Genomic DNA, 121,896 nt, shown 5'->3' with positions numbered 1-121,896 from the left:
TCAGGCTTGTGCCGCCATGCCCAGCTTTGATGTGCATGTGGAGATCCAAACTCGGGTCCTCATACTTCCATCTCCCTAGTCCCTTAAACCTATCTTTTTAAAAAGACCCTAACGGGGCTGGAGAGGTGGCTTAGAGGTTAAGGCACATGCCTGCAAAGCCTAAGAACCCAAGTTTGATTCTCCAAGTCCCACATAAGCCAGATGCACATGGTGGCGCATGCATCTAGAGTTCGTTTGCAGTGGCTAGAGGCCCTGGTGTGCCCATTCTCGCTCACTCTCTATCTCTCCCTCTCTCTGTCTCTAATAAATAAGTAAATAAATCTTTAAAAGAAAAACACTAACCATTTTGACTAGAGAAGAATTTAGACATAGCTTTCACAGAACTGCTGGAGACTAGACTGAAAAACAGGGCTGCAGGCTGGGCGTCTAGAGCACTGGGCCAGGTCAGGCCAGAGAAAATCACAGTGCATCCTCCTCCTCTGGCTGGAACTCAGAAAGGTTGCAGGCAGGAAGAACAGCTGCCAGATAGGAGGCCTTCGGGACCTCCTTTCCTGGAGACATGAAGAGGCTCCTGTTACCACTGCTCCCAAGGTATCTTCGGCGGCCATGGGAGAGCTGCCACACGCTCAGCTTCCCTGGGCTTCAGCTCCGTGCTTGCAAATGCATCTGATTGGTAGAGTCTAACTTGCACCCCCCAAAACAGGTACGTTATTGCTGAACTAGCTGACATGAATTGCTGGGGAGACGGCTCGGTCAGGAGAGTGCTTGTTTTGCAAGCATGAGCTCTGTGGTGATCCGGATGTAAAAAATATCCCCATGGTCTCACGTGTTTTAAATACTTGTTTCCCAGCTGGTGGTAATCTGGGAAAGCTGTAGAGCCTTTGGGAAGTGGGGCCTGGCTGGAGGAGGTGTGTCATTGGGAGGGGACCTGGAAGTGGATTAGTCCAGCCCACTGGGTGTTCAGAGCCAGCTCCCTCCAACGACTTCCCTCTCCTGCTGCTGGGACAGGATGTGATGTGCAGTCACCTGCTTTCCATGCGCTCTCCACCATGAAGAAACTTCCACTTTAGGACTCTAAGCCAGAAACGAGCTCTCTCCCTGCATAAGCTGCCTAAGTTGGGTGTTTTCTCAGCAATTAGAAGGTAACTGCCACAAGGTCTTGAATTTGATCCCCAGAACCCACAATTAAAAAAGAAAAAGAAAAGCCATGCCTATTGATGCAAGTAGTCCCAGCAATGGGCAGCAGAGCCAGGTGTATCTCGGAGGCTCACTGACCAGCCATGGCAGTCTACGTGACCAAGGAGAGACCTTGTCCCAAAAGAGGGGACAGTGTCCAAGGAACCACACCTGAACTTGTTCTCTGGCCTCCACACACTTGCCCTCATGTGCACACCCCCCACACACATCAACACTGCATATACATGAGCGTGCACACACACACGTGAAATAATTGAAACCGGAAGCATGATGTGTACATGTCGGGACCAGTGTGCTCATTCCATATGTACACACAGTAGAACATGACCAGCATAGTCAGCACCCCCTCTCTTTAAACATGTGTCACTTCTCTGCACTGGAACCTTTGAGTGTCTCCGCTTTGGTTTCTTCTAAAACATCACCGTCAACCATTAGCACCCGAATGAGCTAGCCAGAGCTCTTGGTTGTGAGAGTTTCACTCGTGAAAAGCTTGGGGAGTGGAGACGCTGACCACCTCTGTCAGTCGTGGTCCACCTTTGAGTGGCAGAAGTGGCAGCTGCTTTGATGGTACATGTGATTTGAATTTATTTACCATGCCAATTCAGCACCACTGGACAAGCTGGCATGAACCCACCACCCACCCAATGCTCTGTGTGCAATTTTCTTTGATTGCTATGACTTATGTTTTGGGGTCTGTTTATAGCTACTCATGTCTAACTGGGTCGTTAAGCAAATGAATGCTAAGCAAGAACTTTTGCTCATTCCCTTAAACTAATTATACAGGGACAAACCCTTCCCTTTTCATAAAATATTTACGTATAGCTTGATGTTAAATAGATGTTAAATAAACATCTGAGCCATGCAGCCATTCTCCTCAGTGATTTCTTTTCTCGCCATGAGAGGTTTTTTCCTTCCTTTTTTGAAAAAGAACATTTTTTTTCTCTCTCTTATGACTTCATAGACCATGACTTTTTGAGCAGGGATCAGTACTTGGCTCAGAAGTATTGAATCATGCCTTGGGCAGGCTCACCTCTAAGTCTCTCTGAAGAGGTGTGCTCCAGGGAAGAGCCTTTGACCTTTTCCATTTCCACATCCAGCGTCCTGCCTAGGACTTTCCATAGACCAAAGAGGCACATCCATGTGATATGCTTGATGAATGAGCCAGTTAAAGAAGTTTGTTTTTAGAGTTATACCCCCCAAATTTGAGTTTCCTTTTATAGATTACCTCTTGGCTACAATGTGTTACACTAGGAATCAAGGTAGTTATTGATGAGGTGGAACTGAAAAGTAGACAATCCAGTCAGGAAGTAACTCCCCCCCCCCCCATCTGCTCTCTCTCTTCTGGATCTCGCTAGAATTTTAGGAATGAACCATCACAATCATTCCTTCTCAACCACAGATCCTCACAACCACCCTGCCAGGCTGCTGGCGTCTGCCCACAGCCCATCTCCTTCCTTCTCACTCCTCTTTGGGGACAGTGGTCAGGTGTCTTCTAAGCCCCTCCTCTGTGGCTTAGGGCCCACCTACCGCGACCGCTGCCTGCTCCCTGTCCACTTCCTAGGAAAGTCAATGAAACACTGAACTTATGAGCTTAGGTAATGCCACTCAGAAACAAAAAAAAAAAAAAAGAAAAGTCCCCAAAGATCCCGACGTCGGCACTGGTTTGTGAGGCTCTGCATGACCCAAGCTGCAAACACTCTCACCTCAAATTCTCCACACAGCTGGCCCTTCGTCCTTGACTCCGGAGCCGTTGAGTGACCTGCTGAGGCTGCAGCAGACTGTACTCACTGCTCGTGAATTGGTTACAACTGCTCACCCACTTTAGATTGATCCCTCCCTGTTTCCCAGAGGGCCGACAGTCCACCTTATGGTTCGCTGTTTGAGTTGTACGACACACGCCTGCCCCTGGAGAGCCGCATCCCGTGATCCGCAGAGCCATCTTGTCTTACTCGGCTCTTGGCTACTGCTGACTTGTCTCCAGAGTGGCATCTTTGCCAGAGTGCCATATTTGGCATCGTACGATGAACAGCCTTTTCCAGACTGGCTTCTCTCACTGACTAATCTGCACCTCAGGTACCCCATGTCTCTCCACTGCTTGATCGCTCATTCCTATTTTCTTTTGGATATTCCATCGTTGGGATGCTTCCAAGTTCACCCCCTCGCCTTCTGACTCTTCCAAGTTGCGGTGTGGATAAGTACAGCTGCTGCAAACACCTGTGTACCTGTTTCCCTGTGGTTACATTTTCAAGCCTTTGGGTAAATTCCAAGGCACACCATTGTTCGAGCTTTTTCTATTCTCCATCTCACAGGGTTGTGTTTTCTTCAGATACCAGCTGGGAACTGGGATTAGGTCACTCACTCATGGTTCTTTCAGCAGCCCTGTCTTGAGTAGCTGCCCTGCGTAAGGCCCGGCGTCAATGCCTGAGGACACAGGGAGGAACAAAACGAGGGCTTCTCCTCCACGGAAGTCCCACGCAGAGGAGAAGGGGACAGGGAAGGGACACAACTGGCAGTTACTGCTGTGGCTCCGCCTCCTGGGTGACCCTCTGAGAGGAACAGAGCCCGAACAAGTACGTAGAGAAGCCACCGAGGCCAGGGAAGTAAGAGGGGCTGCAGGAAGAAAGGGGGTCAGGACCTCCAGAAAGAAGGGTGTCCGCTCGGGCTAGGAGGGTCAGGCGGGCCACCAGCAGGCTTCAAGGCTGGAGCTGCCTTTCTTGATCCATCGTGTCCGCAAACGCCCCTTGCTGGGTGTGTGGATCAGACACTGGACTCAAGACCGAGGGTGAGCCAGGTGTGGTGGCGCCCACCTCTTATCCCAGCACTTGGGAGGCAGAGGGAGGAGGATTGGCATGAGTTCGAGGCCACGTTGAGATGACATAGTGAGTTCCAGGTTAGCCTAGGCTAGAGTTAAAAAAAAAACAAAAGAACAGGTGTAACCAGTGTGGACACTGGCTGTGCTGAGAACTGGTCAGCGATGCGTGGGCTTTCACCTTGGCTGGCTGATTCCTGGACACGGGGTCCATGTGGAAGAGCAGAGTCCTGCGGGACGCCTTTGGCCTTTGGCCACAGCCAGTGGGAGAAGGTGCCGGAGCTGCGTGAGATGCGGGCGATCTTCTGTAGCCTGGCACACGTTAAGTCTGCAGCGGAGCCTCTTCTTCGTAGAGCAGGACAGGAGGCCCAGGAAAGCGCTCGGCTGTGCTCGAAGCCCGTGTGCAGGACGGAGCTCGGGAACGCATGAGGACCCGAGGGTGCAGAAAGTCCCACAAAGGAGGCTGAGATAGGTTGGCCAAGATGTGAGGAGCATACAAAGGGGCTCTGAAGGCCCAGAAACAACTCAGGAGAAGGGGCAGGAGGTCCCCGAGGCCACATGAGGTTCTGCGAGGACCTGCTGCTGCTTTGCAAGGCTTATTATCCCTTAGCTCACTATTTCCCCTTCTGACCACCGAGAAACCGAGGACAACATGATGCCAGACAGTACCTCAACCAGGGGCAGCTTTGTGTCACATCACTCTACAGGCCTGGGGACATCTGGCAAAGTGGAGGGGGTTAGTAACCCCCGTGGAAACTGACAGTGGGCCTGCGAGCTGGGTCGCCGTGAGCATTCCACTGTGCACAGCCCGTTTCTCCAGCTCAAAGAGTCACCCACCCAAGCAACAGTCATGACAGGGCTAGGAGACCTGGGTAGACAGCGAAAAATTGTAGCCTGACCCCTTGCTTCTCACAGACCCTCACTGGGAGAGTTTATCTCTTTCAAGTCCTTCCAACAGACTTCATGGGAAAGATTCAGAAGATCAGGTTCATAGAGGCAGGAAGATGTCTCCTTGGCCCAAAGACACCAAAGACTGTTTCACAACAAACCAAACAGAATTGGCCAGCCCTTGGTTTTAGCAACCATAGAATGTTGACAGTAAGGTCTAATTCATACCAAAGTAAGCTTAGAGATATCTTGACTAAGTCAGCAAAGATGTTCCCTTACACTATGATATTCAGAGAGCCAACACAGGGGCCCGTTCCTTGGAATCTTCCCAGAGGTAGCCTGCGGGCTCTCAAAACCACAGCCCTCTGTGGGAGGAGCGACACACGGCATGGCTTTGTCTTTAGGATCATGCGTGGCCTAGGCAAGCAGATGGGGAGGAGAGATGCCAGAGGGAGACAACGGTTTGGTAAAGGCAGGAAATCAATCAGTCAGTGACGCCCTTGTCCTGAACAGATGTGTGGGGCTTCTCACTACAGCGGGGAGGAAATGGACTTACGAGAAATGGGACCATCCTATCATGTTTGACATTGACAGAGAGCAGTCTGGAGGACTCTGGCCCAGCAGGTGATGGCACCATGCTGGGAGGTGCACTGGGAGAAAGAAAGAGAGAGAAAGAAAGGAAGGAAGGAGGGAGGGAGGGAGGGAGGGAGGGAGGGAGGGAGGAAGGGAAGGAAGGAAGGAAGGAAGGAAGGAAGGAAGGAAGGAAGGAAGGAAGGAAGGAAGGAAGGAAGGAAGAAGGAAAGAAAAAAAAATAAAGAGGCAGCCAGCCACTTCATAGGTGTGCTGTGTGTGCCGAGAACCACTCAGTCTCCGAGGTCCTGCCCATCGCTTGATGGCACGGACAGATTCTCAATACACTTTGAACAAACAGCCACTATTCCATCTTGCACCAGGTTTCACAAGTGGCACAATTGTTCTGATGCCGGAAGGCACTTGAGGTGGGGAGGCAAGCTTAGCAGTGAGACTCTGGTTGTCACAGGGCCTATGCAGGAGGAAGCAGAGGAGGTGGGACCCAGGAGCCATGGGCAGATAGTGGAAGAAGACACCCGTCCTCTGTCCTCCTTCCCCCTTGGGCTCCCATGTGCCCTCAACAGTGACGACACACAGTCCATATTCTAGGGAGGACAAGCAAAAAGAGGCGGTTTAACATGGCTCCTGGGCTCCGGAAGTATAGGTGCTCTGGGAGGCAAATCCTCTTAATGTACCATCACAGCATAACAGGCAGGTGCCCCAGACCCTGCTGGAAGCTCTGGGTCCCAGGGACATGTCAGGATAGGCAAGCGGTAATGGACAGGTTGGATCTGAAGGAGAGTCTGGGAGCCTTCAGAGAGGTGGTGACATCTTGTGCAAATGTGAAGAAGACAGGGTTCTCCAAGAAGATATGGCACAAGAGGAGGCCCGGGTGGAAAGAGTGAGAGATGTAAAACCCTGTGTGTACTCGAGACCGTGACATATAGCACATGTTAGTAAGGGACATCTTGTTCCATGTCATTAAATACATCTGCAAGCCTCCTGTGTATGGAGTGTGGTGTCTGGGAGAAGGCCAGAATCATAAAACAAGGCTTGACACAAGTTGGAACCTACCTGGCCCCAGGATTCCCGCTGAAGTCCTTGCCCTGCCACATCCTCTGTGACTCACAGGACCAGCGCCTTACTTCATCGGGCTGCCTGTGGTATTCCTTGTAAACTAACTTGATAGTGTTCTCAAGGAATCCAACCCCTTCCTTTACTCAACAGACGCTCACCAAGTGCAGTGTCTACAGGGCACCATGGGCTCCGGGCGGGGAAAACTCAGGACTGTTGTTCGCTGCTCACCAGCTCAACGGGACGAGGTCAGGCATGGTTCATGTGACACCACTTCGTATCCTTCACACTTACTTCACGCTGTATGACCCAGAGAGTATGGGAGAGATCTTTAGGGGTGCAGGCCCAGAGGGTCTGAGGGGGTGACATTTGTGCCAAGGATGGCCAGCCACAGATGTTGAGGCTGGGAGGGAATGGATGGCCCAAGTCTGGTGTGGACCGAGTCCAGTGGAAGGAAACGCGAGTTTTGTGCCCAGTGCAAGGGGAGACACTGCACTAGAATTTGGAGCCCGTCCACATGTCTGTCTGCATGCTCATGACAGGAAAGGGAAGGGAAGGGAAGGGAAGGGAAGGGAGGGAAGGGAAGGGAAGGGAAGGGAAGGGAAGGGAAGGGAAGGGAAGGGAAGGGAAGGGAAGGGAAGGGAAGGGAAGGGAAGGGAAGGGAAGGGAAGGGAAGGGAAGGGAAGGGAAGGGAAGGGAAGGGAAGGGAAGGGAAGGGAAGGGAAGGGAGGAAAGCCAGCAAGCGGGGAGCAAGCTGGGAGAGCACTGAGGGAGAGACCATTGCAGTGGGCCTGAGATGCAGGTGTGGAGGCGATGCTTGTGGCTGTGGAGGGAGTGAGAGAGATCAGACAAGGAAATGGGGATGAATGTAATCGAAGTATGTTATATCCACGTTTGAACATGTCACAGTGAAGCCCATCACTACGTGTAATTAACACAGGCTAGTGAAAGTCCTGCAAAGACCACAAACACAGGACACCGGCACAAGGTCACTTCCCAGAGGAAGTGGATGAGTGGACCTTAGGCACCTCTGAAAACAAACAGTACCACCTTGATGTCCCACCACTGCAGTCTTGGAGGCCCCTTTGAGAGGACACCTGAGAGGTGACCTGGGAAGGATGAAAGCTGGAGAGCTGGCCATGTGCTTGGTGTCCACTGAAAAGTGTGTCCTGAGGGTGTCGCATGAGGGTGGGGCTGGCAGTCACACATCCTGACCTAGGAAAGACCCCACTGAGAAGAAAATCCTTCCAGCCACTGCATCTATCCGTCGCTGTCGTCACCGCCGGTCTGCACCGAGCTTGGTCTCTGAACTCTGAGCTGCAAAATCGGCACGGCTCCCGGCCATTCTGCACCAAGTCACACCTGTGACAGGTGACAGCTGCTCCCCGCCTTGAAGCCTGCATCCGTCCTGTGCAGGGGCGCGCTGGGTGCAAGAGGGCAGGAAGGCAGTGGGGTCTAGAAGCTCCAGCTGGCTGTCACCCCTCCAGGGCTGGCCCGCAAGCTCAGGGCCCAAGGGGGAAAAGAGGCTCCTACCGTGCACTATGATGTAGATTTGTGAGCTGTCCCAACCTTAGCCCAAGTTCAGAAAATCCTTGGCAGGCCAACCTCCTCATGGAGCCCCCCCCCCTCAAAGTTCTCCCAAGGATGGGTTTTGCAACTCCACCACGGGGCTGACACAGCCTCTGACAGGAGCCCGGAAGCACCCCAGCTTTGAGAGGAAAGGCGGGGCAGAAATGTCAGGAGGGCTTGGGTGAAGGAGCTGTGATGTGCTGCTGCCACCGGGCTGAAAGGTGAGAAGGAAAGAGGAAGGAGTCAGCAATCTCGGCGGTGGGACGGAGGCGCCTCCCAGCAGGGGTCTCACATCTGAAAGGGGGCCTGGTGTGCTGGCGCTGGGGTCTCCCGGGGTGACAGGGTCCTGCGGTATTGGGAACTGGCCTTGCGTGACAGAAAGGTGGCACCAAGGAGCTGGCTGTGCAAGAGAAACGGCGGGAGGGACAAGGACGCTGCTGCTTGGAGGTGGAGGGGAAGGAAGAGGGCAGGGAGGTCACTGCCAGGGACCAGAAACCAACAGGCTGGAGCCAGAGTTGCCGGGCAGCTCACAGAGGACCCCACGGCCCCTGTGTCCCAACCCCACAAGGCAGATCGCAGAGGAGCAGTTGTAGGTGGCGGACATCCAGGGTCAAGGCAGGGTGAGAAGCCGGAAATAAAACTCTTTCTCTTCGCTGATCCGAGAACCACAGCGGGACGTCTTGACTTTCTGTTGCGTCCCCAATACACCTGAGGCCAACGATGCCAGCCACGTCACCAAACCCTGTTTCTATTTTCCTGGACATGCTGGCAGCTCCCACTCATTATGTCAGGAAACTCCTAGCCGAAGGGTCCTGGCCCATGGGTTCTCCTTTGTTCTCTTTCACTGGTTTCTCTGGAATAGAGATGAGCCCTGAGCCACAGATCCAGTTAGTCTTCCAAAATCCCCTTCCCTCAAACTCTTGGCCTCCCTCCCCCGTCCTCCCGTCCCCATCTTTCCTCCAACCTGTCCCTGTATTTTGATGTCTTTATTCTGTCATCTTGCATTTTGACTCCCTTTATCATCCATGGCAACATGTTAATGGATCCAGTGACAGCCACTGTAGGGTCACGAATGCATATGACGCATTTTAGACAGTAGGCAAATGTTAGTTCTAAAATACACGGTGAACGAGCGGCCCCTGGTGGCCTCATACATCACAGGGTTGGAAATTCGCTTACCGGGCGACTTCTCATGCACTGTAGAGGACAGTTAACAAGAGCCCCAAGTAGCTCCCTGATGCATGGCTGAGGCTTTCAAAAATAAGTAAGAATATAGGGATCATGTGTTGTGGATAAATACACCAAGTGAAAGGATGTCTCTTTTCAAAAAGCAAAGTAAAACGATCTCGAAGAGCAAGTATTTTTCCGTGTTGAGTTTTCCTCAGCTTGGGCACCAAGTCTACCAGGCACTTTAGCAGCAGCCGCAGCTTTCAGTGGAAGGAGACCACCAGTCATCTGTTACCTAGGCTGGCCTCAAGGTGCTGAAGGGGGGGGGGTCTGGGAGGACGGGCACAGGGGCTCCCCCAAGCAGAGCTGGGATGTGGGACTCCCTCTAGGCCTGGGGACACTTTGACATGAAAACACAGTTCTTCTTGGAAGGGTGACAGGAAATAGCCTTCTGAAAATACCCTTTCCCTCTTGTCAGTAGGCTAAGCTACGTCCTTATGCTAATGGCACAATGACCCAACTGGGCATAGTTTTCAAAACGGGGTTATGGGTCTGGAGGCCCACGGCCAGAGAGTCACCCGCAACTGTGATCTTCCTGACGTCAGAGCCTCAGTGTAGGGACCACAGGCAAGAGAGGGCAGCAGCGTGAGTACGTCCCCTCTGCTCTGTCTCTTTCCTCCAAAGCCACAAGGAGCTGTCATGAAGCTCTGCTCTGGTGAACTCTTCTAATCCTAACCAGGCTCTGAGGCTCCTAAACATCAACGCTGAGTTAAGTTTCCATCTCTTTCTTAGCTTTGCCCACCCACCCAGTCACGTCAGTCTCACATACTGTATGCAAACATCCCACCAAATGGTCCAAAAGTTTTAGTTTACTCCAGCATTAATTCAGACTTCAAAGTCTCATCTGAGACTCAAGATAAACTCTTCAAGATGTGGGATGCTATACAAAGAAAGCTACATAACTTTCAGGACACAGTGGCCATACAGGTATAAGAAAAAAGGTCTTATTCCACAAGGGAGAGACGGAAAAGTAGAAAGGAGCTATTAGGCCCCACCCTCCTAAAAAGGACCAAATCATGGTCAGGATGTTAACTTGTAGACCCCGTGCCTCACATCTGATGCACACCGCGTGGGCAGTGGACCTCTAAGGCCTCAATTAGCTTGTCTATACAGCTTTGCAGTTTGCAGAACATGATCTCACGACCTCCTTTTTACTTTCTTTCTTTCTTCTTCTTCTATTTTATTTTCTGGTTTGGTTTTTTCAGGGTAGAGTCTCACTCTAGCACAGGCTGACCTGGAATTCAATGTAGTCTCAGGGGTGGCCTGGAACACACAGTGATCCTCCTACTTCTGCCTCCCTAGCTCTGGGTTTGACCTCCTTTTTCTGCATGCTGCCTAAAGCTTTCATAATGACCTTTGCTGGACCCTCCTCCCTTCTGTTCTGTAGATCTCTGAAGCAAACATTTGTCAGGCCTCCAAGGCTGTCCTTTGAAGTCTTACATGGAGAACAAGCAAGGTCTGTCCTCTCTGTGAGCCTGAACTGTGGTTGCAGCTTCTGAGGATGCCTGTCATTTAATTAATGACATTTGTCATTTAATTAATTAAATTAATTAATCCTGAGGTGACCCTGAGCAGTGGCCCAAGAGGGCCTGGCTCAGCCTTTGGTAGTGTTCTGCCATAGCTGGAATACTTTGCTTTGAAATTCCCTCTAAATAGCAACATCCATCACTCCTCTGTGGATCATTCCAGAAGGTCTGAGACTCAAAGCACGGCTACAATGCACCCAAGTTATTTGCAAGTGTGACAAGGATGGCCTTTCCCTAATTGCATGGTGGTCTGAGTGTCATTTGTCTGGGATTAAGCCTCCTACTCAGTCCTCGGCTGGCATAACCTCACTGGAGGAGGTGTCACTGGTGGCCAGACTTCAGGGCTATAGACCAGCTCTCCTGGGTAATGTCAGACACCTCACTCTTGCTGCTTCCCCTCTGCTGCTGTGGCAAGATGTGCCCGTGCCATGCTTTCCCCACCATGATGAAACTTCCCCTTGGAACCACAGTGCAAAGTAAGCCCCTCCCTCCCCTAAGGTCAGCTGCTCTCAAGTGTCCTGGCTCAGCAGCGAGAAGGTGCCCGCGCCTCCTTCTGCCCATCGGGCTTGTTTCTAGGTCTCATCTTCCTCTGCCTCCCAGTCACCCTGGAGCAATGCTTAGAACGCTTGGGGTATCCTTGGCCTGCTCTGCCAAATTTCTCTCAACTTCTGCCCAGTGCCAGTTCCATATTTTCACAGTTCTTCCTCCATGCATAATGCTATAGACTATATACATATATATTTAATATTTATTTTTATTTGTTTGAGAGACAGAAGACAGGGTGAGAAAGAGAAAGAGAGGTGGGGGAGAGAGAATGGGTGCACCAAGGCCACCAGCCACTGCAAACGAACTCCAGATGCACGTGCCACCTTATGTATCTGGTTTACATGGGTCCTGGGGAATCAAACGGAGGTCCTTTGGCTTTACAGGCCAATGCCTTAACCACTAAGCCATCTCTCCAGCCCATAGGTATATTTTTTAAATTTTTATTTATTTGAGAGAAAGAGGTAGATAGAGAATGTATGCACCAGGACATCCAGCAACTACAAATGAACTCCAGATGCATGTGTCACCTTGTGCAATTGGCTTACGTGGGTACCAGTGTATTGAACCTGGGTCCTTAGTCTTCACAGGAAAGCACCTTACCTGCAAAGCCACCTCTCCAACCCAGACAAGGTGGGTTTTAAAGAAGTTAACTTGGGTTCATAGACATGAGGCCCAAGGCTTTGGAGAGCATTGGACAATGTCTTCTTTCTGGTAGAGCCTGGAACAGGCCATTACAAAGCCAGAAAAAGGGAGCACACGTGTGTCTATCCTGGTCTCTTTCTTCTTCTAAAGCTAATTTATTCATCCAATCAAGAAGGCAGATGTCCTTAATCCTGCTTATGTCCCCAAATCTCCACCCTACCTACAAACAAGCACTAGTAAAGGTGGGTAAGTTCCCAGTCTCTTAACAATAGAGATTAAACTGCAGAATGATTGGGAAGACACAAACCTTAGCAGGATTTTATCCATCTATTTTCTAAGATGGATAATGTCATCAGTAAATTGTTAATAACTACTTTCTGCGTGGGGAACCCTATGATATACAATCATCATCATTCAATCCACGATGTGGTGAAGGCAAAGAGGCAAAAGGGGAGGTGTGTGCCACTTAAGGTTGCAGAGATAAAACAGGGGACCTGAAAGGCAAGGCAGGATTTCCACACATGGAACGGTCAGGGAAAGCTGCCAGCAAAGGGAGAATGCTGGAATACACAGAGAAGGCAGAGGTGAGCATCCCGAGATCCTGGAACAGCAAGCACATTGTGTGTCAGAGTGAAAAAGAAAAAAGAAAACAGTTGGGAAACATGAGTAAAATGGCGCTGTCAGGAGAATCAACGTGTGTAGGATCTGAATCCAGAGCAGGAGAGCGGTCAGGCCCCTTTTCTGCCTTCCCTCTCAGGGGCCGTCTCTGAATCCGCTCACTTCTTCCTCCTGTGGACCCCACACCACGCATGTGAGGAGAGCCCGGTTTTGCACAACTGCGCTCTGCCCGCGATGTGAAGGGCCACAACAGACCTGGTTGCACGCCCTCCTGTGCAGCCCTCGCTTTTAGGAACACATGATGGAGGCCATGGCCCACACTGATCTTCCTGACAGGTGAGAAAGGAGGTGCAGGGACCAGTACCACGGGCCTCACTACAAAATGCCGGAGTCCCTGTTACCTAGGTAATGGAATGACCCCTCTGTGCAATGTACCACTTCTCTACTTGTAAATAACTTTGTGATCACATAACATAACATGTTTCTTGCCTCAGTTTCGCATAGGTGGCCTAAGTAGTGAGTACCTTGTGACTTTGTTTCCTTTTCTTTGTTTGTAACAATCCCCTTAACAGTAACTTTTTGTAACTTTGTGGTTTAACTCCCATCCTGTTTTCGCCATGACTATCTTGTGATTTTCTCCAATAAAAGCTGACTCCCCGAGCAGTTCGGGGCTGCATTCTGAGATCCCCACCTCTGAGGTGCCGTTCTGGTGCATCCGTTTCTTTCTTTCTTTTCTTTTTTTGGTTTTTGAGGTAGGGTGTCACTCTAGCTCGCTGACCTGGAATTCACCATGTAGTCTCAGGGTGGCCTCGAACTCTAGGCATCCTCCTACCTCTGCCTCCCAAGTGCTGGGATTTTTTTTAACCCAATAAAACTTGGCCTCATATTCCGTGAGTGGACACCGGACGCCATAACACAGTGGCACCACTCCAGGCCCGGCTTGCCCGGGTGTCAGCGACGTGACGTCTACCTGGCACGTCTGGTAGCCTAAGTGAGGGCAGGGCGCGCCACCGGGAGGGGGACGCCGGGGATCTAGGACAGCGGGACTTTGCAGCCCCGACGGGGCGCCGCGGGAGGCCTCGGAGCCCACCCAGAGGAGGGTGGACAAGATGCCACCGGGCTTGGCGCGGAACGTGCCCTCAACCGGGCGCTGGGCCTGCGAGCGGGAGACCCTCAAGTCATGCAAAGCGAAGCAGCGGGCCGCAGCCGGCCAACCCGGGCGGACAGGGCGCACACGCCGCGGCCACCCGGAGCTCGGCACCCGAGCCGAGCGCCGCAGGGCAGGGGCGGAGATGAAGGGGTGCGCGCCCGCCGCGAAGCACGCCGGGAAGTGTAGTCCGTCGTTCACGGCCGGGCAGGGCGGGTTCCGCGGACGGCGCGGCCCCTCCGCTTGTAAATCGCGCACTTTCTAGCACGGAGGCGGGTCCTCCCACTGTGGCGGGCGCCGCGGTGACGTCATGAGGGCCCACCCTCCGCGGCTGACGGCCTTAGGTATCTACGCCGAGCCTGTGTCAAAGCGAGCCGGCCGGACTTCCTGATACGAAGACCTCAGTCCTCGGTGCCCGCTCTCCCCTCGCAGGGGCTCTCTCCCCCCCGGGATTGCTGGGACAGGCTAGGTTCACCGCGCCACGCCGCGTGCTCGGGCTCTGTTTCGCGCAGGCGGCACTGTGGGCAGCCCTGCGGCGGGACGGTGGGCGGGGCCGGGCGGGGCTGGGTCCTGACGCGGCCGCGTCGCGCTCCGGGCCCGCGGCGCTGCGTTCCTCAGCGGTGCCAGAGCCCGCGGCGGCTTCCCGGGAGCGGCACGCACGGATGGCCCGGCCCGGAGCCGGCGGGGAGCGGCGCGGCAGGCGGGGGCGGCCCAGCGCCGAGGCGGCGGGTCCCTGAGGCGCGCGTCCTGCGGGCCGGCTCGTGGCACCATGATGCCCGGCGAGACGCAGCCGGCGGCGCCCGGCTCGGCGGCCGGCCTGGCGCGCTGTCAGGGCTGCGCGTCCCTGCAGCAGGTGCGCCCGGGCTGCGGGCGGGAGGGCGGACGACACCGGCGCGGCGGCCCGGAGAGCGCGTGCCTCGGGGCCCGTCCTCCCGCGGCGCGGCGCGCGGAGGCCGCGTCGAGAGCCAGGCCCGAGGACGGCCTGCCCCGGGTGTGCCGCTGGGCTGGGTCGTACGAGGCTGGTCGCGGTCGCTAGGCCTTAAGGTTTGGGCGAGCGCTTCACCCCTCCTTGATCCGCCGAGCGTGATGTTTAAGCTAAAACATGTCATTGATTTCTTCAACAAGTGTTCCACTTGCCCGATTAAAATATTCTTCCGCCAAGGGTCCTGGGGAAATGGCTCAGCGGTTAAAGTGTGTGCCTGGGAAGCCTAAAGACTGAGGTTCGATTCCCCAGCACCCACGTTAGCCAGCTGCACAAGGGGCGCACGCGTCTGGGGTTCGTTTGCAGTGGCTGGAGGCCCATTCTCTGTCTCTGTCTCTCTCTCTCTCTCTCTCCTCTGCCTCTTCCTCTCTCTCTCTCTCAAGTAAAGAAATAAAATGTTAAAAAATATTCCCCTAAGGAATATAAGATCCGGGATTTTTTTTTTTAAACAGTGGGCTGAACTATTCCCTGTACTTTACTTGGGTACAGTCTGGTTTCAGGCCTTGGGGAATAGCGGGAGTATTCGCAATGTCAACTTTTGGAGAACCTCTTGGCATTCTGATGGCATAGTCCCGTTTAACTTCTCTGAATTGGAACCCACCACTGCCCCAGTCCCCTTGTGCCCAACTGCCTTCTTTACTAACAGTGTGGATGGACACTGATGGCTGAGACCTCTCATGAGTAGGATGTATGTGTAAAACGACTTGTCTGGATTATAAGTGTTGTGAAAAGGATAGATAATAGGACGCTGGTCCTCTGGGCTTGAGGGCACAGCATTTAGAGACTTGGAGGACAGGAACCTTTTGGATAGCAGCATGAAGTGGGGAAAGGTCCCCTCGGTGAGCAGGAGCTGGGTGTGTTGACAAGTTGGATGCGTGCTTCGTTGTGGAGGCGAGAGTAGAAGGGATGTATAGCCACCCAGAGAAACTTGAGAGTTCCGCATCTGAACCTGATGGCCCACTCTTCAGTGGGTGGGTGTAGGAGATGCGGAGATATGCCACACCCACACTCTGAACAGAAAGAAAATCAAGGGCCAGATGTTTTCCTGTTTAAGTTGCATTGTTCTTACTCTATGCGCCCCACACACACACACCTAGGTCTCAGGAATGTGAGTGGAATTTACCAGCATCTTAGATAAATGGTATTTATTGTTTGAGACAGTTGGTTCAAAAAAGCATCTGTTGGGGGCATGGGAGATGGCTCGGCAGTTAAAGGGACTTGCTTGCAAAAAAAAAAAAAAAATCTGTTGAGCTCTTGTTTGTTTTTTAGGGGCTACTGTAGTGGAGGCGGGCGGGGTGATGAGAATAACTGAAAATAGGAGGAAGGAGTGGGCAGTGACCAGCCCAGAAGTTGCTTGGGTTTATAGGATCCTGAGGAAGTTGGATTTGAGCAAAGGGATGAAAATGAGGTCCACTGATTTCCTTGGGGAAGGACATCTTAGACACGATGTGGAGCCAGCGATTGATTGTGTGCTTGGGAAGATCAGTAGGGCGGGAGTGGACCTCAGGTTGAGTCGGGGCTTAGGACGAGGAGGCTGATAGCAGGCTGATAGGCTGTTGTAAGGCGCAGGCTTCTCTGCTTGAGCTGCTGAGCCCGGGGAAGTGTTGGCGCAGGAGAGCAGCTGGTGTGAGCTGCACTAAGCAGCCCTCCGGACCTTCCCTCACAGCCTAGCCCTGGCCTGTTGGAAAGGAACCGGGGTGTTCTTCGGGTCGCCCACTCCGGGGACTCGATGTCCTCCCGGCTGCCGGCTCCCCAGCAGCCTGCGTTCGCTCATTGTACCCACTGGTGATCTCGGTTCCAGCCTGCTGCTTCCCTGGCTGTGGGAACCAGGATAACCTGAGTCCTGTTGGGCCCGTGTCACGGCAGTGGGAGCCACGCGGGCCTTGTGACCTGAAGCATCTTGTGTCCGCCTCCCAGGTGCTCTCCCTCCTCCTCCCGGCCGTAGTTCCCGTGCTGCTCCTGGGACGTCCTCCCGTGATGGCTGGGCGCAAAGGGCCAGCCGTGGAGGCTTGTTCGCAGCTGTCATTTGCCACTGAGCTGTGGGAGCAGCCGGAGAGGGTGCATAAGATGACGAGGTGCTGTGTTCCCTAGAGACTGGACGGATGTGGAGGAACCTCAGCAGCATTTAAAAAGCCTTTTAGGAGCAAGGCTGGGTAGCTATGAGTGTTATCTCCAGAACATCTGCTGAAATTTGCAAAGTGAGGTTGGAAAAAATGGATTGTGGAGAAGGTTGAATGGTGACGTCTGTGAGGTTCTGTGCTTCGGTCAGTGTTGGGTGAGGTGGGGATTGTGGCCCAGTCACCACACCAGGCAGTGCATGTAGTGAACATTGTAGGTGGTGGCACAGGAGGGTCAGGTGAATTTTACTAGTGCAGGCTAGTGATGGGAGCGGCCGACGCAGTGAAGACGCGGGGGTAAGAAGTATGAGCAGCTGAATAGATGGTGGCTGTCTCAATTCAGGAGCGTGGAAGGTCCTGCGACTTGCCACTGACAACCGTGATGAAGGAGGAAGAAGCAGCCAATGGTCGGGTGTTGGAAACGGGCTGAAGTTTCATTATGGGGAGTTTTAGGCTGGGGAGGAAGGAGTTTAGCCATTTTCAGGTTTTTGTTTCTGGAATGTAGTGTTTCTAAGGAACCCTAATACACTTCCAAAGGGAAGCCAATGAAATGAACATTTATTTATTTGGGGGGGAGAGAGAGAGAATGAGCGTGCCAGGGCCTCCAGCCACTGCAAACTAACTCCAGATGCATGTGCCCCCTTGTGCATCTGGCTTATGTGGGTCCTGGAGAATCAAACTGGGATCCTTTGGCTTTGCAGACATATGCTTTAACAACTAAGCCATCTTTCCACCCCCCTTCTTTTTACTTTTTTTGAAGTGGAGCCTCACTCTCTAGCCCAGGCTGACCTGGAATTTACTCTGCAGTCTCAGGATGGCCTCAAACTCATGGCCATCCTCCTACCTCTGTCTCCTGAATGCTGGGATTAAAGGTGTCTGCCACCATGCCTGACAGAATTTTTTTTTTTTTTTTTTTTACTAGAGTCAGGGTCTATAGAGTTTCTGTTAGGTGGTTTGGGAGCATGGCAGCCCTTTAAGCTTTGTAAACCACTAGTCTGAGGAAAATGCAGCTGCTATGACTATCCTTGCATAAAGATGAACATGGAATGGTGAAAATGGAGAAAGATCTGGAGAGTTGAAACAGCAAGTGTCGGGCTGGGGTTGGGGAAGAAAGGATGAGAATTTGTAGCAGCATCGATAAGCTAACGGGGGAGTCACTGCCGGAGCCTCGCTGCACCACCGTGCCACCGCACAGGCGCCGTGCCGCAGGGACACTGCCGTCGCGCGCCGAGGCTTCTCGATCCCACAGGAGCTGCGTAAGAAGGCACCGAGACTTTCAGCCATAGGTGGCACACTCTTCGGTGGTTTCCTTCTGACATGGCACTTCAGGCTGGCAGGTCTGTGTCCTGAACTGAACGAACAATGATCAGCTTGTGAAACTCTGTTGGGTCTTTCTCCGCCCTTCTTCATTTCCTCCCGCTGCTGCAGGGTCCTGGCTGGATTTGGAAGCTGGTGGGTGTAGTCCGTCCCCATGCCTGGCTGCCCCCCACCTTCAGAGCTGTACAGAGCACCTCATCTGTCTTCTCAGCTGCCTCTCGTGCAGCGTCCATGTGTCCAGGATGTTTGCAGTCCCATAAGCCAGTGTGGGTTCTTTCTGTGAACTTGCGTGTGTTAAGTTGCTTGGTTTTAAGGTAAGCAGTTGTCTGTCAGAAGTCACTTTGTTTTAGTGGAGAGCCTCTTGGCCTTTTGCACTGCAGAGCAAGACAGCTGGGCTCTCCTGGGAATCCAGGTGCGTTTTGCAGTGGGTCAGCACATGGAATGAAATCCACTTGGTCAGGTTAGTGATCAGCTAGTCTAGGGACAGAATGGGGCTGTGTGTAGACCTGTGCTGGATTCACTGTGATCATTGGTAGGCATCTAACCTCACTGCAACCTCAAAAGTTTTCCCCAGATACTCTGTGGCAGGGCTACTCTCAGAATTGCAGTGCACTGTTTGCCATCATGGATATTTTATCACTAATGTGTCATGGATATTTTATCACTAATGTGTTTTGGAATACAGTCATGAGTGGAAGAGACACAAAACTCCTAGTTGAGGGAAAAAAAAAAACCTCCTTGTAAGTCCAGAGTTTGATTGGGGGCTGGCCAAGGCACTCTGGGAGCTTATAGGTGGGTCAGCATTGTGGCACACGTGGCATCTGTAGTGGCTCTGTAGAAGTGAGTGTAACAGAGGGTTTGTGGGGATGGTCAGGAGGTAGTGGAGAGAGTTTTGTAGCACTGGGAGACAGCTCAGCAGGTGCTTGGAGCCAGAAAAGTTTTCCATGGTGGGAGCACAGTTTAGATAGATCAGCCTGCAATCCACCACATGCTGATGGTCACTTCCATCAACAGTTCTGTCCAGTCTATAGGCCCGTTGGGATTTGATTTCAGGCCCAGGAATGTGCTTCCCCCCTTTTCTCTTTGAAGCTCTGTCAGGAATGTGTGACCCTCATGGTCCCAGGCACTCGGCCTCTTTCATCCAGTCTTGTCTCTTGTCTGTGAGTTCACACACATCGTCTCTTCTGAACTTTGGCAGGCCTGGCGACATTTTTGGTTGCACTGTGTTAGGTGCCCAATGGCACACCATTCCCTGAAAGCGTTCAGAGGGCACAGTGTGCATTTCCACACATGACTGCTTTAGTACAGGGAGAGGTGGGGGGACAGGGTGTGCTGGCTTGGGACAGTCACGGGAGCTGTTTCACGGAGAGGACGGGTAGAGAGCTGCTCACACAGGTGCTCTCTTGTCTCACACATGCCCAAATCCCACACTCGTGGAATGAGATGGTATGTCTAGAATAAAGGGCATTGCAGTTAACGAGTTTTATCCATTGGGGAATGGTGGCAAGAAAGCATCTAGAAATCCCGGCATCCGAGTGCCAGCCAGAGGCCTACAGAGTAAGCAGCCTGGAAATGATGTGTTTGAATGTGAAGCGCCCCCATAACCCAAGTGTTTGTGAAGAAGCCTCATCCCCAGTCCCCAGCCTTGCGGGAGGAGGTGTGTCACTGGTGGAGGATCTTGAGGAGTGTCAGCCCAGCTCTGCGGCCAGCTCCTAGACTACTTGCGTGTGGCAGCTTTTTGCTCGGGCCGTGCTTTTCCCATCATGATGAGACTTCCCTCAAGACTGCCTGGTATCAACCCTCTCTTCCCATCAGCTGTTTCTGGTCTGCCTTGTCCCAGCAATGAGAAGGGTAACCACAATACAAAATTGCTACCAGCCGGGCATGGTGGCACACATCTTTAATCCCAGCACTCAGGAGGCAGAGGTAGGAGGATCACCATGAGTTCGAGGCCACCCTGAGAATACAGCGTGAATTCCAGGTCAGCCTGGACTAGAGTGAGACCCTACCTCGGAAAAAAATTACTACCAAGGAGTGGGGCCATTGCTGTAAAGCCTATGTGGGTTTTTTGGTCTTTTGGAAACAGATTTGCAGTATTAATCTGCAAAGATTTGAAACTCTGGGCTAGAGAAGCCTTGCAGTGGTAGGCAGAGCTTCCTAGACCATTTTGGCAAATGCTTGAAAGACCAGGCACAGCAAGAACTGTGCCTGTGGAGCGCTGGCTTAGGAGCCTTCAGGCAGAAAGAAAGACTGGGCCTGGGTCAGGCAGTTTGTGTGATCTGGCCGTGTTGCCCCATGCGTTGAGAACTCGAGCCAAGCCTAAGTGGAAAGTCATAGACTGAGAAATGTGAACAGGCTCATTGGAGCTCAGGCTGCAGACTTCTGCATCATTGACTGAGCCCGCTGTTCTGCATTGGGCCAGTAGGGGGAGTGCTGTCCCTTGAAATGGGGTGACTGAAGGAGAAATGCTGACTGGACCCTCCCCCACACCCTCCCCTTACTAACATTTGCATCTGTGACAGATGCAGGAAGGAGCAGATGATTGGATTTGCAACCTTATGTTTCAGAGTTGCTCACTGGGTGATGTTGGAGGCCCTCTCTGGTGACCTTGTGAGGCCATGGCCTGGAGTTGTGGGTTGCAGTGGACACCCTGGGATTTCAGAGATGCCAGGACCCGGGGTGACACCCACCGAGGAAAGCTGCTTGCTGTGGCACAGGTGGATCTGCCAGACAGCCAGCAGCATGGAGACTGTCGTGGTTCAGGTAGAGCCGCAGGGCTTGGTGGTGTCCCTCTGGTGTCCAGTCTTTTCTGGCCACAGCGTCCTTTGGCAGTGGAAATGTTGATCTGCTGTGTGCGTTACGAGCAGGCACCTTGTGTTTTGGTTTTACAGGCTCCCAGCTGAAAGGGTGTCTTGAGTTTCAGATGAGACTCTTGATTTTGAACTTCTGAACACTATTGTGAGTGGCAAAGACTGTGGGGACTTCTAAAGTTGTACTGTGTGCATCTGTGTTATGACAAGAGTCGGGGCAGGGGGTGCGGCATGGGTAGAATGTGGTTTGAATGTGAAATGCCCCTCTCACCCCAGATTCATGTGTTTAAAGTTGTATGGTGTGCGTCTTGTGTCATGACATGAGTCTGGGGGCCATGGGGAGAATGTGGTTTGAATGTGAAATGCCCCTCTCACTCCAGATTTCATGTTTGTCATTAAGTCTCATCCTCAGTCCCCAGCCTTGCTGGAGGAGGTGTGTCACTGGGGGCGGGTCTTAAGGAGTGTCAGACCAGCTCCTAGACCCCTCCACCCAGGGATGTGAGCCTGCTTCCCGCCTGGACCAGGCTTTTCCCTGCTGTGATGAGACTTCCCCTTAAGACGGTTTGCCTGGAGTAAACCCCTTCCTCCCATCAGCCGCTCTGGTCAGGGGACTTCTCCCAGCAAGAAGACACTTAACTACAGTGTTGTAGTGTTGCTTGATGGTTTCCAGTTTTAGCCCTTTGGTCTAGGTCTCTGGTCTTGGAAGGCTAGGACAAATCACTGTTCCTGCCCCTTCCCGCTGTACCCATCACCCTCAGGGCGCAGGACTTCAGTTCCCTCTGCGCTTGGGTCTGGCATCGTGGCTAAATGTTAATCCAGAGCAGAGCTCTGCTGGGTTAGCTTGTATTCTCAGAATGGTTTAGTGTGGGATCTGATTGGTAATTTTAGTAGTTATTTTCTCGTCACTGTGACAAAAACATCTTTAGGGCTTATCTGGGCTCACGGCTTGAGAAGGTGCAGCATGTCCTGACGGGGCTGCAGGGAAGGCGTGGTGGGGGAAGCTGGAGGGAACTGGTCACGCAGGTGCCCGTCAGGAAAAAAAAGAGGGTGAATGCTGCTGTGTCTTAGCTGCATTCTTCCCTCCCTTTCGTTCACTCTGGGACCCCCCTAGATGGGTGTGTCCCTCTTTCCCTCTTAGTTAAATCTCTCTGGAAACAGACGTACCTGGAAATGTCTTCTGGTGAGTCCCAGTCCAGTCCCGTTAATTGTCAGTCATCACATCCTTAATTCAGCCCTGCCTGACAAGTCGCGCAAGTATTTAGTCTGTGAGAGAGATGAACTGGCTGAGGACCTGTCTGACTGCTTAACCTGAGCTGTAGTGTTTCCCTGAAAATGGTACCTAGTGCTGGTGTAGGAAGAGAGGGGCATAGGTGATGCCTGTGCGCATCAGAAAGGGGTCAGTGGAACTTGAACCTGGCTGGAGGTAGCCCTCGAGCTGGGAGTTCGTTTTTGTCTCTCAAGTACCTGATGATGCAGAGTAGCATCTGGAAACAAAGCCGCTTCTTCTGGTCTCTCTCCATGAACTCACCGCCGAGGCCCGGGTTGGGAAACCTGCATGAGATGGGCTGATGGGACTGGTATGCCGCCTGCACACTGAGTGTTCGGGGTCCTGCATGCGGGTGAAGCACCGTCTGCTCGCGGGAGAATGGCTGCCTCAGACGTCTTGCCTCCATTGTCCTTGGAGCACAGAGGACGGGCCCTGTGTCTGGGCTCCTAGGCAGGACAGCCAGGTGGTGAGTGTAAGCTCCACTCCACATGCCCAGGCTCCCTTGCTGTGCCTTGGTCAGAGCCCCTGTCCCAAGTGAGGTGATCCCGTCAGGTGCCTCCGTCAGGAGTACCTTTGCTCAGGCATGGTGGAGAACTGGGCACTGTGGTTCAAGGCTGGATGGGAAACCTGTTAGTTACGGGCACTGCTTCCGTTCCAGCCTCCTTCACGTGCTTTTGGAAGCCTGCATCCCCGACACCCAGGCTTGGAGACGTGGCTGTGCCATTGGGGCAGCTCCTCTTGGCTCCCTCCTGACTGTTGCTGACACCCAGTTCTGCCTCCCAGTTCCTGTTTGCAGCTTTGCATCAGCCTCATTGGTTTACCTTTTTCTTTTTCTTTTCTATTTTAAATTTATTTATTTACTTGAGAGAGAGGGACAGATACAGAGAACGGGCACGGCAGGGCCTCCAGGCACTGCAAACAAACTCCAGATGCATGTGCCACCTTGTGCATGTGGCTGGCTTACGTGGGTCCTTGGGAATTGAACCCAGAACCTTAGGCTTTGCAGACAAGCACCTTAACTGCTGAGCCATTGCTCCAGCTTGGTTTTACATTTTGAATGAAGTGACTTAATTCTTCCTCTGACTCTGGTTTTAGCCAGTTTCATCAAGGGAATAGTTATACACATAACTCTACTTTTCTGATCAGAAATCTGAATTCGAGCCCACTCTAATCTAAGAAACTTCATTTTAATTTGCTCACATTTATAAAGACCTTGTTTCCAAATTGTGTAATTCTGAGGCAGGTAGCTGGGAGGCGGGCTTAGGAGCGGGCCCTTCAGTATGTTCTGGGAATGGGCCCCTTCCTCCAGTACAGACGCAGCCCCGTACTTGTCCCCTACTCGCCATTCCCCCCGCCTCTGCTTTGCATGTAGGGAGAGCTGTCTAAGTTGAAGACTTGTGGGTGACATTGTTGGGAATAGCGATACGGTGCAGTAAAGGCGTAGGCACTCTGAGAACACAGAGCGAGAGCCGCTGAAGTGCGCCCGGGAGAAGTTAGATGGAGTTAACATGGCCTTGAGTGTTCTCATCCACTGATCCAAGGCTGCCTCTCCTTAGAAGAGGAATTGTTGAAATCTAGTGACTAATCAGTGAAAAGAGAAAACTATACTAAATTAATTTGGTCCAGGTTAATCCTTGGATATGATAGGATCTTCGCAAAGCTCAGACCGGAGCTTCAGAGCATGTTCGTGGGACTCCGACTTCATGATCTCGCATGCTCTTCACCGCTGCTCTGAGGCCTTCGTCAGCTCAGCCCGGCCGGGCAAGGTTGAAGCCTGGCCTGGTGACTCACACTGTGTCTGTGGATGTTACAAGCACTCACTCAGAATGGCTGTGGAAATGTGTAAATTGTAATTACTCCTGAATCTGTAGCCAAAAAGTTGCTGATCTTTAATTTACTTGGAAATATTTTATTTTGCCAACTTTCATATCCTTGTCAATGGCATGGGAAGATGAGCATAGTAATCTGTTTTAATTAAGACATGCAGTCACTCCTATGGCCATGTGCCTCGAATAGTTTTACAGAACGTCAGAAACAGTATGAAGATGGTGCTGTGGGGCTGGGGAGGGGCTCAGTGAGAAAAGCATTGGCCTCACAATCATGAGGACCTGAGCTTGATCCCCAACATCCATGTACAAGGCTGGGCACGGTGGCCTGTGCTGAGGAGGCAGGGACAGGGAGGCCCCTGGGGCTCACTGACCCCCAGCTATTCTACTTGGTGAGCTCTAGACCAGTAAGAGACCCTGTTGCAGGAGGTGGACGGTGCTCCAGAGGATGTCACCTGAGATTGTCCTCTGGCCTCCATGTGCAGATGCACATTAAAAGTACGGTGTGGGGCTAGGGGATGGCTCACCTGCAAAGCCTGTTTGATTCCCTAGGACCCATGTAAAGCCAGAAGCACGAAGTGGCTCATGCATCTGGAGTTCATTTGCAGTGGCAAGAGGCCCTGGTGTGCTCATTCTCCTTCACTCACTGTCTCCTCGCAAAGTTGTCTTTTCTGTTTTTAAAAAGCATAGCTTTTACGAACGGTAGTAGAAACGAGGTATTTAGAAGAACTCATAGGCAGGGATGCAGACAGCGTGCACGCATGCGGGGTGGGAGGGGCCAGCAGGCAGCATCGCTTTATGTACCCGATTTCGTTGATCGCTGCCAGGTGGTTTTCAGTTCCCGCCTGTGTCTGAGGTGTGTCCTTTCCCCTTCATAATACGTCTCACTTCTTAAAAGCTATTGTTTATTTGCTTATTTGAGAGGAGGTCAGAGGGAAGGTGTGAAGGAGAGAATTGGGTGCACCAGAGGCTCTAGCTGCTGCAAATGAACTCCAGACATATGCACCACTTTGTGTATCTGGCTTAAAATGTGTACTGAGGAATTGAACGTGGGTCCTTTGGCTTTACAGGCAAGTGGCCTTAACTGCTAAACCATCTCTCCAGCCCAGTACTTTCAAATTTATTTTATTTTGGATATTTCATACATGCTTATAATACTTCGACCATTTCTACCTGTGGTGTTTGATTCAGGTATCCCCCATAAACTCATGTGTTCTGGATGCTAGGTTCTCAGCTGGCAGCAGTTTGGGAATTGGAGACTCCTGGGGGAGTGTACTGTTGGGGGCAGGCTTATGGCAGTTACAACCACCTTCCTCTTGTCAGTGCTTGGCACATTCCTGCTGATGTGGGTCAGGAGGTGATGTCCGCTGCTCATGCCATCGTTTTCCCCCACCGCTATGGAGCTTCCCAAGTCTGTAAGCCAAAATAAAACACTTTTTTCCCACAGGCTGCTCTGGGTCCAGTATTTTCTGCCAGCAGTGTGAACCTGACTGCAACATGCTCCATCTTCATTCTCACCCTGCTCCCTCCCCTTACCAAGACCCCCGACTGTCCCCTTCCTGCTTCTGAAGCCGATCCCCAAGTGTGGGACACTTCGTGGCCTGCTCTGGCCTCTCATCACCCACAGGATCGTATCAAACTGAAGGACACTACAGTGTGCCCTTGTCAGCCCCAATATCCAAGCTCACTCACACACTGTCGGGACTTAAACTTGTTATCTTTGCCTCCTTCGGGCTGCCCTTCCCCGCCCCACCTCTTCTTCCTGCAATGCCCCCATCCTGCCCATCATCGAGTCTGCTGGAACCTGTCACCTAGTCCAAGACCTCCGCTTCATCAGTGCTGCTGTCTTGCGCACCCCGCAGTGCCTGATCCACACCTTCTCCCCACGTTCCTCCTCCGCCACTTCCTCCTCAGTGCTTGGCCTCACGGATGCGCTCCTCTCTGTGCCGTGGCAGTTCAGTCAGCTGCTTCCTCCGTACTAGTTGCTGTACTTGGGGCAGTCTCTGGTCTTCTCAGAATCAATGCAGTGTCTAGACTGATGACTGATGGTCAGTGACTTCAGAAAACAGCCCAAGCACATTCTTACAGCTAACTACTGTTGAAGGAACATGAGCTTCATAGAGGTCGAGGAGGATGTGAGGGCAGGTGTATTTTTCTACACAAAACAGAAGTTTATGTTTCTGTGTTTATGTAATACTTTAGTGGCTTGCGTTTTATAATATAAAGTGTCAGAACACAGTAACACAAGTCACGAAATGTGATAGAGACACTAATATTGACTGTAGGGTTTCTTTTCTTTCAGAACTTAAATGAGTACGTGGAAGCATTAATCACTCTGAAACAAAAAATCATTAACACTGAGTAAGTATGTTTGCATCTGTTTGGCAAAATTTTGTCAGCCTTCGGAACTGGCTGAAACAGGTGGTGGTTGAAGCCCTGGGGAGGGTACATCGGTGCCAGGTGAAACCGCGAGTCCTGTGGGCACCCGCACCGTCACAGAGCAGTCCACAGACTTTGACAGAGGAGGGCACACTGGTGCTGGCCGGGTGAAACCCGAGTCCTGTGGGCACCCGCACCGTCACAGAGCAGTCCACAGACTTTGACAGGGGAGGGCACACTGGTGCTGGCCGGGTGAAACCCGAGTCCTGTGGGCACCCGCACCGTCACAGAGCAGTCCACAGACTTTGACAGGGGGGAGGGCACACTGGTGCTGGCCGGGTGAAACCCGAGTCCTGTGGGCACCCGCACCGTCACAGAGCAGTCCACAGACTTTGACAGGGGAGGGCACACTGGTGCTGGCCGGGTGAAACCCGAGTCCTGTGGGCACCCGCACCGTCACAGAGCAGTCCACAGTCTTTGACAGGGGAGGGCACACTGGTGCTGGCCGGGTGAAACCCGAGTCCTGTGGGCACCCGCACCGTCACAGAGCAGTCCACAGACTTTGACAGGTAATTATACATTTGCTACCTGTAATTTTAAAAGCTGTTTTTAAAAATTTTTATTTGATTGCAAGCAGCGAGAGAATGAGAGAGAGGAAGGGCCGGCTGCTCTAGGGCTTGGTGTATGTGCCACCTTGGCGGCTGGCTCTACATTGGTGCTGGGGATTCGGGCCTGGGCTGTCGGGTTTTGCAAGCAAGCATCTTGCAACCACTGAGCCATCTCTCCAGCCCCAAAGCTGTTTTTTGTCTTTAAAATGTTAAATTCTTCATAGTATTTATAGCCTACTGTGATACTCTGTGGTAGTTTCATGATTAGGTCAAAATGGATCAAGGAGATGATTTTAATGACAACTCTTATATCGGAGTTGATGTGATGTATATCATGTATAACATGCATTTGTTTTGGGAAACTAAGCAGAGAGGCTTCCTCATGTGGTGTGAGTCTTGACTGTGCAGTAATTTTGCTGAATAAATGGGCTACTACTCCTCTCCTTTCTTGCAGCAACCTGTTAACAGAATATCAGAAGAAGTGTGATGATATCCTTTTCCTGGTTCTCCTTTTTGAATTCTGACATTTGCTTGTGAGTGACAGCTGGAAGGTGTGAGGATTATCTTTAGAAGGCAGTACTGCTGCTGAAGTAAGAGCCCATTGTGCATGTTCCACATGCAGCCAGTCCTTTAGTAGCAGTGAGGATTGGTGGCAAATCTACATTCAGGAGGCCCAGCAGTCCTGGTTAGTGATGAGCCAAAATGATAACTAGCCAGCAGTCACGGTTAGTGGTGAGTCTACACTCAGAAGGTCTATAGTTGCTTGTTGCCTCTGATTTTCTTTTGTGCTAGGAACTTTAATATTCAGATGTATGCTAGGTTCGGAACAGACTGTAACTGTTACGGTACTCGCTGAACGTTGTGACTATACAAAGTACACGAAGAGATCATTCAGAGGGTTAGGAACCCATCATTTCGTTTTAAGGTAGTTAATTATTAAAGGTAGCTATAATGTGAATATTTTTCTTCAGATAATAGTAGGTTCGTTTTCAGTTTTCCTTAACAAGTCTCACAGCTGCAGTTTGCAAGAAGGTGAGTCCCTTACACTCACAGCTGACATCACCACTTGTTTGAGGACTTAACCTGCGGCAGGCTCAGACCCTGACAGGATGCTCTTTGCATTATTGACTGATGCTCACGCTAGAGGCAGATTAGTGGGGTTTTTTTGTTTTTTTTTTGTCAAATCTTTAGTTGAATTTGGTGCTTTGGTGTCAAGTCATAGTGCTGGTTCACTTCCAGTGATGTTTAGGGCCTGGCTGTCCTTTATGTGAAACTCTGATCTCAGGTCCCTGTGGTCTGTATGACTTCCATGTGTTTATGTTGACAGCGTAGATCCACCTAAAGTCTACAGCATTTCAAGCTCTAACCACACTTCCCGCTTAGAAGAGGGTCCAAGGCTATAACCCAAATGGTGTGTCACATTATGGGACTTAGGAGAAGAAGCTGAGATCAGCAGGGCCTGGTGTTTGCAGACTGCCTGCAACATCTTTGCCAATGTCTTGAGAGTCCCTTGAGCTGGTTTCCCAAGTTGCACATTAATGCATTTTTATCAGAAAGCCTGCAAAATAAAAAAGAGCCTGAATATTATGGTAGAGTTCATAGAAGGAATGCGTTTAGAGAAAGAGAACTTTCAGCTCACATGAGGGGTCAGACATGAGAACTGCCCTCTGTCTATCCACCACACCTGAATATTATGTTAGGGTTCATAGAAGGAATGCATTTAGAGAGACGGGCCTTTCAGCTCACATGAGCGGTCAGACATGAGAACTACCCTCTGTCCACCACACCTGCATCTGCTGAGTGCTGTCTTTGGTTGTCTGTTTTCAGAGAGAACAGTACTCTGCATCATCAAGTGGAACAAATGCTCCAAAAAATCTCTCCTCTGCAGAAATGCCAGGAAGAATTGGGATCCTTAAAGGCAGAGCTGGAAGAGAAAAAGGTACCTGAATCACTTTCCTCCAGGCATTACTGTCACTAAATAAAGATAGCTCCTTCACTTTAGCTGGGCTGTGGAAGTTTGCTCACGTTAGCAGAGGAATTCAGTGTTATTCACAGCTCTTCCTCACCACAGAGAACATTAAACTGTGACTGATGGTTGTGCACAGGCACTTAGATCTCTTAACATGATGTCCTGTGCATCTGAGAGGATTCACCCAGGAAATTTGCAGCTGGGATTTTTACAATTCTCATTATGCCCCACATGAATTCTTCTTGCCTGTTTTTCTCAAGTATTGCAAGCATTCACACTCAAGGGAGGAGAATCCTGTGTGTGACAGATGAGGTGAGAGAAAATTTGATGCCTCTAGTGGTGCAGTCGGAGCATTGGTCACCTCTCGGTGGGAGCAGCCTTCAAGCTTGTGCTCTGCCATGGGTTAAAAAGTCCCCTGAGGAACCTGCTCTTGTCTTCATGAGCCATCAGTCTGAATAGTCACCACAGTTAGATTCTTTTTAAAGATCTATTTTTTTGTAATCATGTTTGGTCCTTTGGCTTCTTGGACTCTCAGTGCTCTACAGGGGGCGTGTCTTTTGGTCATATACCCCACATTCCTAAAGGGCGTGTTCAAGTTAGAGGCCATTTCCTTTATTTTGGGATAGATTTGATGCTTATAGAAAGATGGTGTCTTGTGAGAAGACCCTTAGTGATACATTTATTCTTTCATAGAGCCATTTCCTGTTAAAGTCAACATCCTGGAAAATGGCCTAAAGCGATGTAAACTTACTTTTTGTGTAACTTGCTATATTAGTTACAGGAGTCTTAGAATCGGAGTCCTATGACTTCCACAGGTAGTGGTGTGGCCATCCTGAAGAAGTCTGCGTAGTGGTGATGGGAAGTTGCCTGAGGTCATACATGCTGAACACTGCATTTGTGTTTTCCTACTTAACGGACATTTCTTATTGTCTAACAGTGCAGTGTAAGTTTAAAACAGCCGCATTACACCAGACCAGCTTGTAGAATTTCTCTAGTTTGCCTGAGAGGAAATACGTACTTGAGGCCAACTCAGTGCCCCTCTAATGAGTCAGTGCAGATGTAGTGAGATGTAGTGACTTACTTGAAACAGTAAGTCAGCCTATCTGATTCCTGGACTCCACATTTGTAATGAGGAGTTGATAAGCGACAGTTACAGAAATGCATTGTGCACATCACCCTGGGACTCGTAACAGTGCCGTTCCTGAATCATGGAGTGCCAGTGTGTAGACTAATGCTCACACGTTTCTCTTAGTTAATACTATTTAATGATTTGCTTTCTATTTTTTCCACAGTAATAATAACTACCATTTACAGAGCTGTAAGTTTGTTCAGATTATATTGAGTTTGAATTGGTAGGGATGAAAATATTTCTTACTTGATGTTTAAACCAAGTACCTTGACAGTTTGGAATTGCCTTAAAATTAGCAATTTAAGCTGGGTGTGGTGGCGCATGCCTTTAATCCCTACACTCGGGAGGGAGAGGTAGGAGGATTGTTATGAGTTCAAGGCCACTCTGAGACTACAAAGTGAATTCCGGGTCAGCCTGGGACAAAGCAAGAGTCTACCTTGAAAAACCAAAAAACAAACAAAAATTAGTATTTTAAGTTTGTAGCTTTGCTTGATTCTGCTATTCTATCTGAAGAATCTGCCTTACTTTAGAGTGTTCAGTGGCTCACTGCCCAATGTAGGTGTTCACGTGACTAATTCAGTGCTATGGCAGGATGGCCGTTTATCCAGATCACAGCAGATAAAGTGGTGGCCAGTGACTTCTCCATGGGTGACATTTATGCTTCCTTTCTAGAGCTCTCTAAAGCTGTACCAGGACACTCAGCAGGAGTATGCCCGCGTGAAAGAGGAGTGCTTGAAAAGCGACGCTCAGTAAGTGCCGTGTGCTCCAGTGGGCCTTTCCTGAGACCACCTCATCCACGCACGCCGGTGCTTCTGTGTCTGCCTCTGCGTTCGCCGCCTGTGCAGTCTTGGCCCGGTCTTAGCCGTGGCTTCCATCCTGTCTGCCACATGGGAGAGAGCCCCCTAGGGTGGGGTATGAGGAGGATTTAGGAGTCATACTTGGAGGGCTGCACACAGAAGTTTTTGAACATTGTGTGTGTGTGTGTGTGTCACTCGGGTCTGTGTCTTGGTGATTCTTTAATGGCACTGACCCTTGGTAGGTGTCATCTGTTGAAGTCTCTCATCTGTGGAATGACCACTTTTGCTGTTAATGTGAAGGGATGGTCAAAGGATCTTGTTGCTTACGTGAGGTTGGATACCCTGTTCAGAAAGCAGGTGTTGTGTGTGTGGTACAGCAGTGAGAGCCTTTCTCTGCCCTCTCTCCTCTGGGAAATCCATCTTTAAACAAGGGCTGGTCTCCCTCTCACACCACACACACTCCTGCCGTCACTGACTTAGGGAGACCATCTGGACTCAGCTCAGAGAGGGCGCGACGGCCCTTGAGGGGAGTCCAGACGTTCCTGTGGCACAGCTGAGGAGGCCCATCAAGAAGGGAAAGCAGACTGTAGAAACGGCGTCTATCTGTCTGTCGTAGGTGTGTCCTCCAGCAGAGCAGTTGCTGGTGACTCAATGTTGATGAGTGATACTAGCTGTAACTGAAAGCTTGCTAATCTTAGTAACTAAAAAGTCAGGATTCCAATGTATTTCTTCTGTTGATCACTTTTTTTTTTTTTTTTTGCCATCTCTGTTACAAAATTAGGAAGAAGAAACTAGAAGCTAAGGTGAAGAAGCTGGAGGGTAAGTAGCCCTGTCAACAGGCAACAGATCCCAACAAGAGTCAGCACGTGGAGGGTAGTGGGCGGAGGTCAGGATCGCCCCAGCCAGATGCTCCCTGCGAGATGCCTTGCACCAGTCCTGCCCCGCACCTCGTCTTGCTGGGCACTCTGGTCTCCAAATGGACCCACGGGAATTGGTTAGGTTCTTACACCTCAGCTAATGCTACTTGCAGGCATCAGTACCAGCGGCTCTCTGGCTCCTCGTGTTTGCTGCTCCTTCCATCCTTGTGTAGCTAGACAAGGAGGGCGAAGGGTCTACCTTCCTTCTGGTTAGCTGACATGGCGTCTACACTTTCCTTGCCAATTGGGAGTACATAGCATCTCACTAGTCTTTCTGGACTTAAGAAATAGGGTATTTTCTGTAGAGTATGGCATAGGAATTTTAACTGTGGCTAAAAGTATTCCCAGCCTCTAATTTATTTAGATTGAGCCAAGTGTTTGAATCTATACTGTTTGATAACATCGCCTGTGGTTTGAAAATTGCACACCCATTAGCACTGAGGATAGTCCTGTCCTCTAGATCTGAGTGTGGACACCAGCGCCCGTCTCAGCAAACAGAGTGCTGATTATGATGCAGCTTGTTTGAGCAACTTGTTTTGCAAACAAATGTGAATTTGTTTGCACTGGTTGATGGTGGTGAGGACACCCTCTGGATGTGGGCAATACCACCTTTACGTGGGCTTGGATCCTAGACTGAATGCAAAAGAAAACCATGTGTTTCAGTGTTAGGCAAAGAGGCAGACATAAGAAAACGTAGTGAATTTTTTTTTTCTTTGTTGTTTCATTGCACTTTCTAAATGCAGAGGCTGTTATGAGGCAAACTCAGGACTTCAAGCAACTGAGGAATGAAAAGAAAATGCTTGAAAAGGAATTTAAGAAGACACAGGTATTAGATAAAATAATGCACACCATTGGAATTCTGGGCTCCTGTGTCCTCTTTGGTGGACGGGAGGCAGGTTGCAGGCTGCCTCATGAGCACTGTAACCACCGCCCTTCACGCTGCGCCTGCACCTAGCCCACCTGCGGTCACAGTGTCCACAGGTGACTGGCTCAGGCCAGCTCACGGTTTTCTTCTCCTCACAGGAAAGGCTCGATGAATTTTCTAAGCAGAAAAATGAAAGAGGTGAGTATCCAGCTAATGCTTACTTTGAAACACTGCTTTGATTTGCAGTATTTGTTTTAAACTGGTTTTCCCACCTATTTTCAGAGTTGAGACATATTGGAACACAGATCTCCAGTGATTCTTACAGAAGCATAGATAAGCGTGAGTACGGCAGATTGCTTTCCTTTCATCTGTGTCTTTCACTGCGTTGGAAGGCGGTGTGTGGCTCTTACTGGACTAAGAAACAGCAGCCATTCTAGATGCCATTCTATCTCATACATGCAGGTCCACAGTGTACCTCTGAAATGACACATTAAGAGGCCAGGTCAGCAGAAGACCTTTGAGGAGGGAAGAGCAGTAATTTCCACACTCTTCCCTAAGTGAACACATGATTGGCCAGGTACACTTTACCAGATCAGTTTATGAGATCCCCTGGGTGCCCAAACCGTAGATTGGTGCTAGTTCCAGTGTGTGTGCTGAAGACAAGGGTGAGGGCCGAGATGAGCCGTGAGTGATGACGTGTGTTCTGAGGACGGTGTGAGGACAGAGCTGAGCCGTGAGCTGACGTGTGTGCTGAGGACAAGGGGTGAGGGCCGAGCTGAGCCGTGAGTGATGACGTGTGTTCTGAGGACAAGGGGTGAGGACAGAGCTGAGCCGTGAGCTGACGTGTGTGCTGAGGACAAGGGGTGAGGGCCGAGCTGAGCCGTGAGTGATGACGTGTGTTCTAAGGACAAGGGGTGAGGACAGAGCTGAGCCATGAGCTGACATGTGTGCTGAGGACAATGGGTGAGGGCCGAGCTGAGCCGTGAGTGATGACGTGTGTTCTGAGGACAAGGGGTGAGGACAGAGCTGAGCCATGAGCTGACGTGTGTGCTGAGGACAAGGGGTGAGGGCCGAGCTGAGCTGTGAGTGATGACGTGTGTTCTGAGGACAAGGGGTGAGGACAGAGCTGAGCCATGAGTGATGACGTGTGTTCCGAGGACGGGGTGAGGGCCGAGGTGAGCCGTGAGTGATGACGTGTGTTCTGAGGACGGGGTGAGGGCTGAGCTGAGCCGTTAGTGATGACGTGTGTTCTGAGGACAAGGGGTGAGGACAAAGCTGAGCCGTGAGTGATGACTTGTGTTCTGAGGACGGGTGAGGGCCAAGCTGAGCCGTTAGTGATGACGTGTGTTCTGAGGATGGGGTGAGGGCCGAGCTGAGCCGTGAGTGATGACGTGTGTTCCAAGGACGGGGTGAGGGCCGAGGTGAGCCGTGAGTGATACGTGTGTTCTGAGGATGGGGTGAGGGCCGAGCTGAGCCGTGAGTGATGACGTGTGTTCCGAGGACGGGGTGAGGGCCGAGGTGAGCCGTGAGTGATGACGTGTGTTCTGAGGATGGGGTGAGGGCCGAGCTGAGCCATGAGTGATGACGTGTGTTCTGAGGACAATGGGTGAGGGCCGAGCTGAGCCATGAGTGATGACTTACTTGTGTCCTGAGGACGGGGTGAGGGCCGAGCTGAACCATGAGGATGGTCATGCGTCCCGCGGTGTAGCACAGTGACCAACACAAGGCCTGGAGGAGCGGCCAGCGACTGCTCTTCATTGAGAGTTTAAAGGGGAACAGAACTGGGAGGGAGGGAGAGCCGAGAGTGGTGGCAGGAGACCCCTAGCAGGAAGCGCCTGGAGCAACTGGTGCTTCACTCGGAGGACCCAACAGGGCTGAACACGGTTCCTTGTGGAGCCTCTATCTCTGAAGTCATGAAGAAGGAAGCTCACATGTTCAGGGACGGCCAAAGACCTTCTAAGCTACACACTCGAGCACAATGAGGCAGAAGTTACTAGAAACAAAAGTCTTGGTTGAAAGGAAACTGGAGATTGCTCAGGCACAATTCACTAAGAAAGTGATGCCAGCAGATAGCACGGGCGGGCATCTGTGCCACGCCAGGCCCTTAGGAACTCTGCGGGGGTGGCCATATCTTTCTTGGTGAGAGGCTTCAGTATTTGTGTGGAATAGAGGTCAGAGGAGACCACTGATGGCGTGGGAAACAGTCACAGGGACAGTGGTGACAGGCTTTGCAGGCCACGTGTCTAGAGCACCTTAAAATATTTTTCAAGGTTAGCTAATGTGCAACAGAAAATGCACATTTCGTAGGAGGCACTCATAAGAGTGCTCCCTCTGTGTCCACAGTTGATGAGTGGGAAGGGTGGTGGGCCGCTGCTCCAGCCCTTGTGCTGGTCACTGTGCTACGCAGCGGGACCTGGACACATGACTGACGCTGGGTCTTATCGCGCCATAGCACAAAGTGGAAAACCTGAGGAATTACAGTAGAGCTTTTCAGCTTCCAGGTTCATAGTCACATGTGGAAAGTTGAGGAAATGGACCATTTTCTAGGAAAACATACTTAAATTGACCAAGACAAGTTGCTGGAAACTTGAACCGAAAATAGGCCAGAAGAGTATTTCAGAACTTAGAGACGTAGTCTGTGCAGGCAGCTTGTAGACAGACATCTCCAAGGTTGCTGAAAAGTCAGAATTGATATTGCTAATTAGTCTAAGAAATTGTCTAACCTCATAGCAAAACCTAACAGGAGAAGCCTGTGTCTTAGGACTCGGGCCTTGCTACAAGGCAATGTGACTGTCGAATCCTTACATAGTGTTAATGCGTCAAATCCAAGACCGACGTAGAATGCAACTAGTGCTAGACTTGCCTTGGGAATCTACTAGGTTCAAGAGAAAATGATGTTCCCCTTGCCAAATATGACAGTGACCTGCGATGAAAGGGTTTGAACTTGATAGGGCAGACACTCCGAGCACCACTGCCACGAGGTTACAGCCCTCTCTGTGACACCAGGCTAGGGGCTGTCCGGCCTTAGGCCAGGTCAGAATTGTCCTCTCCTCACTCATAGAGCCCTCTCCATGACACCAGGCTAGGGGCTGTCCGGCCTAGGCCAGGTCAGAATGGTCCTCTCCTCACTCATAGAGCCCTCTCTGTGACACCAGGCTAGGGGCTGTCCGGCCTAGGCCAGGTCACAATTGTCTCTCCTCACTCATAGAGCCCTCTCCGTGACACCAGGCTAGGGGCTGTCCGGCCTAGGCCAGGTCAGAATGGTCCTCTCCTCACTCATAGAGCCCTCTCCGTGACACCAGGCTAGGGGCTGTCTGGCCTAGGCCAGGTCAGAATGGTCCTCTCCTCACTCATAGAGCCCTCTCCGTGACACCAGGCTAGGGGCTGTCCGGCCTTAGGCCAGGTCAGAATTGTCCTCTCCTCACTCATAGAGCCCTCTCCATGACACCAGGCTAGGGGCTGTCCGGCCTAGGCCAGGTCAGAATGGTCCTCTCCTCACTCATAGAGCCCTCTCTGTGACACCAGGCTAGGGGCTGTCCGGCCTAGGCCAGGTCACAATTGTCTCTCCTCACTCATAGAGCCCTCTCCGTGACACCAGGCTAGGGGCTGTCCGGCCTAGGCCAGGTCAGAATGGTCCTCTCCTCACTCATAGAGCCCTCTCCGTGACACCAGGCTAGGGGCTGTCTGGCCTAGGCCAGGTCAGAATGGTCCTCTCCTCACTCATAGAGCCCTCTCTGTGACACCAGGCTAGGGGCTGTCCGGCCTTAGGCCAGGTCAGAATTGTCCTCTCCTCACTCATAGAGCCCTCTCTGTGACACCAGGCTAGGAGCTGTCTGGCCTTAGGCCAGGTCAGAATGGTCCTCTCCTCACTCATAGAGCCCTCTCCGTGACACCAAGGCTAGGGGCTGTCTGGCCTAGGCCAGGTCACAATTGTCCTCTCCTCACTCATAGAGCCCTCTCCGTGACACCAGGCTAGGGGCTGTCCAGCCTAGGCCAGGTCACAGTTGTCCTTTCCTCACTGTCATGGCCACAGACTGTCCAGAAGACTAGTTTTGAAGCAGACGCAGGAGCAGCAGAGCTGGGGAACCTCACCCACATGTGTTGATCCCCCTCAGCACACCACAAGTAAAGATACCAAGAACAACTGTCCAACAGCCATGAGAAGACATTTAAAGAGTACAGTGTTCACAGGAGAGAATTGGTGGTGAAACTTGATTTCACGGGCCTGAAGACAAAGACATCAGTCGTCCCTAGAGGTGCTTGTCACTAGAGTCTCTTGCAATCAAAGAACAAGCAGTCGGTGTGGGCTAATCAGGACTAGATGGTCAGAGTGGACAGAAGAGCTGAACGAGGGTCCCACTCAACAGCTTGAAGCCCAGGAGTACATGCCCTACTGATAGAAATGCCAGATTTGGAAAGGCCAGAACTAGTCTCAAGCACGTTAGATATGATGTGTGTGCTCTCAGTACAGGCATAGCTCTGGGTATTGGCCTCCATAAAGATGGAGCAGTAGCTGGTTTTCCTTTAAGTTTCCTTGTTTGCTGCTTTGGGTATCCGTAGAAGCAGGGATCCTGGTCAGTTCATGGAAGCAGAGTAGTGTTTGGAAGTAGGCTTTTTGGTAGGTTACAATTCATGTAGATGAGTTCCTTGACATAATTGCGGAACTCACTCATCTGCAACCTCCCATGAGTGGAAATCAGACGGAGGTGGCCTCGGAGAGCTCAGCAGTTCCTGTTCACATTCACTTTTGTCTGTGGTGTCCCCTTGTCCTGGCTCCTTCCTCAGGAATTCATTTTGGAAGTATTCAGATTGCTGTCCTTAATAGGACTGCGCTATTTGAAAATCTGTCATTGATTTCCTGGAGGTAGTTTGAAAAGATTAATCTTCTACTGATTTCAGTGAAGACATACTTGAGAAACTCAAGTTTAAGAATACTGTAATAGTACATTGAGGTGGCCTGAAATTATCTGAGACTTAAATCTACTTCTAGTTGAAATTTTCTATTTTTCTTTTTTGTTTGTTTTTCAAGACAGAATCTCGCTGTAACCCAGGCTGATCTGTAGTTCCCTATGTAGTCCCAGGGTGGCCCTGAACTCCACAGTGATTCTCCTACCTCTGCCTCCACATTGCTGGGATTAAAGGTATATGCCACCACATCTGACCCTTCTAGTTGAATTTTGATTAGTGTGGGTTTTATGGACATTTACCTCATGTTCTGAAGTGTGTATGTTCACAAATAAGGTTTGTTGCGGGAAGTTTCTGGAACTTGTGTGTAATAATTCCCAACAGACCTAGAGCCGTGGTGTTGCCATGCCCACAGGAGTCTCACTGGGGATGCTCACACCATCCTGAGGCCTTGTACTGGGTCAGCAGTTCTGGGAGTCTCACTGGGAATGCTCACACCACCGTCCTGAGGCCTTGCACTCGGGTCAGCAGTTCTGGGAGTCTCACTGGGGATGCTCACACCACCGTCCTGAGGCCTTGTACTGGGTCAGCAGTTCTGGGAGTCTTACTGGGGATGCTCACACCACCGTCCTGAGGCCTTGCACTCGGGTCAGCAGTTCTGGGATTCTCACTGGGGATGCTCACACCACCGTCCTGAGGCCTTGTACTGGGTCAGCAGTTCTGGGATTCTCACTGGGGATGCTCACACCACCGTCCTGAGGCCTTGTACTGGGTCAGCAGTTTTGGGAGTCGCACTGGGGATGCTCACACCACCATCCTGAGGCCTTATACTGGGTCAGCAGTTCTAGGAGTCTCACTGGGGATGCTCACACCTTCGTCCTAAGGCCTTGTACTGGGTCAGCAGTTCTGGGAGTCTCACTGGGGATGCTCACACCACCGTCCTGAGGCCTTGTACTGGGTGTGCCCCGCCTGACTCCGTGGACCTGCTCTGCGGTGCACTGATGCTCACTCTCCTCTCCCCACAGGAAAGGTCAAGGGGCTGCTGAAGGAACTCTGGCTGTGCGTGAACGGCGTGCGCAGCGTGCACGGCCCAGGTGAGAAGGCTGCTACGAGCACACCTCGCCTCGCCTCACGCAAGCGCCTTCCCGGTGACAGGAACTACCTTGGGTCCTTTGGGTCGCACCCAACCTTTCCCCTGCAGTGTGACTTTTAACCTCAGCAAGTACATTTAATGTTTGTTTTAATTTGGTTTTGAGAATTTTTCTCATGTATGCAATGTATTTTGATCATGCACTCTCTTAGGCAGTCCCTCTCCTGGTGGGCTCCTTGTGCTTTGATGTTGTGTGTGTAACTGCAGTGTCGTCGGTGTATAGTTGATGTGGATGTAGAGGGTCTCTTCTTCCTGGCCTACTTGCATGCCTGGCTTCTGCCTGCATTTAGTGGTGAGAGCTCTGTGCAGGTTGCAGCTGTCCCTTCTGCAGGGCTGATCTGCCCTTCCTCACCTTGCCTGTCTTCCTCAGTGCCTGTCACCTACTGCCTTCCCAGTGACACTGCGAAGCTCTGCTGGGCGCTGCTTCAGATAAGCTCCTCTGCTGGAGAGCACTCTGGGCCGCAGGAGAAGTTTCTAGTTTCAGTTTGTCTGTTTTCTCCCCAGTCCTAAAACACTACTTCTCTAGTGAGCTTTGGAGTCTGTGCAGGACATTTTTATTCTTCCAGATACAGATGGTGACTTGCGATGATTCCTGGGATCTCTGTTTTTTGGCTTTACTTATTAATCAGTACCAATCCAGGTTTCTCTCAGTCTAGATCGTAGCAGGAGGCTTTCCAAGGAAGTTTTTCTGTGGCACTGCTGTGGCAGAGCTCATGATAACAGGGCTCTTGGTCAGTGTTGAACAGAGACGGTCCCTGTGGCTGCTTCCGATCGCTGGTTAGAAAGAACACTGGGTCCCTCTCAGCTTACGTTTGCAGACCTGTTTCTCTGCTACCAGCTGTTGAGACGAGAGTGCATGAATGGGTTACAAGGCCACTCCCTTACTGCTATGCTGACCTCTGAGTCTCAGTGCTGGGGACTGCTCATGGATGGGGCCTTACTGCTGTGCTGACCTCTGAGCCTCAGTGCTGGGGATTGCTGATGGATGGGGCAGCCGCACTTCTCTCCCAATTTACCAGGATAACTATAGAAATTTATTTTCTTGGCCAGGTGTGGTGGCACCTGATTTAATCCCAGTGTTTAGGAAGCAGAAATAAGAGAAACACTGTTGAGTTCGAGGCAAGCCTGAGACTATATGGGGAATTCCCAGACAACCTGGGCTAGCATGAGACCCTACCTTGAAAACAAAACCAAAAAAAAAAAATTTCTTTTTGAAAGTATATCTACTTATTAACATTTTGAACTGTGAACATGAGGTTATTTTTTGTTAGTAATAGTTCCTTTTCCTTTCCTTCACCCCAGAAAACCCTACCAAAGAAAATGCCATCCATGGACCATCTGGGGAAGGTGGAGCACTGCCTCTAGCACAAGGCAGTCCTCCCAGGACTTCGGGTGTGCAGGCACGCCCCACAGAGCTGTCCGTGGAGGGCGAGGGCCACTGTGCTAACTGTGAACGTGCAGAGGACGAGCAGTCCAGTGAAGGAGGAAAGCGTAACCCTCAGTCCATCTCCCACGAGGAGAGGCATGCCACAGTCATGGAGGCGCAGCCTGGTGCGGGGGACAGGGCTGACTTCCCCGGCTGCGGACGCTCCCTGGATGAAGATCTTCAAGCCGCGATCCACTTCTTCAAGCCGCCCCCACCTCTGCTGTCTCCAGTGCCCTCTCCCCCTCTGCCGCCACCACGTCTGAGCGCCTTCTCTGCTCCCCTGCTGCCTGTGAGTTGGTTCTCTGAATATGAATTCCACGTGCCTATAGTTGTCCTGTGCCATGGTGCACAAAGGATGTTAGTGGACTTGGGGAAAGTTGTGCGTTTGAGCCAAATTACTGAAAAAACAGAAGGGGTGACTGCCCTTTTACTTGTCTTGAGTAACTGTCAAAGTAAGAAGCTCCCTATAGAAGGAGTGTGTGTGTGTTCACCCATAGTGCATGCAGGATGAGTCAAGGTTGGATTTTAGGCATGTAGGGAGGTTTTGTGAGTGTTGTGCTTGCTTTCTGCCTGCTAAGTTCATCTTCTCTTTCTGTGCCCACAGAATGGTTTGTTGTGGAGTCTGAGGAGGTCAGTCTTGAAGCTGCTGGGTGTGTGTCCACCACACCCCACACTAGCTGGGTCTCCTGGGCTCGCTGTTGCATGGAGGTGGGGTCAGTGGTGAATGCACATTCCTAAAGGCCCAGAGCTCTTTTCAGGGGGCGAAGGGGTCCTGCGAGAGGCTTGGGGGAGCCTTCTTGCTGAGCGTGAAGGAGTGAAGGAGGGTATCCCAAGTTCTTTCTCGGGGGAGGAGGGTCATGCTGGGGACTGGAGAGAGCCATCCTGCTGAGCGTGAGCAGAGAGTGAGGGTCAGGAGAGCCAACCTGCGGACCGGGCCTGGCAGCGCCGCGTGCGTTCTTGCAGGCCATGTCTGCAAGGACCCTGGGAGCCATCTTCTTCGGGGTTGGGTGGGAAGTCCTTCGTGAAGCATGCCCAGGGCAAGGGCTGCTGTGGGTTTGCAAGCCTCAATGTAGCACCGGGCAAAGGGGTGGGAATGGCATATGCTGCAAAGCCAGTCAGGGCCAGTCCTTCACGTGCAGACACAAGCGTGGCGGAGAGGCTGAGGAAGCGGGTAGGCTTGAGACATGCGTGGAGACTGATAATTGGTTCCATTTTCACTGTGGCTCTGTTGAAAAGTCGTTGATGTAGGAAAAGACCCTGTGTGGTTAAAGTGATGTGTGAAAGTGAGGGGTCAGTGTGTGGAGGCCTCCCATGGCGTTATGCAGCCTGCATGGAGCCTGGAGGGGGAGGCAGGTCGTACAGGGCAAGAGGGACTTCTGAGCATCTTCATTGGCTCCAGTCAGAATCATGGAAGGGGGGGAGCCCCGGAACTGTCATAGGCAAGAGACAAGGAGAGGAAGACAGGAGGGTGGAGACGAGTCTGGAGCGCAGTGGCAGCAGGCAGTGGGGGTCTGGGTTCCAGGGGCAGGGAGGTGTGCAGTGCAGCAGGTTTGTCCCACAGTTGTCTTCCTTGTAGGTGTGGAAGATGGAAGGGCCGGCGCAAGGTAAGGCTGTTAACCTGCAGAGGAGGCAGTATTTAGAAATACGGGGGTTCTTGCACAGCTGCGAGCGAGTTCCTACAGGGAAGGGCAGAGAGCTTGAGGCGTGAAGGGTGCACTCATGGGAGCAGAGCTGCCAGACCGTGTGAGGGGCCAGCGTGCTGAGGGTTGGGACTGGCCTGAGCCCAGATCTTTGATGCCTAGCAAGGAGAGGAGCTTCAGTATGTGAACCTGAGGGGAGGGACTTCAGAATTCAGCTCCTTTCACCAAAGTGTGGGGATGGCTGGATTTAGAAGTGGCATGCTTGGGAGTGAAGACAGATCCACCCCCATGCGGGTGGGCCTGAGAGGTGTTTGTTACAGGAATTGTAAGGGTGGAAAGGGTTCTGGAAAGGTCTGGCTCTTTCAGGAGAGAATGGAACAGTGCTTTTCACAGGTGGGAGTGCTGAGAGCCCAGAGCCTCACACACACTTCTCCAGAAGCACACGCTTCCTGTGACATGCGTTTAATTGGTGCTCAGTCGTGTGTCATCTGTGTAAGGTGTGCTAACTGGTGTGGTTTGTATCATTTTAAGGAAACCTACTTTGGAGCGTATACAGACTCCAGTGACAATGACTCTGTCCCGCTTGGAAGTACTGCCGAGTCTGCTTCAGAAGACGAGGCTGTCGAATCACAGGATTATTTTGGCTTACTTGGGAAAAGTGAGGGAGATCGTACATGGGCAGGAAAGCCCAAGCCACAGAGTGCTGTCCGCATTCTCCGTAGATCTTCTGCACGCACAGTGACGCCCAACAGAACGGAGCCTTTAGTGGCACTGCCCAAGGAACCTCTCACCCCCTTGTCCTCAGCCCAAGGAAGGCATTGGATAGCATCACCCAGATTTGTGAATGAACAGGAGACTTTCAATGTGGCAGAAAGGCAAGTGGGTATCGAGAAGCCAGGGAGTTCTGTTCAGGCTGGAAACACACTTCATAAGCCTGCTTGGAATCGGTGGGTTGAGATGCCATCTGTCAGCCTGACACAAGAGAAGGTCATTGGGGCTGAGGAGTCAGAGCCATCGTCGTCTCCCCTTGTTGAGAGGACACTGAGTGAGCTCAGTGGGGCTGAAGGAAAATCCCCATCATCAACAATGAAGAGATTGCCCCAGCCAGGATTTACCAAGTGTTCACTCACTGATGGGATCCCTTCTGAATCAGACCTGGCAACTGGTGCTGGCTGTTTTCAGAGATCTGGAGAAAGGGCAAAAGAAAGAGAAGCTGTGAGAGGGTCAATGTTAGGATCACCTGAGCCAGACAGCCCCAGCTCAGATGATGGGATGGAGGTGGTGGGGCTTGATGGTGAGGGCAGCTTTTCCTCCTCCTCTACCTCAGCATCTGTCTGCAGCAAGCCCCAGTCATCACGGCTGACACTTGTCAGCAATGCACACAACCCAGTGGAAGTCTTCCCTCGGCAAGTGTGTCACGCAGAACAGTTGCAGATGGGAACATTAGATGCCTTTCTTCTGCGTGCTGAGCCTCCCAGTTGTGCTGAACAAGAACATAACCCAGGGCAGAGTACACATGCTCTAAGTTCTGTGCTGGGGGCACCTGCTTTTAATGATCAGCAGAGCAGAAAGAAGGAAGGTACAAACATTTTAAAAGGCATGACCAAAATGTACTCACTTCCCCAGTCAGTATTTCGGAAGGCGACAAAAGATGGGCAGTGTGAGAGCCAGGGTCCAGTTCCACGGTTCACGCTCCGTCCGTCAGGTCTGACCACAGTGGCCTGCTCGCAGCCCGGCTCCGGCACAAGGGGCTCCGCTGTTGTTAGAAGCGCTTCATGGCACCACAGTGATGTACTAAGGAGAGCTGGTCGGGAAAGTCCTGTAGCCAGCTCTGAGTGTGAGCAGAAGGGGAGTCGCCAGTCAGAGAAGGGAGTACCGGCCTTGGGAGGTGGAGGGTTGACGAGCGAGCCAGAGCAGCCCAAGGGAAGGGCCCATGGTCCCCCGGCATCCAGGGCCTCTGCGGCTTTATTGCCCAACCAAGTGTCAGTCATCACAAAGCAGACAAGGCCCGAGAAGGCTCCGAGCGCCATCCTGGAGCAGAGGAGGCCACGTGGGGATGAGCAGACCTCGGCCACAGAGAGTCATACGAACACAGCTGGCGCCCTGCCCTCTGTAGCCGGACGAGCCAGGGCCATCCAGGAGGCAGCTGTGGTCAAAAGCCCTTCACCAGAAGTGTCTGCCTCTTGGGGAAAACCGGACGCTGGTTTTCCACGTGGTTCCTTACCAGCAGAGAGCTTTGATTATTCCACAGATGGCAGGGTGACTTTCTCTGCTGAGCACAGCCTTACCCAGAGCCAGGACTCTGAGAGCGAGTCTGCGCCGCGGGGGGAGCCGTGGAAATGCACACAGCCTCCCCCTGCGGTCAGGCTGGGCGCCACTAGGGTGCACAGTGAGGAGCTGCGCGCAGCTGAGGTCACAGAGTCCTGTAGAGCTGCAGGCCGAGCGGGCACTGAGGCCCCCGTGGTCACAGGTGGTGCTCCTAGCGCACCCCAGCGTGCAGCTGAAACTTTTCCTGAAAGCCGCCCTGCGCGCTCTTCACCACTTGGCAGTGCAGACGAGGAGGCCCAGGACGGACTCCAGAGTCGTCTTCCTGTGGCTTCCCGCTGCTCCACAGGCCTGCGCGATCCGGCCGGGGAGGACACGGAGCTGGAGGAGAGCGAGGCGTGCAGCTGCAGCGAAGGCGAGCGCGAGCTCGAGGCCGAGGGCACCGCGGGGGGCGGGCGGCAGCAGGCCGTGGGTGACTCGGGGAGGCATGTGGGAGACAGCAAGGCAGAGGCAGCCGAGGCAAGACCCTGCACAGATGTAGGCTTTCTGACCTCGGCTCTGCAGGACTTCAGCCTCAGCCCCTTTCCTGATCTAGACAGGCTGTCCACGTCAGAGGTGGTCATGTTTCTCCAAAGCTGCCAACTAAGGGATTACAGCTCAGGGGACTCGGTGTCGGAATGTTCTAGCAGAGGAACCCTGACTAAAGAGTGGAAGCAGAGTGCTGTGCTCTTGGGCAATCTTGGGAAGTGTGAGGAGGAGATGCTTGGGACCTCGGAGGAGTGGGTTGAAGCAGAAGATGATGATCCCTCTGAGAATTTCAGCCAGCATGGCCCGTGTTCTTTGGAAACTCTGTCCGCGGTTCTCACCAAGCTGGGGCGAGAACTGCATGCACACCGTGAGGACTGTAGCAGTGAGGATGCAGATCGCCCTGTTCTCCTAAGTGTGCACAGCAGCCCAACAGCTGACCATTTGGAGGCAGTGCCACTGGAGGAAACCCCCGCTCCCCATGCTCCAGAGCTGCCCCGGCCAGCAGTTGGGAACAGCACAGGCAGCTCGCCACGTGGTACATGTGATCCTGAGCACATTCAGAGCAGACTCAAGGAGGACTCCAATATCACCAAGTCTGCCAACAGTGTGGAGGGTGACCTGAAAGAACCTGGGCCACCATTGACTCTGAGCTCCTACTGTGAGGCCCCACTTAGGCCAGAGCAGAGTCGCAGCTGTGTGGCTGAGTCAGCGGTCCGGTACCGTATCTCCACAGTGACCTCCGAAGTTATAAACGTGGTTATAAACAAAAACCAGAATGTAGTTATTGAAAAGGGGGACAACTGGACGATCATCAGTGGGGTTGCCATCTCTCCAGGAATGGGACAGGTCCTGTGTGGTACTGTAGGGGATGGTCCCATTTCTCAGGATCAGGGGACACTGGACGCTAGTTCTGGTTCCGTGATGTCCAAGGAGAAGCCTATAGAGGCTGGCCACACTAGTGCCCTACTTCCAGAGCCTCCAGGTGGTAGCAACTTTCCAGGTTCCCAAGAAGATGTTTCCAGCACTGGTCAGAGTGCCAACTTTGATAAGAGTCGCTTGCGGAGCAGGCCCGTGAAGCCTAGCATATGGGTTAGCTCTCAGATATATGACCAGCTGGGGGAGACCGAGAGGGTTGTTGCTTTCGATCACACGTACTGTAACTGGAAGCTCGAGTCTGTCAGCAAAAGTAAAAATCGATCAAAAATCTCAAACAAAGATCAGTCCCCCAAGCCCGGGAAGACTTGGGGACTAAGCAGGGACGATGCTTGTCAGGGTGAAGTTAACCAGCCCTCGGGTGCCAGAGAGAGCACAAAACCTCTTCGGACCCAGGCCCAGCCCATCTTGGCCAATGCTGACACGTCTACCCCCATGGACTCTTCTCCCGACACCCTGAGCAAGATCCGCCAAGAGGTCGGGCCCCCATTGCCACCTCTTCTTGCTCCACTGATAGCCACACCTCCAAGGAGTTCCCAGCCAGTGTCCCCTGTGATATCAAGCTCAAGTCCCTCACCAGCTTCCCCTGCCAGTCACGTTTCCCCCTTGTGTGATATCTCAGGGCCTCCTGGGTTGTCTTCCTGGCCTGAAACAGCCCAGCAGGCTTCCTCACCAGGACCCTCTCCAGCTCCATCTCCTGCTGCAGGGGCTGCTGGAAGGATCGTATCCTCTCCTCTGCAGTTCTGCTCAGCCACACCCAAGCACGCACTTCCTGTGCCTGGCCGACTCCCACCCTGTGCCCCTGGCCATGCAGTGGTAGGAGGGACTCAAGAAAATTCTGTTAAAATCCTAGACACCATGTACCCAGAGCTGTCTGCCAGAGCCCGAACCCTCAACCTCCTCAAAGGGAACCTTCAGCTGTCTCGAGGTTCCTGTGTGGATGGGAAGGTGCTCATAGGGTTCAAAGCCATCACCTCCACCTCAACAGCTTTTGTCAAAACTAGGAGCAGCTGTGGTGGTGAAGGGAGCCAGAAGTCAAGAGACATGGGTACCCAGCAGGGCATGAGTGCCAAGAGAACTTCGTCAGCCTGTACGCTGAGGAGTGCTAAAAGACTACGCCTAGACAGTGAGTCCCCGGAACCAGAAAGCAGGGCCGTCTCTGCAGGAGTCAAGAACCTCCCAGGAACAGCCCCCCAGGCTGACCCAGTCACGGCAGAGGAGGGGCAAAGCGCCAGCCCAGGGGGTGGTCCAGCTTCTCCACTGCCTGGTGACCCCAAAGAAACCGTGGAGTCCCCTGATGAAGCCATAGCTCGGGCAATGAAGAAGGTCGCCGAGGCTGCTTTTGACCTGTTGCCTGTCATTCGCAGTCACGTGTATGTGGGGAATATCTCCAAAAAGCCTGTCATGAGAGACCAAGAGAAGGAAGTTGTGTATGAATTCAGCACAACAAAAAAGGTAGGTGGCCGCCTTTCTCCAGGTTATCAGGTGTGCTGTGTCCTCAGGTGCAGGGCCTGCCGGAGGCTGCCAGATGCCACCACACTGAGAGCAGTGTTCCTTCTAGCCAGCCTGTGTCCGTGCAGTGGAGTGGTGCACCGGGGCCACAGCCGCACCACAACCAAGCCCGAGGCTTGCCGAAGGCTGGCTGACTGTTTTCATTGCAGTGACTGAACCCGAGGCTTGCCGAAGGCTGGCTGTCACTATTTTCAGTGCTGTGACCGAACCCAAAACTTAGAGAAGGCTGACTGACTATTTTCAGTGCAGTGACCGAACCCAAAACTTACAGAAGGCTGACTGTCACTATTTTCAGTGCAGTGACAGAACCTGAGGCTTGCCGAAGGCTGACTGTCACTATTTTCAGTGCAGTGACCGAACCCAAAACTTACAGAAGGCTGACTGTCACTATTTTCAGTGCAGTGACTGAACCCAAAACTTACAGAAGGCTGACTGTCACTATTTTCAATGCAGTGACCAAACCCGGGGCTTGCCGAAGGCTGGCTGACTGTTTTCAGTGCAGTGACCGAACCCAAAGTTTGCAGAAGGCTGACTGTCACTATTTTCAGTGCAGTGACCGAACCCGAAGCCTGCCGAAGGCTGACTGTCACTATTTTCAGTGCAGTGACCAAACCCAAAACTTACAGAAGGCTGACTGTCACTATTTTCAGTGTGGTGACTGAACCCAAAGCTTGCAGAAGGCTGACTATTTTCAGTGTAGTGACTGAACCTGAAGCTTGCAGAAGGCTCACTGTGACTATTTTCAGCACCTCAGATTGCTGTTGCATGCTCCGTATTTTTCTGAATGAGAGACCAGGCAGTGGCCAGGGTCCCATGCCAGGTGCTTGGCTCTGGTCCGGCAGTGAGAGGACTTTGTGGACTCAGATGCACAGCTCGTTAGGACATCGACTAAGTGCACACAGTATTTCCATCGTGGTGTGGCTCATGGGGCGGTGCGTGTCTGCAGGCCCCAGGAGCCCTTGCAGCCTGAGCAGAAAGGGTGTGAGCATCCTTGAAGTCAGCACCACTTAATGCTCCTCTCTCTCCTCTGCAGGAGAAAGTCATGCACAGTGCTTGAAAATCTGGATCAGTAGATCAGTGAGAAGGGGATAGAGTTAGACAAGGGCTCTCATACTTGCTTGCATGCACGTGTACCCGCTCACGGCTCTTTTGGCAAAAAAAATCACTATTTACTCACGTGCTAGTCCTGTCAGAGACGGGGTGGGGGGGGGGTGCAGCTGTGCCGGTGGCATCTACAGCAGACATGGAAGGCTCTCCTCACTGCACTCACGGCTACCAGGCATGGCAGCCCAGGTACTGTTGGAGCCTGCCTTCTGGTGCTTGTGCGCTTTATGTTTCTAATAGATCATTGTAATTGTTACTTGTAGCTGTTTTTAGGTATCATAAAGATAACCTGTTAACCTCTTTTTCCAATCTAGCACTTAGCTGAGTGCTTACTGCGCTCTATTCTCTCAGAGCTGAAACTCGAGAAGACAGCTGAGGACCCCAGCTACCTCCACGCCCTGTGCAGAGTATATGTGGGCATTTGTCGGCAACTTGGAGACCTGGAAAGAGCTCGCTTGTTTTGTTACAGCATACTGAAGGAAGGTGTGTGTTAACTCCCCCTTACTCTTGCATCTGCGTTTTCAGTTGATTTAGAACAGAACACGCTGTGTACCTGTGGTACAGGGCATGGGTGACTGGTTCTCTCTGCCTGCACTGGTGTTCAGTAGGAGTGCTGACTTGAACTTACTGCTGTTCACTAGAGGCAAGGAGATGACCTCTCCTCACTGTTGCTGCTCCGGAGTCACAGGCAGTGGAGAGAGGAGCATGCATGCATTGGTCAGCGTCAGCCTATGCGGCTGGCCTAGCTGAAAGAAGGCAAAGGCACTCCCGAAGACAGAAGCCAGAGCCGTGCGTCAGGACCAGAAAGGGGAGGAGGCTCTCCTAGGTCTCTCAGTTCCCACTCAGGGATCCGATGTCAGCGGCCATTGCTCAGGCATTAGGGAACTGCACTAGTCACGGGAAGCTCAGCTTCGTTCTTGGCATGGGCTCTTTCACCTGCTTCCTTGTTCAGAAGCCATCACGGGATGTGTGCCACGTGTGAGGAACTCTGGGGTGACCAAAATCAAATGATGGTGTCCCCATCACAGTGACATTCCAGGAGCACGGTTAGCACAGAGAGACAGATGTGGGGCATCCAAGTCCTTTGGAATCACAGGCCTTCATCCTCACAGATGAGGAGTGCCTGTGCTCAGTTACCTCTTGTGTCCTCAGTTGTCCCAAGTACTCACCAGTCAGTTACCTCACACACCCTCAGTCGTCCCAAGTACTCACCGCTCAGTTACCTTACACCCTCAGTCGTCCCAAGTACTCAGTGCTCAGTTACCTCACACACCCTTAGTCGTCCCAAGTACTCAGTGCTCAGTTACCTCATACACCCTCAGTCGTCCCAAGTACTCACCGCTCAGTTACCTTACACCCTCAGTCGTCCCAAGTACTCAGTGCTCAGTTACCTCACACACCCTCAGTCATCCCGAGTACTCAGTGCTCAGTTACCTCACATCCTCAGTCATCCCAAGTACTTAGTGCTCAGTTACCTCACACACCCTCAGTCATCCCGAGTACTCAGTGCTCAGTTACACCCTCAGTCATCCCGAGTACTCAGTGCTCAGTTACCTCACACACCCTCAGTCATCCCAAGTACTCAGTGCTCAGTTACCTCATGCTCTCAGTCGTCCCAAGTACTCAGTGCTCAGTTACCTCACACACCCTCAGTCATCCCAAGTACTCAGTGCTCAGTTACCTCATGCTCTCAGTCGTCCCAAGTACTCAGTGCTCAGTTACCTCACACACCCTCAGTCATCCCAAGTACTCAGTGCTCAGTTACCTCACACACCCTCAGTCGTCCCAAGTACTCAGTGCTCAGTTACCTCACACACCCTCAGTCATCCCAAGTACTCAGTGCTCAGTTACCTCACACACCCTCAGTCATCCCAAGTACTCAGTGCTCAGTTACCTCATACTCTCAGTCCCTCACACCCTCAGTTGTCCCAACCACTGAGTTCTCCTTCGTCACACTTTTTTCTTTCTTCTCACTTTGTTTGCATCTTCTTTCCCTTCTTAGGTTGCACACTCCTTAACAGTCCTCTCCTGCTCTAGCCCACCCAGGAACATGCTTTGTCAGCTGCCACTAATCGTCTTCCAAGTTGGACTTGGAAAAGTCAGCTTGATGGGCCGAGAAGTCAGGGAAGCTTTCCTCAAAACTGAAGTTTTTTTTTTTTTTTTTTTTAAACTGAAGTTTTAAGGAATTGTTTTTGGTGGTGGTTTTTCAAGGCAGGCTTTTACTGTAGTCCAGGCCAACCTGAAATACACTCTGTAATGCCAGGCTGGCCTTGAATTCACAGCGATCCTCCTGCCCCAGCCTCCCAAGTGCTGGGATTGTATGCCACCATGCCTGGCTATGAACTGAATTTTTAATCTGAGATGTGAATGTGCATCAAAAACATTTAAGAGTGGGGATGAGAACTCCAGGCAGTATTTAAATAAGCAGCTGAAATAGTTTGAGTTACTGCTGCTTGCTGCCCAGTCTTTTTATCCACACAGCAGTAGACTATGAAGTAGGACAAGGAAATCACAGGTATAGCTTCCAAACAAATAGGGCAGAATTCTTCACATTGTCTGCCCTAGCCATATTGAAGTACCGGTACATCTCATAGAGCCTAACCAGGCATGGTAGTTCACACCTATAATCCCAGTACTTGGGAGGACATGGCGAGTGCATTGCTGTGAGTTCAAGGTCAGTCTGGTCTACTTAGCTGAAGACATACATTTTATTGTATTCTCACAAATTCGCCTTGTAGGTGTACATCCAACAGAAATAAATGCACATTCTCAGGTGGGCTCTATACTCAGCACTAGCCAGTAACTGGAAACGAATGTCCATGGCCAAGTGAGCAGAAAATAAATGATGGGCTATTAAACAGTGGAGTGCCACTTGGATGGATGAGCCTCCACCATCAGGTTGTACAGGGAGGACTAGACAGCAAGAGGAGAGTACATTGAACTAGTAAGGAATGTGGGAGGCATATGAGGTGGCTGCCTTTGTGTGGCTGGGACAGGATATCTGACCAAAAGCAGTGGGTGAGGAAAGGTTTGTTTTGGTTTACAGACTTGAAGGGAAATCATGACAACAAGGGAAGGATGGCACAAGCAGAGGCTGGGTGTCACCTCTGCCGCAGCAGGAGAGTGGGCCCTGCTCTAGCAAGGGCGTGCTGCTATGATGTGCCTAAACCCATTGCCAACAACACACTCCCTCCAGCAAGGCTCCACCTCCCAAATGGCCAGCAGCTGGGAAATGTGCATTCGGAACACATATTTCATGGGGGACACCTGATTTGAAGCCCCAGTGTGACAGTAAGCAGACCTGGGTCCTCTGCCTGGGAGTGAGAGTCACTGCTCAGGGTTGGGGCTGTGGCTGTGATGTGGACACAGGGTGTTGTACCACATCGAGAGAGGCAGTCAGCAGAGCAGGAGAGAGCGTCTGCACTGACGGGTGGTCTCCAAGGCAAACGCACTGTGCTTTGGAGGGAGCCCAGGCCTGTGGAATACAGGGAAATGTAGCAGAAAGGCAACGTTGAAGCTGGAGAAGTTTGGAGACGGGATGCTTTGCTTCTCTCTGTATAGGAAAGGGTTTTTGTTGCTTTTCCTTCTTTCGTACATTTTAGTGTATAAATTTAACTAAAGAAAGTGTGGCAAGCTACATGTGAATGCTTTGCTCCTATAATCCCAGCACTCAAGAGGCTGAAGTAGGAGGACTGCCATAACTTCAAGGCCAGTGGGAACTTTGTAGTGAGATTCAGGCCAGACTAGTCTCAGAATGAGACCCTGCTTCCAAACAGAACGCCGGGACCCAGAGAAACGGTTCAGTGGGAAAGTTTTTGTCATGCCACATCCACAAAAATGCTGCGGGATGTGCTGAGCCCTGTAAGCAGCCCTCAGGAGGTGGGGATGGGAGACATGGCCAGCTAATGAAACTAGCCAGGTTGCCAAGTCCTGGGTCCAGATAACGTCCTGTCTCAATCCCTAAGTTAGAGAGAGACCAAAGAAGGTATCTGACCTCAGCTTCTGACCTCCACATAATACGTGTGTCAGTACCCACACATGCACGCACACCCCCACACAGATGCACATGGAAAACACACGGATGAAAGAAAACACCCTCCCAAAATCAAGAGAGCAAAGCAAAGCCAGCCTGACAAAGGAGGAAGCAGAGCCAATTTTGAAGTAGCTGCCAGAGCTTTGTTTGGGCCGCCATGTCCACCCACACAGGGTGCCTTGCCAGGTACCCAAGAAATCTAATCCATTCATTGTTTTTAAAGTTGCTCCTGTTCTCTTTCTTTTAGATTTTCCGGAGTCTGAGAAGTTGACTCTGTTTATTGCAAATACATGGCTTGACATATTTCTCTCCCAGTCTGTGATCAGTCAAGCAATGCAGTTAGTAGCCAGGCACCGGGCCAAAGGAGAGGTTCAGAACTGCCTACGAGCCTTCTTGTGCTGGGAAAAGGTGAGCTTCGTCTTCATGTCCCACTGTGTCGCCTGCAGGTTGCTAACCTCACTGCTTCATCTCTTGTTGCTTGTTGCCTGAGATTTCTGTCAGCTGTGAAACCTTCATTGGCTTTATACGTTGAGCATTCCTAATCTGAAAATCTACCATGCTCCACATCCAATCTGAGGACTCTAAGGTTAAATTTCAAAATGCCTCCTCAGCCTACATGGCCACAATGGCAAGGTTCCTCCTGCTGGCCTGTCTTGGAGCCTCCTCCGCACTGACTGCGCAGGCGAGGCCCTTTCTGTGTGCAGGAAGGAGTGGCTGTTACAAATCACCACTCCTCATGTCCGAGGCTGGCAGTTGTCCATCCTTTTACAGAACCTTACATATGTCAGTCTTGGTCCAGTTATAAGTCAGCCAGCAGTTGCAGAATCAACAGTGCCTTTCTCTGACCACTGGCAACGTAATGTTCTTGCTGGTCGCTGTCCTAAGTGATCAGTCTCTTTGAAATTTCAGCAGGTTGGTTGTAGTCAGCATCTGAAGTAGTCATGAACATAAGCTAACTTCCTCAGAAGAGCTTCAGATCCACCTTTGGGTCTAAGAAGCAGCATGTCTCTCAGCACTTAGCCTGCATGCTGCACGTCGAGGACTCGGTCTTAACGCCGACGTCGTGCGCTCGAGCGCTCCGTCCTGTGTGGGACACAGCGCCAGCGACGCTCGGACAGGCTGTCCTGTGCAGGCTCGCCGCTGACCAAGACCTCAGTGTCACACAGGCGCTGCCACGCGCACGTGATGAGCAGCAAGTCAGGTTGCAGTCACTGATGCCCTTTTGGCCACGTTTCACTGTCAAGTAGACTTGGGGGTCGTGATTTGGACACAGATTCCAGAATAGCAGGCTTGAAAGACTTTCGGGGCGCTCCTGCGCAAACATGGGCCAACGTGCTGAGGCCTCTTATTGAAGCTGCAAGCCTGTATTCTACACACATGTGTACTGTTTTCTACTAGAGCTCACGTGTAACATTGGTAGAGATGTTAAATGTTTAACAACCCTCAGAATTACACACACAACTTCTTCTAAAGACCCCCGAGGGTCTCCACGGGGCACATGAAGTGTTTGTCCACAAGAAGACTGACTTGTGAGTGTTTGTAATTGTAAAAGCCTTGGTAAATCGAGCTGGAGATAAGCCATATGCCTGTCCATGGGTGAGCTCACTAATGATCAGTTGGTGGTTGTTACTCAGCAATAAAATGGAAGGCTTGAGCTCTAACATAGGTGACAAATGAGTGTAAAAACAAAAATATATATATATATGTATATATATGTATATGTATAGATATATGAGTGTTCATAAAAGTAAAAGAAGCAAGCGTGTACACAGGTGGAATTGTCCAGTATGTTAGGTCTAATTTTGTCAATTTGTGGAGGGCAGGCTGACCTCCAGGCCGAGGTGACAAGAGTTACAGGTGTTTCTAAAGGCTAGGCTATTATTTATTGTTACTGAAGGTACAACTTAAACACTGTGATTGGAATTGATGAAGATGGCTGTTCTTGTCTGAATTACTGCTAACTTCTTTGCTATATGGTGAGAAATCTGATTTGGCCTATAGATTTTTAACTCCTTATCAGCTAACAGTACAGGTCATCTCAGGCCGCCTGTTGTAGCCAGTGTAGTTTCCTGTTCAAGACACAGCATCTCAGACTGAACATGATCACTTGTTGGCTGCTTGGTGTCGCCTTTGAGGGGACTGGCAGCGTAAGATGCACCATATTTAAGTCTAGATGTCATCTTTTAAATGTATTTATCTTTTCATTTGCTAGAATGCTCCTGTAGATGTGGGCATCATGGTCTCTAAGCTGCTTTTGACCGTACAGTTGTGCCCCAAAACAGAATTTCAGTCCAGTGAAAAGTTTGGTGAAGACCTAAGTGACAGCATCTGGGAGTACGTCCTTGCCATCGACCTGCTGTGCTGCCATCAGAAGTGGGTGTGGACGCACGACCATGTCATCAGGTCAGCTGCTTGCTCGTCCAGGGAAATGGGGAGGCTCTGCCAAATGCTCAATCCTGGTTTGCAGCATCTGTTTCCGTTCTGTTTTACTTTTTAACACAAACATCTAAAGCACAAATAGCATCTTTATTGTGATGAGCATTAATAAAACTGCACACACGTGGTGAGCAACGTGTCTGAAGACGATGAGTTGGTTGTGTGCAGGCGCGTGGCTGGAAAGGTTTGGGATACTGACCCTGGACAGCGACAGAGCTGAGTGTCCAGCCCGCCTACAAGAAGGGGTCTCTGTAGACTCCTCTTCTCCCGGGAGCCCAGGAAGCAGGCCCTTCTGTTTCCAGTTACGGGTGTGTAGCCTGAGCTGGCATGCCCCGGCACCATGGCCAGGGTTTGTCCTGGGTGTGCTGTGTTTTCTCGCCACGTGGTTTCCATGTGCCAACAGGAGTGTCTGGAAGAGACAGTTACATAGCAAGCATTACCTGGTGACAATGTTTACAGTGCGTTTTGTTTACCATTTTCCTTTCAGTTTGTCTGCACTTAACTTTCTCAGTCATGTTATGAAGGCTGTGCAGAAAGCCAGAGAAAGGAAAGAAATGGCCTGTGTGCAGTGTGCCATGCTTACTGTCCCCTGGCTTTGCTCATCTTGCACACATGGCCTTGTCACCTCCCTGTTAACTGCGTTTCTGGGATTGGGGTGCCTTGGTGCCTGGAGGCAGCCCTTCCTGATTCTTTGACTTGGGGACACTAACAGTTACACTAAGGTAAACACGCAATCATGGATGAGCATTGGTTAACAATTGGCACCACTGGGAACTCAGATACTGAGGTGCTGCGTGGGGTGGAGGTTTCCAACGCCTCTTCATCGAAGTTAAAGTTAAAATGTTGCCTTCTCAATGCTGCACTTTTAAAACTCACCGTGTGTGGACCGTGTGTGCGATTGGTTACCGTGGGACAGTGACGCTGAGCACACCCTCTGTCGTGTTGTTTCCCAGTAAGGAGCTGTGGCCTGTGATGGACAAGTGGGTAAAATTCAGGAAAGGACATGTGAACATCACATACACCCCTGATGTCATTGTGGCGTCCATACTGAGGCTGATTGGTGAGTTGTCCTTCTGACTGCTTCGAGTCCTCTTGCTTTTGGTGCTGTCTTCATGGAGGGGTGGGAATACGTGAATGTGGGTGCTAGTAACACGTTATGGGACCTAATGTAGGGCTGTGGTGATGAGTGCTGACTTCATGGAGGAATGGGAATACGTGAATGTGGATGCTAGTAACACGTTACATGACCTAATGTAGGGCTGTGGTGATGAGTGCTGACTTCATGGAGGGATGGGAACACGTGAATGTGGATGCTAGTAACATGTCACGTGACCTAAGGTAGGGCTGTGGTAACGAGTGCTGACTTCGATTCCTCCCCACGTCTCTAACAGTCGGGCCACGCGCGCACACTCAGTGCCCTGGTCACGCTTTCTCGTAACCAGGTGCACTTTCCATCTCTGTCACAGGCAAAGATGATCCTCAGTAGTGTGACTTCTAGTCTTCCAGATATGGCCATCACTACACATACACAGACCATCTTCAGTCTGCTTTTGGATATACCCATCCCATGCTTTGATACTTGCCAGTAAGGGTCACTTCAGAGAATACAGAAGTCACTGTTGAGGAATTCTCAACGTGAGGCTAGCTGCTCCTTTCTTCTGCAGGTCTGAGCTGACCTCTATGCCATGTGGCTTTACTCCTTCCTAGAGCTCAAAATTTGTATTATTTTTTCTTCTGTCTCTGTCTCTGGCAAGCAGCACCTGAAGCCGCAGCATTGTCGGTGATGAGTTACGTCACTGTCAGACTCACATACTTTAGAACTGACCTCTCCCTGCCTGTGGGGAACCAGAGTCGCTGCCTGGCTTACAGCCCTTTGGATTTTAATTAGCTAACACTCAGAGACAACACGACTTAAGATGAAGTTGGAACTGGTTTTGTTACTGCTTCAACAAATAGTCATTCGTCCAGTGTGTGACACTCACAGCTAGTGTAGTGACATTGTGCTGCTACCTACATACATAGAATGATGGCAGACAAAAGCCTGGCTTAATGAAAAATGCACTTGGCATTACGTTACCTACCAGGCAGACAGGAGAAGTGTAGACTGGAGAAACGTCACACAGTGAGCAGGCTCCTCTACCAGTGTGTGTGGTCAGTCTCAGAAGGGCCTTGCTTATCCTTACTTTGGAAACTGTAAGGAACACAAAAGGCTTCTGTACCTGTATACCAGGGTTGTCATCTTGTGGAAGAAAAGAATGAAAAGAAAGTGATAGCTGGTTGGAAGCAGTAGTATTCTGCTTTGGAACTGTTCTCCCCACAAACATTTTGCCTATGGGAGGCTCAGGTACCAGGGAGTCTCGGCAGTGCCACGTCGTCTGCACCCAGCTCCGGCTGAGTGGCTTCCCTCCACCTGCAGCAGTGGCTCTCACTCTGCTTGGCTCAGGCCCTTGTACGCCATTCATATAGTTGAGATCTCCAGAGCACTCTGTTCTAGCATGTTCTCCGTGTTCTGTCAGTGCTTAGTGCTTTGGAAATTCAACTGAAGTTTGGAAATACTTTTCATTAAAATTAACAATGAGCTAATTAACGTGTTCTGAAACAAAATAAAAATCAGTGGGAATAAATAGGTTTGTTTGCCCTTTTGCAAGCCTTATAACTAAGATCCTTACATGAAGTCAATCTCGTATAGAAGCGTGGTTGATGGGAGAGTATTTTAATAGCCTTTTCCAACAATTCTAGATGCTCCTTTTGAGTACTATGTAGAAGTTAACAGAGAATTTTTTTTTTTCTGAGATGGGGTCAGACCCATGCTGAAGTAGTGAGCCTCCAGGATTAGCTGCATTGGGAAGACTTCCCTGCTGTAGCAGCATGTGAAGGTGTCTCTCTCCCCATTTGAAGCTTTGTAAGATGCAGTGCTCACTTGGAGAGAAATTGGTGTAAACACACCTTCCAAAAGACGTCTGGAGCAGCCTCACATTCTTGGTGTTGGGTGCAGCTCAGCATAGTCGCTAGAAATGCTTTCTGGAGCTGGACTCTGTTGAGAAATTCAGATCTGCCTTTGACCACAAGATAACTGTCCTTGGCGTTGCAGCCTGCCAGTTACTTTTGAGAACTCACTCCCGGTTCCCAGTAGGCAGAGGCTTAGTGAAAGTAGGGTGGTGTGGGCACACAGCTGTGAGGGAGCATGTGTGTACTTCCTTGGCCATTTCTGGCCCATGGCATAGTGCTTCAGGGTCCAGTACCCACTAGAAGGGAGGATTGTGGCTACTCTGTCAAGCACATTTATTCTTCAGTGGGATGGGGTTTCTTGGCTGCAAACAGCTTGTGATGACAGTGTCTGGCAGGACTCTGTCTCTCATCACTGGACACAAGGCACAGAGCTGTGTAGCACTGATGTGAGTGAGGTCAGCTGACGAGACGCCACAGAGTCTGGCCAGACTAAAGAGTTGTTCTGCATCATAACAGTTGTCACCAGAGTGTGCTGGTGGGACAGGTCTTCCCTGTTTACCTGACAGAATCATCTCATACTCTTCCTGGCAAAACTGTTGTGTCCTGTAAGTCCCCCTCTGTGGATTTTGTCTGAGCGGGGCAGAGATGCCGAGCCTCCTCAATAGCACCTCCTGGCAGGCCTGGTGCTTTCCCACAGCACTTGTTCTTACATAGTCGTGGGCCCAGTTTAACTTGAGGTCAGGATCTTCAGACTTATGGTAATTATGATTAATGGAATAAATCACAAATTCCCAATTCTCATGAAAAGTCAACCTGTAACTATTATACATTTTGTTTCCCCTAGGTCGTTTAGGCCAGTTGGGTTTGAAGGAAGGATTTCCAACTGCTGTGAGAAATATTAGTTCGGTTATTGGTATGTTCATACAACATGCTCGGGATGAAGGTAAAATCACATTTAACTTCCCTTGTGTTTCTCATACTGCTGAACCTTTCTCTCGGTCTGTGCTCTGCACTGCGCTCTGCTTGTCTGTCTACAAGGCACCAAGCAAGCACTTGAGCTGTCGCTCTGAGTGGTGTGGCTGGGTGTCCAGGGCAGTAGTACTTGACCACAGTGGGTGGTGCTTCTCTGAAAAGGAGGGGGTTCTTCTTCCCGACTGCTGGCCTTTAGTCTTAGATGCTGTGTACCCCAAGACTTTGCTGAGGCCCGACCAAGACATGCTGTGTGACATTGCAGCCAGCCATCAGCAGTGCACGCATCAGGAGAAGAAAGTAAGGCAGGAAACCTTGGGAGCGAGTCCTACGTTGGGATTCCATTTATTTATGGCATAGCATTCAGTTTTGTATTTTATTTGTGTCAGGGAAGAGCTTCACCCAGGGGAACCTGACAAGTGAGGAGTCTGAATTCTACTTTGAATATCACGCAGGCAGGGAATAACGTAGTGAAACAGCTTCGAGCATGTGCACGGAGTGACGACATAAGTGTAACGTGATAGGGTTTGGACTGGAGTTCACCAAGGGAGACTTGATGTGCCACTTAAAAAGTACAGCCAGGAGGAGTGCCAGCCCTGTGTACAAACTCCCGAAGATCTGAGAAACGGCACCCCAGTGTACAAACTCCTGAAGATCTGAGAAACACCACCCCAGTGTACAAACTCCCAAAGATCTGGGAAATGCCACCCTGGTGTACAAACTCCCGAAGATCTGAGAAACGACACCCCGGTGTACAAACTCCCAAAGATCTGAAAAACGCCACCCCAGTGTACAAACTCCGGAAGATCTGGGAAACGCCACCCCGGTGTACAAACTCCGGAAGATCTGAGAAACTCCACCCCGGTGTACAAACTCCCAAAGATCTGAGAAACGCCACCCCAGTGTACAAACTCCCGAAGATCTGGGAAACGCCACCCCGGTGTACAAACTCCGGAAGATCTGAGAAACGCCACCCCGGTGTACAAACTCCCAAAGAACTGGGAAACGCCACGCCGGTGTACAAACTCCCGAAGATCTGGGAAACGCCACCCCGGTGTACAAACCCCCGAAGATCTGAGAAATGACACCCCAGTGTAAAAACCCTCGAAGATCTGGGAAAGGACACCCCGGTGTACAAACCCCTGAAGATCTGAGAAACGCCACCCCGGTGTAAAAACCCTCGAAGATCTGAGAAACACCACCCCGGTGTACAAACCCCCAAAGATCTGAGAAACGACACCCCAGTATAAAAACCCTCGAAGATCTGGGAAACGACACCCGGTGTAAAAACCCTCGAAGATCTGAGAAACACCACCCCGGTGTACAAACCCCCGAAGATCTGAGAAACAACACCCCGGTGTAAAAACCCTCGAAGATCTGGGAAACGCCACTCCGGTGTACAAACTCCTGAAGATCTGAGAACCACCAGCCCGGTGTACAAACCCCCGAAGATCTGAGAAACGCCACCCCTGCTGTAGAAACTCTGGAAGATCTGAGAAACACCACCCCGGTGTACAAACTCCCGAAGATCTGGGAAACACCAGCCCGGTGTACAAACTCCCGAAGATCTGGGAAACGCCAGCCCGGTGTACAAACTCCCGAAGATCTGGGAAACGCCAGCCTGGTGTACAAACTCCCGAAGATCTGAGAAACGCCATCCCGGTGTACAAACCCCCGAAGATCTGAGAAACGACACCCCGGTGTACAAACCCCCGATGATCTGAGAAACTCCACCCCGGTGTAAAAACCCTCGAAGATCTGGGAAACGACACCCCGGTGTACAAACTCCCGATGATCTGAGAAACTCCACCCCGGTGTAAAAACCCTCGAAGATCTGGGAAACGACACCCCGGTGTACAAACCCCCGATGATCTGAGAAACTCCACCCGGTGTAAAAACCCTCGAAGATCTGAGAAACGACACCCCGGTGTACAAACCCCCGAAGATCTGGGAAACGACACCCCGGTGTAAAAACCCTCGAAGATCTGGGAAACGACACCCCGGTGTAAAAACCCTCGAAGATCTGGGAAACGACACCCCGGTGTACAAACTCCCGATGATCTGAGAAACTCCACCCCGGTGTACAAACTCCCAAAGATCTGAGAAACTCCACCCCAGTGTACAAACCCCCGAAGATCTGGGAAACGACACCCCGGTGTACAAACTCCCAAAGATCTGAGAAACTCCACCCCAGTGTACAAACCCCCGAAGATCTGAGAAACTCCACCCCGGTGTACAAACTCCCAAAGATCTGAGAAACTCCACCCCAGTGTACAAACCCCCGAAGATCTGAGAAACGCCACCCCTGGTGTACAAACTCCCGAAGATCTGAGAAACGACACCCCGGTGTACAAACTCCCGAAGATCTGGGAAACGACACCCCGGTGTACAAACTCCGGAAGATCTGAGAAACACCACCCCGGTGTACAAACTCCCAAAGATCTGAGAAACGCTACCTCTGAAGCTGATTGAGCACTGACAGTGAACATCATACCGGGTCTATGCAGTACTAAAAGTGTAACATGCCCTACCACGTTAACTGGCCTTGTCACTGAGGTATAAGTGAGACAGAAGTGAATTTCATCTGTGAGGATGTCATCGTATCGCTGTGTGCATGCAAACAAATACTCCAAAATACATAGCAATTGGAATACTTCAAATAAGTTTTAACTAACTCCTAAATTAGTTAAACTTAAGTGAATGAAATTTTTGACTAACCTTTAGGCAACCCCTAAGTGAATTCTGGCAAAGGCATGCTAACTTACAGACCAGCTCTGGTACAGTTTCTGACTTGGTTCATTTTGTCTCCGGACTCTAGATTCTCCATGTCAGTCCACTGGTGTGCTCCGTGCATGGAGATTAGAGAATCTCGTCTGTTAGTTATTTGGAGACCCATGTTTTCTTAGTCATCACACGTGCCCTGTGATCCCCACACTTGGCCTAGGCAGACGTGCACTGGCTCCTCTCCCCTCACATTCCCTCATCCTTGGACATAGCCAGCCTGGGAGCTGAGAGAGCTCCCCTGGTCTTTCCTGAGTGTGCGTGTACATGCGCCATAGGACTGGATCGGAGGTCCTGCTCTACCACTCTTCCTTCATGTTTCCCTAAGATTGGGGTGGTAGGGGTTCTTAGTGAATCTGGTACTCTCCACTTTTCGGTTAGGTTTGCTGCCCAGGTAGCGCCAGAGATCCTGTGTCTCCCCCTTGCCCAGCACTGGTGTTAGGCGTGCGCAGCCATATGCACAGCTTTCTGCGTGGCGCTGGGGCAGGCTCAGGTCCTTGTGCTTGGGCAGCAAGTCCTTTTACCCTCTGAGCCATTTCCCAGTCCCAAGGCGTTCCTTTGTGCTTTTGCTCATAGGTAGGTCTTTAGTGTTTTTATTGTAGGATTATTTTTCACACTTAATTTTCATGTCAATATTGTCAGGAAACATTTCATATTTGAATAGTATTGTAGATTGCAACATTACAGTTTTGAATGACAGATGTCTTGATGTGCCATCACTGATTCAGATATCCTTTTCAGATATCCCCTGGGGCATACAGTTAGCAGCCGTGTATGCTCTTTGCGAATTAAGCCCCAGCAATCCAGCAGAAATTTCCAAGATCCTAGAAGCCTGGCGGAGAGAGACTTCCAACAGTGTTCCGAGTGCAGTCATCAGCTGCCTGGAGGAAGTGGACTCACTGAGCACAGGGGACTCAGATCCTTGAACGTGGTTGGCTCCCTCGGCATGGGGGGCTCGGATCCCTGAACGCAGTTGGCTCCCTCAGTATGGGGGCTTGGAACCCTGGGTGCAGAGGTCTCTGCTGAAGGCCACAGTCAATGTAGGAGAGAAGTGCCTTGACCCCTTTCGACTGATGTAGCCAACTGACCTGCCTTCAGCCTGCACGCTGAGGCCGGCCCGCAGAGAAGGAAGCCGAGAGACCAGGGAGCTCCTGCAGTGCGGCAAAGAGAGAAGCAGGCAGGGCCTAATTTTTTCCTGGACCATGTGGCCCTCTGGTCGTGCGACATGGGTTGTGTTACTGTGTCTTGGTCAAACAACAAAAACTTGAACTTAGCCCTTTTTTTGCTGCAGTAAGTGTCCTTTTTTTAGTGGCTTTTAAAAGTTGAGTGGCATTTTATAATAACAACATAGAAACACAATTTGGTTCCTGAGGTATTTTTAGATTTTATGCTCAAATAAGTGAGTAGGAAAAACAAATTGGCTTAAAAGATTAAAAGGACCAGAGCCTCCCATGTCTCGGCTGAAAGCAGCTACAAACGTTTCCCATGATGTGTGTAACTGACCAGAGGAGAACAGGTGTGGGAAGAAACTGACTTGAGCATTTTTTCTTCCCATCTCTCAAGTCCCTTAAGCATGTATTTCTGTGTCCGGAAGCGGGGACTGAGCCCTGAACATGCCCCGTGCCTTTCTACAGGCTCTGCGTTTCTCTGTGGGCAAGCCCAGGTGAGCAGTGGCTTGCTGGGCGGTGTACATACGGACAGTGCTATCTATGATGTGTCTCACATTGGATGATATTCCACTTTCGGAATTTTAGTATTTGTATATAGAAAATGGGTTTAATAACTCACCATAATTCTGACCTGTCTTATTATTCGTCATTTCTTAAAACTCGTGGTTTTTTTTATAATAAAAAATAAAAGTAAGCCATACACACTGTTGTTCTGATGAGTTAAGTAACTTGATTCTCCCCTGAGGATAAAGAAGATATTCCATCAAAGGTAGGAGTGAGCAGTCTCACCATGCAACCTGGCTTTCTGGTAGTTGTGGCAGGTTCCTGGCACGTGCCGCTGCGAGTGTTCAATGAGGCCCAGGCTAAAAGCACTTCCATCGGTGGTGCTGAGTGACCTCTGACCACTGTGTGGTGAGCCTTGTTTCCTGGCAACTCCCAGGCATGGCTGGCACTGGTGGGTGATGGCGCTCCTTTGGGAGCAGTGACTGGGGGTGGTTGTTCCTTCCACCGGTGTGTACCAATCCTATCGGCACGGCTGCCCCACTGGAAGGAGCTGCTGAGCAGTATCGTCGAGAGCGTGCTTCTCAAAGACCACCCGTCAGTGGGGGGAAGATACCCCTGACGAGTCACCCTGTGAGGGGTGTGGGTGAGTGTGGATGAAGGTGGGAGGGGCCACTCCTCTTCCCACGTATTAGCCAGGGTGATCGTAAGGCGGCCCGGAGAGGAGGCACCAGCCTGGCCTTCAGGGAAGAGGAGTGTCTTTACTGGGAAGGGGAGGGTGGCACCTGCAAGATGTCCCTGCTTCCTGGTGCCAGGAAGCTCATGGTAAAGCCGAGGCTTGGGGCATGCAGGTAGGAAGTCATGTCTCTAACAGGCCAGTGAGCAGGATAAGGACCAGGAAGGGGACCCTGGGTACTGAGCGTGGCCACAGGCGGAGTGCTCACAAAGCAAGCTTTGTGTTTGCTGTGGGAACAGGAGACATTCAGGCACCTGTGGAGGGAGCCCTTACGGGACAGCACTGAGCAGTGGTCAGGTGGAGCTCTGGAGCTCCCTGAAGCTCAGCATGCATGGGCACCGGTGTGTGGCAGTGGTGAGGGCAAGGGGAGGGAGTGCTCACTGGTGGGAGTGACCCGGCGTGCATCCCACAGTGATGGCTGGCCAGCTGAGGCAGAGCAGGTGGCAGAATTTGACCCGACGGAGTCCGAGTCCAGGTTTTGTGGACGCATTGACTTCCTGCCACCAAGCAGCCCCAGCTTCCTCTCTGGCTGCCGAACTTGTCCTCCGTGACACTCCACACCGAACTGATGACACACTGCTGGCTGGAGGCCTGTGTGACCCTTTCCCCAAGCAGCACACTGTCGGATGTCGGAGGCTCTCATCTGAACTGAGCCGTGAAGGACGCCCAGCCTGGAGTCTGGGACCTGTGCTGCCCAGCCAGACTGCCAAGGCAAGTGCGTGGGCAAGGTTATGGTGGGCGTACCTTTGGGGGTGCTGGGTCCAGTTTGGTGAAAAGCATGGACATTTTTGTTAATTCTGATGATTATTTTTATACTTATTTAGATGAAAGGAAAGGACTAATCGTGGTGCGGGTGCAAACACCCTTGCACTTGGCTGTCAGCTTTTTTCTAGGCTGAGGACACACTTCAGATCATAACATTCCAGACTCTGAAAGTGTTGCTGAATGTGTACTTGGCAATGGGAAGAATCGCCCTGAGGCCACCAGTGGGCGCTGCAAACTCGCTCATGAACAAAGGCCTACAGGCTTTGCTGAGAAGCAGGCCACACCCAGAGCCTCTCCATTCCTGTCTAGGCTACTGACTGCGATGCATAGCCCAGTGTTTGTCCAGTAGATGGGGAAAACGACAGAAAAGATAACATTTAAAAGTAATACTCAGAGAACTGTAGAAAAAGGTACCTGTTGGATTAAATTCTTGTGTGTGTGATTCTTAAAAAATCACCCTAAAGCAAAATGCCTAGGGAAAAATGAGTCCCAGGTGGGTATCATTCCAGGGGCTATGAGTGAGTGGAGCAGGCTTGCCTCACATGCCCCCTTAATGCCAGGAAGAGGTGCCCGCTGCTTGTCAGTTTTTGATTAGTTCTCTTGTGTAAATCCACGTCATAGAGTATTTGATGTGTGAAAAGAGGTTATAGGACTCCTGAAGATTCAGATTGGCCCGGAGCTCTTAGAGTGGCCTAGAGCTGGAGGGGAGTCAGAGCCACTGACTTGCAGGCAATTTTCTGCCCTATCCTCTCCATTCTTCCTGACACTTGCCTTACTCTCTGTTGGGAATTCAGTGCATGTGACTGAACACCAGAAGTTCCCATCCTGCCCCTTTCACCTGAATTTTAAGAAATGCCGGCTTTTATATGAGGCCTTCCCTCGTGGTATTCTTTGGCATTCCTGTGTGTTGAGCCCTGTGTTCTGGGATTATCAAGGAGGTATAGGCAATGTGTATGAAGAGCCAGGGAGAGTGGTGGGAAAACACGCGGCCACTTGCCCTTGCTGAGAACCTTGTGTGAAGGACATTAGGGCTTTGGGCAGGCTGGGTTCGGGCCAGGCATGAGGGCCTCACCCAGGGTGCCAGGGTTCTTTCTCATGAGGAGCCCAGCCCTCAGGGCCTCCTGGTCCTGCAGGGACCTGGCACGGTGCCCGCCCCCCCAGGCCAAAGTCCACACTGTCGCCTCAGGAGATGCAGGAAAGGCGAATGAATCCAATCTCCCTCCCTAAACCTGAACCAGGGAGGGTTAGGAGGAGAGCGGCCCTTTGTAATCAGACTGCAGTTAGCCTGGTGGTGGCGGCGGTCGGGCAGGTGGGCAAGGGGTAGGGGGTAGAGGCTGGATGTTTTCTTTCCTCATTGGAAGCACCGCTTTTGCTCAACACAGTTCTGGAGATCCTAGCAGAATATGACAGCAAGAGAAAGAAGAAAGAGAATCCAATGTGGGGAAGAGGAAGTTATCTTTGCAGACATGATCTTGCACACAGAAAACTCCACAGCCTCCACCAGTCACTAAAATTCATGAATTCAGCAAAATTGCAGGACACAAAATCAGCACATGAAGTCACACAGATGCTGCTGTATGCAGATCACAGAGAATCTGGCTTACACATCAAGACTCTGTCCCGTGGGATAACCACGACGAGAAATCACTCCAGTGAAAACGAGGAGAGCCACTGGAGAGAGCACAGGCACACACTGCAAAGCTGCCTTGCCCAGGGCAGGAAGAATCATTGTGATCATGTCTGTAGCACTCCAGGGCACACGGGGCCCAGATCAGCACAGTCCCTATCAGAATGCAGTGACGTGCTTTACAAACCTAAAATATGACTTTTGGAGGACACCCAAAGCTGCAATAAAGCAGTGTAAAGTCAGACGATAAGCTGCCAAGACCACAGAGCTGGTAGTGTGGCAGTGACCTATCCGACAACAGAGACCATGGCTGAAACACCTTCAATGTAAATAAGCTGACTTGGAACAGTTGTTACAGAATGTGTGTGTGTGTGTGTGTGTGTGTGTGTGTGTGTGTGTGTGTGTGAGACCACACCCAGTCTTCAACTGATGAGGCTGGGAAAGTTGAAAATGCTAGCCCACTCTAGCCCAGGCTGACCTGGGATTCACTATGGAGTCTCAGGATGGCCTTGAACTCAAGGTGATTCTTCTACTTCTGCCTCCTGAGTGCTGGGATTAAAGGTGTGTGCCATCACACCTGGCTTTCAAACTCTAGATTTTAGCCAAGGAATATTACTATATCTTCAGTACAGATGCAGGCAGCCTTCTGCAACGTGTTGAGGACACCCATGTCAACGAACCTGCTGGCTCTGACATCCTCATGGAGGATCCCATGGCTGAAGGTAACGTGTGTTTCCTTCTGGGCTCTGCATTTCATGTCATCTGGCAAGAAGCTCAAACCCGGTTGGTAGCCATTTCCATCACCTCCTGGGAGAAAGGCTGCTTACCCTGGCTAGCTGAGCAAGTCAGAGCTAACTAGATGGGACAGGAAGGCAAGGGACTGTCAGCCCTGTCTGTCCGCAGTCTTGGGTGCCCGGTGGAGTAGGCTTCACTATAGCGAGCCTCAGCCTGGCACGCAAGGACATGGGGGTGAATGCCATTTTTACCTTCCTGTTACTCAGGTCTTGTGTAGCATGAATATCTCAGCCACTTTGTGTCTGGGAGACAGTACAGTAATCATGCCTCCCCTTCCTTTGGCTCTTACATTCCTTCCACCACCTCTTCCACAGTGGTCCCTGGCCATTGGCGAGTGTGATAGAGATGTCTTAGTGCTGAGCACTCCTGTCACTCTCAGCACGTTGTTGAGTTTTGAGCAGTGGTAAAATGGTGTGTTTTAACAGAGGTATGAGCTGTAAATGAGTCGCACAGAATCACTAGACATGTTTGTATGCATTACTTTCGTGTTGCTGTGCAGAAATATCTGACAGTGCCCAAAAGGATATACACATCTATTAACAAACCAGAGCAGATGTATATGAGACACAAAACCCACCAAAGGATATACATGCCCATGTGTACACCAGAACAGACACGTATGAGGGACACGGAGAGGAAAGAAGACACTGTCTTGCCCACTGTGTGTATAGGTGCATGTGTGATAAATTTCATCATTTTTTCTCTTTTTTTTCAGAGAAAGAGAAAGGCAAACAGAGAGAATGGGACACCAGGGCCTCTAGTCACTGCAAACGAACTGCAGATGCATGTGCCCCCTTGTGCACTGGCTTACGTGGGTCCTGGGGAATAGAACCTAGGTCCTTAGGCTTTGCAGGCAAGCACTATAACCACTAAGCCACTTCTCCAGCCCAAATTTCATCATTTAAAAAGCCAAGGAAGAGCAACAAGAGATGTTATTTCAGCCAGTGTCTGCACATAGACGGACTGCATGTGAGGAGGGATAGGAAGAGAGCCATTTGGACAGTGAAGGGACTGGCCGGGAAATATAAATGTAGTGTCAGCGGTAAGGGCAAAGGAACAAGGGAGGCAAGAGGAGGAACTGGGTTCTGAGAACTCATCAACTGTTGCCAGGGCATAAAACCTGGGTTAATGGACAAATGCAGAGATTGTATGTTCGCTTCCCTGTGCTAATGTCTTGTATTTCAAAACAATTTTTTTCACTGATGATGGAGGAACCCAGGATCTCGCACTCATTAGGCAAGCACTCTAACACTGGGGCATTTTTCCAGCCATTTTGTACATTGTGTGTGTGTCTGTTTGGTGCAGAACTGTGTTTTTGAGACTTGGCCTTCGTCCTGTAGGCCTGGTTGGTTTTTAACTCAAAAGCATCTTATCTCTGTCTTTCAGTTACTGGGGTTGTATTGGGTTCCAAGGGCTTTGTCGTCCTGTGCCTCATGTGAGCCCCACTTTAAATCATCCTCGAGGGCCGGAAGCGATAGCAAACGAGAGCTGAGCATATCGGTGCATGTAGACTGGGTTTAAAATGGAGTTTTTGCTGCATACATTTGCACATATTTGTCACTGAGGTTGAAAGAGCAACACCAAAGCTGTGGAGACCCTTGCACCTGCTCCAAAGACATTTCTGGAGCAGTGTATGTGTGTGTGTGGCGGGGGGGACTGTATCCAACATGCCCAAAGGACCGTGGCCCCTCCCTCTGGATCCCAGGAACTCATGCACCCACAGCCAGCTTCCCTCAGGGCAGACAGCTCACCTCACCCCGCACTCTGGGAAGGACGGATTGCATCACCCTGGGATAGCTGTTCCAGGTGCCAGCCCAGGTTTGGGTGACTAGTCGTTAGGTCCATATAGTGTTGAAAATATTCTGCAGACGTTTGTAGATGTGTTTGATACCTACAGCTGGTTCACTTCGAAGGGGGTGGCCCGGGGCACTGTATGAGGGGCTCATGCACCCAGGAAGAAAGCTTTCAAGAGCAAAGACTGGCATCTCTGAAGAGGCGATATTCTCCCCAACATAGTGTCTCTGCCTGAATTTGTTGCCCAAGGCGGCAATATCAACTGTGTGTAAATTTCCAGGCTTTCTCCCTCCCTCCCTCTCTCACTCTCCCTTTTCCTTCTCTTACTGTCTCTTTCCTGTCCACCATGAGGGGTGGTGTATGACGAACATCAGGTGCCCCACGCTTGGGCTGCCAAGCTTATCTGTCCATGTGCCTCCTGGCAGAAAGTTATAGGCTGAATCCTCCAAAACCATGAACCAAAAATACGTCCCTGAGTTGTTTGTCTCAAGTACTCAATCAAGGGAATATAAAGTCTCACAAATACGATCTATTACCTAATCATTTATTCACCATCTATACACCCTTTATCCATCCACACACCATCTGTTCATCATCCACACATCCTCCATCCATCCGCGTGTAATCTGTTCATCATCTACACATCCTCCATCTATCCATATATCATCTATATATCCACTTAGCAGGGTTCTGTGGGCATGCAACCACTTTCCCTGGTTAGTGAGGCCCTGTTGGCTGTGTCTCTTCACAGTCTAAACTAAGCCACAGTGACAGCATTTCCCTCTGCACCAGCTCAGCATCTGACTCCAGGAAGCAGGTGGCCCAGCACGAAAGGCCATTTATTTGGAAAGAAACGTTTCTGGAGTGATTGATGAGTGTGGCTCCCAGCTGGAGTGTTTGGGAACAGGGGTATTCATATTTCTGAGTCTAGTCTTCCCTAAGCGGGATGCTGTACTGCTCATCACATAATTCTTCATTATTTCCTTGATGAAAAATAGTGGGACACTGCAAGGTTAGGAAGCTTCAACAACTCATCTCTGGGTCTGAGATTTTAATCACAAGGTGTCTCTTTCCTCTCAAGGACAATTACATTGTTGATTGTTCTGCTGTGAACTCAGCAATCGGGTGAAGTTCAGGTCCTCACAGGCATTTTCCTTAAATTAACGTTTCAGCTGTGATAAGCCCCAGGGGAGCCTGGGATTCAAGGGCTTTGTCCACCCAGAGGGTCCTGTCCCAGGGCGGGCCACCATAAGTGCACACACATGTGTGTCTGGTCCCTTTGCCTCTCCTGTTTCTCCTTCAGGATTTGCACAGCCCATTGTTTCTGTGTCCCCAGAGCTCCCTCAAGTGCCCTAGGTTGTTTGGCCTGTGTTGAGACACGGACAAGCTCCTTCTCCCCAAGGGCAGGATGCCTGTGACAGACTGACGTCCGTTTCTCCCAAAGTGCCACCTGGGGACCAGTGAGTTTGCTGAGCTTCCTCACAGAGCATGGGGAAAGAGGCCACTTACACGAGTGTGGAGACCCCAAAGCAAACATAGCACCCTAAAGTCTAGTTCCAACATGGATAATGACCTTCTTGTGGCTGCTTAGGCCAAGGCCCCATCCCTGGACCTTCTACCCTCTGTCCACCTTCCCTGGAGACCACGAGAGAGACCACATGCGTCAATGCACCCACAGGAATTGACCGAGCTCTCAGGCAAGGGTCCTTCTTCTATGTGGGAAGACCAGCAGCCCAGACTTAAAGGCATCTCACGAGTGGTTGGCGCTGCTTCTGGTACAGGTGGCAGTCGGTGCATCATGCAGCAGCCCACCATGACCTCTGTAGGGCTTGCTGCCCTCCTTACCCCAACACCACCATGCTGTGTAGAAAGCCACAAGGGTCCCGGCTGCAGCCACCCTGCTGTGGCCAGCGTGTGCCAGTCAGCAGTTCACATGATGATGGAAGAAAACTGCTTCGTTACAGGGGCAGAGCCCAGGGCGGAAGGCAGGTCAAGGTGAGGCTAAAGTTGGAGAAGGCAGCAAGGCTTTCTCCAATGCCTCCCAAGGATTTCAGTGATCCAGGTGCCCACTGTACCCGTGCCTTCTTCCTGACCTGGCACATCCTGTCCTCTTCTTCCTTCTCTGCCAGAGGCAAGGAAAAGTGAGGGCCTGACCAGGGTCAGAAGGGCCGCCTCACTGGGCACCCCCTTTCCTCTTAGAGCCCACATGAGAAGCCTTCAGTCACACAGGGCCTTGGCTAGATTCCGTGCTGAACGTGCTTCCTGCACTGTCTCTACAGTGTGAGGAGTCAGTCTGAGTTTTGCCTGTTGCTTCAGTGTGAGAGCAGGGCCTGTGGACAGCCCAGTACCATTTGCTCATCAGAAGTCCAGTTCACTTCCTGCCAGTCTTACGTGCAGCCTGCCTGGTCGGCCTTCTCTGCTGCCCCAGGGTTGTGCAGAGGACCCATCTGCACAGGTAACTGGGTGCTTAAAAGTCTTCTTCCATGCCACCATAGTCAAGAGTTCCGTTCTCCGTCTCTCACACTATTCAGAGCTGTCCCAGTGTGTCGGGGAGGCCACTCTTTCCCCATCTTCTCGTCCTTTCCGGGGGAGGTGGCTTCTGCTCTGCACCACCCCAGGCCATGTACCCTTTGGTTATGACGGAGTGCCATGGCTTCCTTCATCTACCGTCCCCTTGGAATGTAAAATGCCTCCCCAGTAGCCTCATGTGTTTGTGACCAAGCCACATTCTTAACCCCAGCTGCTGGAGCCTTTGGCTTGGAAGAGCAAGGGGACCCTTGGCTTGGCAGGAACACATGGCAACGACTCCCCACCTCCCAGTTATCTAGGAATCAGAGTGCCCGCCAGACCCTGGAGTAGGCACAGACCTCCCAGGCCCACCTCCAGAAACCTGCTTCTATCAGCCCAGCTTCTCTTCCTTGGGCTCCATGCTCCTGCCAATTGTTACCACATGTTGGGGACCGGACATTCAACGTGAGCTTGTGAGGGACATTTGGATCAAACTATATCATTCCTTTCTTAGCCCCCAAAAGCTCAGCACCTCAAAATGCAAAGTGCACGTAGTCTATTTCCAAGAGCTCCCAGAAGTTCTAGCATTGTTTGAAAGCCTAAATCTAAGCCGGACATGGTGGTGCACGCCTTTAATCCCAGCACTTGGGAGGCAGAGGCTGCAGGATCGCTGTGAGTTCAAGGCCACCCTGAGACTCCATAGTGAATTCCAGGTTATCCTGAGCTAGTGATAACCCCTACCTCAAAAACTCAAAAAAAGAAAGAAAGCAAGAAAGCAAGCAAGCAAGCAAGTAAGAAAGAAAGAAAGAAAGAAAGTCTAAATCTAGATTCCCTTCTGATACTCAAAGCAGTGTACACCCTCAGAATAAAACCAGAATAAATGTGAAGCACTTCCAGTACCACATGGTGCAGAGTAAATATGCCCACTGCCAAGGAGAGGGATTGGGCATAAACAGGAAGGGGAATGGGGCCAGGGCAAGACCGATCGTCAGCAGGGTGCACATGAAATGCTGGGCCTCCATGCTCGTCATCCCGGCTGCCAGGTAGAGCAGCGATGAGATCTGCAGTGGCGGCTCCACCTAGAGTCTTCCCTTGTGCCGCCTGCAAGGCCTCCCTCAGCCTGGCTTTGCTTGGGAGCTGCAGCTTCCCTTGGCAGGTGCCCCACTCTCCTCACCTTGATCTCCACTGCAACATAGGCTTCCCTCTCACAGCTTTAAGCATCGCCCTGCCTGGTTTTCCCACAGAGAACCCAACCCTGACACACACTGCCTGGCCTCGCTGGCTTTGCTCTGGGATCTTGATAAAAGCTTTCATCACCCTGTGACTCTTACCTTCTGCTTTTCTGCCAAACCCACACTACCTGGATAACACCTCAAAGTTTGCAGCTAGCTGGAGCAGGACCTGCCCATCGTGGGTCATGGCTGCAATGGCCTAAGTGCCTGGATGGCTGAACCTGGGAAAACACTTCCCTAAATAGCCCTGGGCAAGCAGAGTGCTGTGGAGTTGTTCTTGCACCGAAGGGTAGTCTTTTACATGAGCTTGTGGATTTATGCCATGGAGACTGCAATAAATGATGGCATCTCACCGTGTCCCCAATACACCATGGCTTTTGTCCCAGGACAGAGCACTCTGCTTCTTGTTAGTGGCACTAGTCTCTGTGATGACCACAGGCTGTTAACTGAGACTTTACCACAGTTCTGCAAACTGCATTTCTTCCGCATCTTTCTGCTCTGCTCTTTACTCTGGATTTCACTGTAAAGCAGGCTAAATCACAACAGCCAAGCTGGGTGTGGTGGTGCACGCCTTTAATCCCAGCAATTAGGAGGCAAAGATAGGAGGATCACCATGAGTTCGAGACTACTCTGAGACTACATAGTGAATTCCAGGTCAGCCTGGGCTACAGCGAGACCCTACCTCAAAAGAAAGAGAGAGAGGGAAGGAAGGAACAAAAGAAGGAAGGATGGAAGGAAGGAAGGAGGAAGGGGAGGGAAGGAGGAAGGAAGGAAGCAAGCAGCAATAAGCAAGACACAGCCTGAATGCTATGCTCTCTTGACATTTCTTCCACCAATTATTTTGAAATTTAGCCTCACACTTTTCAGGACATAGGCCATAACGTGAAATAAGTGGCCTCTAATTTAATTTCCAGTAGAGTCCTTGGACCTATCTGAACTTCGTGAGCTTGTTCTTAACTGTTGGCAGTTCTGGTCCTTTGACCTCCCACCAGAAAAGCCCAGTAAAGTCTGCTTGCAGGATTCTAAGGCTTCTTGAGCCCACAGACCAGTTCTAAAGGCCTAAAAGCAAATGATTTGGTTTAGTCACAGCAATGACCCCATTTCTCTGGTTCCTGAATTATAAACCAGGTGCCTTTGTGTCTGTGATATATAATGCCTCACAGAAACAGAATAAGGGGGGGGGATTTATTTGGCTCAGGATTTCACATTGTGGCAGAGTAACTCAGAGCATGGTGACAGGAGCATGTGGTGGAGGTGTTCACAGCATAGTAAACCAGAAGGGTATCACAGGAAACAGGGGCTGGTTATCAGCTTAAGAGTCCACCACAGAGTCCTGCTTCTGCCTGCCTAAGTCCACCTTCCAAAGTTCCCACAGCCTTCCAGTAGAATCACCAGCTAAACACCCAGCATTCCTGTGAGGCATATTTCAGATTCAAATCGTAGGAGTTGCATTTGTTCTTTCTCTGGTGTGAGGTTGAGGAACTTTATTTACTCAAAGTTTTAGAGCCTGTAGCTCAAGATCAGGCAGCCTCATCAGTTTGTCTGCATGGTAAATGGCATCCTGGTGGTGAGGATGTGTGCAGAGGAGATCTGTGGACAGAGTGTGTGCAGAGGAGATCTGTGGACAGAGAATGTGTGCAGAGGAGATCCATGGACTGAGTGTGTGCAGAGGAGATCCGTGGACAGAGAGTGTGTGCAGAGGAGATCCGTGGACAGAGAGTGTGCAGAGGAGATCCATGGACAGAGAGTGTGCAGAAGAGATCCGTGGAATGAGGGTGTGTGCTGAGGAGATCCGTCTACTGAGAATGTCTGCAGAGGAGATCTGTGGACTGAGAGTGTGCAGAGGATATCCGTGGACTGAGAGTGTGCAGAAGAGATCCGTGGAATGAGGGTGTGTGCTGAGGAGATCCATCTACTGAAAATGTCTGCAGAGGAGATCTGTGGACTGAGAGTGTGTGCCAAGGAGGTTTGTTGAATGAGAGTGTGTGCTAAGGAGATCTGTGGACAGGCAAAAAACTAGAAATCTAAGAAACTGGCTCTTTTTACAGCAATTCTTCTATTTTTCGGAACTGATAGGGATCTCATGAGAATTGCATTATGTCTCCTCTCAATCTGTTGCATCCTTTCCCAAGAGAAGGGCCTGCAGTGACATGGCTACACTCCCTAGGCCCTGTCTCTTGAAGGCTCTGCTATTGCTCTTCATTGTCATAGTGGCGACCAATCTCCACCAGCCAGTGGGGGACAGACAAGTTATATTCAAACTGCAGCAGTCATCAACATGTGCTCATTAACAACTCCTAATTGCCCATTATAGCAGAGTGTGGCTAACTTTAATGAGAAATTCTGATTTGTCTCTGGTTAGCAGGACTTGGTTGGAAGAGACCCCAGAAATATGGTCCGTGTGCTGTGGGGGAGTAATGCAGAAGAGGACGTGAGGCCTTTGCAAATAGTGTTGCTCAGTTCCTGCATAAAATGTTTATCTGTTTTCCTGAGATCTGAAAGTGGCTTATAGAATCCATAAGTCAAAAAGGACAACATGCAATAAAGCCGAGTAACTTCTTAGTGTCATAACAAAGTCGATGTGCCATGAGCAGCGCAAAGAGCAGTTTTCGCCCCTTAGCAGAAACATTCATGGCTCATAAGCAACGTCTGCATTTGTCAGGCGCCTGCAGAATATTTTAGCAGCACACGTTCTCTTTTGCTGTTACAAGTGTGGCCAAGGGCTTCCACGAGGAAGGGCTCAGGTGCCACCACAGACTCACTCATACTGAGAGCTGCAAAGTTATTCTGAAAAGATGAAAACCAGCGTCATGTCAGGAGGTAAACACAGATGGAGGAGGAAGAAGGAGGGAAGCCGTCCTTGCGCAGACCTGTTTGTGTCACCGCACAGACTTGGGAAGCTGCCATTGGGAAAAGGCTCGACCGTGGGTGTGAGTGTCGTTGGCCAGCGGCAGGTGCCACAGGACATTTACGTAAGCATCCACACTTCCGTGAGAGCCTGGGACTCAGTGCCCACGCTGCCTCCCCCAGAGCTGCGAGCTACCAGCTGCCAGCATGATGCGGGGGGTTGGGGGGGGGCTGGGCCCACATCTCAGCTCTGCTAGCTGCTTCTCTCACATCTAGGAGTTCAGAGCCGCAGTCGCAGATTCTCAAGGCGGCAGAGATGAGCAAGTGAAGCTAGGTTTGGGATCTGTTCCTCCTTTCATTACTCCTTTGTTGGGGAGTCTCAAGAGCAGTCATCTCACATTGTGAAACCTGGGTCACTGACTACATCCATTCCCAATGTGGGGGTACATTTTAGACTGAAGGTTTATTGAGACAAGGGGCCACCACCCCAGCCAATGCGCTGTCAGCCTATGTGGCTTCCACAAGCCTCTGGGATCTGCGGAAACAGGACTGTTTGTGGCCACTGCACAGCGGGGACCTTGAAGAATGTTGAAATGCTGATCTTAAAGGTCCCATATATTGATTCATTCTAGTTAACTCCTTTTACTTCTTTTTGTGGAAATGTTGGGTGCTGTGGAACATAAGGCAGAAACTGTTTTAGCAAGTTCATTCTCATTTTTTTTTTCTAATGCTATTTATTTACCTGAAGCTTGTGTTCTAATCTCGTCATCAGAGATAGGCGCAGAGGGAACTCCACCGTGATGATCTGAGAGTCAAGACCTCATTTCGGTTCTTTTGCTGACTCTCTCTGGCCTCTCCAATGCCCTAGTCTAACTTTTAAACACAGGGCTCTGGAACTTCAATTGTAGTTACCTTCTCATTGCCGGGACAAAAAACGGAGACAAAAGCAGCTGATGGGAGGGAAGTCACAGTCTCAAGGGGAAGCTTCATGAGGGCAGGGGAAAAGATAGAATGAACAGACTGGACGTCACCTCTGCCACAGCAGAGGAAAACAGCAGCAAGCACATGAGCCGACCTAACCCTGACAAGCTAGGGGTTAATAAAATTCAAGGTCTGCCCCCCCCACATGCCGTGACACACCTCCTCCAGCAAGGCTCCACCTCTCAGGTGCCGCCAGCTGAGGACCAGGCACTCAGGTCACATGAGTTTATGGGGGTCACCCAACTCATATCGACATGCCTGTCTCATTGTGCCACATGTAACACCCCTCACTCCCCCAGAGCCAGCCAAGAGCCGCACCTTGGCCTCGGGACCCTCAGCTCGGTGACACAGGCCCTGGCCTAACCTGGGTCCTCTGGGCTTCCTTCCTGCCACTCGTCTCGTTCCCCCTCCCCAGGCTCGGCCAGGGCTCTCGGCGTTCTCGCTTCCTCCAGAGCCTCCCTCGTCTGCTAGACTGTCGTCATCACCGTGCACATCTACATGTGTTTGTGAGAGAAATCACACTATGAATTTTATGCTTTAAATTAATAGTTTTTATAATTAAAAAGCTAAATTTAGCTGAGAGGCTTCACGGAGGCAGGCATGCTCATTATTACTGGTGTCGTTTGAATCCTAGAACTCTTTGGAAATAAATGTGGCAAATGCCTCAAGAGCCCTGAGTCATGAATCCTGTTTAACACGTAATTGAACTTCTGCAAATCCAGCCTGTAACATGAATCCCAAACTCAAGCACAACCCTACCCAGCAACATTCAAGATAGAATTATTCATAATGGCTTCAAATGGGAAAGGATTTGGATATCCCCAAATCATCCTATAATAGTAAAATGGTTTTGAAAATGGAAGTCAGTCCACTAAAATATCGCACATAGAGCAACAAGTGTTTGTGTGAAGTTGGGTGAGCAGTGAGAGGGGCAATTTGCTTAAAAGCCTACCAAGAAGGAGTGGTCAGACAGCAGCGTCTGTGGGCCCTGCCTGGATGCCACGGTTGCCCTCTATTCCAGCCTTGGGATGTCACCGAGCCAGTGTGTTGTGCTCACAGAGTCTCTGGACCAGAACGTTGCACAGAACACCGAAGGGAAGTCTGGGGTGTCACCTGGAAAGAGGTGATGGTTGGGTGACCTGGATTGGGAGCTTAGACAACCTGGAAGTTTCTTCACAGACATCAGGTTTGTGGTTGGGCAGGACTGGAGGTAGATGCTCACTGCAGCAGTTGACCTTGGGCCAGCACAGGCAGTCTCCATGGGGCCTGTGCCTCTGGCTCCATGTGCTGGACTCTGAGAAGGGCCACTCGACAGCAACTCTCCCTGGGGCCTTGGAACCGCAGGCCACTTATGATGTCACTGCAGAGGTCACAGAGGGTCACATCCATCTCTACTGACCGAAGCCATCACAGCAACCTTAGCCCTGGAAAGGGACAAGATCAAGATGATGTACCCTTTCACTCTAAGCACAGTGGTGGAAGGGGGCATTTTGTGCTTGCACCTATGAGGACCCTCAACACAGAGGTGTGGGCACATGGAGAATCTCCCCACTGCAAGTCCACGTGTCCAGGGCAGCAGACATACAATGGAGCCTCTTTCCTGCTGCCTTGTATCCACACGGTCAGCTGCAGGAGAGCATCCACTTTCACGAGATTTAATGTCCTGACTCTCCAAGCAGAAGGCACTGCTCTCTCATGGCCAGATCTACTGAACAGCACGGGCGTCAGCCCAGCTTGAAGAGCCTGCGCCAGTTCCCATGCAAGAACAGAAGTTGCACCTTACCCTGGTTTCCTGTGATTTGTTTGTAAGTATTGTTTCCTCTTTTCTTTCCCTTTGAGGATTTATAAGTAAGAAATTAAATTCCACACCAAGATTCCTGATGTGATCGCTTTACTACCCAAGACATATTATAGTCAATATTGGAAAGCTCACAGAAAACGGGTGTGAACGCACTGGCTGAGGCCGTATGGTTTGGGCCAGGCAGATGGTATGTAGGTGACTGTAAACCACAGTTCCTCCTTCTCTCCCTCTTGTCCATCCTTTCTCTTCCTCCCTTACACACTTTTTCCCTCCTCCTCTGTTCCACCCTCTCTCTCCCTTTTCCTCCCTCCCTCCCTCTCTCATCCTCTCTCTGCCTCCCTCTTTATCTCTCTCCCACCTTTTCTCCCACCCTCTCTCTTCCTCTCTCCCTTCCTCTCTCTCTCCATCTCTCTCTCTCTCCATTCCTCTCTTTCTTATACTTTTTCTTCCACCCTCTCCCTCCCTCCTCTCCATGCCCAGTCTCCAGAGGAGATGGTTGATAAATGAGGCTCTGTAAGATTGACTGGCTTGATTACTTTGCTCTGAACTGTCATTTTACTTTCTTAATTAAAGTTCTTTTTTTTTTTTTGTCCTCTCCTGAAAACACATGATTAGGCCTCAGGTTAGGTGGTACATCTTGCAACTCCTTATCCTGCTCCAATCACAACTTAGAAACTTATAATTAAGCCCACACACTTTAATGAGAAGGGGAGTTTTCTAAGAATACAATGTGATGATTCCTGAGAGAGACTTTCTGGTTTTAAAAACTTTAACTCTTTAGGTCTTCCCTGACACACAGGAGGAGGCAAGTGGGGGAAATATTAAGAAAATTACCAGGAAAAATAATAGAGTACTTGTCACACTCTGGACTGATCACTGGCATCTATGCCTGTCAAGTGTGTCCATCTAGGGGTGTCTTCCAGAGCCGAGCAAAAGCTGATGGGTGACTCACACCAGCGGATTCTGTGTGAGGCTGCCCCACTCCATGAAGAAGTGACTTCCCTCCTGGTAGCAGATTGACCTCCCTGCTAAGGGGAAAGCACAAGATAATGCAGGGCACTCATCGATCGAAAGTCCTCACGGAGCTCCAGACAGCAAGGACCCAGTGGCCATGGCAGGGGACAAGGAAGGTTGAAGGGGAGAATCCTTGGCCTGGGGTCCTGGGTTCCCTCAGGAAATGTGCAGTGATGGAAAGAAGACTGCTCAGCAAGCTCCCAGCTAGGGGGGGGCAGGAAGGAGGCGCCAGACAGGCCTCAGACTCCCAGTGGGGAGTCTTTCATCAATGAGGAGGGGTCAGTAAGAAAGTAGGCAGACCCCAGGAAGATGAGAACTAGCGAGGCCAGCTTTCTTCCAGATGCAGTTGGCACAGCCCTGTCCCTGCCTGCCAGGGCAAAAGCAGGTATCCTCTGAAGAGAGGCAGCAGAAGCCCCAACCTCAGGTGCGCTTGAACTCGTGCCTCGGTTCCTCCACGAGGGAAAAGTAGTGACCATGGTGTCACGTGCCTGCAATCCCAGCACCCGGAGGCACAGAGGCGGAGTGCCACCACAAGTTTAAAGCCAGCCTGGCATACATAGTGAGTTCCCGGCCACCAGGGCTAAACTGTGAGATCCTGTCTCCCAAACAAAAACCAAAACAGGATGTGGCTGCTGTGTCCATGGAGAGGCTGAGGGGTCAGAGCTGTGCCTGAGGCACTGGGGCACCCGAACTGCTAAGATTTCAGCATCAAAGGTCCTGGTCCCTGTCCGAGCTGTGAGCAAGGGGATATTGCAACCCATCTGGGCTCTCACCCTGACATAATCTAGATAAGACAACTATGTAAGGACGAGCCTGAACCTGGAGGCATGAAAGTGCGTGTGCAAAGCAGGGGCTGAATGACCTTTCTTATTCTCTGGGACCCACAAAGACCAAAGGGGTCTGGTAGTGAGGCTGTTCAAGGAGGAGTTAGAGTGCTCATTGGGATGGCACTGAAGACGAATTGTCCACTGAGTTTGTACTCAACAGCCCAAACATGAAGCTTTAGCACGTGAAACCTTGGGAGAGAGCCAAAGAGGCCATGTGACTATCGTGCGCTCAAGGTTCTATGGTGTTTGGTCGCTGCATGGGGAAAAGAAAGTTGCATTTTGAAAATGAAAACCAAACCAAACCAAGACAAAAATAATCAAAACAAACAGGGCCAAGCACAAGGAGAATAATAGAGAATAGAAAAGAGGTACAAAGAATCCTGATGCTGAAAATTAGGGACCGTTGAGTGACAGACCCTAAATAGGACACCCACATCACCCCCTGCAAGATTTTAGGAGTGATGAGGATGTGGGGGTTGGCAGAAAGAATGCAAGAGGTGGAGGATGGGAGGGTACCGTGGAACAATGTCTCCTGGGCATGACAGGCTCATTGCACGCATGATGTCACAGTGACTTGTTACTTGTACAACATCTGGCCTGTAATGGAGCCCAACTCTTCCCTTAGTTATTGGCAATTAATGGTTGATTCTTCAGTGGTACAGCCATGCTGCTATAAATAACCCACTGAGTAAGACCAAAATATAACCATAAAATTTGTCAAAAATAAATGAGTTAATTAAAACAAAACTATGATTGATGTATTCCAGCACTGAAAGTCAAGTTGAAGAATCTCACCAGAGAATGAGAGAACAGATGGAAACACAACAGAAGAAAATCATCAAAAGGATAAGTGATAGAAATGAAGAAAAGAATGAAAAGAAATTAGCAAAATAAAAAGTTTAACATTCATTAAATCAGTGTCCTCAAAAGCACAAGGAATGGATCAGTGGTGATCACAACGAAGCTGAAGGCTGACAAGTTCCACGGGAAGGACAGCTGTGAGTCAGCAGAGAGGAATGGATGAGTGGTGATCACAATGGAGTTGAAGGCTGAGGACTTCCAGGGGAAGGACAGCTGTGAGTCAGCACAGGGGAATGGATGAGTGGTGATCACAAGGGAGTTGAAGGCTGAGGACTTCTATGGTGAAGGACAGCTGTGAGTCAGCAGAAGGGGATGGATCAGTGGTGATCACAATGGAGTTGAAAGCTGAGGACTTCCAGGGGAAGGACAGCTGTGAGTCAGCAGAAGGGAATGGATGAGTGGTGATCACAATGGAGTTGAAGGCTGAGGACTTCCATGGTGAAGGACAGCTGTGAGTCAGCAGAAGGGGATGGATCAGTGGTGATCACAATGGAGTTGAAGGCTGAGGACTTCTATGGTGAAGGACAGCTGTAAGTCAGCAGAAGGGAATGGATGAGTGGTGATCACAATGGAGTTGAAGGCTGAGGACTTCTATGGTGAAGGACAGCTGTGAGTCAGCAGAAGGGGATGGATCAGTGGTGATCACAATGGAGTTGAAGGCTGAGGACTTCCAGGGGAAGGACAGCTGTGAGTCAGCAGAAGGGAATGGATGAGTGGTGATCACAATGGAGTTGAAGGCTGAGGACTTCTATGGTGAAGGACAGCTATGAGTCAGAAGAAGGGAATGGATGAGTGATCACAATGCAGTTGAGCAGAAGGGAATGATCACAATGGAGTTGAAGGCTGAGGACTTCTATGGTGGAGTACAGCTGTGAGTTAGCACAGGGGAATGGATGAGTGGTGATCACAATGGAGTTGAAGGCTGAGGACTTCTATGGTGAAGGACAGCTGTGAGTCAGCAGAAGGGAATGGATGAGTGGTGATCACAATGGAGTTGAAGGCTGAGGACTTCTATGGTGAAGGACAGCTGTGAGTCAGCAGAAGGGAATGGATGAGTGGTGATCACAATGGAGTTGAAGGCTGACAACTTCCATGGTGAAGGACAGCTGTAAGTCAGCTCTCCAAGAAATATCCTTCATAATGCCTTGTTTGTCCTAAACTTTTTAACCCTTGATACTCAGGGAAATTCAGCTGCTGATCGCTTTTGGCACACAAATACAAAAAATACCTTTACCAAAGCCATGTGGAAAGATCCTTTAACTTTAAAATGGAATGGCCCAGACCCAGTACTCATTTGGGGCCGAGGATCAGTATGCTTGTTTGACACCAAAGAAAATGTTGTGAGATGGCTGCCAGAGAGACTTGTAAAACAAGCTGATGATCCTCCAGTGACATCTCACATATCCAGGGAAGAAACACTTCCCTGAGAGAATCTTCCTTTTTCCTAACAGTGCAAAGCTGGAAGGACCTCAAAAATACCCTGCCCCAGAGGACACAGCCAACCTACTGGAGGGGCCGACTCCCATCCACACTGTGTTTGGCATCATTGAACCGTCCCTGGAGGATACAGGCTCGTCTGGCCATCAAGGACACACAGCTCTCTATTGGGCCCTCTGTGTCTGTGCTGTGCTCGTGTGTCTATGTGTTGCTCTCGCTTTAACCCTGCAAAGGCTTCTTTCTAGACATATATAACATAATGACAACCTTCACCTGGTGCCTGCTGTTACTGCTACATCTTCCAGCTGCTTGGCCCTCCACATTCCCATTTGCCTGGCGATTCTATCTCACAGAAAACTGTACCATCTATGATCAGACACAACAATTTGGACATGTTTTGGCTACTGCCGACTGTCCGCCCACAGGCTGTGCCAAGCCTATTTTATTAAATTTTACAGACTTTAAACATCACCCCAATAAAGTTGCTCCCATTCTGTGCTTCCTCTTCTATCAGAAGTACAACAAATGCAAAACTCATTATATTGAGGAAAGTGTCGGATGCCCTTGGCACTGGTGTACCATTTGGAGTGCCTCTATCCCCGCTGAGGGTCAAATCCTGGGCACTGGATGGTCTGGCCATAAATTCTGGTGCACTAACAGTGGGTATTCCCTCATCATCTGGGACCCCTGGGACTCGCGCTGGACCTCCATGGTCCAAGGGGCCATATATATGAACAAAATTCAAAGCTGGCCCTCTAGCAAGATCTATATTTGGCACAGCTATGTCCAAGTTCAGTCCAAGGTATACTCTAACATACTACAGGCTGAAAAAGAACTCTCCTCACAGTTACCCTCTGCCTCCCACCCCTTCTCTTGGCCAGCCCTGCTCAGAGAAGGCCTAATGGTTGCTAAAATGACAAAAATTGGTAACCTCTCTGCTTGTTTTCTGTGTGCCACCCTCTAGCGCCCTCCTCTTATGGCTGTTCCTTATCCTGCCCCCCTTAATCTTTCCTCTACTCCAGGGCATCCCAATAACCCCATCCCAGAAGTTCCATTATTTTCTGACTTTCTTCGTGACAAATTACCCTTTTGCTATGGAGGCAATTCTTCCCTCTGCAATAAGACTCTCTCCCTTAATTCCTCCACAGTCTATGCCCCTGAAGGCTTCTTTTTTTGGTGTAAAGAAACCCTGTACAATATCTCCAGATCCCTCTCTGACCAACTTTGCCTTCCAGCAACCTTGGTGCCACAATTGACACTTCAGACTCCTGCTGAACTTCTGGAACCAGCCTTCCATCCTGCCGAACGTCAGAAGAGAGCTGTCTTCCTCCCCCTTGTGGCAGGCATCTCCCTGGCAACCTCCATAATGGCTGCCAGCCTTGCCGGAGGAACCCTAGGCCACTCCCTGGTCTCTACAGCACAATTGTCCCAACAATTCCAATTAGCCATAGAAGCTTCTGTAGAGTCCCTCTCCTTCTTACAAAGACAGATAACATCAGTCGCCCAAGTAGCTTTACAAAATCGGAGAGCACTAGATCTGCTCACTGCAGAAAAGGGAGGCACTTGCCTCTTTCTGGGAGAGGAGTGTTGCTATTACGTTAATGAGTCAGATCTGATAGAAACCCAAGTAGAAAAATTACATGCGATCAGCCTAGATCTCCCAAAACAAAAATTTTCCTCAGCTGCCAATGATTGGTGGGAGTCCTCCCTATTCACCCTTCCCATGCCCCTAGTCAGACCCCTAGTTAGCCTAATTCTCATATTCATGCTAGGACCATTTTTTATCAACAAGCTCGTTCACTTCATCCGACAACAGACTGACAGTATCATTGCCAAGCCCATGCAAATCCACTATCATCAATTGGACCTGATTGATCAGGGCCTCGATGCGCCAGGTGACTCCCTTTCCTCTCCTGGTTGCCATCGGTACCAGGACACCTACTTATCTTAATCCTCTCACTCATAATCGGACCCGTTATTATACTTAAAATCATGTCTTTTATATGTCAACAGATTAAAGCCATTAAGATGCAGCCTTTACAGGTCCATTATCACAGACTGGAGCTGGCGGATCAAGGTGTTGCCACTGAAGACCTACCGCCTGCAGCTGTCACTCTCCCTTGATCTTACATTCTGTACTTATTTACTATACTGCTGTCCTCTACACCTCTGCTATCGCTGCAGTCTATCTGTCATGGCCAAATAGCTAACCCTCCTTTAGGAGCTGCGTAGGATTCAGACCTATGCATATCAGTTCACAATAAAGTGAGTGCAATATGGGCACCAACATGGGTGTGAGGCAAAGCACCACAAGGGAAGGTCCCTATCTGACCGCTTCTGAATTCCCTGAGAGAAAAACCTGACTTGCATGGAGGTTGGTACCATAACTGTTATCACTAAGGCCATGCCTCACTCTCCAGCCACATAGTCCCTGCCCCCCCCCCTCCAAAAGGTACCAAGGGCCAAAGATTGTGGGAAAAAGACATCCCCATAGGAGGAGTCGGGTCCCTACTCCCCCAGTTGGTTAATGCCCACCGCTGTAAAGTGGGCCTCCCCCTCTTTTTGTATAAAAGAAGGAAGGAGATGTAACAGAGACTGCCATATAGCAAGTTAAGTTTTTACTTCCTCACCTAATACTCAACTACCAGAAACAATGGGATCGTACACCTGGCTAAACACTCCCCCATCCTGCCGGTAGCTGATGAAGAAACAAAGGCATTGCAGTTTAACTATTGTGATCTTTGCCCTAACTACGTCCCCTTCCCCCTACAACTCCTTGCCCTGACCACGACCCCTTCCCCCTACAACTCTATATAAACCTACATGTAAGAATAAACTCTCAAGGCTGTGACAAACACCTAGCATGGTCTCCATCTTGTGTCTGTTTGCCTTCTTTCACCCAGGTTAGCTTCTCCTCGAGTCCTTGTTCAACTCCCCACTGGCCGAAGCAGCATCTGTCTCTCTTCCTGCATCTTTCTTACTCAGCAAGCCAGGGCTTGGGATCACCCCACCTCTTCACCACACAGTAGAATAAGGTTGGACAGAAATACATGGTGCAGGGGCTGGAGGGATAGCTTAATGGTTAAGGTGTTTGCCTGCAAAGCCAAAGGATCCAGGTTTGATTCCCCAGGACCCACGTAAGCCAGATGCACAAGAGAGTGCACATGTCTGGAGTTTGTTTTCAGTGGCTGGAGGTCCTGGCACTCTCACTCTCTCTGTGTCAAATAAATAAATAAATATAAATATTTTAATACATGGTGCACTCTCCTCTCACCAAATCTATGACCACTGGCTGGATGGGGCCCTGACCACTGTGTAGCCATGGTATCACCCTTAGAGGTCACCAATCTACACCTCTAGATTGGGACCCAATCAACTCTTCTTCCACCTTGCATCTCACCTAATTTCTTTGCTATAGTTTCACAAAGAAAATGGAAATAAGCAGAGAAGACTTGCAGCAATTCCCTAGCCTCTTCTACAAGGCCCACTAACTGAGCGATCTGGCGTCCTTTATTCCCTCTTCTGTTGTATAAGCCCACATCTCCTGGGGCTCACAGGCACTGCCTGGATAATTCTCCCTTCTCTCATTCATAATCAGTATCTTACTCCCTACTGGGTCATTTCTATCAGCAAGAAGGCATGCTATAATTTTTGAGACTTTTAAGAAGTGACCTTCCTGTCATTCCACTTTCCCTTCCAGCAGCTGTCCTAATTTTGCTCGTGAAATGACAGAAATCGGGAGTTTGCAGTATGTCAGTGGTCTCTGGGGAAGGGCACAGGTGGTGTCAGTGCCACAACCTAGGCTGGGCTCTGAATGTTCCCCCTTTGCGTCCTGCAGCTGCTCTCTACTGAGCGCCTGTCCTGTGAGACACCCTTGCACGTGTCTGGAACCACAGCTGGTTCTCTTCCCTCATCATCCCTGTGGGATTTCCTCTCATCTCTGACCCCCAGACCTCAGCTGCCTGGCTTCTGTCCTCCCAGCCTGATCCTTATCTCTGGACTTGGCTCTCTCCTGAGTATCATGATTTTACTCTAGGGTCCCTTATTGATCAACATCACAAGCTCTGGGTTTGCTTTTGCATGTGGATGTGTATATGGTGTGGGAATATGTATAAGGGTGTTTGCGTGTGTGTGTGTGTGTGTGTGTGTGTGTGTGTGTGTGTGTGTAGGCCAGAGGTTAACATCGGGTGCCTTCCTCGAACATACTCCATCTTATTCATTGAGAAGTTTCTCCTGCTTGAACTCAGAGCCCACAGATTTGACTAGTGCAGTGAGCCGGCTTGCTCCAGGATTCCTGGTATCCATCTCCTGAGTGCTAGGGTTACAAGTGAGCCACCACACTTGCCCAGCATTTAGGAAGGTGCTGGAGATCTAAACTCGGGTCCTCACGCTTGTGTGACAAGTGCTTTACCCTCTAAGCCATCCCCTCAGCCCTGAGCTCTAGATTTTATGCCTCACCTCCTTCAGAGTGCCTCCACTCTGACTGGCACCTCAAGCTTCCTATATCCACAAAGCCCCTCCTGATGGCCCCTTGCTACATCCTCCCCAGCTCCCCTTCTCAAAGTAAGTGGCTACCCATGCACCAGCCACAGGGATTCAAGACCGTGAGCTAGCTGCAATATGCTTTCTCTCCCTCTGCCCATTCCATTTCTCAGCTGATCCTGGAGGCCCTGTCCTTCAGTTTATACAGACTCTGCTTTCTGGAAGTCTAGGACTGGGGAAGTCTAGCACATGGTGTGAGCTCAACCAGGGATGCTTGTGGGTCCGTACTTCTCATTTGAGCCCGAAGAGGAATGTACTCTAAGCTCTGAGAACGGTGGTCTCCTGGGTCAGGTGCGGGTGGGAATGGCTGTCTTCTGAGAGGAGGAAGGGATGAGCCTGTAAGAGCCAGGGTCGGTGGCCGCGGGTGGTGGGGTGGGGAGCCTCTTCACTGTCCCAAATAAACAGAAACAACTATCTTCATTTGCGAGAAAGAAATGCCACCAGAAGCTTTTCTGGGAAGCTCACAGCACCCAAGAGTGGAAGCGTTGACAGTGTGCTGTCATCTCCCCGTGTGACGGGTGCAGGTGAGGGTGGAGCAGCTCCCGCTGTTCCAGGCTGAGTGACATGAGCGCATGCGTTAGCCTGCCAGGGAGTGGCTAGGTGCAACCGAAGTTCTGAAGCTGGCCAAAGACAAGAGGAAGAAAAAGGGGGGAGAGAGAGAGAGAAGGAGAGAGGGAGAGAGAGAGAGATCCAGAGCTGGCTCCACTGTGTGAACAGAAAGGTTGCAGGAAGTCCTAGAGGTCAGGGCAGCCATGCAGCCTGGGCCAGGCAGGGCAGGAGCCAGGAGAGCCTTCTTAATATTGTCAGAAATGTCAGTATTAGCCAGAAACAAAGAACCACAGGAGAAAGAAAGAAAGAAGAAAGAAAGACAGAGAGAAAGAGAGAGAGAGAGAAAGGAAAGAAAGAAAGAAAGCAAAAAAGAAAGAAGAACGAACTCACTGAGACTCCCCTGAATTTAGCCATCACACAGCGATCTGAGTCACTACTGAGAAACTAGGGTGATATTTCAGAGAAGTGGGAAGGAGGGACCTGGCTTCAAGAAGATGAGCCTGTGAACCAGGCTGAGCCTTGGACTCTCCTCTCTGCAGGAGTCAGTGATGAAGCCCGAGCAGGCAAGAGGCTTGAGAGACCTCCCAGCTGCACCTCCGTGAGGAGCATGAGGAGGACTCCAGGGAACCCTTTGATCTCATCCCTGGCCACAATGTGAGCAAGGTTCAGAAGTCGCCGTGACCCTCGTCAGGCTGCATTTTAACCAAAGCCCTGCTTTCCTCCAGTTCAAAGAATGACTATGGGCGGGGGGGGGGGGACCCAGCTTTTCTGAATGTCCCCTGCTTCAGCACACCTGGTGCTGTGGGGAGCAGCATGTTCCCAGAAAGGTGTGCTGAAGGCTTGGCTCCCAGGACTGTCTGGAGATATGGTCTGAGATGCAATTATGATGAGGCCTTACTGAGCCCAGGTGATTTTAATCCAGTGGTGGCTATGACTAGAAGGAGAAAGTGGGCACAAAAGAAGGCCTGGCAGAGACAGACACGGGCATTGGCACAATGACCCCTGCTGGGCAAAGCCTGCTGGAATCGGATCTAGAAGGCTTGAGAGCCTGTGGGTATCTCCATCGCAAGCATGGAGTGAGGACATTTGGATGTCGTACGTTCCTGGCTTGTAAGCTTTGTCCCAGAAACAGTACCCTTGTCCACACAGGACAGGAAAAGGCAGGAAGGGTGGAAGGTGACGGGGTCAGAGAAGTGGCACATGCTCTGAGGACTAAGTGGGAAGGGCCAAAGGAGAGAGCAGGCCGTGAGAGAGAAAGGACAGCAAAGAAAGAAACGCTGCCTGCAAGTCAAGGCCAGGGCTGCGGACTCCCAGCCTGACGCTGCTGTCCACGAAAAGCCAGGCCAGGGCTTGGAATCTGCCAAGTGGGCGACCAGTGAGAAGAAATGCACCAGCACAAGGCTGGCAGAGCTCATGGGGGCTCGTGGAAGCATGAAGCAGGGTCTCGGTTCCGGACCCTTGGGAGGGCCCTTTCAAGGGACTATCCATGCATGTCCTCAGCGCCCAAGGACACTGGGATGGGGTGGGGTCTCAGAATCCTGGAAGGGAGCCAACGTGCAGGACCCATCCGATCCATGATAAGGGACCTGGGACGGTTGCTTGGACATCTGCAGCCAAGCACTGGAGGCAGGGTATGAAGGGACACTCGTTCTTCGCCAGCCCTGGAGAGCACACGTCTGCAGTAAACAAGTCCAGGGCAGTCCCGTCTCAGGTAGCAGGCAGTCGGGGAGAACCCTGCGTCCCCTCTTCAACCTGTGGTGCTCACGGGCTGTTCTTGGCATTCCTTGGCCTCTGCCTCTGTCTCCACATATTCCCCATGAACCTGTTCCTCTGTATCAGGACAGCAGTCACAGGGATAGGACCCTAAGCATAGCTCCCAACTTGACAGGGTCCAGAATCTCCATGGGAAAATCTCTGCGGGGCGGGGCACATGTGTGACAGGTTTTCAGGATTAGGTTATTGTAACGGTGCTGTGGTAAGGGCTGAGTCCTGGAATGCACAAGGAGGAAGCAGGTGAGCGTGCAGCCGCACTCACCCGTTCCCCGGCTGAGCATGGAGGGCGACCACGCCCCTGCTGTCATCCCTGCCAGCTGTGAGGGCTGGAAGGCCCCTGGCCTGTGAGCAGAAACAGCCCTTTCCTCCTTGAGTTGTCTTCATCAGGTATTTTGCCACCAAAACAAGAAAAGCTACTGGGCTGAAGAGATTGCTTAGCAGTTAAGGAGCTCGCCTGCCAAGCCTAAGGACTCAGGCTCAATTCTCCAGTACCCAGGGTGGTGCGTGCATCTGGGGTGCTTTGGAGTGGCTGGAGGTAGTCACATGCCCATTCTCTTTCCCTCTCTCTCTCTCTCTCTCAGATAAATAAAAAAAGCAACTAAGACAGGTGCAGTTTGCTCTAGGTAGACACAGCTTATCTAATTATACCCACAAAACCCTCTGCTCAAATGTTCTGGGGTAAGGGTGGAAGTGAATTCTACAGAGAACTCTTGGCCCAGGACAAACCTTGTAGCAGGCAGCCCATCTTCTGAGGCTGGGGCTCCGGACCCCACACCCTTCTGCTTGGCTCACTCCCCCATTATGTGACGAAGACTTCTTCCAGGCACGAAGTTGTGGGATAGTGCCGGTCCCTTGAGAATACTGAAAATGGACAGAGAAATGGCACGGTTAGTACTGTACTAATGCAGTGTTAACAATAAAACTGTAGTTGAGCAATCTGTAACTTGCAAATATGGGCCATTTTTTTTTTTTCTAGTGCAGTTGTGTGCAGAAATCCTATTGGAAACCCAGTGACGATGCCTGTGTCATGTATATAATGGAGTCATGAAACCTGGTTGTTTTAAGAACTCAAATACTTTTCACTGAATGGGCCATCTCTCTCCTCCACTGCAATGACAAATGTTCCAGGCCTGGCTGCTTAGGAGTGAAGTGGGGTCTCTCTGTGGTTATTCGTCTCTTCTAGCTCCTCCCTGACGGGGCTCGTGTGTTCTTCTTGCTCTTTACACAGCATTATCCGTTTCCCTGTGACACCTTTTGCTACTGAGGACGACAGCTATGCAGCATGGGTCCCACGCAGTCTTTTAGTGTGGGTGTGAATTCTCTTCTGACAGAAAGTAAGCCGGTTATCACGGCTCCTCAGACACACGGGGCTACTATTCCTGTCACCTTTCTGTGACCTCCGGCTTCGGGAAGTGGCTTGACTTCCGCGCCTCCTGGCTGCTGCAGCTCAGTTCTGTGGGCCCAGCACCTAGCCCTGTGTACCCAATACCCCCCCCCCCAGAAGCTTGAGTTACATGGCACAGTGGGCTTACTCATGGCCTTCTTTTTCTTTCATGAATCAGAATGACATAACTAGTCAAGCATTTTATTGTGAAATTGGGGACATAGGGGTTGCTTTCTCTGTTTCAAGAAATGTCAGATTAAGGTGCGTGCATCTATATCTGTAAAAGGCCCTGAGGATACTTCTTTTAAGTAAAATGGTCCTTTCAGTTGCTTTCATTCAAAAGTGCCGCATTTCCTGCTGCAAAGAGCTCACTTGGGCTCTGCCTCACTCATCCCCATCCATCAGCCGATCAGGCAACAGCTGCGAGCTTCACTCAGAACGCCAAGGCCAAGCCTTTCAGAGAGGCTCCCTGCGGCGGAGAGCAGGCTGAGGCTCTCAGCATCACAGGCAGCCAGGTCCTCAGCATCCTGGTCCCCGCCACGCTGCGCCTGGGCCCTCCTGCTCCACATTCACTGAGCTCGGGGCCATTGTCCACACAGTTGGCTGGCAACATGCATTCCTACCATTAGGGATAACAGACCACTGTGCCTCCAGTGGTTATGGTCTGAAGTGTTAGCTCTAGAGATCTGAGGTGGAGAACTTAGGTGTTTGTGGTGATGACAGGAGCGTGGATGGTGTCCATGGTGATGACAGTCGTGTCTGGAATGGAGGGCTGATGCTGACGGTGGCAGTGATGTTGTGGAGGCCATGGTAGAGAAGACTGATTATAAAGGAAAGATGGTGGTGGGACAATGAGCTGTGGTAAAGGTGATGACAGCCATGATGTGGAAAGGTAGGGTGGTCATGACATTCAGAAAGCTTATTATACATGGCGCCTGATCTCTTTTAAGCTTTAAGCTCTTGTACATAGCTGGTTTGGGAGTGTTGGACAATGACTTGGGAATAATTTGGAAAAACCATTATGTACCCCTTGGAAAGGCCCTACTTCTCATGGGATTGGCCTCTTATGCCAAAGTAAAGATCTCATTCTGTCACGTTGCAGGCTTTGAAAGCCTTCCTCTGCTCTGGGAAGTCTTAGCTCGGGGTTAAGATGAGGCTGCATAGCTTAAGGGAAACCAGCCACAATTCTAAGTAAGTATAGGGATAGGAAGTGGCGAGAACAATGGGCAAAGGCTGGTGGTCAGCTGGCATCCTGATGAGTCAGCAGCCACCATCTTGGTGGTTAGTGTTTTCTTAGAATTTTAGCCTGGACTGGAATTACCTGATTAGTCATGATGCCAGGGCAGGTTGCTGTTTACCTCTGCTAGAGGCCACATTTCCCCGAGTACACTGCCTACAACTCAAGCTGCTGGACTGCTAATCTCTATCACGGTGAGCCCGTGAGGGTCAGAGGGTGAGGCTGAGGACGGGTACAGCGTCTGCAAGTTTGTGCAGCGTGTCTAGTGCGCATCCTTGGGCGGGAGTGCTCCCTGCCAGTGTCAGCCACGTTAGTGGGGGAGAAGGAGCCGATGGGGAGGCGAAGGAACAGTGCACCTCATGATTGCCCTGCTGCCCGCGCTGGGCAGGGCTTCTCCCCACAGGCCAGGCCAAGGACAGAGGGACATGGCTCAGGGCACTGGAGCTCCAGGAGGTCTCCACAGAGCCACACTTGTCCAGCCATATTCTCTGAAGCCTAGAGCATCCAGCATGTGGGTCTCCACAGGGGTTCTTTCCAAAAGTACTCCCCTCTACAGGTCTCTGAACCACTTGTTAGTGGGGGATTAGCTGCCTGACCCTCAACAGAGCCCAGCTTTTTTGAGGGTCACATTTTCCATCTCTAAGAGGAGTTCTGACCCCACAATCTTCTACTCTTCCTTTAAAGTTTATATAAGCAAACCCTATGACTAGTCAGTCCGTACTTATATATAATACATTATGTATTGTAAGATATATAATTAATATATAATTACATAATCTAAGTATTTCAAAATGGCCCATCTCCTGCATAGATCAAGAGAGAATCTAACTTTTCGAAGTATCTGGAAATCCTCCTGCCAGGTGCTTGTGTCTGGGTCCAGTGACACGGCGACGGTAAAGCCGTGGCAGGCTCTTGGTGAGTGACTTCAACAGGTCCTCTTCAGAGCGCATCTGTCCTTCTGCTCGGACCATGCTGTCAGAGTGCACGTTTCATTTCACGTCTGTCTGCGTTTGACACCACGGAGAAAGTCTGCTTCTGGCTGTGGAGCTGGAAAGCACCGGAAAGTTAACATCTGAGCGCACCACTTACTTACGTCCCTTGAGAACTCCTCCTTGCAGTTTGGAACCAACTTAAAATATTTATTTATTTGCCAGGAGAGAGAAAGAGTAAGAGATGAGGCTGGGGCAGGGAGAATGGGTGTGCCAGGGTCTCCAGCTGCTGCAAACAAACTCCAGATGCACGCACTACCTTGTGCATCTGGTTTTACATAGGTACTGGGGAATCAAACTCCAGTCGCTGGGCTTTTCAGGAAAGTGCCTTAACCGCTGAGCTGTCTCTACAGCCCCTTGGGCCATATTATGATTTGTGTCCTTTAAATCAGATGCTGCTCACAGAGTCTGTGTTTGTTACTTCAAGGCTTAAATCTCAGGGGATTCATAAATGGAACTTTGAACATGAGAAAGAATATTGGGGGCTGGGGCAAGCAGGAGAACCCGAGTTCAGTTCCCAGAATGCTTGTAAAAATTCCAGGTGAGGTAGAGGCAGGAGACCTCTGGGTTAGCTGGTCTACTGTAACTGGTGAGCTTCACACCAAGGAGAGATTTTAAAAAAAAAACACAAAGAATGGTGGACAATATTCCTGAGGAATGACATCCGGGGTTGTCTATGGCGTCCACAAACATGTGAACAAATACACACATATATACATGCATTAAGAGAAGACTATCAGGGCTGCAGAGATGGCTCAGTGGTTAAGGCACTTGCCAGCAAAGTCTAAAGACTGGGGTTTGATTCCCTAGTACCCATGTAAAGCCAGATGCCCAAAGTGGCACAGGCATCTAGAGTTCATTTACAAAATTTAGAGGCCCTATTTTGTACATTCTCTCCTTGCAAATATATAAAATAAACTACTTTTTTTTTAAAAAAAGAATATTAATATTTTGAGGGACCAGTTAGTTTTCCCTGGGCTCCAACGCTTACTTCAGCTCCACTCACAAAGGTCAAGATATGCAATAAACTCAAAGTCCTTTGACAGATGAATGACAAAGAAAATGGGTTATGCATACAGAATGTAAACTACTCAATGTTAAGGAGAAGGATACTATCATTTGGAACACCACATATTGCCTTGGAGGATGTGAATCTACGTAGCCAGGCAGTGATAGACACGAGACAGCTCACTTACATGTGAAATCACCAAAGCTGAACTCATCGAAGGCTGAAGCGGTCAGCTCTGGGTGGAGATGATTGATGAACACACCTGAGGTTGACCTCTGGCTTCCACATGCACCTACGCACGCATGCACCTGCATATACATGGGTTCTACACACATACATGCACGCACATATGCAGCAAGGGAGAATCTTATGGAAATAAGCAAAATAATTGTCAGGAAGAGTTTTAACACCCTTTTGGTAAAGTTACTATGTTGCAGATGGCACATCTTAGAATACTCTGGATGCTTGTATCAGCGACTTGCTCCCTTGGGCTGGACTATCTGACCAGAAACAACTGAAGTAAGGCAGGGGTGACGCCAGCTGACAGCTTCAAGTTGAAGTTCCCAGTGAGGAAGTCATGGTGACGGGAAGGGGAACAGTGCCTGCCAGTCACATTGTCAGGCAGGAAGCAGAATAGTGACATTAGGCTATGAAACCTCAAGACCAGCTCTGAAGATTCCACCTCCGGTGGGGGAGCACATAAGCCTTTGGGGGGTATTGTACAGTCAGTAAGGAAAGTGAAAGAGAAAAGCAAAGGAGAACGCGGGGCTTGAGCTCAACAGACAGAATGTGTATTGAGAGGTACAGCAAGGGGCAGCCGCCTTCCCACGGGATAAAGGCTGAGCACTGAGCCAGGCTGGGGTTCAAACTTATAAGGAGAATCCTAAGACAAGCAGACTGAACCAGCTGCAGATCCAAGGGAAGTAGATAAGGAATCAAAGTTATTTGTGTCTGTTGCAGCTGCAGATCCAAGGGAAGTAGATAAGGAATCAAAGTTATTTGTGTCTGTTGCAGTCAGGTTCACATTGCTGGTAGAAGTCATCCAACCAAGAGTAGCTTTGGGAAAAGAGGGGTTATTTTGGCTTACAGACTGGACAGGAAGCCCCATGATGGCAGTGAAAATGATGGCATGAGCAGTGGGCAGACATCACCCCCTGGCCAACACCAGGTGGACAATAGGAACAGGAGGGTGTGCCAAACACTGGCATTGGGAGCTGACTATAACACCCATAAGCCCACCCCCATAAACCACTCTCTCCCAGAGACGTTAATTCCCAAATCTCCATCAGCTGGGAACCTAGCATTCAGAACACCTGTTTATGGGGGACACCTGAATCAAACCACCACATTCTGCCCGGCCCCCATAAACTGATAACCATACATGATTTAAAATGAAATGCATGCATCCAACTTTAAAAGGTCCTATGGTTTTTATGAATCTTAATGATGTTCAGACATCCCCATAATCCAAGATCTTTTAACTGAGCCATAATACCAAAAAATCCCCCCCCCCAAACCAATAATGGCACAGAATAAACATTCACACTACAAAAGATGGCATTGGGCATAGCAAAGAAATACTCAAGCAATACATGATTTAAACAGGGCAAACACCAAACTCTGGAGCTTCAAGTTCAACAACTCTACTTAGTGACAAATTTCCAAGTCCGATAATTCTAACTTGCAACAAGTCTCTGGAGTTCAAATTCTGCCCCTCCAGCTAGGCTACTCACAGTCCTGGTGTTATGCCAAGACCCCTGACCAGGAGCAAAGTTCCCTGGTCACTCGGGAGTCACCTAGAGAACCGCCACAGAAGCCGAGACACTCGAATGTAAAAGCAGCAGGTTTCTCTATTGCAAGCCTAGGCCTGGTCTCTGTCCGCACAGTCTGGCACAGCAGTAGTGAGGAAGAGAGCCCCTTTATTTTGGGGGCAAGGGTTCATATAGGAATTCGAACAAAGAAGTAGGGGATAGATACATGATGGGTTGATTTAAACAGTTCTGATTGGCTTGGGGTTTCAGTGGGCAAAGCTGGGGGCAGGAGCTAGGGGCACTCCAGGCAGATGAAGTAATCTCCATTGTCTTTGAAGTGAAGATTCCTCAGTTTCTTATCTATGCAGGTGGTCAGAGGCCAGAGCCCCCCCACAGTGGAGTGTTTCTGCAATGTCCTTGAAGTGGAGATTCCTCAGAAACTTTAGGGGGAAAGGCAGCAATTGAGCAGGCAAGCAAAGTTTACAGAAGTAAAGGCCAGCATATTACCCAGCTAGTTCTCTATCTAAGTCAGGCCTGGGCCTTTTTACTTAAAATGGTTATGTTTGGTTTCTCACTGGAAAACTTCATCGGGGCCAGCAGCTTTCCGTAGCAGCCATCTCATGGTCCTGGCATCTCCACTGGGTCTCCACTGCAATCCATGGTTCATCCTAATGGCTTCATGGGGTCTCTATGCAGGCAACCAGCAAACCTGCTTTACACTACCCGTGGCCATTTCCAAAACACAAGACCATGTTGCAAACACAATGACCCTCTCTTTCCTGCATTTATTATACTCCACAATACCAGGTAGGGTGCCAATTTGTTAATCCAGGGGGGAACTTTGAAGAACAGGACACTCCTTGAGCACTCAGGCCCCTTCAAGAGAGTCTACATTCTTCCTGTTGCTCCAACGCAGGTCAGCTAGCCCAGTCTCAAAGATTGTAATCTCTCAATTGCAGCTGAATGGGCAGCAGTTCACCCAATGATTTTTCTTTCTATGCTGTATCCCTCTGCTCACACCAGTTCATCTCTACACAAAACAACCCTGCACAACTTCTCAGGACACAAGCATAACAGCAAGCTTTTCACACAAACTGCTAGCCCAGTCGAAGCAAAGCTTTTTCTTACCCTCATAAACCAAACCTCACAGTCCATAGTTCTTACTGCATTCAGGTCTTTCAACTCTGACCAGAATAGTCCATCAAGCTGTACTTAGAGCACTGCAAGGCATCTCTTAGGCCAAGGTTTCAAATCCCTCCTCATTCCTCCTGAAAATCAGCTCCAAAAGGCCAAAGACACACAGTCAGGTGTCTAGCAGCAACCTCACTCTTGGTGCCACTTTACTATTGCAGTCAGGTTCACATTGCTGGTAGAAGTCACCCAATCAAGAGCAGCTTTGGGATAAAAAGGTTTATTTTGGCTTACAAGCTCGAGGGGAAGCCCCATCATGGTAGGGGGAAATGATGGCATGAGCACAGAGTGGACATCACCCCCTGGCTAACATCAGGTGGACAATAGGAACAGGAGGGTGTGCCAAACACTGGCATGGGGAAACTGGCTACAACACTCATAAGCCCACTCTCAACAGTACACTGCCTCCAGGAGATGTTGATTCCCAAATCTCCATCAGCTGGGAACCTAGCATTCAGAACACCTAAGTTTATGGTGGTCACCTGAATCAAACCACCACAGTGTCCTTGCTCAGAATAGGCATTTTTTTTGCAGAATTGTCTAGGGAGGACTGGATGTCTCCACTCTTTACAGCCTTCTAATCTTAAGGTTAGTGATTAACTCTTTAGCTTCCTCTAGTTTTCAGGGTAGGCTATTAACCCTTCACAGTCAAATTACAACCATGAAGAACTAAGTCTTGCTGTGTCTGGAGGAGACAGCTTATGGAATTCTGTGGGCTGTTCATGGACAAGTGTTTTGGTGGGCTTCTGTCTGCTGGGAGCTGTTCATTTCAATGTGTGTGAATGACCAAACCACACAAGACCTCTGAAGCAAAGTAAAAGTTTCATTTAGGAAAGACCTGAGCTGTCAGGCTGTCTCATGAGAGATAAACACAGCACCCCTGGGTTTGCAAAGGTTAGGTTTTATAAGGCCTTATGCTGGGTGGGGGGATAAAGGCATGTGGGGATCATTTGTGAAGTTAGGTAGGGGAGTTTCTTCAGGGGCATTTTTTTGTTAATCACAAGATGGTGGTCAGGGAATTAGGGTATGTCACCAAAACAGAGGTCTGGTGGCTCTTAATGTAAGGTGAACAAGGAACTTTGGCCTAGGAGCAAGGGGAAACAATGGGTCAGGTGGTTTCTGAGGAACGCAGTCAGCCAGTCTTGTATTTTCCCATAAGGCTGCATCTCATCTCCTCACTCATCACAATTTTGTCATCCACCACAGCTCCATCTTGGGACCTGGTCCGACGTAACATTCAGAACTTCAGAGCCCCCACCAAGAGAGGCCAGGCAGCTTCATGTGCTCATGCAGACCTGGCCCCTGCCACAGTAGGGATAACCATGGGTGGTGGTTGAGAGGATCAAATTTGCTCCAGTTTACAGCGAGGCCTATGTTTCAGTTTCCCGGAGAGGCAGGCAAGACTTCATGGAAAAATCACAAACAAAGGGCTGTTAATCAACAGCGACCCCGACATGTGTCCAGGGAAGGTAGCTGCCCAGGGGCCTGAGTCAGTTCCTGCAAAGTCTCTAAAACATGTCTAAACATGTTCAAGGATGGTAAAATCTGGGCCACAGCCAATCAAAGGTGTACAAATGTAACTGCTGCTTTCTTAGCCAATCACATTAGAAGATGACTAACCCTGCTACGATTCCCCTAGCTGTGCTTAAAAGCACCCTGTGGGCTCCTCTCGGGGTTGCCATTTTGTATGAATGGTTGACCCCACATGCTGGCTTATTCTGCAGAATAAACGCTCTTTGCTTTTACATACTATTTGAGTCCAGGGTCTTTCTTCAGCGATTCTCAGACCCTTACATTTGGGGGCTCATCTGGAATTGCTGGAGACCCCTAAGACTCGATAGTGGAGCATTTCTAGGGGAGCAATTGGTTCTCTGCTGATTGGTGGGTTGAGGCGCCCCTCTGTACAGTGTGTCTTTTTTCTGCTCTGTTCTTTATTTTTCCTGTAGATCTGGTGTCCAGACACAATCTTGAGGCCCATGAAGGTCAGGCAGATGTGCCAATTATTACCTCCAGGCCAGGGGATTCTGAGGATGCTCCAGACCCCTCTGTTGGAGCCCGAGAGCTCCAGTCTGACTCTGGTGTTGGTAGATACTGATAGGTCGTGCTCATCTGGCGGAGCCCGTTTATGGGGTAGGCGCTCTCAGCATCGTTTTGCTTTCTTTTTCACTCCCTGGGAGGTGTGTTTCTGTGTCTGTATGTCTGCGTCTTGTTCGTCCTTTTCTTCTTTCTTGTGAGACACCATGGGACAAGTGGCGAGTTCTACCCCACTGGACCTAGTCCAGTCACACTTCAAGGACTTCCGATGCCTGGCGGACAATCTGGTTTTAACAGTACGGCAGGAAGACGACCCATCTTTTGCAGGAATGAATGGCAGACTTTCAATGTGGGATGGCCAGAGGGAGGCACCTTCCACCTTCCCACCAAGTTAAAGCTTTTACAGGTGCTCTTCACGACTGAGGAAAGAGAACGGGTGCTAGCCACAGCCCAAAAGTCAGTTCCAGGGCCAAATGGCCAGCCCATGGTGGTCCAGGCAGACAATGACATGGTTTTTCCTTTGATTTGCCCAAACTGGGGCTCTAACGACCCTGCAGTTAAGAAGAGGCTGAAGGTCTACTGCCAGATTCTAATGGGTAGTGTCTGTGAGGCCACCAGAAGGCCTATAAATTTGTCTAAAGTAGGCCAGATCATACAAGGTAAGGAGGAAAGCCGAGGGGCCTTCCTAGAGTGACCGTTGGAGGTCTGCTGGACTTACACACCCCTCAACCCTGAAGCAAAGGAAAATCAGTCAGCTGTGAACATGGCTTTTGTCAACCAGATGGCGCCAGACATCTGCAGGAAGCTCCAACGACTGGATGGATTTGTGGGTAAGCAAATGGAAGAGCTTGTAGCCATAGCAGAAAAGGTCTTCAACAATAGGGAGACTCCAGAAGATAGGCAAACAAAAGGACTCGCCAGAGTACCACTGGCAGCTACAGGGAGAAAAAGATCTGATCCTTGAGAATTAAGAGATACAGCCTATGAAAGGGGAAAAGGCAAACAAACCCCTCAAAATAAGGAGGGACTACCCTGACTCCAAAAAGACCAGTGCGCTGGGAGAATGACTGTCCCAGAAAGCAGAGGGAGAAAGGAGCTATACTTGGAAAAATTAGGGGAGGAAATTCTAGGAGTATGGGCAGAAAAAAAAATCAGATGGGGCTAACTAAACATAGGGTCCCAGTTCTGGTACAACTGAAAGCTGATGCTAGTCTGGCCCGAGTCCACCAGTACTCCATGTCTTAAAAAGCGAAAGTGGGGATAACACCTCTCATAAACTAACTCTGGAAACAAGTGATATTAGCTCTTTGCCAGTCTGAACATCCCCCTTCTGCCAATAAGAAAACCCCACTCCAACGACTACAGACCTGTGCAGGACTTAAGGGACGTTAACGAAAGAGTAGAAGACATTCACCCCACAGTGCCCAATCCATACATCCTGCTGAGCAGCTTGCCACCTGAACAGATGTCTATACAGTGTTGGATCTTACAGACACATTCTTCAGCCTGCCACTGGCTCCAGCTAGCCAACCTTTGTTCACCTTTGAATGGAGCAACCTGAAATGTGATTTCAATGGACAGCTGACCTGGACTAGGCTACACAAGGGCTTAAGAACTCACCCACCATCTTTGACGAGGCACTCCATGAAGACCTGGGTGAGTGCCGGCAGGCACACCCCCAAATAACCCTTTTACAGTATGAGATGACCTCCTTATAGCTGCCCCAGACAAAGAAACATGTCATTTGTTGACTGGTGCCTTGCTCAGAGAATTGGACCATATGGGATATTGAGCGTCTGTGAAAAAGGCACACCTCTGCCAAAGGGAGGTAACATACTTAGGGTACATACATACTCAAGAGGGGCCAACGTGCTGTCTCGGGCCTGGAAAGAGATGATCCTCAGTATCCCCACTTCCAAAACAAGATGACAAGTTTGTGAGTTCCTGGGCTCAGAGGGATTCTGTGACTCTGGGTGCCAGGATTCTCAGAAATTGCTAAGCCTCTCTATGAGGCCACAAGGGGGCAGGAGAATGCCTTGGACTCCAGAGATGGAAGAGCCTTCCACTGGCTCAGGGAGGCACTCCTTAAGGCCCCAGCACCGGCCCACATCTATAAGCCTTTCTACCTGTATGTGGATGAGAACAAAGGCATAGCTAAGGGCTGCTGACTCAAACTCTAGGCCCTTGAAAAAGACCAGTTGCCTATCTGTCTCAAAAGCTGGACCCAGTAGCACAAGGATGGCCAGCCTGCCTGCCCATCATGGCTGCCACTGCATTGCAGGTTAAGGATGCAGGTAAGATTACTATGGGACAGGAATTGATCATCATTACCCCACATGCCATTGAAGGGATTCTCAAGAATCCCCCAGATCAATGGATCTCTAATAACTGACTGCTGCATTACCAGTCTCTACTTCTGAACCTGCCCCACATCTGATGCCACCCTACCTAGCCCTCAATCTGACCACTTTACTGCCAGATCCAGACCAGGACATTGCACATGACGGTTCAATAGTGTTGAACCAAGTCCAAAACATAAGGCCAGACCTGACAGACAACCCCTCACAAAATGCCGAGGTGGACTACTTCACAGATAGGAGCAGTTACATGGAAGATGGAGTCAGGTATGCGGGTGCTGTGGTACTAACTCTTGACTCTGTATATGGGCCTCTACCCTACCACCCCAGACTTCAGCCTAGAGGGCCGAACTAATTGCCCTGACTCAGGCCCTTAAAATGGCCAAAGGCAAAATTGCAAGCTGGGCATGGTGGTGCATGCCTTTAATCCCAGCACTTGAGAAGCAGAGGTAGGAGGATCATTGAGAGTTTGAGGCCACCCTGAGACTAGTTAATTCCAGATCAGCCTGGACCAGAGTGAGACCCTACCTTGAAAAAACAGGGGGGAAAATACAAACATCTTCACGGACAGCTGATATACCTTTGCCATGGCTCATGTCCATGGGCTCATCTATAAGGAAAGGGGGCTGCTCACGGCAGAAGGAAGGAAAAACCATCAAAAATAAAGATGAGATTCTAGCCCTATTAGAGGCAATGTGGCTGCCCCTCAAGATAGCCATCGTCCATTGTCTGGGCCATCAAAAGGGGGAAGATAGAAGAGCAAAAGGAAACAGACTGGCTGATAAGGCCTCAAAAGAGGCTGCACTAGCTTCCACAGCCACGGCCTTGGTGGCTATGGTTCCACTAGGGCTCTCTCCAATCCCCCATTTCAGCTCAAAAGAAAAGGAGGACCTAACCAAATGTCAAGGTCTCTTTCAAAACGAAGGATGGCTCCATACAGCTGAGGGCCGAATAATTCTCCCCTCAGAATTTGCTAAACAGCTCATTCATCAGATTCATCAAAATACCCATCTGGGTCTTAGAAAACTTAAGGAGCTGCTGAGAAATGCTAACTACAAAATTTTTCATTAGTGAATTAGGTCATTCCCCACTGCCCTACCTGTAAGGCAGTAAATCCCTTGACTGTAGGACGAAAGGCCCCGGAAAACTGGCTACGCGGACAGAGATGAGGCACAAACTGGGAAACAGATTACACCGAAGTCAAACCGGATTTATATGGATACAAGTACCTTTTAGTTCTTGTAGACACATTTTCAGGCCTGGTGGAGGCGTTCCCCACCAAAAAGGAGACCACCACCATAGTGGCTAAGAAGCTGCTAGAAGAAATTCTCTATAGGTATGGACTGCCTCCATTGTTGGGATCTGATAACAGACCTGCCTTCATATCTCAAGTAACACAGTCACTTGTTAAGATTGTGGGGATAGATTGGAAACTTCATTGTGCCTATCATTCCCAGAGTTCAGGCCAGGTAGAGAGAATGAATTGGACCTTAAAGGAGACCTTAGCTAAATTAACCCTGGAAACTGGCGGTGACTGGGTAGCCCTCCTTCCTTATGCCCTGTATAAGGCTAGAAACACCCCCTATGCCCTAGGCCTAACTCCCTTTGAGATACACTATGGGAGACCCCCTCCTCTTCTGCCTAAGCTTCACCTGAGATCCTTGCAGAATTTGACCATCAAAAATTCCTGGAATCCCTACATGCTCTCCATAAGGTCCAAAAACAAAGTTGGCAAGATATACACCAAACCTATGAGTCAGCTCCCCTTCCTAACCCCCATTCCTTTGAACCAGGTGATGAATCTGGATTAAGAGACACAATCACAAGACTCTCAAGCCACGCTGGAAAGGCCCTCACACGGTAATCTTGACCACGCCCACAGCCATAAAGGTCAGAACCTGGATACATCACTCCCATGTCAAACCTGTGGATGAAAGTCCACTCAACAGCTACAACACTGACGGGAGAGGCCTCCTGATGACTTGACTCCAGAAGGATGATTCAGCCCCACCCACTGGACCCACTAAAGCTAAGACTTGACAAATCCTGATCTTGATCCCTGCTATGGGTTTGGCCCTTACTGGACCTAACCCTCATGAGCCATATAACCTCACATGGGTGGTTACTAACATGGCTGTAGGGATGACTGTTAATTCCATGTCCCACTCAGCCCCTATAGGAACTTGGTCCCCTTGGCTTGACAGGGCCCCTGATGCTGTTGCTACTCGCCCTCATCTGTGGGCCCTATATCCTTAACATGCTCATAGGTTTGTCAAAAAACATGTATCTACCATTCAGGTATGATATTAAAGTCCCAATATCAACCCCTAGACCTCTCTCAAGGATCTGAGATGGAACCTATCTCCAGGGGGGAATGCGAGGATCAAATTTGCTCCAGTTTACAGGAGGTCTAGGTTTCAGGTTCCTGGAGAGGCAGGCAAGACTTCTGGGAAAAACCACAAACAAAGGGCTGCTTATCCACAGTGACCCTGATATGTGTCCAGGGAAGGTAGCTGCTCAGGGGCCTGAGTCAGTTCCTGCAAAGTCTCTAAAATATGTCTAAACATGCCAAGGATGGTAAAATCTGGGCCACAGCCAATCAAAGGTGTACAAATGTAACTGCTGCTTGCTTAGCCAATCACATTAGAAGATGACCTAGTCCTCCTACGATTCCCCTAGCTGTGCTTAAAAGCAGCCTGCAGGCTCCTCTCGGGGTCACCATTTTGTATGAATGGTTGACCCCGCATGCTGGCTGATTCTGCAAAATAAATGCTTTTTTTTGAGTCTGGGGTCTTTCTTCAGTGATTCTCAGACCCTTACAGTTGTGTAGACTGTAGATCCATGTGTCTCTGTGTTATATAGGTACCATCTCTGAGTAGAGAATGCATTACTAAATGACGTTTAAAATCCCAGCGCTACATTCTAATTAGTTAATCATAGAAAGAAGAACGACACAAGGTACTGTTGCCATTGATGTTTAACTCTCATTTTCAAACACTAAAGCCATTATTGGGAAAATAGCTCTGTATAAGTGGATTTTACTGTATGATTCATTTCCCATGAAAAAAAATTTCCATTCAAACTCTGAACCTAAGTAATTCTTAGAGGCAGAGAAAAGACTTGGGATAATGAATGAGCAAAGCTAATTAACGCAGCATGCCTCTGAGCTGCACACCCTGTGCTGAGGGCTGCAGGCCACTTTCAGAAGGAAACATTTTGCTCAAAGATCATGAAGATAAAGCTTACATGATTTGAAGATCATGGCCCTCTTCTTAGAGTTTCTGAATGTGGCTCATTCCCCAGGCTTCAGTCAGGACAGGAAGAGGCGGTGAGGACAAGGTCCAGGAAGGCTGCTGGCACATCACTGGGTGGTTCACACAGAAGGCAGCCTTATATACGTCGATTACAAACAAATGAGTTTTTCCTGTTAGTTATAAACTCAAAAACACTAAGACTTCCTTTTCTCATCTTCCCTCAACTGAAGAGCCTATAAAGCCCACTATCTGTAACCCCAAGCTGACTGCTCCGCTCTTGAGAGTCAGTCCTGGCAGCTTGTGTTTTGCCCCCAAATAACAACTTCCATCTATGCCTCAGAGTGGTCTCTGTGGTCCTTGGTAACTCATGGACCTTACATGTGGTGCTATGACCCAGAGAGGAAGGCTTCTGATTACCTTCTTGGGTGGCCAGACCTCCTTTTCCCCTGACCAGACCACCAAGCTGCCATTTGGCCCTCTGAAGGCCTTGGACATCTTTGTCTGATACAGGCTCTCAGCCCCCACGATCCAGCCTCACTGTTCTTCCCATCGCCTCCCTCCTTCTTGGTAAGTGTCCCCTTCTCTCTGATTGGCCTGTCTCAGATTTCACCCCTCCTTGTGGAAGCTGTGCCAGCATGCCAGGCTACACCCCTCAGCCACTAGGTCCCAACCCCAGGTCTCCAGAAAAACGTACTCTGGATACCTTGGGTCTCTCTCTCTGGCCTACCACACCCTAAGGGGTCCCTTTTGGTTCCATTGCACCATCTGGGGACAACGCCTCTCCCTCCCTACTCTTCCTCTCCCTCCTGAGCTCTCATCTTCCACTGCCAGCTGCTTTCATCTTGCATAGCCAGCAGCTTCCGCATTGGGAGCACAGTCACCCTCCTTGCCTACTAACAGGACAAACAGCTGACAGTTGCGACCTATATGGTCTCTGCCCATGTGGGAGGTACAGGCCCCATTCATCCTAATGGGCCAGGGGGTCATACTGGTGTTCTGGGGAAACCCAGTTTAAGCCCTGGTTCCTTTTCTCTCACCCTTGTTTTGTTCTTTCCCTGTCTTCTTATGGCATTTATCTTTCTCTGCAACTCTGCCTGGCCACATCCATAAGCTGGACAATGGGTCCAAATGGTCTGAGAATGATACTTTTGATGTCCAAATTCTCACTAAATTAAAACAAACTTCTGCCAATGTACAGGCAAATGGCTGGCAGTACCCATCTCTCTCTCTGTATGCAAGGCCTTCTCTCTGCTCTATCTGCCACTCTCACCAGGTCCTAGCCAAGGTCTCAGAAGTGCGCTCTCACTCAACCATCCCCCATACTAGTCCTCACCCTCTGCTTTTGACCCTGATGCCATAATGACCTCACCCCAACAGCTCTTCTGCCTCCTCCAGCTCCCTCAGTCTTTCCTGACACCCTGCCTGGTAACAAGGTTTGCTTATAGTCCCCAGAGTTATAAATAGAATAGAAATTTAACATGAAAATGTATAACTTCTGAAAAATGAATGAATGAATGTGTGAAGGGGAATGGTTGTTTAGAGTCTATATGAAAAGTGCACTTAAAATGAATGTGTATGTGTGAATATGTACATGGCTCACAGCCCTAAGGCTGCAGAATGATTTCTGTTCTGATCAGTGCCATTTCATTATAGGGATGTTTTCCACCAAGCCCACTGTATGAGATGGCATAGTCAAGTTTTACTGTTGAGTGTCCCACAGAAGAAAAACTAAAAGCAATTAAGATCATAGAAAAAAATGCAAGATTCTCCTACTCTTAAAGGGTTAGTTATGGCAGGATTGGAAAGCAGCCTATAGCCCTGAAGGAAGATCAAAATTCTCCCTGGAATTTAGGGGGTGGATGGAAGGCAGCTTCACTGCATTGAAGAGCCAGGGAATTGCAAGCACAGGGAATCTCAGGGTGCTGGCCCCAGCATGATGATGAATGAATGTCAAGTCACTATGGGGACTTTTTATAAGAAATTTGTAACTGTTTCACATTTACTTTATCTTTCTGTGCTTATATGGAACTACTAATGGATAGCAGCCTCAAGATTTATGTTTAAATTCATAAAAACAAATTTGAAAATTGCCAATAATGTTTAAATCTGCTTTCATATTTTTTTAAAGGTGTTTCAGAAAAGTTATAAGAAACAAAGTTCCAAACTCTGCATGTTTATTCTGGGTTGAATAGCATAAGTCAAATCTGATCTTTAAAAAAATATCTTTCTTTTAAAAAGTTATTTCATAAGGCCTTTTGAAAGGAAAGGAAAAGGTCAAATTAAAAGTATTTTGGTAAGGACAACAAAAGTATTTGTCAATAGTTATGAGATGAATATGATTGAAAAAGATAAGCTGGAGAGAAAATTTTATATGTTGGATGTTAAATGTTTGAGGAAAAGATTGTTACAGAGTGATTACATGGATTGTAAGGTAAAAGTATGTAGATGAAGGCATGAGTAAAGTGTGTGGATGAAGGCATGAGTGAAGTGTGTGGATGAAGGTGTGAGTAAAGTATGTAGATGAAAGTGAGTAAAGTCTGTGGATGAAGGTATGAGGAAGCTTAAACAAGTTAAAGACAAAGTAGTTAATCACGTTACAAACTTTTTGAGATATGAAATGACTCAGCCTAGGGCTTACATCAGACTAACAACGTGTGGCACTGGCTGGTAGCAGGATGCTAATGGTTTTCAGGTTGTAAACTGAACTTTAACTCATTGATGTTAATCTGGTCACAATGGTCATGAAAGACTGAATTTAGAGTACCTAACTAAGTTCACTAGGTTCCTTTATTTGTCTACCTTTTAACTAAGTCTTAAGGTTAAAATTGACTTTATATTTAATTATCTCCTAAGGTTAGTATATCTAAAACCCTGCCTCAAAAAAAAAATCTCACAAGAGGAACTATTTACTCTTTTTTCCCCCCCTATTTTATAAGGTAAATAGACCACATTAAAAACATTAAGCAGTATTTATCTGCCACACACTTGAAAACTATCTCATGGTAAGCAGTTAAAAAAAAATCTAAACAAAGTTATGTTGTGACTTAAGATGCAATTCCTCAATTCCTCCAACAATCAGTCTTAATACTTTAACTGTAACTTACGTCATTACTGAAGAAGTTTACCAAAGTACCATAGACAGAATTATAAAGTTGGTTAAGGTTTGAGTAGCTATAGATTGTGTCATAAAATTTTGAGTATGTCTGGAATTAAATATAGTTCTATTAAATTGATTTAGAAGAGATTAAAAGTGATTATTTGCAAAGCCAGATGCACACTGTGGAACATAGATTTGAAAATTGTTTTAAAAATCTTTTACAGTGGCAAGTGGCCCTGGCATGCTCATTCCCTCTCTTTTTCATGAGACTTGATTCCTTTTTTATTAGGTCATGGCAGTTTAATCCAGTTCCTTTTTACTTTTGGGTATGTTAAATATTACTAAAATAATTTCAAAATCTGATTTATAGGACTGGAGAAGTGGCTTAGTGGTTAAGCGCTTGCCTGTGAAGCCTAAGGACCCCAGTTCGAGGCCCGGTTCTCCAGTACTCATGTTAGCCAGATGCACAAGGTGGTGCATACATCTGGAGTTTGTTTGCAGTGGCCGGAGACCCTGGCATGCCCATTCTTTCTCCCTCTCTTTCCCTCCCTTTCTCTTTCTCTCCCCCTCTTTCTCTCTCTATTGCTGTCAAATAAATAAATAAAAATAAACAAAATTATACATATATTTTAAAAAACTGACTTGTAGATTGGATAGACATTTATCTTTTAAGAGTGCTAAATCTCCTCATGAAAATATATATGATATAAAGGTATTCCACCTCTGATGAACTTTAAAAATTCAAAATTTTACATGTCTTCATATTTAAGCCAAAAATGTTACTACATAATATAGATTTCTTGTTTATTATAAATTCTGTCAGCAGATCTTTTGTTCAGTTTACTCTCTGTAGCCTCCTGTGCCTTAAATATGTCAACTCTACTTTTTTGTTAGTGTCAGACTTTTCCAGATATCAAAATATTATAATTTGATTTATACAAAGTCCATTATGTTTGGCTATCAATAAGCATCCATCACCATGCCTGACTAAAACTGTAATTTTAAGATAATTCTTGTCTTCTTCATGCTGGTTTTGCTAGATAATTATCACTGAGGTTATATTCTAAGTCTTCTAAAAAGTGACTTAGAGTGATTTTGTTCTTAGAAAAGCTGAAAAAGCTCCCCATGTCTTAAAGAAATCTACTGTATACAAACAATGTTAATATAGTTTTTCTAAGCTTCATATAACAGTCATAAATATTTCTTTAATTAAGCCTTAAAAATGTTCAATGGTAAAAGGTTCTTATTTAAGAAGTTGCTTTCTATGTCCCAGATATAGCTAACACTGTCACCTGACAACTAAACTTAAATATTAATCAGAATGATTTTAAACTATTGTGTCATTCTCTAACCAGATCTGCTTTGCTAACCAGATCAGCTCTGCACCCTTTTTAAGTAATCTGTTTTGCTAATCAGATATGTACAGTCTCCCTCAGTGTGTAATAACTATATGTAGCAGCCAAAATCAATTGGAAACGTTGGAGTTAAATGGATAACCAATATTTTGGCTCCTGCTCCCGGGTCAAAAGGCAACAGGAGATGATGGGACCCTTGAACTTCCAACCTCTGGTGAGTAACCTGTCTTCTTGATCAGAGAGGATGTGGAGCAGCAGAAATAAGTTCCAACTCAGTGTATATTTAATAGGAAAGTCACAGTGGAGGAAAAGCAGTCCTCCAGGCCTCCCAAAAGAGGGAGGGCCACTTGGTCAGCACGGCCTTGACTTATCCTAGCAGACGACAATGCTGAGAGTCATAGAACTCCTCACAGGTTCCTGAAAGTCTATCCTACAGAGCCATTATTGACCTTCAAAATATACAGTTAATTCTGGCAGCCTACATGGTCTTAGTCACCCAACGAGAAAAATATAGCTACAAAATATAACTACAATATAAAAAATGAGTCAGACTAATAGGCTTCCCTGTCTGATGCTGATTTGCAACTCATGCCTTCTGCCTCTGCCTGTCCCTGATTAGCTTCGCCTATCCTGACCCCAGCTCCTCCCACTTCCTATTCCTCAGACCCCCTTCTTCATCAGCCCTTACCCTATCTCATCAGGATAAGTACACTGCCACCCCAACAGACACTCTCAAGTTTAAACACTCTTGTGTTCCTACCCTTCCTAGGACCCCCAAATGCCCCTCTGCCTTCTCTCTCTTGCCCTAAGCCCTCTATCTCTCGCCTCTGAATACTCACCCTCCCTTTACACCTGGCATTTTGACAAGAGTAACAAGCTCCTTCATTCTCCCTTCTGTCTTCTCCGGGGTGCACAGAGCCCATCTCCCTCACTCTCTTTATTACAGGTGTCTGCCAGCGCCTGCCCTGATTACGAGAGAGGTCTCTGCTTCACTCAGAACCAAGTCATAACAACATGCTACACCGGTGCTGTGGATCTCACCACTGGGCCACCTCTAGCCACCATGGCCTCCTCATCACCTGCCCTGAAGAGAGACCCATCAACTGCCTCTCCCATAACAACTCATCACCCTATGGTCAGCACGAACCTTCCTCTCTTGTCATTAACAAAAGGCTGGAATGTTAGGTCAGGACGAAATGGAGTTTCAGCAGGAGGGCGACGGAGGAGTCGTCCACATTCCTCAAGAAATTGTTCAGCCATTATCCCTCCCCTGCCTAACGGGGCTCCAGGTCTAGATTTACTGCCCCCTTATCTCGCACTGGGTCACTTCTGGTCTCAGCCTATGGCTAATGTAAAGAACAGAGATTTTCTGCCCCAACAAAGAAATTCCTGCCTTTCCTCACCTATGAGGAAGAGCCTATGAAGCCACTATCTGTGACCCCAGGCTGACTGCTCCGCTCTTGAGAGTCAGTCCTGGCAGCTTGTGTGCCCCCCCCCCCCGAAAAAAAACCACAAAACTTCCATCTTTGCCTCAGAGTGCTCTGTGTGGTCCTTGGTCACTCCTGAATCTTGCAGTTGCCACCCACCAGTAACTGTCACACTTCACTGTGAACATCTGCTGCACAATGAATGCGGGGCAAGCCTAGTACACGGGACAGGGCATCGTTCATGTCTAGACAGTCCATATGAGGAGCTGCGACTGAGCATGAGACTGCCACTCCCTTGATCCCTGACGGACACTTCTCCTTCACCGGATTGCGCCCAGCCGGAGCTGCAGCTCTAGAACACCGGGAACCGCACGAGCGGCCAGCGTCCTGTTCTGGGTGATTTCTGTCTCCACTCAGAGGAGCTCTCCCAGCCACTGCTCCACCGTTGCTACAGGGCTCAGAAGAGGGCTGAGCGCTGCTCTTCCTGACAAGCTGCCCAGTGGCACCGGGGCAGGGACAGGCCTGGCCCTGAGTTACAGAGAGGGCAGCCGAGCTGGGTAGACCACCGAGGGATGCGACATCTAGGGATGCTGCAAGGAGTGGCTAGAAGGACAAGGTGAAGGCTTAGATGTTGTGAGCACCTTTTAATAAAGCCCACTTTAAGGCTGGATGAAGGGACAGAGGGGCCTTGGCACCCCTGTGTAAGGAAAGCGTCAGAGAAAAGCAAAAGAGAACACCGGACTTGACCTCTACAGACAGACTGCGTATTGAGAGGTACAGCGAGGGGCAGCAGCCTTTCAGCAGAATGGACGCTGAAGCACTGCCAGGCTGGGGTTCAAACTCATACGGAGGATCCTAAGACAAGCAGACTGAACCAGCTGCAGGTCCAATGAAGTAGATTAGGAATCGAAGTTGTTTGTGTCCTTGCTCAGAATAGGCTTTTTTTTTCAGAATTGTCTAGGGAGGACTGGATGTCTCCATTCTTTATGGTCTTATAATCTTAAGGTTAGTTATTAACGCTTTATTTTCCCCTAGTTTTCAGGGAAGGCTATTAACCATTCACTCCGGACTCTGGAAGGTTGGAAAAGACTAGGGAGAACTGGATAGAAGTAGGGAATTTAGGGGGGGCTTCATGGGCTGGAATTGGGGTGAAGAGCTCTCTCTGACTACTTCCCACTTGGGGGTAATAGATCTCTTAAAGGTGTCCCATGCAGTCCTGTGGAGGCTGGATGACCAGGGGCTGATATTCAGTGGCCATGAAGAATTCAGTGACTCCTTGTGAAGTGAAGGTGAGGATTCTGTCTTGGAGGAGTTCAGTGAGGCATCCGAGTATGCAAGGACCAAAAGAAAGGGTGAATATTATCATAACTATGAGAATTAAGTACATGTAAGAGACAGGATAGCTTTAACTTGAAGATAGTAGAGCTGAGAGATTTGTTTTTAAATTTAAAACAATACATATTCCAGCTGGTCACAGAGAGATATCAGCTCACATGCAGAGAAAAAATATTATTAGCCATTAAGAAGGCTGAGATAGCCCAAAATATTCTTGGCTCTGGATTGGTACCATTTATTTCTCCACAATTGCTGTGTCCAATATTGAAGTTCCAGTCACAAGGTGTGGCTTCTGAGAGCCTCAGTTTTTGGTTTCCCACTTGTGAAATAGCATATTGTAATTTGTGTACATTATAGGCAATTATCCCATGTCAATCTTATGAATAGGCAAGGAGGCAGCTCTTGAGGAGACTTATACTTACCAGAGCCATTAGGAAAGAAACACCTAGATCTTATCAAATGCATTAGCCATTATGATCTGGTTATTATCCATGTGTGGGTTTTCTTGTATGTGACATGACATGTACAGGTGACATGAACATTATATTTAAGGCTGAAAATAACAATATAGGTGATGGGTAATGAAGAACAAATTGCTAACTTGGTTGGGAAGTTAATAGGAATTTGTGGGAATATAAAGATTTGATTTAGGCAAAGTAGGAAGTATAAGAGATTAGTATTGATACACTATTTGAAATATATGATAGAGATTGAGAGGTTAACTAATTTTGAAGCTTAGATTTAAAGGTTTCTTTTGTGTATAGAAGGTTCACAGTCTTTACTTACTTGGTCCAGAGGTCAAAAGGTCTAACTTAGCTTTAGAGAAACTAATGGAGGTATGTTAGGCTGATTAATTTTACAGGCACAATAAGTTTTATAAAATTAGGTCCAGTTTTGTGGGGTTATTTTGGTGGGGGGGAGGAATAATTTCATAGCAAACAAATAAAAGTTTTACTTAACAGGAAAAAATATAAGAGTAGAATACTTAAGAAAGCTATTGTTGTAAATAGGTGTTTATGCACCTGTTTATGTTGTAAACAGGTTTTGTCAAATAAAAAACGTATAAACTCAGCATTTGGATGTAACTGAGTTTTCTTAATCAGAGATACTTTTTAAATCTATCAGCACATATTGTATATTTTATGTCTTTGTTTAGGATCAGACTTATGATTTGGAGAATTTTTGTTTGTTTGTTTTTGTTTTGCAAGGTACAGTTTCACTCTAGCTCAGACTTACCTGGAATTCACTACGTAATCTCAGGGTGGCCTTGAACTCATGGTGATCCTCCTACCTCTGCCCCCTGAGTGCTGGGATTAAAAGCATGCACTACCATGCTCAGCCAGGAGGATTTTTTAAAAAAATGTTACCAGGAACAAAGGAAGTTGGCTCTATATTCTAATGACTTCCAAGTCTAATGTCAGTGGACAGCAACCACAAGATTTTGGAAGATGGACAGCAGATTCAAGTCTGACTTTTTCAAGCTGAAGTGAGATGGTGAATAGGGGAGTCTCTACCCCTGTTGCATTTTAGGCCAAGGAGAACCATCAAAAGGGGCCCAGATAGATGGAGTTAGTCTGATGTAGGCCCTCTGAGGTGATCTGTTGGAACTGTAAAGGTTCAGAAGGTCATTCATGTCAATCTTGTAAGAAGAAACACAAGATGAGTTTCATTACAGACAGGTCAGAAGCTATAAAACAAATTATGATCTTGAAACAGCACAAAAACGACAGTGTCAGTGCAAAAGACTATGCAGTATAGAACATTGCCAGTACAAAAGACTATGCAGTGTGGAATATCACCAATAAAAAAGACTATGCAGTATAGAACATGACCAGTATAAAAGACTATGCAGTGTGGAACATTACCAGTATAAAAGACTATGCAGTGTGAAACATTACCAGTAGAAAAGACTATGTAGTGTGGAACATTACCAGTATAAAAGACTATGCAGTGTGGAACATTACCAGTAGAAAGGACTATGCAGTGTGGAACATTACCAGTACAAAAGGCTATGCAGTGTGGAACATTACCAGTACAAAAGACTATGCAGGGTGGAACATGACCAGTACAAAAGACTATGCAGTGTGGAACATTACCAGTACAAGAGACTATGCAGTGTGGAACATTACCAGTACAAGAGACAATGCAGTGTGGATCATGACCAATACAAAAGACTATGCAGTGTGGAACATTACCAGTACAAGAGACTATGCAGTGTGGAACATGACCAGTACAAAAGATTATGCAGTGTGGAACATTACCAGTACAAAAGACTATGCAGTGTGGAACATGACCAGTACAAAAGACTATGCAGTGTGGAACATGACCAGTACAAAAGACTATGCAGTGTGGAAAATTACCAGTACAAGAGATTATGCAGTGTGGAACATGACCAGTACAAAAGACTATGCAGTGTGAAACATTACCAGTACAAAAGACTATGCAGTGTGGAACATTACCAGTATAAAAGACTATGCAGTGTGAAACATTACCAGTAGAAAAGACTATGTAGTGTGGAACATTACCAGTATAAAAGACTATGCAGTGTGGAACATTACCAGTAGAAAGGACTATGCAGTGTGGAACATTACCAGTACAAAAGGCTATGCAGTGTGGAACATTACCAGTACAAAAGACTATGCAGGGTGGAACATTACCAGTACAAAAGACTATGCAGGGTGGAACATGACCAGTACAAAAGACTATGCAGTGTGGAACATTACCAGTACAAGAGACTATGCAGTGTGGAACATTACCAGTACAAGAGACAATGCAGTGTGGATCATGACCAGTACAAAAGACTATGCAGTGTGGAACATTACCAGTACAAGAGACTATGCAGTGTGGAACATGACCAGTACAAAAGATTATGCAGTGTGGAACATTACCAGTACAAAAGACTATGCAGTGTGGAACATGACAAGTACAAAAGACTATGCAGTGTGGAACATGACCAGTACAAAAGACTATGCAGTGTGGAACATGACCAGTACAAAAGACTATGCAGTGTGGAACATGACCAGTACAAAAGACTATGCAGTGTGGAACATGACCAGTACAAAAGACTATGCAGTGTGGAACATGACCAGTATAAAAGACTATGCAGTGTGGAACATGACCAGTACAAAAGACTACGCAGTGTGGAGAATTACCAGTACAAGAGACTATGCAGTGTGGAACATGACCAGTACAAAAGACTATGCAGTGTGGAACATTACCAGTACAAAAGACTACGCAGTGTGGAGAATTACCAGTACAAGAGACTATGCAGTGTGGAACATGACCAGTACAAAAGACTATGCAGTGTGGAACATTACCAGTACAAGAGACTATGCCGTGTGGAACATTGCCAGTAGAAAAGACTATGCAGTGTGGAACATTACCAGTAGAAAAGACTACGCAGTGTGGAACATTACCAGTAGAAAAGACTTTGCAGTGTGGAATATTACCAGTACAAAAGTCTATGCAGTGTGGAACATTACCAATACAAATACTATTACAATACAGGACATAACTTAGCATCAGGGGCTTTTACATTTTCTAACCCCATTTTTTTTGTTTGTTTTTCATTTTCGAGGTAGGGTCTCATTCTGGCCCAGGCTGACCTGGAATTCAATGTGGAGTCTCACGGTGGCCTCAAACTCATGGTGACCCTCCTACCTCCACCTCCTGAGTGTTGGGATTAAAGGCGTGTGCCACCACATCCAGCTTTTTAACCCCAATTTTCATCTTAATATAAGGCATGACACTATAAATAAATTTACCAACTTATTCCAAAGATTTAAGTTTGAATTAGAGAAATAATCAAGGCAAGAGCAGTGCAGAGCAACAACTTTTTATGTTACCCCATCTTGTCGTAACTAAAAACACTTTTAATGGAAGACACGTTTTTAGGCAGAATTCACTTCAGAGAGAGGGAGGGAGCTTTCACTGAAGTCTCCTGCATAGAGTTCCCAAACACTGTGCCAGAGTTGCACATCCTTGACAATCCACTGTTTGAGTTTTCCTGTGCTTGTAGAGGAAAGAAATTTATCTGTGAGGGTTAAGACATTCCTTTCTGTCAAATAAGACAGATTGTTGTCTCATGAGATAAGGTAGTTACATATTGTCTAAAAAGGGCCAGGCCTATTTGTTTAACTTTAAGTGTTAATCTTTACACAATTTTTATTATCTATTAGCTATTGTACAGGAATCTTCCTTGCAGCAGTTTCAGAAGAGGGAAATGTAGTATCTATTGTTTTGCCATAAATCTTAGGTGCATCCACACATCGTTAGAGGTACATTGATTTTACTCCATCCAGAATGCTAAAGGCTGGAAACGTTAGAAATATAATTTTTCAATAATTTCATTGAGCAGCAAGCATGTATACAAATCTTAACATTGATAACTACTATATGTTAAGCATAGCAATATGTTTGTGTTTTGTCAGTAAATCCAAATTAATCATTTCTCTAAAGATTTAAGTCATAAACATTCAGAAGGCATTGTTAGAGGCCGGATCAAACTCTGGAATATAAACATGTAGTACGGAAGCATGAATAAACCTAAAGTCAGAAACATCATAAACCTGGTTCTAGAAAATTAACATCATCTTAAAATATATCTATAAGCATCAGAACACTTAATGACCATAAGCATTGGAACAATTGGTGACCATGAATTTAGTCACACATACAGGCTACATGAAACACAGAACACATGACAGGGCATGGCTGGCCTGCATTAGACATGGATGGCAAAGAACTTGAAACACAAACTCTTTTTTTTCTGAAGATTTTTAGTTTTACTTTTTGGGGGGCAAGACTCTAACACATGGGAGAGGCCTGCGTGCCCGGAGCAGGCCCTATTGATTCTACCTGGAGCCATAATGATCTATGTGTGTGGCCACTGAAGGAAGTTCCACACAGGAGAGAGCAGAGTTCCCATCTCACCATGTGGCTGTGGATCATTGGCAGATTTTTCTGGGAAAGCAAGTCATGTTGGAAATCTTCAAGGGAGGCCAAAAGGCACAAGGAAACCAGTAGAATCTGGAGAATGGGCTGCAGGCCATTCTCGAAGGCCAGTTTTATAGCTGTACTTTGAATAAAAACAAGTTAAACAAACCTAACTGCAGTTTAATATTAGAGAGAGAGAGAGAGGTTGTCACCTGTAGTGGCACAGTAAAGGAGGGCTGTGGTCATCTTCTCAGGCTAAGGAAAGGTGGGTTTAATGGGGTGGCAGGAAAGGTATTTCCTCAAAAGGGCCTGGGTTGGAGAACAGAACTGACAGAGAAGAGATCAGAGGTAGAAGAATACAACTAGTTGCTGATCTGTTTATGAAGTTATCAAGATCTTTAAGAATTTGGAAGCCAAATGTGTCATTTTCAGCCAAAGGGAATCATTTCCCAATTTCTTTTGTGGCCAAACCATAGTCCAGTTAAAAAATAAAATGGTGCACGCCTTTAATCTCAGCACTCTGGAGGCAGAGGTAGGAGGATTGCCTTGAGTTCGAGGCCACCCTGAGACTCCATAGTAAATTTCAGGTCAGCGTGGCCTAGAGTGAGACCATACCTTGAAAAAAAAAACAAGAGGTGCTTGGACTTTATGTGTCCTTTAAGGTGAAGGAAGAGTTTTAAGACTGGTCAGGAGATCACCCAGCAGGAAGGCCGGTGGAGTTTGGGAAATTAGGGAACCCATAGACGGGTGAGAGGTGCTGGGGCATGTGTCTGAGGATCAGGAGTCCCTGATCTGAAGACAGAGGTTGGAGGCCTTCTCCTGGAGAAAGACGGGGAGTCTAGAAGGCAAGCGGGCATTTTGACTACAGGCTCCGGGGCTGTCCTCCCAGGACAAGGGAGCCAGGTGCCTTAGGAAGACAGACGGATGGAGGTTTATTTGCTCCCTCTTAGGCCTAAAGATGAAGTGGATATGGCAAATGGTCTTTGGAGTGAAGCAAACTAGAAGAAAGTTCTTATTCTTTACGAGTGAGCAACCCAGAAAGCATCCAATTCCACTGTTTTTCAAACTGCAGTTCCCTTAACCCGGGCCTTAGGATATGCACAAAATAAGCCCCTCAACCTGCAGTGGAGCTGCTCACCTGGCATGCCCATGCATGCATTGTCCTTGCGACAGAGCAGACTCCAAGGGAAGAGTGCCTGCTACACAGAGCAGGACGTCCGGCCAAGCAGGCAGCACTGGGCGGCCGAGAAAGAGCAATGCAGTCTAAGGTGGGGTGGAGGAGGGGATGGGGATCTGTGCCTTTCCGGCCCTCCTTGGGTCTGATTTTGTACAAGTAGTCTCTCTGCAGCTTCAGATCTCTGCTGTGAGGTGCAGGGCCGTTTTCAGCAGCAGGAGGACTCATAATCAACCTATTCACAGGCTCTGATGGGAGAGACGTCGATAGTTTGGGTACATCATGGGGAAACGCACACCGTTCAAAGCCATCCACGAGGAAGGAGGGAGCTGCCTGGGGGGCAGAAGTTTCAGGAGATGCGTGGCCAATAGTGCCATGAAAAAGGAAGTAGTGAATGTGTCATGAGCCTCATGGTCACTTGGACTCCAGGCTCTCATCAGTCCAAGCCGACGTCAAGAAGGAAAGAAGGTGGGCTGGAGGGCTTGGACCTGCGTGGCGTTAGGACTCTGCTTATGTCTTGGCAATGGTGGTGGGAAGCACCGTCCCTTAAACTCACATAGTACTCCATGGAACCTTAGGCTGTGTCTTATTTGGGAGTAGGGTGTCGCTAAGGTTACACTGGGATAGATTGGGCCCTGGTCTTCACAAGCAGGGAGACCGCAGCAAGCGTTCTGTGTGGGATGGAGTCACAGGTGACGAGAACGCTTCTGCATTCCGGGAGCGTGGCCGACGCCAGGAGCAGGAAGGGGACGTCAGGAGTACCAGCGCACCCCACCTTGACATCCGCCTTCCATCCTCCAAGCTGTGGGACAAGGAACTGCACCCACTCTGCCTGGCAGACCCGCCCAGGGCCCTTACCTGACACCTAGCCACTTTCGCACATGTTTGTAAGCAGGTGCCTTTAACCACCGAGCCATTTTCCCAGCCTATGTGTGTTTCTATAAGCCTGTGCATGTGTGTGCGCCATGCATATGTGAACACACAGTGTTCCAAACATACAAACCCCACCCAACACCCCAAAGTCCTCACAGTTTTTTTTCTTTTCTGAGGTCTCACTCTAGCTCAGGCTGACCTGGAATTCATTATGTAGTCTCAGGGTGGTCTTGAACTCACGGCAATCCTCCTATCTCTGCCTCCTGAGTGCTGGGATTAAAGGTGTGCACCACCACATTTTTTTTTTTTTTCAATCACAAGCCCAGTGACAGGCTGGGGTAGACAGGCATCCAGCCCTCACATGGTTCCTCATCCTCTCCCTTGCTTCTCCTTTGTTCCCCTCCTCCCCTGGAGCCTGGAGGAGGAGTCCTGGCAAGGGATAGCCATGTCCCTTGAGGGTACCGTGCTGGTCGGTCTGACTCTTCTCAGAGCGCAAACACCAAGGTGTCCCTTCAGTATGAAGCGGGATATTTTCTCCCTGCCTTACAAGCCGTCCAGATTTCTGGGGAGCACTCTTTCTTGTGAGCTGCGGGAGGGCACGGGCAGTGAGAAGGGACTCTTGCTCAGCCTTAATACAGGGATTTTGGGGGGTTCTTCTACCAATATGCCAATATTACCAACACATAAATAATTTGGGGGTGTTTTCAGATCCTTATGAATTTGATGAACGAAATCCACAGAGCCAAGGATGAGGTTCAAAAAGATTTTATTATTGCTCAGACCTCCAAGGAGGGAGAACTTTAAGAGACGGGGCACTTTAAGAAACAAGGGAAGACAGCTGTTGCCCGGGGAGGCGAAAGGGGGTTTGCAAAGCACACTTCTAGGTTGGGGATTTCTATGAGCCCCTTGGGTGGGCGGCTGGTGAAGCCAGTTAGTCCTGACACCAGGTGGCCTGGAGTCTGGATCTCTGGCAAAGGGCAATCTTCCCAGGAATCTAAACTCCCTAGGAAGGGAGTAGAAGGACTCCCTAAGGGGGAGAGATGAGGAAAGGCCAGGTCCTTTGGATGTTTCTGATCTGTGTAATCACCTGGATTTTCCCATCCAGGCACAAGGACAATTCTTGCACTTAGCCAAAAGAAAGCTATGAACTTTGGGGTCTTGTCACCAAGGAGAGTGTGCTGTCAAACTCACCATCTGCAAACACCTTCATGCTGATTTTTATTTTTATTTTTATATTTTTTGAGGCAGGATCCCAGGGCTAACCTGGAACTCACTTGGTAGCCCCAGACTGGTCTCAAACTCACTGTAATCCCCCCTCCCCAGCCTCCCAAGTGCTTAGATTAAAAATCTGCACTGCCCCTCTTGGCCACTTTGGCTTTTCATCGGTCAATCTTAAGGAGATGGCAGTTCCTCCCTCCCCGTTCTGTTTAAGGAAACTCATCTCTTGGCTTCCCCAAATGAGTGTAATCATTCCTGTACCTGGCATACAATTCTCCATTTTAACCACCTTAAAGTGTACCTTTTAGTGTAGTTTAGTGCATTCATGGAGTTATGTAGCCACTTTATAGTTCCGAGACATACTCATCACTCTAAAAATACAGCCAGACTCCTTTCCCTAGCGTGTGGTGAAGACCATGCTATCTGTCACTCAGCTGAGATAGTCCATGTAAGGAAAATTATATACTGGGAGCTCTGTGTGTCTGGTTCCTTGTGACCAGCACAGTATTTTCAAGGTCCATCCATATTGTGACCTGTATGGTACTCTATTTTTTATAGCAAAAAATATAATAAAGTCTTATTAAACAAATGTAACTCATTCTGCTTATCTATTTATAGACTAAGGAATATGCAAGTTTTCACCTTTTGACCATTGTATATATCTATTCTTTAAAATACCTTCCTAGGGGGCTGGAGAGATGGCTTAGCGGTTTAGCACTTGCCTGTGAAGCCTGAGGACCCCAGTTCCAGGCTCGATTCCCCAGGACCCATGTTAGCCAGATGCACAAGGGGGTGCACAAGTCTGGAGTTCCTTTGCAGTGGCTGGAAGCCCTGGCACGCCCATTCTCTCCCTCTCTCCCTCCCTCCCTCTCTCTCTGCCTCTTTCTCTGCCTGTTGCTGTCAAATAAATATATAAAGATAAACAAAAAAAATTAAAAAAAAATACCTTCCTAGGCTGGAGAGGTGACTTAGCGGTTAAGCACTTGCCTATGAAGCCTAAGGACCCCGCTTCGAGACTTGACTCCCCAGGACCCACGTCAGCCAGATGCAAAAGGGGGTGTATGTGTCTGGAGTTCATTTGCAGTGGCTGGAGGCCCTGGCGTGCCCATTCTCTCTCCCTCTCTGTCTGACTCTTTCTCTCTCTGTCGCTCTCAAATAAATAAGTAAAAATGAACAAAAGAAAATAAAAAAAATACCTTTCTTAGGTTGGGGTGAATCTCAGTGGGTGAAACACCTGGCGTGGAAGAATGAGGACCGGAGTTCAGGCCCCACGTGACACCAAGTGACAGGTGTGTGTGGTGGACCCCACCCAGGAGGCAGGAGAAAGGTGGTCCTGGGGAACACTGACTAGCTAGACGAGGTAAATCAGTGAGCCCTGGGTTCAAGAGAGAGAACTTGCCTCAGTAAGTGATATGGAGAACCATCAAGTAAGATGTCCAGTGTGGACATCTGGCCTCCACATGCCTGGCACATGTATGTTCCCCCACACGTGTCAGCATAAATTCATATGTACCACACATAAATATATCCACAATTCTTTAAATTTCAAAAATTAGGAGCTGGAGAGATATCTTCGTGGTTAAAGCCTAACAGCCTGGGTTCAATGCCCCAGTACCCACCTAAAGTCAGGTGCACAAAGTGGTGCACGTGTAGAGCTTGTTTGCAGTGACTGGAGGCTCTGGTGTGCCCATATTCACACTCTGGGTTTGTCTGTGTTCTGCAAAGATGACTCCCACTGTCATCATGACTTATCTGCCAGCACCATGTTGAATGTTTGAAGCCAGTATGTCTGGGAGAAGACTCGACCCTGGGCCTGGCTTAGGAACTAGTTCCTGCTTCAGAGGCGACCTGGATGCAGGGCTCACGGCCTCAGCTCCATGCTGTCTTAGCCCCTGGTTGACGCTTCAGCCCTGAGCTACTCTGCGCCTCCCAAGGTGTTGAGCAGCAGCTCCGGCCTCCACACCCTGCACACTGCTGACGTCGTTCCTCTCTGCAGGGTCAGGATCACCAGGAATCCCCACAGTCATTGTTGATGTCCACTGGTGGGGCAGGACACCCGCTGCCGAAGGGGCGCTGGGTCAGACAGGGAG

At 49.4% G+C, this 121,896-nt stretch overlaps 1 protein-coding gene across 4 annotated transcripts; it reads left to right on the top strand.

The window, feature by feature from the left end:
• The first annotated feature begins 14,582 nt into the window (after positions 1 to 14,582).
• Positions 14,583 to 63,300, top strand: Ice1 (interactor of little elongation complex ELL subunit 1). 4 transcript variants are annotated; one of them, XM_045138899.1, is made up of 19 exons: positions 14,583 to 14,666; positions 26,435 to 26,493; positions 27,574 to 27,608; positions 28,133 to 28,151; positions 28,947 to 29,058; positions 30,890 to 30,966; positions 31,796 to 31,833; positions 32,675 to 32,757; positions 32,955 to 32,994; positions 33,079 to 33,135; positions 38,727 to 38,795; positions 40,154 to 40,566; positions 42,449 to 47,098; positions 48,574 to 48,742; positions 52,540 to 52,700; positions 54,505 to 54,695; positions 55,682 to 55,788; positions 58,522 to 58,620; positions 62,169 to 63,300. In XM_045138899.1, exons 1-19 carry the CDS (start codon positions 14,583 to 14,585, stop codon positions 62,351 to 62,353), a joined length of 6,648 nt encoding a protein of 2,215 aa, XP_044994834.1. In that variant the 3' UTR covers positions 62,354 to 63,300. The 4 variants fall into 4 exon arrangements, 3 of the variants coding, with proteins under 3 accessions (XP_044994834.1, XP_044994835.1, XP_044994836.1); XR_006634416.1 differs by lacking the exons at positions 58,522 to 58,620; positions 62,169 to 63,300 and having other exon boundaries at positions 54,575 to 54,695; XM_045138900.1 differs by lacking the exons at positions 52,540 to 52,700; positions 54,505 to 54,695; positions 55,682 to 55,788; positions 58,522 to 58,620; positions 62,169 to 63,300 and having other exon boundaries at positions 42,449 to 47,097; positions 48,572 to 48,716.
• Positions 63,301 to 121,896: the final 58,596 nt, after the last annotated feature.

This window comes from Jaculus jaculus, chromosome 20, assembly GCF_020740685.1.
Source record: "Jaculus jaculus isolate mJacJac1 chromosome 20, mJacJac1.mat.Y.cur, whole genome shotgun sequence".
In the NCBI taxonomy this organism is placed as follows: Eukaryota; Metazoa; Chordata; class Mammalia; order Rodentia; family Dipodidae; genus Jaculus; species Jaculus jaculus.
Note: the sequence above shows the minus strand (reverse complement) of the source record. Positions and strands in the feature narration are given on the sequence as shown.

What these genes read in the sequence shown, in the direction of transcription:
- Ice1 (XM_045138899.1), top strand. Translation starts at nt 14,583, where the DNA reads ATGATGCCCGGCGAGACGCAGCCGGCGGCGCCCGGCTCGGCGGCCGGC. An exon ending in GCTGCGCGTCCCTGCAGCAG is followed by an intron (nt 14,667 to 26,434) that starts GTGCGCCCGGGC and finishes CTTTTCTTTCAG; the next exon opens with AACTTAAATGAGTACGTGGA. An exon ending in CCTTCTTGTGCTGGGAAAAG is followed by an intron (nt 52,701 to 54,504) that starts GTGAGCTTCGTC and finishes TTCATTTGCTAG; the next exon opens with AATGCTCCTGTAGATGTGGG.